Genomic DNA, 118169 nt, shown 5'->3' with positions numbered 1-118169 from the left:
GTAAAGGTGAAGAATGCTGAGCTGTCCCCATCCCATCCCGCCGGGCTGCGGGGACAAATCCGCTCCCTCCGTGTTTCCTCGAGGTGCCGCCTCGCTGCTCGCTGCCAGAGCTCCCCGGCATCCCGCAGCGTGGATGTTCTCCGGTTTCTGTCCTGCTGGCCAAGGCGAGGGCCGGGCCACTGCGGGGATCGCTGCCACCGTTCCGGGGGAAGCTGCGCCTCCGTTCCAGGTCGGAGATCGTGGCAGCGCCGCTCCCCGGAGGGCTCTTGTGGCCTCGCCTAAGTGGAGCTAATGGATTTCCATGTCTCCAACAGGCAGCTGGGATACGAGCACATCTCGGCAGCTCGGCTGAATGCAAAACTGCAAACAGGCAAATGCCTCCCCAGCAGAGGGGCTCACAGCCTGGAACTGTGGGATTGGAGAGGGAGCTCTGGGATCCATCCAAGGAGCCCACTGCATCTCCTCCTCCCTCCATCAGCCCCACCTGCTCCTCTGCGATCTGCTCCAGCTGGGTTTGGAAAGGAAAACACACAGTTAAACCCCAAGATGATATTTTTTGTTTTGTTGTTATTAGGATTTTTTTGTTTGGTTGTTTTTGGGGTTTTTTTTTTTCTGTTTTTGGTTTGGTTTTCTTCCCAGGGAACAGCCAATTTCTGTGGCTCTGCGACACCCAGGTATCCTGTGGGACGAGCCCAGCTCTGCAGAGGGACCTGGATGCCCAAGTCCCAGGGACACCAGCTGTAATTAGATGTTTAGATCTAGGCCAGGGGCTCAAGGGCCATCTGGCACCTGAATTATTCATACACTTTTATCTAAGCACAGGCAGAGCAGAGCACAGCGCTCCTTCTCCAGCCTGGGCCCAGGGGAAGATTCCTGCTTGTGCCAGATCGTTTTTCATGGCCTGACAAACGTGATCCTCTCCAGAGCTCCTTCCCAGTGCTGAGATGCCTTTTCCCAGCGCCAAACCTGCTCCAAAACACACCAGAGCTGCCAAACAGAGATCCGTGCAGATCCACAGAGATCCACAGCCCCGGCAGCTGATGCGGAGGTGGAAAAATCCAGGAGGAGAAGTCTCCCCTTGGAAGGAGCAGTTCAGGAGTGAAATCAGATTAAATGTCTATCAGGAGGGCCCGTTCCTGTGGTGATGTGGCCCAGTGCTCCCCCCCAAGGTGTCTTTTACCCTGTGACTCATCTGCTGAGGAATTTTAATCCCTGTCTTTCTCTCCCAACCCCAGGCACCATTGGGAAGGGGAGAGGACCTTGGAGACAGAAGTCTCTCTATCACTTGTTGTTAAAATGGTGCATTTCTTCTTCAGCCATGGAGCTGTGCCAGGTTTTACCAGATGTAAGTGAAAAATTTCAGATGAAGCTGAAATATGGCACATTATGGTTTTCTGTGCACTTTTCTCTCATCTCATTGAGTGATTCCTCTGCTCCTCTGAGCAAGCTGGGCTAGTGCAAGGCACCCCTGCTCAGGAAGGAAATGAGCTTTAAGGTCCCCCCAACACAAACCAGTCTGAGGTTCCATAATCCTGCAGACACAACTGGAGATGCAGGAGAGGAGCTGGAGGGGAGGAATCTCTGCAGGAATGTGGGGATATCTGATCCAGACTGCAGTGATGCTTTCTTCTTGTACATTGGGATATTCTGCTCCCTAAAACATGCTGGCTGCTGGCTCTCACTCCTCAGTCAAATCCAAAAGCCTTTCTAGCAGCTCTGGAAGGGAGGTGCTGCTGTGAAACCCATGGAAAGGGTGCTCAGGCCAGCCCAGGGAGGTTTGGAGTGCCCATCCCTGGAGGTGGCACTCAGAGCTCTGGGCTGGTGATCAGGCACAGGTCAGACTCAATAATCTTGGAAGGCTTTTCCAACATTGGATGATTTCAAAATCAGCCATTTACCCACCACTGAAACCCTCCCACGACTTCAGGGTGCCAAAAGATGACAAGGCAGGGACAGCCACAACTAAAATATCCCATTCCATCCTCCCTGTGCTGGATTAACTCCTGAGAGCCATCAGATTTCCAGAGAGGGAACATTGTACCTCCTGCTCTCCTGATTTCCAACACTCATGCTGGGATTGTCACACATGGTCCAAAGGAGCTGGAGCATCACAGTTTTCCATGAGTCCTTCCTACTCCAGGGAATTCCTTCTCAGGAACTGCTGGATCTTGATATGTTTAGATGGCAGGCCAAAAGAATGACTGGATAATTCTCCAGTTAGCCCTGGGGAGTGAAAATGGCAACTGGGAGGGTGAAATTGGGGGTTGGGGAGATCAAACTGGGGTTTGGTGGGGTGAAATTGGGTTAGAGGTGACTAGATTGGAGATGAATAAGGTGGATCAAGGTGTGAGTAAATTTGGTTAGAATGTGAACTAGAGTTGGAGAGTAAATTGGGGTTTGGTGAAACTGGGGGTTTGGAGAGTGAAATTGGGGGTTGGAGGGATCAAACTGGGGTTTGGTTGGGGTGAAATTGGGGTTTAGAAGGTGAAACTAAGAGTTTGGAGAGTGAAATTAAGGGGTGGAGGGATCAAATTGGGGTTTGGTGGGGTAAAATTTGGGTTTGTAATGTGAAACTGTTTGGAGAGTGAAACTGGGGTTTGGGAGTGAAACTGGGGTGTGGTGGGGTGAAATTTGGGTTTAGAAGGTGAAATGAAGAGTTTGGAGAGTGAAATGAGATTGGGGTGAACTGGGTATTGGTGGGGTGAAATTGGAATTTGGAGAGAAATTGCAGTTGGGGGTGAAATTGGAGTTTGGAGGGTGAAATTGGGGTTTGGGGGATCAAACTGGGGTTTGGTGGGGTGAAATTGGGGTTTAGAAAGTGAAACTAAGAGTTTGGAGAGTGAATTTGGGGTTTGGGAGTGAAACTGGGGATTTGTGGAATGGTATTAAAGTTTGGAGGGTGAAATTGGGGTTTGGGGGGATCAAACTTGGGTTTGATGGGGTGAAATTGGGGTTTAGAAGGTGAAATGAAGAGTTTGGAGAGTGAAATTCCTGTTTGGTGGTAAAACTGGGGGTTTGTGTTTGAGTATTAAAGTTTGGAGGGTGAAATTGGGGTTTAGAAAGTGAAACTAAGAGTCTGGAGAGTGATATTGGGGTTTGGGGGTGAAACTGGGGATTTGTGGAATGGTATTAAAGTTTGGAGGGTGAAATTGGGGTTTGGTGGGGTGAAATTGGGGTTTAGAAGGTGAAACTAAGAGTTTGGAGAGTGAAATTGGGGTTTGGGGTGAAACTAGGGTTTGGTGGGGTGAAATTTGGGTTTAGAAGGTGAAATGAAGAGTTTGGAGAGTGAAAATAGGGTTTGGAGGTGAAACGGGTTTGGTGGGGTGAAATTTTTATTTGGAAGAGAAATTGCAGTTGTGGGGGTGAAATTGGAGTTTGGAGGGTGAAATTGGGGTTTGGGGGATCAAACTGGGGTTTGGTGGGGTGAAATTGGGGTTTAGAAAGTGAAACTAAGAGTTTGGAGAGTGAAATTGGGGTTTGGGGGTGAAACTGGGGTTGTGATGTATTAAGTTACGTGAAATGGGTTGGGACAAATGGTTTAGGGAATTGGTTAAAGGTGAAATAATTTGGAGAGTGATGGATTGGGGTGAAATGGTTTGAATGTTATTGGGGTGAAATTGGTGAGAGAACAAAGCTGTGGTTTGGTGGGGTGAAATTGGAATTTGGAAGTGAAATTGCAGTTGTGGGGATGAAATTGGAGTTTGGAGGGTGAAATAGGGTTTGATGGGATCAAATTGGAGTATAATGGGGTGAAATTAGGGTTCGTGGGTTGAAATTAGGGTTTGTTGGCACAAAATTAATGTTTGGGGGTATGAAAATAGGGGTTTAGGATAAAAATCAGGATCTGGTGGCATGAAATTCGTGCTTGGGGGAAGAAATTGGGATTTGGGATGTCAGGATCAGGGTTTGGGAGAATGAAATGAGGGTTTGGTGGGTGAAATTAGGTTACAGGGGATGAAATTAGGATTTAGGGGGTGAAATGAGTGGTTGGAGTATGAAATTGGGATTTGAAGGATGGAATAAGAGGGGGTTGTGTATATTAGGGTTTGGGGTGTAAAATCAGAGTTTAGGCACGACAATTAAAGCTTTTAAAGGGGGATGAATTTTGGGTTTGGGTGGAGAAATGAGGGTTTGGAGTGTGAAATTGGGGGTTGGAGGAATCCAGCTTGGTTGTGAAATTGGAGGGTTGAGGGTGAAATTGGAGTCTGGCTGTTGAACTTATGGTTTTATTGGGGGAAATTGGTGTTAAGGGGGATGATTTATGGGATTGTAGTATGCAGGGGCAGCAGTTCCAGCAGGGTTGTGGGATCCAGCCCTGCCCCAGCTTTCTCCCCATTTGAATATATTATTTTTCTCATCTACATTTCCCACAGGCAGAGCAGAGCAGGAGGAAGAGGAGGAAGCACCCAGGGCCACAGGTGGCAACGGGATCCTCACAAAATATAGGGAATATAAAGGGATCCTCACAAAATATAGGGATTATAGAGGGATCCTCACAAAATACAGGCACTATAGAGGGATCCACACGAAATACAGGCATAAGAAGGACTCCTGCTCGACGGGAGCCGGGATTCCCTGACCCTGAGGCCTCCTTCACCTCAGACCTAACCCAAACTTCTTCCTCATCTCTGAGAACCTCTGAGCTCCAACTCCCCAAGGAAATATGGGACTGCGGATGAGCGCAGGAATGTAGCAGCATAACCACTGGGATGCGAAGCTTTAAATGGGAAATATTTAAATCGGTTTGCTGGCCCCGAGCAAGGAGTGACCGTGTTGTCAGACACTCCCTGCAGTTACGCAGGGCTCCACACCGGGCAGAGCAGGGCGGGCCCGGCCCCAGGGAGCCGCAGGGAGCTGCGGGGATGCCGCATCCACCGGGAGCGCTTCCCTGCATTGCCTGGCGCAGACACCCACAGGGAAACAGGGAGAGGGTGAGGCAGGCACTGAATGCAGCCAGGCTCTCTCCTGTCCCCCCGCGATGCGTTCAGCCAGCGCGGTGGAAGCACCGGCGAGCTGAGGGCAGGGACACGGAGCATGAGAGCAGCTCCACTCCGCACCACGACCAGCCGCGCTCTGAGCCCTCAGGCGCCGCCGCACCGCGAGCTCTGCCGAGGAACGCCCCTCTCCCCGCAGCGACCAATCAGAGCCAGAACAAGCCTGATTGATTTTTATTCTAGCCAATCAGCGCTCTGTCTATAAGCACCCAATCAGACGCCTGGGGACGATTTCTCGCCCAATGATAAACCAGGAACGGAGTTGCGGGGTGGGGCGCGCTTTTTCGTGAGCGGCGTAGGGATTAACCAATCAGATCAGGGCGATATGTTGACTACTGACCAATGAGCAAAGGAGGCGGGGACAGAGAAACTCGCGAGATTTTGAGAGGTACGACGGGAACTCATATCTAAGGGAGAGAGCCAATGGCAAGGGGTGGGGCGGGGCCGCAGAACCATTATTGTAACTGGCAGGTAAGCGAGCCAATCAGAAGGCGGAGCTAAGTTCAGCCCAGTGTTCAATGGGCAGCCAAAATCCTCCCATGGTTGAACAGCCACGATTGACAGGTAGGCCCGTCCAATGAGATCGCCGCGCCCTTTCTAACTGTCCAATGAGCGAGCGGGGCTGGGAGGCGCGCGACGGCGGCAATTCCCGCCCCCCCCGCGGGAGCACGGGGCTGGCTGGCAGACCGACAGCGCAGCGGGCCAATGGGAAGGTGCAGCGCTAGGAGGTGGGCGGAGCATCCCCGCGACGCCAGCCAATGGGCGAGGGCGCCGCCCTGAGCAGCCAATGGGCGCGGGGGGGGCGGCGCGCGCTACCGGCGCGGCTCGCAAGATGGCGGCGGGTGCGTGAGCGGGGCGGTCGGGGAGGCCCGGCGGGAGCGCGGCCGCCGCCGCCATGAAGGGCAAGGAGCGCTCGCCCGCCAAGGCCAAGCGCTCCCGGGGCGGCGAGGACTCGGCGTCCTCCTCCTCCTCCTCGCGCGGCAGCAAGAAGCCGAGCGGCTCGTCCGGCGGAGGCGGCGGCTCCAACGGCGGGAAAGCGGCGGCGGCGTCCGGCGAGAGCAACAGCGGGAGCGGCCGGCGCGGCGCCCACGCGGACAAGGGCGGCCGCGCCGGCAGCCGCGAGTACGAGAGCGGTTCGGCGGCGGCCGCGGGCGGCGGGGGCCGGCACGGCTACAGCGGTAAAACCGCGGAGGCGTCGCGAAGCAGCAGCAGCCGCGGCGGCGAATCGCGAGCGGCCGCTGCCGCCTCCTCCTCGTCCTCCTCGTCGGAGCCGGGCGGCGGCGAGTACAAGACGCTGAAGATCAGCGAGCTGGGCTCGGCGCTGAGCGACGAGGCGGTGGAGGACGGGCTCTTCCACGAGTTCAAGCGCTTCGGAGACGTGAGCGTCAAGATCAGCCGGCTCCCTCCCGGCGCCGGCGCCGCCGACGAGCGCGTGGCCTTCGTCAACTTCCGCCGGCCCGAGGACGCGCGGGCCGCCAAGCACGCCCGCGGCCGCCTCGTGCTCTACGACCGCCCGCTCAAGATCGAGGCCGTCTATGTCGGCGGAGGCAGCGGCCGCCGGCGCAGCAGCCGCTCCCCGGCGCTGCTGGACAAGGAGTCTCCCTACGGCACGGCGGCGGTCGGCGCGGTGGCGGCCGCCGTGCGGCACCCGCCGGCCGGGGCCGCGCAGCGAGCGCTGTCCCCGGCGGGCAGCGGAGGAGCTTTGGGATACCGGGACTACCGGCTGCAGCAGCTCGCCCTGGGCCGGCTCCCGCCGCCGCCGCCGCTGCCGAGGGAGCTGGAGAGGGAGCGGGACTACGGCGGCTTCTACGAGGCGCGGGTGCGGCCGGCCTATGGGCTGGAGCGCGTGGCCGGTGTGGCGGCGGCCGGGGGGTTCCGCGGAGGAGGAGGAGGAGGTGCCGGAGCGGCCACCGAGGAGGAGATCAGCCCCGAGGATGACCAGAGAGCCAACCGCACGCTGTTCCTGGGCAACCTGGACATCACCGTGAGCGAGTCGGACTTGCGGCGAGCGTTTGACCGTTTTGGGGTCATCACTGAGGTGGACATCAAGAGGCCGGGGCGTGGGCAGACCAGCACCTATGGGTTTCTTAAGTTTGAGAATCTGGACATGGCACACCGGGCCAAGTTGGCCATGTCAGGGAAGGTGCTGCTGCGCAACCCCATCAAGATCGGGTACGGCAAAGCCACCCCGACCACCCGGCTCTGGGTGGGCGGCCTGGGGCCCTGGGTGCCCTTGGCTGCCCTGGCCAGGGAGTTTGATCGGTTTGGCACCATCCGCACCATCGATTACCGCAAAGGGGATTCCTGGGCCTATATCCAGTACGAGAGTCTGGACGCTGCCCAGGCAGCCTGCACCCACATGCGGGGCTTCCCCCTGGGGGGGCCGGATCGCCGGCTCCGCGTGGACTTTGCCGACACGGAGCATCGGTACCAGCAGCCCTACCTGCAGCCCCTGCCCTTGCCACCTCCAGCTCATTACGAGCTCGTGGCGGAGGCGGCTGCTTTTGGGGCTCACCGGGGAGCCCCCCCTGACCCTCTGCGGGGGGCCCGGGACAGGACGCCACCTTTGCTCTATAGAGACCGTGACAGAGACCTTTATTCTGAGACAGAGTGGGTGCCCCCGCCGCCCCCTGTGCGGGACCGGAGTAATCGGGCAGCTGCCTATGACCCACTGGAAAGCCTGGAGCGCCGCCGGGACGGTTGGTCCTTGGAGCGGGACCGGGAGAGGGAGCTGGGCAGTAGCAGTAGGGATCAGCCTAGGAAACGGAGGCTGGCCGAGGATGGAGGCCGGCACTTGGACCGTTCCCCTGACAGCGAGCGCTCCTCTTCCTCCCGAAAGCGCCATTGCTTGGCCACGACCTCTCCCCCGGACCGCAGCCCCGAGCTCCTGGGGGGCCGGGAGCGTTACAGTAGTGACCCTGAGCGCTCATCCCGCTTGCTCCTCGTGGAGCGACCGTCCCCCATCCGGGAGTCCCGCCGGGGCAGCCTGGAGCGGGGGCAGAACGAAAAGCGCGACCGCAAGAATTCCGCAGAGCGGGAGCGCAAGCATCGCGCCGCTGCTGCTGCCCAGGAGTGCAAAAGTCCGGCCAAAAAGGACGAGAGGGCAGCAGAGGGTGGTGGTGGAGGCTCCCGGCTCAAACCTCCTCCCCAAAAACAGCAGCAGGATGGAGCAGCGCAGGCCGGGGCGGCGCCCAAGCTGTGCTTGGCTTGGCAGGGGATGCTCCTGCTGAAGAACAGCAACTTCCCGTCCAACATGCACCTGCTCCAGGGGGACCTCGGAGTCGCCAGCAGCCTCCTGGTGGAGGGAGCGACTGGTGGGAAAGTGGCTCAGCTCAAGATCACCCAACGTCTCCGTCTGGACCAGCCCAAGTTGGACGAGGTCAACCGGCGCATCAAGGTGGCGGGTCCCAATGGATACGCCATCCTGCTGGCCGTGCCCGGCGCCTCCGACAGCCGCCCCGCAGCCGGGGCTGCCGAGGCCGCCACCACCTCCACGCAGAGGCCGCTCAGGAATCTGGTGTCCTACCTAAAGCAAAAGCAGGCTGCTGGGGTGATCAGCCTCCCTGTAGGGGGGAACAAAGACAAGGAGAACAGCGGGGTCCTGCACGCCTTTCCGCCCTGCGACTTCTCCCAGCAGTTCCTGGACTCCACGGCCAAGGCGTTGGCCAAATCAGAGGACGACTATCTGGTCATGATCATTGTCCGTGGGGCATCCTAAGGCCCTCATGTTCTGTTCCCAACCCTGCCTACTCCTCCATGCAGCCCCTCCAGCGTGTGCCAGGTGCTATGGGATACAGCCTTAGCCAGCCCTGTCGTTATTTTAAATAGATCTTTGTTTGTAGGTGACTTTCCCGGGCCGATTTTCTGTTACTACATTTTTCTATAAAGATAGAAGCCAGAGAGGTCGGTTAGGAGTAGTGTGAATAGGATATTTTGAGAATTCCCTATCAATGGGGACAGCAGGGAGGCTCAGCCTGCTTTGATTTACAGAAAATAGAAAAATAATAAAAACTGGGGGTGGGGGGGAGGGGGGTTAAAAGAAAAACTCCTGTCTTCTTAATTTAGATTCATGTCCTTTTTTCATTTCATGCATTTTAAAGCAAATCCCAAGAGCTCGTCCTCGAGAGAGCTCCAAACCGAACAGACCAGATTTAAAGCACTCAGTGGAAATGGAAAACCATAACTTTAATAACAGACTGGTGTCACCTCCTCTTTTGAGTCCTTGAAATTCCGTGTGGGCCTCAGGCCAGGGGCCCTTTGGGATCCCTTCCCTCGGGAGCCGCAGTGGTTTCCCCGTTGAGTCGCGTGGCTCAAGGTCGACGTTTTTCAGGTGAGCAGCAGCTGCTCTCTCGGGTACTCAGCAGAACACTGAATTCCTTTTTGGAAAGGGATTCCTTTTTCATCCAGCCCCCCCAGGTGCATGCACTGAAACTGGGCTTTTTAACAGGTGTATTTCCCTGATTTCCCGGTGTATCCCATTTGTGCACTTTGGGTTTGTAGCAGTGGCTAGGTTTGGTGAAGAGCTGAGGACTTTGTTGCAAACCAGGAATGTCTTGTGCTCACTCTGGTGTGCAGGAAACAAGGAGGTGCTTTAAGGAGAACTTGAGTTATATTGTGGGGTTTTGGTTTTACTGCCTTTTTTTTTTTGTTGTTTTGTTTTGTTTTGTTTTCTAAGAGTTGCAGGTTCAGTAGGGTCTGGTTCCACAATGCAAACTGAGCAAGTAAGTGCTTCTCTCCAGAGATGCTTTTCATTCTGTGATAATTTAATTACATAAAAGTTCTCATTAACATTTTACCTCTTTGTTAATAGCAAGGAACTGCGGTCTGCTAGGGACTTTTCAGGTACAGTGTGCAGTGGGCATTACATGAGGTTTATCATGGGCACCTGGAGTTAAGTGGTTTTAGCATCCTGGAGAAATATTAAAAATACTCTGAGGTGCTGAGGTTTGAGCTCTTGTTCTTGTGATTCAAGGATGAAACAGTTTGCAGGTTAGTTGTTTTTTTTTTTTTTTTCCAAATAACATAGTTAATTTTTTTCTTAATTTCCCCAATCATTGGGCACTTTTCTCCAGCTGTCTCAGCCACCTTTGGTAATTCAGGCATTTAGGAGGGGAGAAGGGATCTCAATCCCTGATGTGATCTAATTCCATGATACTCTGTTTAACAGCCAAAAGGATGTTGCAGCAGCTTCTAAACTGAAGTGTAAATCTCACTGTATCTCTTTACAGGCCCTAAAATTGTAATCTTGCACTTAAACCCAGAATGTAATCTTGCACTTAGCCATGTTTTCAGGGATTTGGGCAATGGAGAAGTGATGCTGCCTCTCTTGGTCCATGCTCCAGTAGATTCCTTGGATAATTGATACAGGCATGAGTTGATTTCTGTTACAACTTGCATGGCAAAAATCAAATTCAAAGTGTGGAATAGGATGCGAATAGGAGACGAAGGAGGAAATGTCTTGAATGTATTTTATGGGTGTAACTGAACTTGCTTGAGTTTCTGTCACAAAAATAGGAATTTTTGTTACTGCACCACTTGTCAGAGAGGGCTGTGGTTTAAGAGGGCTTTGGTTCCTTTATTTGCCCAGAATGAGTGGACCCAGCATCCCAAACATTGTGGTGAACTGAGAATTCCAATGTGGCAGCATCTCTTAAACACAGATTTTGTTTTTTGTATCTACTTTTCTTTCTAAATGAAAAGATGAAAGCCTCATTTAATGCTCTTAAATTTGAGAGTAAAATCCAGAATTTCTGGGTTGTCCTTCAATGTGAATGTAAGAGATGGCAGAATTCAGCTGTTCAGCTTCCTATTAACAAGGAGAATTTTTGGGAATGACACCAGAAATGCAAATCACTGTGTTTAAGAAGATACAGCGTGTTTACCACTTATTGAAAAGAATGTTTTAATTGGAGCAGGTGCCTGTTGTGTGTCAGCAGGTGATCAATGCTGCAAGTGCTGCTTGCATTCAGAGGGAGTTTTCTGGGAGATTTCTGTCATCTGACAGAAATCACTTGCAAGAGTTTTCTAGGAAAGAGACTTGAAACAGCTGAGAATTTACATCTGCCCAAAACTGGGGGGAAAAAAGCACTAAAGTTTGTGTTGGACACTGAGAGCAGCATTTGTTCCGCTGATCTGCAGCAGGCACCTGCTTAAAAACCCATAAAACTTGGGGTCAACATAGCTTGTAAAGCCAGCTTGGTTTGGGAAGCCTTTTGGGAAGAGCATGCTAGGTGCACTTCCATTTTTCCTTTTGGGAAATCACAGTGGTTCCACCTGCCAGTGGCTGTGAAATTGTGCTGTGCTGGAGGGCGAGGAGGAGCGGGCGAGGCCGTGTTTGACTCCAGGTTTTCTGGTTCCTTATTTCATGGAGCACCTGCTTCCTTTGAATCTGGTTTATTTGTGGTTGCTGCTCTGTTTTGTAAGCAAGGATTTTACACCCTTTGAGGGTTCTTGTGGCAAAACTTTGAGAGGTTTTTTTTGCCAGCACTGAATTCCCGGCTGGGCGGGCTGTGCTTTCCTCCTTGGTCTGAGGTGTTCCCCATTGGAGTAACTGTCCACTGAAGCTGGCTGAAGGTTTAGAAGCCTGTGGGTGATACCACTGTGTGCAGAGCAAACCAGATGTAGCAGTTGTTGGCTCTCTCCTTGTGTCTGGCATTAAGTTGCTCTGGTGAGAGCTCAGTATTCCCTCCCGACCTTGTGTGCAGCTGATGTTCTTCTATTTCATTAGTGTGTTGAATTAGCCTGGAAAAAGGATGTGCTTTTCCTGAATCATTTCATCCTTGTGCTTTATGCTTTGGGGAAAGAACCTCAAATGACTCGTGGTTCTGTTTGAGATTTTAGTTTGTTGTTTATTTCTTTCAATTGGAAACTTTGTGCAACTTCCTTGGCCCCTGGCCAGTGGCTTTGTTTGCCACGGGAACACTGAGGTTATCCTCAATCCAGAGGTTTTAGGGGCAAAAATACCAACACATCCTTGTCAGCCTCCCAGAGAGAAAAGGGCATTATTGCCAGGCAGACAAACCTTGCCCTCTCTCTCTTTTCTTTCCTTCAAGGATGTTAAAGATGGAATATTTTGTGACAACTTTCTTGGCCTCTATGGAGAGCCAAGTTCTACAAAGAACTACTTTTAATTTCTTGTGTGGGTTTGGGAACCCTCTGGTTGATGGTAACTGAGGTGAAAGGCCTGAGGTGTTAATGGGGAGGAGGAGTGAATCAAAATTGTGAAGACAAGTTCAAAAACTCTGAGGACTCAGGGAAAAAAATGCCTTGGAAAATGATAGTTCCTGGCTCTAAGCAAAACAGTGTTGAGGGCAGTGCTCCTGGGGAGTGCTGTGTGCCCAGAGGGGAAGGAATGGTTGCCATGTGGCTCTAGAGCTTTTGGGGTTCTTTCCCCTTTGTCCCCCTGTTTATTTCTTTATAGCACTGAAGGACAGATATTCCAATGATTGGTAGACTGAACGATGAGGTGATTTTTGTATCAGGCTTAAAGCAGACCGGGTGGTGCAGAGAATGGTTCATTGAATATTCATCCTCCTGCAGTTCCCATTGTGTAAAAACGATGGCTAGGAGATATGACTGGAATAGTAACAAGTTTAAATTTTATTGGGTGTGTCTTTGATTTGACCTTTTAATATTGGCATTGTCTGCTGTTAGAACTGCACAGCAGAGTGAGAGCAAAAAGAGCTGTGTAACACTACATTTCATGATTTTGTTGATAAGTTGCCTTCAGGAAATACCCAGTGAGGAAAGTCAACCGAATTAACAAGAATTAGGTTGGTTTTTCTCCTCGTTAATGATTTTGAGGTGCCCCAACAAATGTTACTGCAAGTTGAGTAATCATCAATACTGTAAGCCTAGTTTTATCCTGGTCCAAAAAGAAGCCCTGCACTACTTGTTTTGCATCTATCCCTAGAAGGCAACTTCATTCCGAGGTTTCATGCCCATGGGTGGTATTGGTGCTTTTGAAGTCCAAGTAGAATATTCAGAAAGGCCTCGTAGCTCTTTATGTTCATCTGTATAATGTAGGGAGGGGGAAAAACCCAAATCTGGTGTACACATTTGTATTGAAATAACGTTTTTTTCCCTCCTGCAAGCAAATCTGGTGGACTGCAGAAGACAACAGCATGGGATACCAAGCTCTAATGGACCTTTGGGAAGAGAAGCTGTGGCTTATGTGGAATTTACATGGGCCTCCTGGTGGAAGAAAGCTTATCTGTTTAGTATTTGTGCATTTTACTAAAATGGCAGCTTTAAAAAAAAAAAAAAAAGTTGTGTATCTGCTATTGTGATGCCAATGCCCGTGTTTTAAGTGGAAAAAAAAAATGACCTCTTTGCTTTGTGCTGTGTACACAAGATTGCTGGAAAAGTAAAGGAATACCCTTTTTATGGCTCACACAGCTTAAAAGTAGCTGTCACTCAAACATGCGCTCACAGTTGAGCTGATTTTGTTTCATTCTAAATAAATTGTTTCTTTTGAGGAAAATGGTTTTTCTGCCTGGAAGTGAATTGACGACAAACGTTTGGCCCCCCCTGTGTTGGCAGCGGAGGGGTTCCTGCTGCTGCTGCCCAATTGAGCTGATAGTTGTGGGTCTTGAGCAAGAAGCAGGGAGAGCACCGACACTTTTGCCTTGATCGACCTGTGGTACCAGGCAGAAGAATTTGTGTCTGATGGCCTTGCTGTGGTGGCCCCCGTGTTTGCAGTGAAAATGGGGGCACTTTGCTGCGTTTCTCCTCAGCGGGACGGGGCACGCAAGAAGCAGGGAAGCACCAACCCTGCGCCTCGGAACGGTGGCCAAGTCTGGGGCTTCGCTGGTTGGAAGAGCTGGAGTTGCTGAATTTTAAGTTTCTCTGATTTATTTTGTTCACCCAACATGTTTGCCTTTAGTTTTGATTCTTGGGTTTTTTTTTTTAAGTTTGAAGAAAAAAAAAAAAAGTTTTGAAATTGCTTTGAATCTTTGCACGTAACACCTTTGCACCAAAATTGCCAAAAGAAAAAGAGAAATGAGTCCTTAAAAAGTGTTTAAATGCTGTTAATAAAGCCTTTCCTGCCGTACGCGAGGCGCTCCTCCATCTCCAGGGGCTTTTCAGCAGTTGTGGGTTTAGTGCTGAATGGATGAAGAGTTCCTGAGAGCTGGAGGCGGTAATTTAAACCTTTGCGTGGTGTCTCAGTGCCTTATTTTGACCGGTTTTGAAGCCGCACGTGGTTCCACACGCCTCGGATGTGCATGTGCCCTGCTCGCGTCCCGGCCCCGCCGCGCGCTCCGGTGTAGTGCAGACGGGGAGAGGAGCAGCCTGAAAACCTTGTGTGCTGTAGTTCTCCTGTCCCGGGGGCTCCTGAGCTTTGGAAAGCTGTTCCCGTGCAGGAGCACAACTCCGTGTTTGCTGCAGGAGACTTCGGGGCGCGCCTGAGCACCGCGGCCGTCGAGAGGAAGCCACAACTGCGTCGTCGGAGCTCCTGTGCTGTGCTTGTGGTAGAATTCCTGTGATGTGCCATGGAGACACCTTGAACGCTTGCCCTGTTTGCCTTGACACACTTTAACTGCCATGGATAACCCCCTGCAGCCGGGCAGGAGCTTTGCTGGGCTGCAGATGCCTCTCAGCCCGACGGATGCTGTGGTTGTGCTCTGCAAGGTGGCAAAGCGCTGTGTAAATCCCTAAAACAGGTAAGGGGCTGGAAGAGGTTGCGCTGAGTTGTAATGTAAAAGAAGATTGTTGTTCACCTTTTGTTGCCTTGGTTCTCCAGTTTATTAATGCTTACTAATTGTGGTTTCTTCAGTCACCGTGCTGCTCCTCCTGCTTGGCAAAGGAGCCAACCCTTGGATGTGCCTCCCTGTTTTTTGGGGGCTCCCATTGAGAAACAGGGCCCTGCACATAAAGCTACATGTTCTCAGCTTGGCAAGCTGGAGCTGTTATTTTGACTTCATGACCTGCTTGAATTAACACTGCTTTAACCCAGAGTAGTGTGTATAATTTGTATGTGTTAATAAGGAAAGCCAAGCCAATGATTTGGCAAATTGTTTGTGTTTGTGGGATGCTGCTGTAATAATTGAAATTAAGTTTTTTGTTGTAAATGGGAGCAATTGTAGATATTGCTGGTTATGAGGGAAGGGAATTGGAGAGGGGAGACTCAGGAGATGCCTTTTCTTCTAGAAGTTGGTGTTTGTAGTTAAAATTACTATTTTTTGCAATGTATTTTTTGTGCTGTTGAGATACAACCTCTGAATCTCCTTTGAAGTGTTGTACAATAGGTCTGGGGCTGGTAGCAATAATGGGAGATGTGTTTCAGCCCCTTTACCTGGGCTGGGGGGTTCATGCTGACAGGAGATGGGTGATCTGTCAGTGTACCCCCAAAAAGGGGCTCTTTTTGTCAAGCTGCTCACCTGCTCAGGTATCCAGGTGTTTGTGTCAGCACTTGGGCACTATCCCACTTTTTGGGTGTGCCTTGAAATGTCAGTGTCTATTCCAGTAGAGTTCTGCCTCTCTGAGTCAGATTTCACTGTGTGTTTCACTGGGAGATGGTTCCCTGTCTCCTTTACATCATGCATTTGTTCCAGAGACTCAGAGGTGCCGTGGGATGTGCTGTGGGATGCTTCTCCTGCAGTCACTTTGCCATAGCGAGTTGTTTTTTGCGTGCTGCCTCTGCCCCTCTGCCTTCTGAAGGGCTTAGAGGGATGCTCCAGTGGCCAGGTAGAGCCAGGCTGTTGTTAAAAGCAGTCTCTTGGAAGGGTTAAGTGCTCTATATGCATCATATTAATTTGGCTAATGAGACTTCTGGGGAAAGTGGATTTATAACGAGAACCATTTAATTAACTGCACTGCAGCAGAGAGCAACGCGAGCGGATTAGATGCGAGCAGGTTATTTGAATTCACACATTTTTTTAGAACTGTGCTTTTACCAGCTGCAGCTGAATTAATAAGTTTAAAACATCAGATGGCCCAGATTCTGCTCGTGGCCAATAACAAGCTTGTGTTGGCCTCTTGCTGGTGGTTTACTATAAAATGCCAAATGCTTTTGGAGGATGAGCTCCCACCTCGTGTCCTGAGGTCTGGGGCAAAGCCTGCAAAGGGTTTGGTCAGACAGGCAGAGCACTGGGAAGGCTCCTGGGCTGCTGGCTTTGTGATTCCCCTTGTGTTTCCTGCGGTTCTTGGCTCGGAGCCCTGTGCCTGAGTGTAATTAGAGCTGCCTTGAGAACTGGGTGAGGTAAACTCCTAAGCAGAGCAAGCTCTGAGGGACTGGGTCAGTGCACGTGCTCTGATGGGTTTGACAGGAGCCTCCTGCTCTTCATCCTCATTGTGGTGCCTGTAGCAGGAGCAGAGAGCCTGGATGGTGGCACAAAGGTTGCCTGTTTTTCCCCCTTTGTACCCCACTCCAGGGCTGTATTAATTAAACATTGCAATCCAGGGTGTGGATGCTGTCAAAATGCTGCTGGTGCTGGGCATTACTGAGTTGTCACCCCCCAGCCCAGCTCCTGTGTGCTGTCCCAGGATGGGGATGGGATGTGCTGGGCTCCACAGATGAGCTGTGGATTAATTGTGGGTCACAGCTATTTCATCTCCTTATCTGCCTGCCTTGACCTTCATGCCTAGTTCTGCTATTGCATCTGAAGATCAGGCTGGAGGTTTTTAGCTCCCTTCAGTATTTCCTGTCCCCAGATGCAGTGAGAGGTCAGGCCAAGGTTTAGCAATGCACACAGCCTGACCCAGCCCCGAGCTGGCAGCGTTCCCTGGCACTGCTGCCCTTTGTGCAGGGAGCTCTTGCATCCTGCAGCCAGCCTCTCCCTTCAGATGCATGTGCTGCATTTCCAGGCTGTGCAATTGCACATTTTATAAAGTAAAATGTGCACATTTACTGCACATGTGCAGCTGTGCAGCCTGTGCACATTTTAGATATGGCTGGGGACACAAATGTGTGTCTGAGGAGGGATGTGGAAGGGTTTGAGTGAAGGGAAACCAGCAAAGTCTCCTGGGGTGGTTGTTGAGCTGTTTGCCCATGGAGAGGAGATGCCCTTTGGGCCATGGAGGTGTTTGCAGCCCCCTTGGCCAAGGGATTGCTTTGGTTGTTGCCAGCCTGGGCTGCTCCAGCTCTGACCTGGGCAGAGGTGCAGGGCAGGATGAGGTTCTGAACCACCTGAGCTGCTGTTGAGGCTTGTGGGATGGTGAGGAAAGGGGATGTTGGTGTTTCTCGTGCTGCTCCTCTTGGGTGGGTAAAGACAAGACTGTGAACAAGGACCAGGAGGGATTCTTCATCAGGAACTGGACAGGCAGGACAAGGGGGAATGGATTCAACTGAAAAAAGGGAAATTTGGGTTTGATATTGGAAGAAATCCTTCCTTGTGAGGGGGGGCAGGCCCTGGCATGGAGCAGCTGTGCCTGCCCCACCCCTGGAAGTGTCCAAGGCCAGGTTAGACAGGGCTTGGAGCAACCTGGAACAGGAACAAGATAAGATTCAAGGTTCTTTCCAACCCAAACCATTCCAGGGCTCTGTGATTCCAAGACTTTGTGTTTCAGCTGTGCCAGCCCAGCTTTCCCCTCTGGCCCTGAGGCACAGCCTGTTCTGAGCTCTCAGCTATCTGAGGGTGCTTTTGGTTCCTCGTGGCCCTCAGAGCTGCACCCAAGAGCAGCTTGAGGCTGCTGGGAGAGCCCAGTCCCAGATCCCCCATCCCTGTCACCACCCTTGTGCTGCCAGGGTGGCTGTGACTCCTGTCCCAAGGCTTGAGGGGCTGGAGCTCAGTTTATTGGTGTTCACTTTGTCCCTGGGGTGTTGTAAAAACACCCTTTGCCTCTTCCTTTCATATTACAATCCTGGCTCTATCTTGTCCACGTGAGGGATATCTATAGGGGAAAGTTTTGCAAAGATTGGTGGTGGCTTCAGAGGCAAAGTCTGCTTTGGAAAAGAGACTTTGACCCATGAATTACTTCTGGAATTGTCCATGGCCATGAGCAAGAGCTCCCATCCCCTTTGTGGTGTCTGCAGGCTGGAAAGTTTCCCCATGAGGATCTCAGCTAAAGCTCAAACTTCTGGGTTTGCAACATCTGCTTTAATTTTTGTTCATTAGAGTCGCTGATAAATTCCCATGAACTTCAGTGAGAGCCATCATGGTATCTTTAAACATTTTTATTTTCCAAACACCTCCCATCTCCTATGAAGGCTTCCAGCTCCTCAGAAATGAAACTTTTTAATTTAGGCTCTGGTGAAATGCAGCCTAATAAGGCTCTGCATCGTAAACACAGCTGCAGGACATGTTCCAGGCCAGGGGGAAACCAGCACCAAAAAAAGAGCAAAAGAGTGTTCCTGTTATCAGTGTGCGTGAGGGCAAGTAAACAGCCCAGACCACGAGGGATCTGCCAAACAGGGGAGGGAGGAACAGCCACATTTCCTGTTGCTGGAAGGCCCTGGTGTCACATCCTTACCCAGCTATTTTAAATTGCTTTTGGCTTTCTTTATGTGGCTTAAGGTGAACACAGGAACCCCAGCAGTGTTGGTAGCTGAGGCACCTTGTCTGGGGTGGTTTTTGTGCTGTGGAAAAGCCTCTTGTTCTCCTTTAAAATGGGAATTTTGGAGATTTCCCCCTGTGGTTAATGAGTGTGCTGGGGTCAGAGGGAGATCCCGGGGATGGGGTTGAACCCAGAGCTGTCAGGAAAATTAACCCACAAACATCAGAGGTTTGTGTCCAAAAAGGAGCCAGAGGAGTCCTTTGGCTTTATTTCAACAAAGGCAGAGGCCATGGGGCATTCCCTGGGGTCTCTCACATTTTTGGAAGATGCAGCCTCCTTTTTATCCCAATTTCCAGCCATATTTCCCTTCTCTCTTTCCCCATTGGCTGAGGTACTTGAGAGGTACAAACTGGTTTTATCTACCAGCAGCCCCACAGCTGGTTTGTAAAGATAAATCTGCCATTCCTGTCACTGCTCTGAGGGATGTGGGATTCCCAGAGAGATTCCAGGGATAGGGGTTAAACCCAGAGATGTCACCGAGCCAGAGGAGTCCTTTGGCTTTATTCCAATAATAGAGAGAGGCCATGGGGCATTCCCTGGGATCTCTCCCATTTTTGGAGGACACAGCTTCTTTTTTATCCCAATTTCCGTTCTCTCTTTCCCCATTTCTGAGGTACTTGAGAGGTACAAACTTCCCAAATCATCTGATACCAAAGATTTCCCAAAGATTCCCCTACCATGTATAACCCTTCCTTTTAATTTTTAATCTTATGGAATTTAGGGGTTTTCCCCATTGCTTCTTTCATCTCTCAATGTCTAATTTCACTTATCAGCAAACCAAAAGTTTATTTGTAAAAACAAATATCTTTTCCCATTTATCAATCTGTGGAATCCTTCCCATTGTTTCTTTTATCTCCCAGTGCTGGTTTTATCTACCAGCAGCCCCACAGCTTGTTTGGAAAGACAAATTGCCATTCTTGTCATTGCTCTGAGGGATGTGGGATTCCCAGGGAGATTCCAGGGACAGAATTAAATCCAGAGCTGTCACCCCTCACCCTGATGTCAGGAAAATGAACCCACAAACACCAGAGGATTATGTCTAAAAAGGAGCCAGAGGAGTCCTTTGGCTTTATTCCAATAATAGAGACAGACCATGGGGCATTGCCCTGGGATCTCTCCCATTTTTGGAGGACACAGCTTCTTTTTTATCCCAATTTCCCTTCTCTCTTTCCCCATTTCTGAGGTACTTGAGAGGTACAAGCTTCCCAAAGCATCAGATACCAAAGATTTCCCAAAGATTCCCCTCTAATGTATAACCCTTCCTTTTAACTTTTAATTCTTACAGAATTTAGGGGTTTTCTATCAAGGGCAGAGCCTGACCACAGAGTGTGGGGCAGGGAGAGGTTTATTTTGTGTATTTAAAATTCCTAAATCCATGTTCTAGCAGCTGTATCCTGCCTTTCAATGAGGCAGAATACAGAACAGGGAAGGGAAACCTGCAGCTGGTAGCCAGGCCACTCAGGGGTGTACAATGTATAAATTATAAATATATAAATAATATATTTATTATTTATAAATGTATATATAAATATAGAAAATATATTTATAAATAATATAAAATAATAGAAGTATACTAATATGTAGAAATAAATGAAATAATTATATATAAATATTTAGACATTTTTATAAAATAATATATAAATAATATGTAGAAATAAATGAAATATTTATATAAAAGTTTATATGGAATTATATAAAATGTAAATAATATGTATAGATAAATCAAATAATGGTGTAGAAAATATATAAAATTATATTAAAGAAGAGAAAATATAAGTAATATGTAGAAATAAATTAAATAATTATATATTAATGTATAATTTTTATGGAATAATATAAAATATAAATAATATGTGTGCATAAATTAAATAATTATATATAAGATGTATGAAAATTTCTATAAAATAATATAAAATATAAATAATGTGTACAAATAAATAGATAAAATATAGAAAATTTTCTATAAAAGAATATAAAATATAAGGAATGTAGAAATAAAATTTGTATATATAGATATATAAATATTTATATTAAAACAATATAAAATATAAATAATGTATATAAAAATAAACTATTTATATAGATATATAAGAATAAAATTATATAAAATATAAGTTATATATATGAATAATTTAAAATAATATATAAATATTATAAAGTAATTCCAGAGGGTACAGGGCATGCAGTGTGCTTCCTGCTGTGATCTCTGATTGCACTGACTTTGCTTTGATAGACCCGAGCTGAGTCTTAGCAGCTTTTTATCCCGGCATGTGGAACATCCCTTGAAGCAGGTTTAAGACCCAGCAGGTGCTCACCCCGTAAATCAATCCTGCCTGGCAGGCACTGGGAGCAGCTCCTGGAGGCTGCCCAGGCTCCTCCTTCAGGGTTACACCTGGGAGTAAATCCCTGGTAGCAATGGAGAAGCGTTTCCTTCCCAGGGATGGCGCCCCTGCAGCCCAGCTCTGGATGGCACAACCCAGGGGTGATCCTTGTCTTGTTGGAGAAGCCAATTCCATATTTTCTTCTTGCTTTCTTAATCCTGTGGTGCTAAAATTCATCAGGATTCAGTGTATCAATCCTCTGTCTGTCAGTGCTCAAAAAAATAATTATCTAAATGAAGTTGTTAAGGTTTATTCCCCAATGGGGCTCAGGTGTTTTAGCAGGTCCTTGTTGGGGTACAGTGAAAATTGTTGGGTTCCTATCACTCAGATTCCTGCAGGTCTCTGGATCTTTGGAGAATTCCTGAGTGTTTGGTTTCTCTGCACCATGATTTTTAGAAATTTTTAAATCAATGAATCCTGGTTAAAGTGCTTCCACATGTGATTTTCCATCAGGATCCAGCTGGCCATGGCAGATTATTCCATGTGCATGGGCAGGAAAATGTCCCCCAGGTGACTCAGGGCACAGTGCTGAGCCTGGCATTGCTTTTCCAAGGGGTTTGATTTATTGTCAGTGAAATCTTGGAAAAATCCAGGAGGTTTTTGGTGATTTTTTTTTTCCCAGATGCTGCCTGTGAGGTGCAGGAGGGATCCAGTTCCCCACTGCCTGCCCAGGAGCAGGAGGGATGGCTGGGAGGGCACCACCCTTGCACTGAGCATTTTTCATGCTCAGGATCATTTTTAAACATTGCTGCTGATTTTTTCTGCTGCGGATGAGTAAGGGGTGAATTTCCTTTGGAGGGGAAAAATTAAGGGAATGTAAGGGAGATTAAGGAATTCAAGGGAAATGTAAGGAATGTAAGGGAAATGTAAGGAAATGTTAGAGGAATGTAAGGAAAATTAAGGGAATGTAAGGAAAATGGAATGTAAGGGAAATGTAATGAATGTAGGGGAAATGTAAGGAAAATTAAAGGAATGTAAGGGAAATGTAGGGAAAATTAAGGGAATGTAAAGAAAATGGAATGTAAGGAAAATTAAGGAAATGTAAGGGGAATGTAAGGAAAATTAAGGAAATATAAGGGAAATTAGGGAAATGTAAGGAAAATTAAGAAAATGTAAGGGAAATTAAGGAATGTAAGGGAAATGTAAGGAAAATTAAAGGAATGTAAGGAAAATTAAGGGAATGTAAGGGAAATTAAGGAATGTAAGGGAAATGTAAGGAAAATTAAGGGAATGTAAGGAAAATTAAGGAAATATAAGGGAGATGTAAGGAAAATTAAGGGAATGTGAGGAATATTAAGGGAATGTAAGGGAATTTTAAGGAAATCTAAGGGGAAAATTTTCAGGATTAATTTCCCCATGGAAAGGGGGCTCAGCCTTGGCAGGGGCTGCCCGGGGAGGTTTGCAGTGCCCATCCCTGGAGGTGCCCAGGGAATGCCTGGAGGTGGCACTCGGTGCTCTGGGCTGGGGACAAGGTGGGGACCAGGCACAGCTGGGATTTGACAATCCAGGAGGGCTTTTCCAACCTTAAAAATTCTGGGATTCTGTGAAGGGAGCAGGGCCAAAAGGGATTTTCTAGTGCACCTCAGATTGCAGATTTTAACCTCATTTGTGTCCCATCCACCCCTGCTCTTGCATTTCCCCACACATGAACACCCTGTTATGCAAAAACAGCTTTAGGAAGTGATTTATTTGCAGCATGGCTTCAGTGGGATGGAAAATCCTTCCTGGGGCAGGTGTTGCCATCCTCACTGCTGCTTTCTCCCCTGCACATGTTGTATCCTGCAGTAAATAAATGAATTTGGTTTTCAGAGCTGCCAGGGGAACTGAACCATCTGTTCTGTGCTTGCCTTCCCAGCCCCAGGTGTGAGCAGAGGAGTGTTTGACCACCAGCCTGAGCCTGCTCAGTGGAAAAACAAAAGGTTTGAAGACTCTTCATCCCCTCCCAGCCCACTGGAGGATGGTGCAGGGCTCCTGGGAGGAGTTTCTCATTGTGGGAATTGATTTCCTCAACAGTTTTGGATAGATATGAGGTAATTGTGGCTGGAGAAAGATGCTTTAATAATCAATAATTAATACTAATCCTGTGCAGGGTTATTCTGAGGGTAAATAAAAGCTGGTGGTGCCCATCCATGGGCTGGGATGTGGGAAATGGGAGCTCCTGAGCCCCAGGTGTGAGCAGAGGAGTGTTTGACCACCAGCCTGAAAAAACAAAGGTTTGAAGACTCTTCACCCCCTTCCCAGCCCACTGGCAGGATGGTGCAGGAGTTTCTCACTGTGGGCATTGGTTTCCTCAACAGTTTTGGATAGATATGAGGTAATTGTGGCTGGAGAAAGGAGCTTTAATAATCAATAATTAATACTAATCCTGTGCAGGGTTATTCTGAGGGTAAATAAAGGCTGGTGGTGCCCATCCATGGGCTGGGATGTGGGAAATGGGAGCTCCTGAGCTGTTTGCTCCTCTGTAGAAGGAAAGAGGGAGAATAAGAACTCCAATTTTGCTAAATGAGAGTAAGGAATTGGTGACATTGGGGGGACAATAACTCCAATTTTGCTAAATAAGGGTTAGGAATTGGTGACATTGCTCTGATGGAGGGAGGGCAATCTCTGCTTAAGATACTGCAGGTTTGGAGGGGAAATTTTTTGGAGCAGATGGGAAAGTCACAGCCTTGGTTTTCAGTAGATTATGATTTTTATCAAGGGCAGAGCCTGACCACAGAGTGTGTGGGACAGGGAGAGGTTTATTTTGTGTACTTTGAAATGCCTAAATCCATGTTCTAGCAGCTGTATCCTGCCTTTCAGTGAGGCAGAATACAGAACAAGGAAGGGAAACCTGCAGCTGGTAGCCAGGACACTCAGGGGTGTACAATGCATAAATTATAAATAAAAATACATAAATAATATGTGTATTATTTATAAATATATCTATAATTATAGAAAATATATTTATAAATAATATAAAATATAAATAGTATGTAGAAATAAATTGAATAATTATATATAAAAATATATATAATATTCTATAAAATTATTTCAAATATAAGTAATATGTAGAAATAAATTAATTATATATAAAATATAAGTAATAATTATAGATACATTTAATAATTATTTAATAATATATAAACTAATATATAAATATTATAAATATTAACTATAATATAAACTAACATTATAAATATTAGTTAAATTAGTTAGTTAAATATATAAACTAAATATATAAATAAAATTTTATATAAATATAATATATATATTTATTTGGAATAATATAAAATATAAATAATATGTATAAATAAGTAATTATATCTTAATATATAAACTTTTATATGGGATTATATAAAATATAATTAATATGTATAAATAAATAATTATGTATTAATATATAACCGTTTATATGGAATAATATAAAATTTAAATAATATTTATAGATAAATAAAATATTTATATACAAATAAATTAAATTATACAAAACAGTACAAAATCTAAATAACATATATAAATGAATTAAAATAATGTATAAATAATATAAAATAATTCCAGTGAGTATGGATGAGGTGGGAGGTTTGGACACCACATCCTGCTGAGTTGTTTCTTGGTGGTAAAAGAGGTGAAAATACCACAGGGCTTGTGTTGAAAGGAGAAAGGTGTTGAGCAGAGGCTTCATTTACAGGGAGAGAGCAGAGCAGAAAAGGTGTTGGAATTGTGTAGAGTGGGAGCAGCAGGTGAGGAACTGCTGGGGTGGCTTTTTCCATCCCCACAGAGCTTTGGTCCCACTCTGTTAAACGCCAGAAAAAACCCTAAAATCCTAAAATGCCTTCCAGAAAGAAATGCTAAAATCCTAAAGCTTTAGGATTGAAAATCCTCCCACATGGTTCCTGTTAGAGCAGCAAAGCTGCTGGTAGTGTTTGTGTTGGTGAGGGTGAGGAACTTTATTGTTTCATGAGGTAAAAACTCAAAATTTTTTACATGCAAGTTTCATCCCTGCTGCAGAAGGGCTTGGCTGAGGCCTCAGTGCAGGATTGGCTGAGTTTGGTTCATCCCCCTGCAACTCCCAGTGCCTTAAACACCTCAGAAATAATAATTTTATACAGAAATCCTGGTGCCTTGGAAAATGCCCCACTGGGGATCCTGTCCTGGGTCAGATATTCTGTGCTCCATCCCAGCCCCAGAGTGGTGGGTGCTGAGGTTCCAGGTGTAAATTGATGATGGTTCCAGGTGTAAATTGATGATGGTTTCAGGTGTAAATTGATGATGGTTTCAGGTGTAAATTGATGATGGTTTCAGGTGTAAAGGGATGATGGTTCCAGGTGTAAATTGATGATGGTTCCAGGTGTAAATTGATGATGGTTTCAGGTATAAATTGATGACGGTTCCATTGGAAAGGACAATTCCCAAAGCACTTGCTGCCTGCACATTCCTGGGAGAAGCTGTCAAACAGCACATGAAAAATGAACTGGTTTCTAGCACTGATATTCCCCATTCCCTGTAATTTTTCCCTCTTTTAAGCACAGTTTCCTTGGCACTGTGTAATTGTGTAAGTGCTGCATTTGGTCCATCATCTGTAGACGAATTTTCTTACCTGTGACAGTGTTGGAGCTCCTTGAAACTGTTGAAGTATTCTGTAGCTTTTTATTAAATATAAACCATCTCATTTTGGGCTTGAAATAACCTGTTTCACAGTTCAAAGGAGTGTTTCTATAGGGGAAACCACTCTCTTGCTGCCTTAATATTAAAAAAAAAGGGATGAGGAATAAAAGGGGTAAGAAAAAAATAGGATAATTAAATCTCCTTAATAATTAAAAGGATAATATAATATAATATAATATAATATAATATAATATAATATAATATAATATAATATAATATAATATAATATCATTTGATAATAAAGGAAATGTAATAATAAAAATATTATTAATATTTATTATTAATAATAACTAATATAATAATCTCCTTAATAATAAAAACAGGAAAGGTAAAGAGAAGGATAATGCCATTGGCTGGAATGAATAGCCCAGGTTGACATAATAATTTCAAATGCCAAACTTTTTACCATCATAATTTCAAATACCAAACTTTTTACCATCATAATTTCAGATACCAAATTTTTTACTATAATAATTTTCAAATACCAAATTTTTTTACTATAATAATTTTAAATACCAGATTTTAAAAAATGGGACTTTCACTACTGGAAAGAAATTTCAGGCTGCTGTGTTGTGTCTTATCCATCCAAATGAAATCTGTGGGATGCTGGTTGGATCCAGGCTCAGCACTGGAGCTGCCTGTGGAATGGAATCCCTGGGAGTGTTTGCAGGGTCCCAGGGATGAGGGAGGAGATGAGAAACTTGACTCCATGTTTCAGAAGGCTGATTTATTATTTTATTATATATATTATATTAAAAGACAATTATCTACTAAAATTATACTAAAGAATAGAAGAAAGGATTTCATCAGAAGGCTTGAAAGGAATAGAAAGGAATGAAATTATAAAATCTTGTGACTGACCAGAGTCTGAGACAGCTGGACTGTGATTGGCCATTAATTAGAAACAACCACATGAGACCAATCAAGGATTTACCTGTTGCATTCCACAGCAGCAGATAATCATTGTTTTTCTTTTCCTCTGAGGCTTCTCAGCTTCTCAGGAGAAAAGATCCTAATGAAACAATTTTTCATAAAATATGTCCATGACAGGAGTCCCTGGAGGGTTGGGAAGCTGGGGAGGGTGGGTTTGGTCTCTGACTTTGCTGTGTTGTGCTTTATATTATATTATTATATTATTATATAATATTATTTATATTATTTGGCTTTAATTAAACTGGCTTTGCCTCCAGGTCATGTGTGCTGTGGCAGTGACTGTGCTGGGATGTGGAGTGGCCCCACTGCAGCATCCTTGCCCCAGAGAGAGGAGGACCCTCATGGAGCTCCTGCAGGACCCTCATGGAAGGAAGGATCTCCCTGCCCTCATCCCTCCCCAGGGCCAGTGAGCAGAAATGAGCTGGAATCTCTGGGAGCTGCTCATGCCACGAGGTGAGTGAGTCCAGGACAGAGCTGAGGATTCAATCTGAGAGGCACAAAAACCCAGCTCAGGAGCTGAGGCACCACCATGGGCTGCATTTCCCCCATACACTTCACACTGTGCCTTTCTCAGCTGGCTTTAATCAGCACAAATATCCAGCTATCCAAACTGAATCTGACATCCAAAAATTCCAGTTATTTTGGAATATTCTGGTATTTTCAGTGTTGCTGCTGTTGATCCTTCCCAGTTCAGGCAATGGCTTTCCCACGTAGATATGATCAAAGCTCAGCCTTTAAAACTTCAGTTTTTGTTCAAATTGGCTTTTTTTAGCTTCCATTTTTGGGCTGCAGGCTCAAAGAAGAAGGAGATGGGTGAGATGAGAGCACAGGCTCCAGCAAAGAGGAAGGAGCAGGCGTAGGTCTGGGTGTAGTCATAGAGCCACCCTGCAGGAGAGAAGGTTGTTATTAAAGCTGGAGGATTTTTCTCAGTGAAAAAAATAATTCAGGGAGGTGGGTGGGAGGCAAAGGATGTGTGTTCTCATCTAAGAATTGCTCAGATATTTCCCTTAAATTATTTTAACTCTTCCTGGGCAGCATTTCCTGTAAGGAAATGACATGCAGGTCATTTTTCCCAGAGCCAACTTTGATCCTTGTAGTGGACATGGTGTTTAATTTAATGTGAATTTAATCCCTGATTTTTTTTTTTTTCCTGTTTAAGTAAGTGGGCCAAAAGTGGCTGATGGAAGATTCTCTTGGATTGAAGGGATGACTTGCACATGTTGGTATTTGCAACATCTGGGCTGCAAACCAGATGTTCTCCAGCCTTGTTTTCTGTGAGCAGACCCAGTTTCATGTCCTTTGTCTAACAGGAGACACCCCAGGCCAGGAGCTGGAAGTGAACTTGATAAAAGTAGCTCTGGGAGGACTTAAAAGGAAAAGCTGAATTCCATTGAGCCTCAGGAATGTCTGGAGGGTTCAGGTCACCTTTTAAAGCGACCTCCAAGTGTTGGGTTTGGTCCTGGCAAATTATCAGGGCTCTGGGCAGAACTTTGAAAGGTGGAGAGTTCCTCTCTTTGAATCTAAAATCTACAAAGCGCTGGGAGATGCTGCTGCTGCACATAAAACCCCTAATCCAGTCCCAAATGTGGGGTGGGGTGGGTGGGTGTGGGGCAGCAGCTGAGCCAGATCTGCTGCTGGTGTGAAATGCAGTTCCTCTGGAGACATCCATGGAATCCACACATCCACGGGCTTCCCTGAGTCACACAGACAGCAGATCTGACCCAAATCTGGCTCCTCAAACCCAGGAAGGGACAGGATACAGTCCCTGAGGTCCAGAAACAGCAGATCTGACCCAGAATTTGGCTTCTCAACCCCAGGAAGGGACAGGATGCAGTCCCTGAGGTGCTGGGCTCGGGGAGGGTGCCAGTGAGGTTTGGGATCTGTGCTGGAGCAGAGGCACTGACATTCCCTGCTGTGGATTTCCACAGAAGGGTTTATAAAGCACAGCACAGCTGCTTTTGCCCAGTTTCAGTTTGTCCTGGCTCACTGCTGTCTCAGGGGGAGTCCCTGTGTGTGTTTGCTCCTCAGGGATGGCCTGGGAGCCACGTGCTGGAGGAGCTGCAGCTGGAGAGGAGGATCCATGCCATGGTGGGACCCATCCCATAATGGGATCCATCCCCTAGTGGGATCCTTCCCCTCCTGGGACTCATCCCCTGGTGGGATCCATGCCCTGGTGGGATCTCCCATAGTGGGATCCATCCCCTCATGGGATCTATCCCATAGTGGGATCCATCCCCTGCTGGGATCTTTCCCATGGTGGGATCAATCTCCTGGTAGGATCCATCTCCTGGTGGGATCCAACCCCTGCTGGGACCCCTCCCACGGTGGGATCCATCCCATGCTGGAATCCATCCTCTCCTTGGATCCATCCCCTGTGGGATCCATCCCCTCCTGGGATCTATCCTGTGGTGGGATCCATCCCCTGATGAGCTCCATCCCCTGGTGGGATCTGTCCCTGACTGGGATCCATGCCCTGGTAGGATCCATCCTGTGATGGGATCCATCCCTGGTGGGTCTGCCCAGCTGGGATCCATGCCCTGGTAGGATCCATCCTGTGATGGGATCCATCCTGTGGTGGGATCCATGCCCTCCTGGGATCCATCCCCTGTGAGACCCATACCCTGCTGGGATCCATCCTCTGGTGGGATCCATCCCCTGTGGGATCTATTCCCTGGTGAAATCCATCCTCTGGTGAAATCCATCCCCTGTAGGATCCATCCCCTGCTGGGATCCACCCTTTGGTGGGATCCATTCCCTGGGGGAATATATCTCCTGCTGGGATCCATTCCCTGTGGGATCCATGCCCTGGTGCTGCACTGGGGGCCTCTCCCATGACCCTGGGGTTCATTCCCAGGAGTTTCTGTTTCTGCTGCCTGGAAGTCTCTGGGATTTGGAAAGAGATGCTGACGTAGTTATTTATGAGAGGAACAGGACAGAGTGCTCCAGTTGAGCTCTGATTTATTGCAATTCTTAAAATATCCTTCAGGATATTTCTTAATTTTTATTTTTTTTATTTTCCTGGGTTTTTTTAGTGCTGGATGGGATTTAGGTGCAGTGGGATTTACCAGCATTGCCTCACTGGCAGCACAGCCACCAACTCCATCACACCCCAACCTTCTGAAGCAACTCCATTCTCTGTGCCCCAGATTCATTTCCAAAACAAAACAATAATCACTGCTGCTGCAGAAAGCTGAACTGGGAGCTTGTGGTGTTCAAACCCCAGCAAAGCAGCAGTTTTGTGAGGAATGCTGGTAAATCCCAGCAATGAAATCCAAACCAAACATTCCCAGCACTGCTGCTGCTACCAGCTGGCTCAGGCTGTTTAAATTGTGCTGCTGATCTTTAATCAGAAGTTTTATTTATTCTTGATGCCCTGAGGAGCAAAATTCAGTGGGAAAGTGAAGGCAGAATTTAGCAAACATCTAAATACGTGTGGCAGCAGAGCTTTTGATGACTCCATCCTCTCCCTTTTCACCACCCAAATTTCTTGGGACTGCAGTTTGTCCTCTGGGGGCTGGAATCTTTTCTAGAATTTGCTTTACAGGCTTTGGTTCAGCTCTTTTGCATTTTGAGTCAGTGATTTGTACTGCTTGTCGAAATAAACTGTGCCCTTCTCTCCTCAGCTTGCTCCAGGCTGCCAAAATAATGTTTATTCTGCTTTGGGCTGGGTTATTTCAGCATCCAGAGGTGCCAGTGGATGGGCAGCTCTGAGGGAGACTCCAAACTTCCCCTTTGGGTCCTGCCCTGGATTTCAGGGCTTTCAGCTGAACAGATTTGCAGGTAAGTCACCTTTTCCTGCATTGGGCTTTGGTCTAATATATGAATTAGGCAGTTTTAACCTTTGCAGTTCTCATTGTCCATCATCGTTATTTTCACTGTGCAAAAACACTTGAGTGTGATGAAATTGTAATTCTAAACTCAAGGATTTTGGGAGGTGAGAGCACCAAATCCCAGGGTCTCACAGGGTATTTAAATCCTGCATTCTGCAAGGAGCAGATGGTTTTGGACATTTCATCAGGAATTTTTGATCTCACTCAGTTTTCACACTTAAAACTGCATTGCAAGAGAAAATTGCAGAATTTATCCTGGATCCTGAGCTCTGGATTGTTTCAGGTAAGTCACCTTTTCCTTGGATTAGGCTTTGGTCTAATATTTAAATTAGGCAGTTTTAACCTTTGCAGTTCTCATTATCCATCATCATTATTTCCATTGTGTAAAAACACTTGAGTTTGATGAAATTGTAATTCTAAACTCAAGGTTTTTAGGAGGTGAGAGCACCAAGTGCAGAGTATTTAAATCCTGCATTCTGCAAGGAACAGATGGTTTTGGACATTTCATCAGGAGTTTTTGGTCTCACTCAGTTTTCACACTTAAAACTGCATTGCAAGAGAAAATTGCAGAATTTATCTTGGATCCCTGAGCTCTGGATTGTTTCCATCTTGCTCTGCCTGTAATGAGATGGATCAGGAATTGTTTTGCTTCTTGGCTTCATTTGGCCTTTATTTATCCCACCTGCCTTAAGCCTGATTTCTGTGGAAAGCTTTTTGCAAGAAACCTGCTTTACAAACCCACTGCAGAGAGCAAAAAGCTTCCCATTAGTGCAGAAATATTGCAGCTGGATGGAAATTTAACTTTTTTAATGCAATGTGAGTGTGGATAAGTGACAGCCAGGGTGTTTAGCCCCTGCTGTGTCGCTGTGCCAGGGGATTCAGGGGAACTGAGGGATTGTTTTGTGCTCAGTGCACACCTTGTGCAGCAGCAGGGATCTGCAATCCAGGCTGTGCATCACCCTGACAATGAAATGTTTTGGCTCCTTGAAATTGCATCCACAGAGCAGAACCAGCCCAGGGATATTGATTGGGAATATTAATTTTTATAGAAGGAACAGCAGCGTTGCTGAAACTTGGCATGAAGCTGGAATTTACAGAACCCTTGAGCCAGGCCCCTCTGCAGGCTGGGAGCAGCTGATTTGGAGGGCAGGGAACAAAAAATGATGGTTTGGGTTGGAAAGAACCCTAAAGTTCTTCCCATTTCACCCCTGCCATGGGCAGGGACACTTCCACTGTCCCAGGCTGCTCCAAGCCCCATCCAGCCTGGCCTTGGGCACTGCCAGGTTTTCAGGGGCACCCACAGGGGAACTGAGGGATTGTTCTGTGCTCAGTGCACACCTTGTACAGCAGCAGGGATCTGCAATCCAGGCTGTGCATCACCCTGACACTGGGAAGCTCCTGGTCAATGAAATGTTTTGGCTCCTTGAAATTGCATCTACAGACACAGCAGAACCAGCCCAGGGATATTGATTGGGAATATTAATTTTTATAGAAAGAATAGAATTTTTATAGAAAGAAAGTTGCTGAAACTTTGCATGGAGCTGGAATTTACAGAACCCTTGGCAGCTTCCAGCCAGGCACCTCTGTGGGATGGGGGCACTGATTTGGAGGGCAGGGAACAAAAAAATGATGGTTTGGGTTGGAAAGAACCCTAAAGTTCTTCCCATTTCACCCCTGCCATGGGCAGGGACACTTCCACTGTCCCAGGCTGCTCCAAGCCCCATCCAGCCTGGCCTTGGGCACTGCCAGGGATCCACAGCTGCTCTGGGCACCCTGTGCCAGGGCCTGCCCACCCTCACAGGCAACAATTCCTTCCCAATATCCCATCCATCCCTGCCTCTGGCAGTGGAAGCCATTCCCTGTGTCCTGTCCTGTTACTGTCATATTTTATGAAAAATCCTTTTGCCAGGATATTTAATAAAATATGACAGTGACACTGTCCCTCCCTCCCTTGTCCCCAGTCCCTCTCCAGCTCTCCTGGATCCCCTTTAGGCTCTGAGCTCTCCCTGGAGCCTTTTCCTCTCCAGGTGAGCGCTCCAGCTCTCCCAGCCTGGCTCCAGCCCTTGGGGCATCTTCATGGGCTCCTCTGGGTTATCTCCAGCAGCTCCAAGTCCTCCTGATGTTCCCCAGGGCTGGGGCAACTCTGGGGTCTCACCTGAGCAGGGCAGAGGGGCAGAATCCCCCCTCAAATGCTGCCCAGGGCTGCAGGCAAGGGAAAGCTTTGTCCTGGCCAAGCTGTTTGGATGAGAACAATTCCCCTGCTCCTTAGAGATGCTGGACACTCATTTCCAAGCACTTGAAATCTCCCAAATCCTCCCAGCTGCCTTGGTTTCCTGGCAGAGGGAGAAGAGCAAAGGCTTTTCATGCTCCTTATCTCAGGGCCCAGAGCTGTGGTGGCTGAGCTGTGTAATCTCTGTCAAAACAAGAGATTACCGAGGCTTCTCCTGGTGTGTCAGTGCCTCTGCCTGGTGGGAACCTTGCTCAGTCTGTCCTTGCTTCCCCTCCAGTGCCTCCAGTCCAAGTTCAGTGTTAAAATAACACCACTGGGAGTAAAATCCATGGAAATGTGCTTGTTACCCTGCTGTGCTCAGGGCTGAGCTCTGCACATGGGGCTTCACTGCATTTTCCAGATATTCCAGGCAGCATTTTGTAAATATTCCAGGCATCATTTTCCAAATATTCCAGGCAGCATTTTGTAAATATTTCAGGCAGCATTTTCCAAGCTGCTGGTTGGATTTTGTAAATTCCCAAGTAAAATGTTGCCTGCCTATAAAAATGCATTTTTGAAATAGGATTTTTTGTTTTCTCTCTCTCTGTTTGAACAGAAAACCCATCCTGGGATAGATCCCTGTAGGAGAGTGAAGCAGCAGCATGGTTTATCCATTTCTGGGATGGGTGAGGGTTTTATAAAACATCACTCACCTGCCAGAGGGGGTCCTCCCATGGCTGCTAAACCTGCAAAGAAAGCAGCAAAGCCCAGGTTGCTGTGGAGCTTCTCCACACCCACCAGATCCACCTGTTTGGAAACCAAAATGGATAATTAGTGATTGGCTTCATAGGAATGCATTGCACAAGAGATTAATTGATTTTTTTTTTAAAGCACAAGAGATGATTAAATTCTTTTTTTTTTCTGGGGAATTTCCTCTCCAGCTGCAGCTTTGGAAGGACTTTGCCCCTGTAGGGCTGATCCAGATTGGAACCCTTTGCCTCCCTAAGGCAGCTGTGGGAATGGCTGGGATGGGAGAGGCTTCTCTGCCTTCAGAGGAAGGAGTTTGAAACTCTGAATGCCTTTAGAGAGAAATTCCAAATTATAATGGTGCCTCCCTGCCTGGATCAGGTAATCCTGGGTATTCAGAGATATCCTGGGAGAATGGTTTGGGTTGGAAAGGACCTTAAAGCCCATCCCTTCCACCCCTGACATGGCAGGGACACCTTCACCTACCCCAGGTTACTCCAAGCCCTGTCCAGCCTGGCCTTGGGCACTGCCAGGGATCCAGGGGCAGCCCCAGCTGCTCTGGGCACCCTGTGCCAGGGCCTGCCCACCCTCACAGGGAAGGATTTTTTCCTACAATCTAATCTAAACTCACTATATTTCATTATTTGAAAGAGGTATTTAATATCTCATTTATTATTTGGTGTTTCAGAGGATTTTCTTTGGCTGGGCCCACACAGGAGGGAGCAGGAGCAGTGGCCAGGCCCCAAATTCTGCTCCCCCTCACTCAGGTGTGAATCCTTCAGCTGCCCCTTCAGTGTGAGGGTGCTCAGGGCTGGTGCTGAGCCCTGGGACACTCGGGGAGCCAGAGCCAGCCCTGGGCTCAGGGGACACCACATCCCTGGGCACAGCAGCTCCCCTGCCAGGGGAGCCCAGGAGCAGCCCTGGCCTGATGGGCTGAGCTGGGCCCAGCCAGCTCTGAGATATTGCAGATATTTGCATTTATTATGGAGTGGTTTGGCTTGGAAGGGACTTTCAAGCCCTTCTCATTCCACCCCACCATGGGGACACCTTCACCATCCCAGGCTGTTCCAAGCCCTCTCCAGCCTGGCCTTGGACACCTCCAGGGATCCAGGGGCGGCCACAGCTGCTCTGGGCACCTGTGCCAGGGCCTGCCCACCCTCACAGGGAACAATCCCTTCCCAATATCCCATCCATCCCTGCTCTCTGACAGTGGGAGCCATTCCCTGTGTCCTGTCCCTCCATCATTTGTCCCCAGTCCCTCTCCAGCTCTCCTGGAGCCCCTTTAGCTCTGGAAGGGGCTCCAATGGGATCTGGATCCCATTTAGGCTCTGGAAGGGACTCTGAGGAATCTCCTGGATCCCTTCTGGGCATTGGAAGGGGCTCCAAGGGGATCTCCTGAAACCCCTTTGACTCTGGAAGGGCTCTGAGCTCTCCCTGGAGCCCCTTAAGGCTCTGGAAGGGGGTCTGAGGGAATCTCCTGGATCCCTTTTGGGCACTGGAAGGGGCTCCAGGGGTATCTGGATCCCCTTTAGCTCTGAAAGGAGCTCCAAGAGGATCTCCTGAAACCCCTTTAGCTCTGGAAGGGGCTCTAAGGGGATCTCCTGGATCCCTTTAGGCACTGGAAGGGGCTCTGAGCTCTCCCTGGAGCCTTCTCCTCTCCAGGCTGAGCACTCCCAGCTCTCCAGGCCGGCTCCAGCCCTGGGAGCATCCCTGGAGTGTCCAGGGGAACCTTGCTGCAGGTCTGGGTGTCCCATGTGATTTTGGGATGGTTCTGGGTGTCCCAGGTGATTCTGGGATGGTTCTGGGTGTCCCAGGTGATTTGGGATGGTTCTGGTTCTGGGTGTCCCTCTCAGGTGATTCTGGGATGGTTTTGATTCTGGGTGTCCTAGGTGATTTTGGGATGGTTCTGGTTCTGGGTGTCCCTCCCATGTGATTGTGAGATGGTTCTGGTTTTGGTTATGGGTGTCCCAGGATGGTTTTGGGATGGTTCTGGGTGTTCTAGGTGATTCTGGAATGGTTCTGGGTGTCCCAAGTAATTTTGGGATGGTTATGGGTGTCCCAGGTGATTCTGGAATAGTTCTGGTTCTGTTTCTGGAATGGTTTTGGGTGTCCCTCCCAGGTGATTCTGGGATGGTTCTGGTTGTCCCAGGATGGTTTTGGGATGGTTCTGGTTGTCCCAGGATGGTTTTGGGATGGTTCTGGTGTCCCAGGATGGTTTTGGGATGGTTCTGGTTGTCCCAGGATGGTTTTGGGATGGTTCTGGTGTCCCAGGATGGTTCTGGTGTCCCAGGATGGTTTTGGGATGGTTCTGGTGTCCCAGGATGGTTTTGGGATGGTTCTGGTTGTCCCAGGATGGTTCTGGTGTCCCAGGATGGTTTTGGGATGGTTCTGGGACAGGATCAGCCCCCCCAGCCCCGCTGGGCCCACCAGCACTCACCAGCACGGGCAGCACCAGGGCCATGAAGCCCCCACAGAAGGTGGCCAGGGCCACGGTGTAGGCCAGCAGCAGGTGGAAGGAGGTGGCCAGCGGCCCCAGCAGGTTGGTGGCCCCGCTCAGGAGCAGGTAGGTGACATGGAAATGGTACTTCTTGGTCCAGTTGTGGTCGGCCACCCAGCCCGAGAGCAGCTGGCTCAGCATCTCCGTGATGCCTGAGGGAACAGGAGCGCTCAGAGACTTTGTGTCATCTTTAAATCCTATTATTTCTAGGTATTTTTATAAATTATTGATAAATTACATAAATTATTATTTTTTGATATTTCTATAAATTATATTTATTTTAATAAATTATTATAAATTATTTTTCTAAATTTAAATTATTTATATAATTATTATTTTATAAATTATTATTATAAATTCTTTTTATATATTATTAGATATTTTTATAAATTATTGTATTGATTCTTAGATATTTTTATAAATTATTTGTATAAACTATTACTTTTACAAATACTATAAACTTCATATACAATTATTAGATATCATAAATTTAGTTGGATTTTATAGTATTTTATATTATTATTTTTATTATTTGTAGTATATGTAATATATTAAGATTTGATTTTGTGTAATATTGAATTTCTGTTATTTCTAGATATTCGTATATATTATTACTTCATATACATTTATTAGATATTATACATTTAGCTACATTTTATAGTATTTTATATTATTATTTTTTAGATATTCCTACATATTATTACTTCATATACATTTATTAGATATTATACATTTAGCTATATTTTATAGTATTTTATATTATTATTTTTATTATTTATACTATATGCATTAAATAGATACTTCATGTAATACTAAAATTCTGTTTTTTCTAGACATTTTTATATATATTACTTAATATAAATTTATTAGATATTATAAATTTAGCTGGATTTTATAGTATTTTATATTATTTTTATTATTTGTAGTATATGTAATATATTGAAATTCTATTATTTCTAGGTATTTTATATGTTATTGCTTCATATACATTTATTAGTTATTATAAATTTAGCTATATTTTATAGTATTTATTATTTATAGTATATGTAATATATTGATACTTGACTTTGTGTAATATAGAAATTCTATTATTTCTAGATATTTTTATATATTATTACTTCATCTACATTTATTATATATCATAAATTTAGCTGTATTTTATAGGATTTTATAATATTTTTAATTATTTGTAGTATATGTAATATATTGAGACGTGATTTTGCGTAATATTTAAATTCTATTATTTCTAGATATTTTAATATATTATTGCTTAATATAAATATATTAGATATCATAAATTTAACTATATTTTATAGTATTTTCTTTTTTATTTTTATTATTTGTAGTATATGTGTGAAATTGATACTTTGTATAATATAGAAATTCTGTTATTTCTAGGTATTTTATATGTTATTACTTCATATAAATTTATTAGATATTATACATGTAGCTATATTTTATAATATTTTAGAAGGTTTTTTGTATTTGTAGTATATGTATTATATTGATACTTAGAGTATTTTATCTTTTATATTACTAATACTATAGTTTATTATCAGTCATAATATATAATTTATTATATTATATATAATATAGTATATAATATTATATTTTTATATTTTCTATATTCTTTTCTATAATTAACTGCATTTCATATAGTTAAATTCTACTTATCCTCACATTACTATATTTATAATTTAGTATTTGCATATTTTTAATATTTTTCCATTTTTACTATACATTATAATACAATATTACATATTATATTTTCTAATATAGTTATTTTACAGTGTTTTATAATATATTATTTTTATTATTTTTATACATTATGTATGTTACACTTGATTATTTATATTAACCCTAATATTTTTTTATTTATTTTATAATCATTTAAATTCTAAAATTTAATTTTTCTAAAACCCCAGGCATTTTATAGAAACCCAGACATTTTAGAGGCTCAGCAGCCTTTTAGTTGTTGGGGTTTTGAGATTTGGAGTTTTGAGAGCTTTTTTTTTTAGATTTCTTGGTACATTTTTATGAAGCAAAGTTCAAGGAGCTCTCGAGTGAGCTCATGTCCCACTGAGCCCTGTGTCCCTCCCACTCCTCATCCCAAATATCCCATTAATTCCTGGGGAATCCTAAAACCTCCACAACCCCACACTGCTGAATATTCCCCAGCACTGCAGAAATAAAAGTTTTGTATAATAAAATATTTGCTGCTGACTCAGGCTGGAGCCACTTTCTTACCCCAGGATGGTTTTAGTGTTAATCCTGGCTTAAAACCAGGCATGGGTTTGGGTTTTGGGGAGTGTCCCTTAAAACCAGGCATGGGTTTGGGTTTTGGGGAGTGTCCCTTAAAACCAGGCATGGGTTTGGTTTTGTGAAGTGTTCTTTATAAGCAGGCATGGGTTTGGGTTTTGGGGGACTATGCCTTAAAACCAGGCATGGTTTAGTTTTGGGGTTTGGGTTTTGGGGAGTGTGCCTTAAAGCCAGGCATAGGTTTGGGTTTTAGGGTTTGGGTTTTGGGGAGTGTGCCTTAAAACCAGGCATGGGTTTGGGGTTTGAGTTTTGGGGAGTGTGTCTTAAAATCATGCATGGGTTTGGGTTTTAGGGTTTGGGTCTTGGGGAGTGTGCCTTAAAGCCAGGCATGGGTTTGATTTTTGGGGACTGTGCCTTGTTTTTCCCCCACTTGGAGATGGATGTGCCAAATCCAGATGCCTGCTCTGGGCATGGGTTTGATTTCTGGGGAGTGTGGATTAAGACAGGCATGGGTTTGAGGTTTGGGTTTTGGGGAGTTTGCCTTAAAACTAAGCATGGGTTTGGGTTCAGGAACTGTTCTTTATAACCAAGCATGGGTTTGGGTTTTGGGGAATCTGCCTTTAAACCAGGCATGGGTTTGGTTTTTGGGATGTGTGCCTTAAAGCCAGGCATGGGTTTGAGTTTTGGGGAGTTTGCCTTAAAACTAAACATGGGTTTGGGAACTGTTCTTTATAACCAGGCATGGGTTTGGTTTTTGAGGAATGTGCCTTAAAACCAGGCATGGATTTGGTTTTGGGGATTGTGCCTTGTTTTTCCCCACTTGGAATTTGGGATGTGCAAATCCAAATGCCTGGATGTGGGCATGGGTTTGATTTTTGGGAGTGTGCCTTAAAACCAGTCATGGGTTTGGGGTTTGGGTTTTGGGGAGTGTGCCTTAAAATCATGCATGGGTTTGGTTTTGGGAACTGTTCTTTAAAACCAGTCATGGGTTTGGGGTTTGGGTCTTGGGGAGTGTGCCTTAAAGCCAGGCATGGATTTGATTTTTGAGGACTGTGCCTTGTTTTCCCCCACTTTGAGGTGGATATTCCAAATCCAAGTGCCTGGATCTGGGCATGGGTTTGGGCTTTGGGGAGTGTGCCTTAAAACCAAGCATGGGTTTGGTTTTGGGGTTTGGTTTTTGGGGAGTGCGCTTTAAACCCAAGCATGAATTTAATTTTTGGGGTTTGGGTTTTGGGGGATGTGCCTTAAAGCCAGGCACGGGTTTGGGTTTTGGAGATTGTGCCTTGTATTTTCCCCACTTGGAGTTTGGGATGTGCCAATCCAAATGCCTGGATCCACATTAATGTGGGAGGTTTTTCCCCAATATTGAATTTCTCCCTTTAGGGTCAAACCTGGAGGGTTTTGGATGCCTTTCTGGCTTGGGGGTTTAAGCCCAGCAGGGATTGTGGTGGGCACAGAGCACCTTTTTAGGGAAGATTTGTGGGTTTTGGGAGCAGGGAGGGTGTGGGATCATCCAGCTGGCACTGGGAGAAGCACCCAGGAGGATCCATCCCAGGACACATCTGGGGCCATTTCTGGGCAGAATTGGGGCTGTTTTCCTGTGGGCTGGGGGTGTGGAGGTCCCTGTGCCTACCAGCCACGGCGATGAGGTAGGAGCCATCCCTGCTGCTCAAGCCCAAGGTCCTGGCTCTGGCCACCAGGTGGAAGAAGGGCACGAAATAGGCCAGGTGGCTGAAGAGGAAGGACCAGGTGAAGATGTAGAAAACAGGATCCTTCAGCGGGGAGAAGTCCAGCAGAGGCTGAGGAGGTTCCTTTGTGGTGGCTGCAGGGGTTTGGTGGCTTCTCCTGGCCTTGGTGAGGGTTTCTGGGCAGGAGCTCTCCAGGCTGGGTTTCTGCAGGGCAGATGGATTTGCTGGCTCTGAGGCATCTCTGTCATGGGGCACCACCATTCTCTCCTGTGCATGGAGAAGCTGAAATTCCCTCTGGGTGCTTCCATCTGAACACCCACCAGGAGCTTCTGGATCTTTCTCTGCCCCTGGAGACCCCTGGTGTTGGTTTTTGGCAGATTTCTGAGGCAGCTGGGGGCTGGCAGGCCACAGCAGCATGCTGGAAGGAACCAGGTTCAGCATGATGCCTCCAAAAATCAGCAGAGTACCTGAGGGGAGGCAAAAGGGGGTTTGTTCTTGGCTTGGAAAGGGGGGAGCAGCAGAAAATGGCATTTTAGAACAGGGTGTGGATTTCACTGGCCATGGAGAAAGCTCTGTTTGCCTCCTCCTTATGGAGGAGTCAACAAAACAGAGATTTTTATTCCTCTTTTTCTAGCTGGAAGTTCACTTTGCTGTGATGCACAGGACAAATCCACAGCTACTCTGGGCTCTGTTTTGCTTTTCCTCATTCCTCATGATGGACCTTCAAGATGGTCTTGAAACACTACAGTAAAATTAGGGATTTCTGGTTTTGATATCTGAGATCTGTGCTTTGACTCTGATTTTAATGAGGGATTTCTGGGTTTGATTTCTGGGATCTGTGCTTTGACTCTGATTTTAATGAGGGATTTCTGGGTTTGATTTCTGAGATCTGTGTTTTGAGTTTAATGACTGATTAAGTGTTTAATTATTACCAAGATGTCCCCAGACTATCCTAGAAGAGGCAGAATCATTCCTTGGCGTGCTGAATTTTTAAGAAGAGCATCTTAGAGCCTCCAGATCTCCCCAAATTCCCTCTCAGAGCTGATGAACTGGAAGGAACAGGATCCAGCTGCAGCTTTGGAGGGACTTTGCCCCTGTAGGGCTGATCCAGCCTGAAACCCTTTGCCTTGCTATGGCAGCTGTGGGAATGGCTGGGATGGGAGAGGCTTCTCTGCCTTCAGAGGAAGGAGTTTGAAACTCTGAATGCCTTTCAGAAAGAAATTCCAAATTATAATGGTGCCAAATTATAATCAGAGAATCCTGGGTATCCAGAGGTATCCTGGGAGAATGGTTTGGGTTGGGAGGGACCTCAAAGCCCATCCATTCCACCCTTGCCATGTGCAGGGACACTTCCACTGTCCCAGATTGCTCCAGCCTGGCCTTGGACACTTCCAGGGATCCAGGGGCAGCCACAGGGGACTCAGGGATTGTTTTGTGCTCAGTGAGAAGCAAGGTTCTGTACAGCAGCAGGGATCTGCAATCCACGCTGTGCATCACCCTGACACTAGCAAGCTCCTTGTCAATGAAATGTTTTGGCTCCTTGAAATTAATTTATATATTATACATGAATTTTTTCCTGTGCATGGAGCTGGAATTTACAGAACCCTTGGCAGCTTTGAGCCAGCTGCCTCTGCAGGCTGGTATTACAGTGACCTTAGACGGTCACTGTGGTGAGAGAAGGACGAGAATCTTGTTCTTTGATCAGAAGGCTGGATTTATTGATATAAGATATATAATACATTATAACTATACTAAAAAGAAAAAGAAGAGAAGTTGCAGAGAGCAGCTATGCTAAGAATAGCATAGAAAGAATGAATAACAAAGTTTTGTGTGTAGGGAATCTGTTTTTGAGTTGCTCCTGTGATTGGCTTTTAATGGTACACAAGGAAGATGACTTAATCACAGGGACACCTGCTGCATTTCACAGCAGCTGATAACAATTGTTTACATTCTTCTTCTGGGGCTCTGCTTCCCAGAAGATGGACAAATGTGAAAGAAAGGATTTCTATGAAAAAATGTCTGCGACAGGCTGGGGGCGGCTGATTTGGAGGGCAAGGGATGAAAAATGATGGTTTGGGTTGGAAAGGGCCCTAAAGCTGCTCCCATCCCACCCCTGCCATGGGATGGTTCTGGTTCTCCTCCCACCATCCCAGGCTGCTCCAAACCCCATCCAGCCTGGCCTTGGGCACTGCAGGGACCCACAGCTGCTGTGGGCACCTGTGCCCTCTCACCTTGCCATCCATAGGCCTCGATGAGCAGCTGGGTGAAGGGGGCCATGAGGAAGGTCAGCCCCATGCCCGAGCGGGCCAGGGCGTTGCTGAGCCCCAGGCGAGCCCGGCAGCGCTTGGCTGTGACCACTGCAGCTGCCTGGTACAGACAGGCAAAGCCCAGCCCTGGGAAAGGGGGAAAATGAGAATTAGGGGCTTCCACCACACAGAAACTCCCACCAGGCAAAGCCCAGCCCTGGGAAAGCGAAAATGAGAGTGAGAGACTCCAGCAGCAAAGCCCAGCCCTGGGGAAAAGGGGGAAATGAGAGTGAGAGATTGCAACAGGCAAGGCCCAGCCCTGGGAAAGGGAAAATGAGAGTGAGAGACTCCAGCGGGCAAAACCCATCCATGGGGAAAGGGGGAAATGAGAGTGAGAGATTCCAGCAGGCAAAACCCATCCATGGGGAAAGGAAAAATTAGAGTGAGGACTCCACCAGGCAAAGCCCAGCCCTGGGGAGGGGAAAATCAGAGTGAGAGACTCCAGCAGGCAATGCCCAGCCCTGGGGAAAGGGAAAATGAGAATCAGGGGCTCCCACCACAGAGAAACTCCATCCCTGAGAGAAAGAGGGAAATGAGAGGAGAAGTCTCCCACCACAGAGAGACTCCACAAGGCAAAACCCATCCCTCTGGGAAGGGGGAAAATGAGAATAAAGGTTCCCACCACAGAGAGATTCCATCAAGCAAAGCCCATCCCTGGGGAAAAGGAAAATGAGAGTGAGAGTCTCTACCAGGCAAAGACCATCCCTGTGGGAAGGGGGAAAATGAGAATAAAGGTTCCCACCACAGAGAGACTCGTGGTGCCCCATGGCAGAGACATCTCTGACCCAGCCTTGGGGAGGCTGCAGAAACCCAGCCCAGAGAGCTCCTCCTCAGAAACCCCCACTGGGGCCAAGGGAAGGCACAAACCCCTTCCTGTGTGGGGGTTCCATGCGCTGCTGTCCCAGGCTGGCAGTTCCTGGGTGAAAGGAGAGGATTTCTGCTCTCACACTCAGGGGAAAGCGGGGTTTGGTGTCTGAGGGTTGGAGGCTCTGCCCTTTTATAAGGGATTTTAACAGGCCAGGATCCATCTAGGTCCAGGAAAAAAAATCAAGGTTGGTTGGGACTGGGATGTTGAAACTGGTGTTTTATTCTGAGCATGAAGCTTTGGGAATTCACAGGGTGTCTCACAGAAAGGAGCTGGGGATGATTTGGCACTGAAGGTTCATGGAATTACAGAATATCCTGAGGTGGAAGGGACCCACAAAGATCACATCCAACCAGGATCACATCCAACCGTGTACAGACACCCTCAAATCCCACCCTGGGCATCCTTGGGAACATTGTCCAAACCCTCCTGGAGCTCTGGCAGCCTCGGGGCTGTGCCCATTCCCTGGGGAGCCTGGGCAGTGCCAGCACCCCCTGGGGGAAGAGCCTTCCCTGAGATCCAGCCTAAATCTTCCCCTGACACAGCTTTGGGCATGACTATATGATCTTCACCCACCCAGGAGAGCCCTGAGCTGTTTTTGGGGGCAGAGGGTGTCCCTGGCAGGGCAGGCAGTGCCAGCACCCTCTGGGGAAGAACCTTTCCTAATATCCAACCTGATCCTGCCCTGACACAGCTTCATGCATGAGTTTCTGATCCTCACCCACCCAGGAGGGTCCTGGGCTGTGTTTGGGGTACAGGCAGTGCCAGCACCCTCTGGGGGAAGAGCCTTCCCTGAGATCCAGCCCAAATCTCCCCTGACACAGCTTTTGCATGAGTCTCTGATCCTCACCCACCCAGGAGAGCCCTGGGCTGTTTTTGGGGGTGCAGGGTGTCCCTGGCAGGGCAGGCAGTGCCAGCACCCTCTGGGGAAGAACCTTTCCTGATATCCAACCTGATCCTGCCCTGGCACAGCTCCTTCCTTGGGTCCTGTCCCTGATCACCTCAGCTCCTCCACCTGAACAAACCCCTGCAGAACAAACCCGCCTTTTCCCCAGGTTTAAGGCTGAAGGAGCTGATTTACAACAATGCCCATCTCACCCAGCAGGAAGCCCATGGAGAAGCAGAGGAAGGGGACACTGGTGGCCTGGGTGCTGAGCAGGCAGCCCCCAGCCACCAGCCCAGCGCCGAGGATGGAGATCGGGCGCTCTCCCAGGCGTCGGCACAGCACGGACACCAGCGGGGCTGCGAGGGAAACAGGGACACAGATCAGCCATGGGGACATGGACCAGCCATGGGGACACAGATCAGCCATGGGGACACAGATCAGCACAGGGACACAGATCAGCCATGGGGACACAGATCAGCACAGGGGACACAGCTCTGGGGACACAGTGTTTTGTGGAGATAATCAAAACTCCACAACTTTTGTGAAAGTTGTAAAGCCAGTGTGTGTGACCGTGTTCACAGGGGTTTTTGGATGAGGGAAGAGATGAGGATCTGACTCCATGTTTCAGAAGGCTTGATTTATTATTTTATGATATATATAACATTAAAACTATACTAAAAGAATAGAAGAAAGGTTTCATCTCAGAAGGCTGGCTAAGCTAAGAATAGAATAGAATGTCAAAGAATCATAACAAGGGCAGCTGTCTTGTACTCTGTCTGAGCCAGCTGGGCTTTGATTGGCCATTAAATATAAACATTCAATATGGGCCAATCACAGATGCACCTATTGCATTCCACAGCAGCAGATAACCATTGTTTACATTTTGTTCCTGAGGCCTCTCAGCTTCTCAGGAGGAAAAATCCTAAGGAAAGGATTTTCCAATATCAAACCCCAATTTCCCTTTTTCCAGTTGAACCCATTCCCCTTTGTCCTGTCAATCCAGTTCCTGATGAAGAATCCCTCCTGATCCTCATACACAATCTTGTACAAGGGAAGGATTCCCTCACAGGAAAGGATTTCTTCCCAATTTCCAATTTTTTCCCACTATCCCATCTGAACGTCCCAGTGTTTAGAGCACATTCCTGCTCAGACCCGTGTGGGTGCCAGCCGTGTCCAGCTGGGAGCAGTTTGGGGTGGGAATGGGATGGGCATGGGGTGCAGAGAGCCCCCTCAGGGCCCTGGGACAGGAGCTCACCTCCCAGGAAGCGCAGCGAGGACATGATGGAGCCGATCCAGCTGAGCTGCTCTGAGGATCCCCCCATCTCCTCTCGGAAAGCCACGAAGAAAATCCCAAAGGTCTTCAGCATCCCCATCACGAGCACATTGACCTGGGATGAGAGGGGGTGCAGGGGAGGTGCCACAGGGCATCAGGAGGGAGGAAAAGCTTTTCCTTCTGCTCATTTTGTGGGGATGTGGGAGAAACAAACAGGGACACTTGAGCTGGGGTTGGGGAATGCCAGCAGGGTGGGCTGGGGGTGGCCATGCTGAGTTTGGCCTCAGCAGACCCTCAGAAAACCCTTTGAAAACTGATTTTCAAAAGGGAAGGAAAAAATTTCCCTCCCTTTGCCTTTGCCTCTCCCTTTTCCCCTTCCCTTCCCTTCCCTTCCCTTCCCTTCCCTTCCCTTCCCTTCCCTTCCCTTCCCTTCCCTTCCCTTCCCTTCCCTTCCCTTCCCTTCCTTCCCTTCCCTTCCCTTCCCTTCCCTTCCCCTTCCCCTTCCCCTTCCCCTTCCCCTTCCCCTTCCCCTTTCCATCCCATCCTAGAGCTCAGTTTTCATAGGATCCTTTTCCCTTCGAAGTTATTTTTTAGTACTGCAGCAATGGTCAAATTTATCAGTGTGGAGATCACTGGGAGGGGATGAGGGCAGCAGGGATGGACATTAACTGGGGCAGTTTCCCAGGATTTCTCTGCCACAGGGGCAAAGGACAGAGAGTTTGTGTCCTGAATTTTAACTCCAGTTGTCTCCCTGCTGGCAGGGGTTAATGATTGCCAGTGAGTCACTCGGGGTGGATTTGAAGGGAGGAAAGCTCTCCTAGCTTGGGGCACGGTGCCTTTTTACAGCTGGACTCAGTGACCTTAAAGGGCTTCTCCAAGCTTCACAATTCCTTGATTCATCACTGGTGGGAAGATAAAGCCTGGGGCACAGAGAATGAGTGGCTTTAAGGGGTGTTGAGGTGCCAGGTCCTTCCAGAGAGTACCCAGAGTGTGTGCTGCTCCCAGTCAGCCCCTCATTGCCTGAGGCGGGATCATGCTCTTGCTGAAGGGACAGGACACTCCTTTGGAGTTTGTCACCCTGTTGGGGTTTGACCCTCATTTGGGGTTTGGCATTCCTTTGGGGTGATGTGTTTGACCAGGGAAAAGCCATCCTGGCAAGGGGACCCTCCTGTCCATCACTGAGACGTTTGCAGGGGGCATTCCACAGGGAATGGCATGGCTGGGGTGTGCCCTGGGACGGCTGGGTCAGTCTGTCCTGTGCTGGGGTCAGTCTGTCCTGGAGATCCCCCTGCCCCTGCCCTGGGAGGGTTTGGATCATTCCCCACTCACCAGGAAGAAGTGGAACACCACTCCCCACGCCCATCCTGCTCCTGAGCCTCGGCTCTTCCCGGCTGACGGAGCCTCCGGAGCCTCCAGCTCCTCATCCTCCAGCTCCTCATCCTCCAGCTCCTCATCCTCCTTCCCCTCTCCTGCTGGTGAGAACATCAGGACACGTGAACACCTTCCACTGCTCTGTTCCCATTCCCAACCATTTCAAACCATTCCAAATAATTCCCAACCCTTCCCAACCATTCCCAACCATCTCCAACACTTCCCAACCATTCCCAACCACTCCCAACCACTCCCACCCATTCCCAGCCATTCCAAACCATTCCCAGCCACTCCCAACCATTCCCAACTATTCCCAATCATTCTCAGCCATTCCCTGGAGCCCCAGGGCTGTGCTGGGGCAGACACCACGCTCTGCACTCACTCAGGTGATGCTTCCACCAGACTTTCTCACAATTCCAATTTTTCCTGTCTGGAAACAGTTCCATTTTCTTTCTCATTCCCATGAAATCACTCTAACCACTTCAGCTTTACGTGCCTTAGTGCTGTTTTAGCAGTTTGGGCTGTGCCAGAAGCCCGGGGGTCCCTCACAGCTCTCTGCCAGCTCTCCCACTCCAGATTTCTCAGCTCCCATCCTCTCACCCATCCCATACCCCTGGCAGGGGCAGGATCCTGCCCTAGGGAGCAGCTGGACCCTGCAGCACCTGGGGTGATGAACTGGAACTTTTCCTTACCCCCTGGCATGCTGGAAAATCCTCCCCGGGACTGTCGACTGCAAAGAGGAATCTCTTCAGAGCTTCCTCAATATCTTCAGCCCTCAATATCTTCAGAGTCCCTTCATTTTGCTGGTGTTCGTGACTTCGCACCTCAGTCCTGAGTCTGAGATCCACACTTCCTCAATATCTTCAGAGCCCTTCATTTTCAGAGTTCCTCAATTCTCAGAGCCTCTTCAATACCTCCAGAGCTTCCAATCTTAGATTTCTTCAATATCTTCAGAGCTTCTTCAATCTTTTCAGAGCCTCTTCATCTGCCCCAGAGATTAAATCCCCCCTCCCTGACCTGGCAGCCCAGATTCTGCTCCTTCATTCCCGCGCGGTGAGGATGAGGATGGTGTCGGTGCTGAGCGGGACATGGAGCCGGGCAAGGGCTGGGGGGACGGACCCATCCTCCTCTTCCTCCTCCTCCTCCTCCTCCTCTCCGGAGGCAGAGCTCGGCTTGCGGGGCCCCGGGGCCGGCAGTCCCTCCCCTTGCCCAGCTGGGAACAGGAAACCCGGAGCGTTCGGAGCAGAAATCCTGCTGGGAAGGAAAAGGAGGGGGAGCCTGCAAAGTTGTGATCGCGGGGAGAGCTCCGGATCCCGGCCGAGCCGGGCCGGGCTGGGCAGAGCCCGGTCCCTGCCTGGGAACGGCATCACTGAGCGGGGACAGCATGGAAAACTGAGCGCGCTGCAGCCCCGGGGTTTGGCTCTGCGAAAAATACGTATTTTACGATTGGCTTTTTGCGAATATTAAAAGGAATATTGTGAAATACAAAGCTGTGTTTGGTGTCAGGTACACACAGGCAATGTGTGTATTTGTGATTGTGAGATGTGTGGAGACCGACCATGGGGCAGTTATAAAGATGAATTCTAATAATAACTGAGGAAAGCAAAGCATGGAAGAAGGCCTTGGAACTTATCTTTTGTTTGCAATTAATCTTAGTTGATTTAGGAGCATTTGAACTAAAGTGTTAAGGATGTTGCTCTTTGCTTATAGCTAAACCTTAAAGAATTTTGCAATAATAACCTTTTGAAGTATAATTTTAGAATATTGCTTGTATCCTTGAAACTCTAGCTTTGGAATGTATATAAAGGAAACATGCTTATCTCACTCCTTAATAAAGCAGAGAAAAACAGCTTGAGAAAGGAAGATGAACATCAACTCAAGGATTTATAGTTTTGACCAAGGGAAGCTGGACATCACTGTTATGAGATTTATAGTCCTTGCAATTAAAAGGTGGACCCACATCTGGGGAGCTAGACCCCACCAGATGGATTCATCTTCTTCTTTGGAAACCAGACCAGCACCATCTGGGGATGCTCCTTTTTGGGATACATCCTGAGAAAAACTAAATCTCAATAGTGTATAGAATTGTGACGTAAAAATTGGAATAGAAACTGCTGATGAGTAAAATTGGAATAGAAACTGCTGAGAAAGCTGATGAGTACCCCTTTAAATACCTGTAAGCCTCAACTATGGGTGTGCAGTTGGAGGGAAAACTTCCCCCACTGTACCCAGCGCTGTATTGCTCATACTTTACCATATTAATTAATAAATTGATTGCTGCTTGAATATTGGCCTAGTCAAGCTTCTTATTCATAACAATATTATACGTGTTGTGTTAAAAAGTGATGCTGTATTAATTCTCTTAAGTAGTGTGCTAAATACAGTTTTAGGTTGTAAGAAATGTTGAAATAGAAACTGTGCTATGTAGGATACTTTTCTTTAAAGTATCTTGACATTTTTTATTTTTTTTCTCAAATAATTAAACCATATATCCCTACATTATCTAAATCATTTGTCATCAATACACTTTCAATTAACCTTCCTCTATATTTCCTAGTATCAAAAACAACAACCAACCATCATCATCACTCCACAACCACCCCCAAACAAACGTAGAATTAACACCAGAACTAACCAGCCCCAAAAAAAACCAAACAAAAATACAAACCATGATGATAAATCATCAACCAATCACCCACCAAATTTTACGTTCTTGTAGCTTATAAAAAGCATGACACCGAAGATGTCAAGATAAAGGACTTGTTGCATGATAAAGGGTGTAAAGAAAGGACTCACAGAGAAATAGCAGCCACAAATAGCAGCCACAGGACACCTGAATCTTTCAGAGAAAAAGAATTTTTTGCCCCATTATCAGGAGAAATGAACTTCTTCCCACCTCGAAGACACTGTCAGGATTCAGAGGAAGAAGCTGACACTGATCAGACAGAATCCTGTGTTTCAATGGAATTTATGCATCATGTAAGAGGTGTATGAATATGCAACAGGCTATTGTTTTTAAGGGTTAATCCTCTGTTAACATGGGGCCTTTTTCGGGCTTGTGCTGCCCAGAAAATATACCCGGACTGTCCATAACTCTTTGTTTTTATTGTCTCATTATCCTAATCCAAATTGTCCAAATTATTATTACTCTAATTGTATTGCTAATTTTATAACCATTTTATTACTATTAAACTTTTTAAAATTTAAAAAAAACCCAAGTGATTAGTGTTTTTCACAGCTCCCTGCCTCGCTGTGAATCTGCCTGAGCTCCTGGGTGAGCACAGCCCTGCTGCTCCTGCTGAGCTGAGTGAAGCCAGGTGGGATTCACTCCTGAGGTCACAGAAAACTGGCATCAGTGGGGACAGGGATGCTCTCTGCAATATAATTATAATTTTATTGCTATATAACATTTTCTATGCAATATTTTTATTTCTTATGTTTCTACAGCTGTAAGTAAGAATATGCCTTAAGAAAGTGAGAAACTGTATGGGTAAGATGGAGAAAATTTTAAAGTGTAGTACTAAAATAGTATGGAGTAGGTTGGGAGTTTAGAAGTTATAATGGAAATATTAAGTTAAAACTTGTGAGTTAAACACCCATTAGATAAAAGTATCTGCAGAAATAAGTAAAGAAGATAGGTCAGAAAAGCAAAATAAATCCTGTGGCCTTTTCTGTTGGTTTATAAAATTCTATATTGCCTTATAACAAAAAATCTTGTGGTACTCTTGAGCTATGGCTGACTGCTGGCTCCTCTAAAATCTCACATCAGTCTCTGAGATTGATGTTTATCTGAGCAATAAATTGTTCTTAGCATGAAAATAATCCCATCCCTTCATTTGTAGCAGTGACAATCTCATGTTTTTCCCTCATGCTCTGCTGTGAAGCTTCCCTTGCTGCAGCCCAGCTCCTTTTCCCTCCCCAGCACACAGGAACCATTGGGGTGCAGCAGCTCCCCCACTTTTTGCAGGATTGTTTCCTGTAGCATTTCAAATCTGTGAGAGCAAGAGGGGCCTGGGTTTGTGAGGACATTGCCAAGATCCCTTCACAGCTCCCAGGGCCAGGTTTGAACTTCAACCCAAGGCACAGCGAGCAAGAACTCCCACAGAATGTTTAACTTGAGGAGGTGAAATGTTTCCTGGGAGAAATTCCTCAGAAAGCTTTTCTGCTGAGGAGCCTCCATGAGTTCCAATGTTTCTCCAGAGAAATGCTAATGAAGGCAGTGGGAAAAGTTCCCTTGCCAGCCAGAGCAAAGAGGAGGAAGGAAGGTTTTTACAGTTAATTTATTGATTTTTTTCAACAAATGAGCCCCGCAAATAGAGCAGGATGTGCTTGTTACAGGGCCTGGGGGGTGCCCATGCTTCATCCTCAGCAGCACAAGGGCTGAAATGTGGTCTGGAGAGGCAGGCAGGGAGGGAGAGCCTTCATCCCAGGTGAGGAGCTCCAGAGGGAGGGTGGCAGTGCAGGGAGGAGCAGAGCTGTGCCAGGGCTCAGGACAGCAGCTTGTGCACTGCCACGGTGATGCTGTCGTGCTTCTGGATCATGATGTTCCTGCAGCAAGGACAAGGGGCTGGGGGGGCAGCTGGGCCAGCAGCAGCTGCTGGGGTGGGGAGGGGGCAGGGGAATCCCTGAGCAGCCCCCACTGAGGGCCCATCCCCACCCCAGAGCTTGGCTGCTCCATCTCCCCACTCCATGGGCAGTGAGGGAGACACCCCTGCTGCCACTGACTGACAGGCTGTGCCACCCAAGGGACCCAGGATTTGTCACCCACAGGGACCCAGGCTCTGTCACCCACAGGACCCCAGGATTTGTCACCCACAGGGACCCCAAGCCTGGTTATCCACAGAGACCCCAGGATATTTTACCCACAGGAACCCCAGGATATTTTACCCACAGGAATCCCAGGATTTGTCATCCCAGGGACCCCAAAATTTGTTATCCACAGGGACCCCAGGCTCTGCCACCCACAGGAACCCCAGGCTGTGTCACCCACAGGGATCCCAGATTTGTCACCCAGAGATCCCAGAAATTTGTCATCCCCAGTGACTGACAGGCTCTGCCACCCACAGGGACCCCAGGATTTGTCACCCACAGGGATTTGTCATTCCCAGGGACACCAGGATATTTTACCCACAGGAATCTCAGGCTCTGTCACCCATAGGGACCCCAGATTTGTCACCCACAGGGACTCCAGGCTGTGTCACCCACAGGAATCCCAGGATTTGGCACCCACAGAGTTCCCAGGCTCTGTCACCCATAGGGACCCCAGATTTGTCACCCACAGGGACTCCAGGCTGTGTCACCCACAGGAATCCCAGGATTTGGCACCCACAGAGTTCCCAGGCTCTGTCACCCACTGGGACCCCAGCATTTGTCACCCACAGGAAACCCAGGATTTGTCATCCCCAGGCTCTGTCACCCACTGGAACCCCAAGGGGGAAGAGCTGAGCTGCAGTAACCAGCAGCCCCTGAAGGTCTCCCCTGCTTTTCCACCCCCATTAACCCAGTCCCTGTGGCAGTGCCTCCCCCATGGCTGCTCCAGTCTCTCCCTCAGGCACTCCCAGGGCAGGGGAGGGCCCAGGGGGGGCTCAGGGGCAGCTCAGGCCGGGGCTCACCCGCTGTCTGACTCCAGGCACACCACGGGCGTGTCCGTGGGGTCCGAGGTCAGCTTGGCCGCCTGCTGGGCCAGCACGGAGATGATGCCAGCGTGCTCATCTGACAGGGTGCCCCTGCCTGCAGGGGGGAGGCCATGGGTAACCCCTCCCTGTGCCAGGGCAGTGCCCTGGGACCGCCCTCACTGCCCCCCAGGCCCAGGGGGTGCTCCTGCCCCAGGCATTTCCCTCCCTGGTCCTGCCTGGGCCCATTTCCCTCCCTGAGCCTATTTCCCTCCCTGCCCAGCATTTCCCTCCTGGTCCTTCCTGGCCTCATTTCCCTCCCTGGGCCAATTTCCCTCCCTGGTTCTGCCCATTTCCCTCCCTGTCCCAGCCCAATTCCCTCCCTGCTCCTGTCCTGGCCCTTTTCCCTCTCTGCCCCAGCCCATTTTCCTCCCTGGTCCTGCCCTGGGCCCATTTCCCTCCCTCAGGGCTGACTCAGCAGCTCCCCAAATGCTTCCTCTCCCTCCACCCAAAATCCCAAATTAAGGTGTCAGGAGGAGCTGGCCCTGGTGGGCACAGGCAGGTGGTGGCCCTTGGGGACACCCAAAGGAGGGGACAGGGCAGGTGTCCCCAGGGTGATGCAGGACAGGGAGGGTCTGTAGGGCTGGGCCTGGTGCCCCCATCCCCATGCTGGGGAGCCCCTCAGAGGGGATGGGCAGGACCTGGGGCACCCCAACCTTTATGGGGCAGCACCTGGAGCACCCCAAACCCCTGTGGGGCAGGACCTGGGACACCCCAATCTGTGGGGCAGGGCTGGGGCACCCCAACCCTTTATGGGGCAGGACCTGGGGTACCCCAACCCCGCATTGGGCAGGAGCTGGGGCACCCCAACCCCATCCCGGGGAGCCCCTCAGAGGGGATGGGCAGGACCTGGGGCAGCCCAACTCCTATGGGGCAGTGCCAGGTGCCCCCAGCCCCAGGAGCCCTGGAAGGCCCCGGGCAGTGCCAGGAGCGCCCCCCGGTGCCCCCCATGCCCGGAGCTCCTCACTCACAGCCCAGGTTGAGCCCCTGTGAGTCGGTGCACAGCACACCCACCACGGCCGGGCTCTTCATGCTGCGGGACAGAGAGAGAGCAGAGATCAGAGCCCGGCAGGGACAGCTGGGACAGAATGTGACAGCCCCAGCTCCCCTCAGGGGCACAGCCCAGCCCCCATGTCCCCCCCATCCCCCCATGTCGCCCCCATATCCCCCCGTGTGAGGGACACCCCCAGTGTTTCCCGTGTCCCCCCACACCCTGTGTCCCCCCAGGTCCCCCAGTGTCCTTGCGTCCTTTCCATATCCCCCCATGTTTCCCCGTATCCCCCCGTATCCTCCCCTTGATCCTCCCGTCCCCCTGTGCCCCCCATATCCCCCCACGTCCCTCCATGTCCCCCATATCTCCCCGTGCCTTCGTGTTCCCCCGTTCCCTCATGTCCCCCCACATCCCCATTGTCTCTCCAAGTCCCCCGTGTGGGGAACACCCCCAGTGCTCCCCGTGCCCCCCCAATCCTCCCGTCCCCCCATATCCCCCCGTGTTCCCCAGGTCCCTATGTTCCCCCACGTTCCTGTGTCACCATGTCCCCCACATGTCCTTTCCATATCCCCCCATCCTCATATCCCCCCATGTCCCCCTTTATCCCCACACAATCCCTGTGTCCTCCGTGTCCCCCACATCCCCCATATCCCTCCATGTCCTCCATATCTCCCTGTGCCTCCTTGTTCCCACCGTCCCCCTATGTCCCCATATCCCCTCTGTTCCCTCATGTTCCCCTATCCCTCCTATCCCCCAATGTCCCCCCGTCCCCGTGCCCCCCACATCTCCCCGTGTTCCCTCGTCCCCCGCCTCCCCTCACATCCCCCTAAATCCCTGTTTCCCCCGTGCCCCCCCACTACCCCTCCATCTCCCCCATATTCCCTTATATCTCCCCGTGCCTCCATGCCCCCCACATCCCCGGTGTCCCCTCGTATTCCCCGAGGAATCCCCTCATGTCCCCCCTGTCCCCGCTGTCCCCTCACGTCTCCTCCAGGTGCTGTTCCAGCGTTCCCTCCATCGCCGCTCGCCTCCACTTCCGCACCGCTCACGTGACCCCGCCACGGCGGCTCCGCAGGGCCAAAAGCGCTCGGGGCGCGCTCGGCTCCGTGGGAACGCCCCGATTTGGGGACGCCCCAAAATCCGCCGGCACCGAGATCCCCCGACCCCGCTGTGCCGCTGCCACCTCTCCCGGCACCGTGCCCGGGTCTGGGGGTTCGCAGCAAACCCGCCCCCCCAAAACAGCCCTCCCCGCTGGCTGTTTTCCCCCAGAGCATGCGGCACAGTTGGGATATTTTGGTTTTCTTCCTTCTTTTTCTCGACTTTCTCCTCCATTTGCGTCCCTCCTTCCCCGCAGCGCCGCCCGGGGTTTGCAGAGCCGAAGGAAATTCAAGTGGGGTTTTAAGGATCCTCCTGGATTCTCCGTGGCATCACAAATCCCTTCCCCAGGTGTTGGCTCCTGGATGCTGCCCGTCAGTTTCCACATCCCCTCTTTATTTTATCCAAATTATTTTCTCCCAGCAGACCCCACCACAACAAAAAGCAACAAAACATCTTAGCAAGAAACTTCTAGGAAATATCCTTGGGAATATCCTTTTGACGTCTAGGAAATATCCTAGGAAATATCCTTTTACTTCTAGGAAATAGGAAATGCGCTTTTTTGCCTTGGACGTCTCAGCGTGTGAGTGTCGTTCAGAAATTGTGACAAAAGCGGTGGCTCTGGTACAAAAGCCAGGGTGTGGCACTGAAAGCCCTTCAATAAATATCCCTTTATTGCCCTTCACTGTGTCTGGCCCCTCTGGCAGCCGTTCCAGGCACTGCGGGGATGGGGCGGAGATCCCGGAGCTCGGAAGGGCTGGGACCCCGTGGGGGCTGCGGGGTTGGGAGCGTTGTAGGGCCAGGTGAGAGATGAGAATTTGACTTCGTGTTCTGAGAAGGCTGATTTATTATTATATTAATGATAATTATAACGATACTATTATATAGATAATATTATATATTATAATTACTATATTATTATAATTAATATATTATTTATTATAATATATTAATGATAATAATATATCATTATGTATTATATTATAATACAATATCATATTAATATAATTTATTATAATTGTACAGTATACTACATTATAGTATATTATATTATATATTATTATATGAAGTATATTTATTATATAATATTATAATATATTATTACACCATATGACATTATATGACATAATTATAGATATATTATATATTATATTAATATATAATATTATAATAATTGATATAACATTAATTATAACTATATATCATTATATATCATATTATTATAATACAATATAGTATTATTATATTATATTATATCATCTCATATTAGAAATTATTATATTAATTATATGAGTTATGTTATATTATATTATGACATTATATGTCACTATAATAATATAGATATTATTATATATTATATTAATATAATAATAGTAATTATATTATAACTACATAATAATTATAACAACTATTATGATATTATTATATTATATTGTATTATATTTATTATATTTATTATATTATATTATATTACTAAAGAAAGAGAAAGGAGACATCCAAAGGCCAAACAAGAATGAATAATAAAACCCTGCGACTGACCAGAGTCCTGATACGGCTGGACTGAGACTGGTCAATAAATTAAAACAATTCACATGCTGAGTAAACAATTCTCCAAATCACATTCCAAAGCAGCAAAACAAGAAGAAGCTGAAGCTTCCCAAGAGAAGAAATCCTAGCAAAGGCATTTTTCATAAAATATCCCAGTGGCACAGGGCTCCCTGTCCCGGGCACAGCCTGGCACCAGCTCAGTACCTGCGGGGTCACCTTGTCCTGTTTGCATCCTGGGGTCAGAGATAAGGGGGGGTCACCCACGTCAGCAGCCACAGGGGCCCCCTCGTGCCAGCCTGGGGGGCTCTGGCAAACAGGAGTGTCCTACAAACAGGGGTGTCCTGCACACAGGAGAGTCCTGCACACAGGGGTTTGAATAAAGCATGGCCACTCCACTGAAATCTGATCAGACCAACAACAGACCCCCACCATTCACCGTCCCCTCATCCCCCAGTAACCCCAACACACCCCTATGGCAAACCCCACCCTCACAACCAACCCCATCCCAAGGCCATAACCAACAACACCCCAGCTGGCCCAGGTTCTGGGTAAGGATCCGCCACCAACAACACTGAATAAACAAACACTACCAACATCCCCCCTAAATAAACCATAACAAGCACCAAAGACACAAAGGAAACCCCCAAACTCACCAGCCAACCACACCCTGCAAGTGCTGCTACAACCAGCCCCAGCACCCCGTAATAAGGGGAGGGGTTAGATGAACTGCCAACCCCCCTAAAAATAAAACAAATTCTATCATAAATTCCTACTCGGTCTCTCTCTGAGATCTATGGCCTGCAAACAGGAGAGTCCTGCACACAGAGTCCCTCTGCTCTCTGCAATGGCCTTGGGTGCCATTGAAAAGCCCAAACGGTGCCTCCAGCTCTGGGGTTTGCAGCATCATTGATGGCATGGAGATGCTGGAGCAATTCCAGAAGAGGCCATGGGGATGATCCCAAGGTTGGAGCTCTCTGCTCTGCAGCCAGGCTGGGAGAGCTGGGGGTGCTCACCTGGGGAGGAGAACTCACAGAACTCACAGAATGATCAGGTTGGAAGAGACCTTAAAGATCATCGAGTCCAACCCAGCCCCAGTGTGGTGGTGTTCACAGGGGTCCCAGGATGAGGGAAGAGATGAGGTTGATTTATTATTTTATGACATACACAAATTGTATTAAAACTATACTAAAATAATTGAAGAAAGGATTTCATCAGAAGCAAGAAAAAGAATGTTAACAAAATCTTGTGTCTGACTGAGAGTCCAAAACAGCCAGACTGTGATTGGCCATTAATTAGAAACAACCACATGAGACCAATCACAGATGCACCTGTTGCACTCCACAGCAGCAGATAATCATTGTTTACATTTTGTTCCTGAGGACTCTCAGCTCCTCAGGAGAAAAAACCCTAAAGAAAGGATTTTTCATAAAACATGTCTGTGACACTCCAACACCTCAATTAAACCCTGGCACACAGTGCCACATCCAGAGAAGGCTCCAGGGAGAGCTCAGAGCCCCTTCCAGAGCTAAAGGGGCTCCAGGAGAGCTGGAGAGGGACTGAGGACAAGGGATGGAGGGACAGGACACAGGGAATGGCTGCCCACTTGCAGAGAGCAGGGATGGATGTGATTTTTGGGAAGGAATCCTGCCCTGTGAGGGTGGGGAGGGGCTGGGATGGAATTCCCAGAGAAGCTGTGGCTGCCCCTGGATCCCTGGCAGTGCCCAAGGCCAGGCTGGATGGGGCTTGGAGCACCTGGGACAGTGAAGGTGTCCCTGCCATGGCAGGGTTTGGGACTGGATGAGCTTTGAAGTCCCTTCCAACACCAATTACCCTGGATTTCTGGATCCATATCCACAGCCAGGCAGTGCCTTTTCTAGATGAAGGCTTTGGGGTCTCAAGGATGGAAAGTTTGGATTTGGGATCTGGAGGGGAGCATGGGGTCCCAGGAGAGGACCCTGGGTGGCATTAGGGGACAATTCCACCCTGCCAGGTGACGTGTGGCTCGTGTGTGCTGTGTCCTTCAGGCCCTGGCTGTCACCTGCCTTGGCTGGGTGCCCAAAGGAGGGGAGGGGGCAGCTCCTGCTGGTCCTGGCTGCTCTTGGCACGGCACGGGGGGTGGGCAGGGGATTTATGGGCTTTATAAACCTGAGGGAACTGGCCCTGGCTGTCCTGGCAGGATGTGGTTCCTCGTGCTCCTCTGCGCTGCCTCTGCCCTGTGCCAGGGTGTCACCAGGTGAGCCACAGCAGCATCACTGCCAGGGCCACTGGGAAAGGGGAGGGGGAAATGGGAATTTGGAGGCTTTTCATGGGAAAAGTGAGGGGGAAATGAGAATTTGGAGGCCTTTCATGGCTTTGGGGAGCAGAGGTGAGGTCTGAGGCTGCAGAAAGCTGCTCCAGGGGTGCAGAGAATGAGGGTGTGCCTGGGGAGGGGCAGATTTCTTAGGCTGTCCAGGGATTTTTGAGGAAATCCCAGATTCAGAATTTTGGGGGAGTTTCATGTGCTCCTGCTGTTGGATCAGGGCATTGGATGTGTCCAACACTGGAGCTGCAGGCAGCAAAATCCCATCTCACTCTTCTTTCTCCCTTGTTGCTTGTGCCAGGCTGCCCTTGGAGAGGGGGAAGAAGCTGAGACAAGTCCTCAGGGAGAAGGATTTGCTGCAGCAGTTCTTCCAGCAGCACCACTACGACATCGGCACCAAATTCCCGCACGCTTTCCCCAACGGAACTGGGGTGGCCACCGAGCCCCTGCTGAACGCCCTGGACGTGAGTATGGGCTCCAATCCCCTGGAACACAGCCCTGGCAGGGCCTGTGGGATGTCCATCCCTCTGTCCAAACCCAAATCCTTCATCCCAAAACCTTTAACTTACATCCTTCACCCTTCCTTGCCCACACTGAACAGAGAAATATCCCCCAGGAGCTCTGCTGGAAGCAGGGGTGTCACAGACATCTTTTATGGAAAATCCTTTCCTTAGGATTTTTCCTCCTGAGAAGCTGGGAGGCCTCAAGAACAAAATGTAAACAATGGTTATCTGCTGCTGTGGAATGCAACAGGTGCATCTGTGATTGATCTTATGTGGTTGTTTCTAATTAATGGCCAATCACAGCCCAGCTGGCTCAGACTCTCTGTCCGAGCCACAAATCTTTGTTATCATTCTTTCTTATTCTATTCTTAGCTAGCCTTGTGATGAAATTATTTCTTCTATTCTTTTAGTATAGTTTTAATGTAATATATATCATAAAATAATAAATCAAGCCTTCTGAAACATGGAGTCAAATCCTCATCTCTTCCCTCATCCTGGGACCCCTGTGAATGCTGTCACTCAGGGGGTCTCCATGAAGCAGGGGACAAAGCTTGGGGAAGGTCCAGGTTTGGGTTCATGCCTCCAAATCCATCTCTGGCCTGGCAGGTGGAATATTATGGGACCATCTCCATTGGCACCCCCCCACAGGACTTCAGTGTGGTCTTTGACACCGGCTCCTCCGACCTCTGGGTGCCCTCTGTGTCCTGCCCCAGCCTGGCCTGCCGTGAGTAGGGCCCAGCTGCATGCTCTGGGTTTGGAATGGCTCCACCAAGCCCAAAAATTGGGGTGACATTGCCAGGGGAGGGAGATTCACCCAGCTGGGCCATGGCAGCTGTGAGTGATGGATGTTTGGGGTGTAGGGGCTGCTCAGGGCTCCTCAGGTGATGTGACTTCTTGGTGCCTCAGTTTCCCCATCTGCCCAAGGTGGGTGGGAATGCCTGTGGTTGCTGGAGGAGGGGAAGGAAATGCTCACAGCTGAATTATTCCTGAAGGCAAGATAATGTACAGCAATTCAGGGCTCCTCCTCCCACACCTCGCTTTGGCTTGGCCTTGCTTGAAGGTTTAATTCTGTGTTTTTCCACTTATAGAAACCCACCAGATGTTTGACCCCTCTCAGTCCTCCACCTACAAGAGCACAGGGTTGAGTCTGTCCATCCACTACGGCACAGGAGAGATGGAGGGGACCGTGGGCTCGGACACCGTCACCGTGAGTGTCCCCATGGCACGGCTGGGGAACATCCATGGGGAACATCCATGTTGAACATTCATGGGGAACATCCCACATCCCACCTGTACGAGCAACGGGGGTAGGACGGTCTGTTGGGGAAGATGAAACAGGAAAGCCTTATAAATATGATTGCATGGCAAAAGATTTTGAGAATATGGAAACTATAAGCAAGATTGAAACGAAAGCAAGCTTTGAGATCCCTCAGTTACTGAACAACTGGAAAACAATGGTGTGGCCAGCTGAAGGTGATCCCCTTTTGATGGAACAACACCCTCTGCTTGCAGACAGGCCCAAGGGTCAGAGCAGACCCTGCCAGCTTGGCAGAAGGGGCCCAAAGAGGAGTTTTTAGGGTTTAAAATGTAACACAGTGTGATAATGTAATGATTCTTATGGGCTGCATGGAAATGCTGTCGGATTTGTGTCTTGTACTAGATTGGTTAGTGAGAATTAGAATATTCAGCACAGAAGAAGATTTATGTATTGTAATGGGAACTCTACTCTTTACTCTTCTTGTTCCTCTCATCCTCTTTACCACACTTGCCTTCTCTCTCTTACCTCTGTCCTCTTGGGCGCTCCGAGCTGTGGCTGGCAGCTCCCAGCAGGGCCCTGCACCCAGGCCCTTTGCAATAAACCCCAATTTCCATGACCTGGCTGCTGAGATCTCTCCTCTCCATCCATCCCCACTGTTGTAGGAGCGTCAGGGGTGGGACAGTCAGGATGGACGGACACGAGAGATCTCTGCAGCCAGGGCTGGGAACTTGTGGGTTATTGCAAACGGTCTGGGTGCAGGGCTCTGCTGGGAGCTGCCAGCCACAGCTGGAGCAGGACTGAGAGAAGAGAAGGGCAGAGAGGATGAGAGGGTAAGAGAGCAAAGTTCCCGTTACAATACCATAAATCTTCTTCTGTGCTGAATATTCTGATTCTCACTAACCAATCTAGTACAAGATACAAATCCTATAGCATTTCCATACAGCCTATAAGAATCAGTACATTACCATACTGTGTCAAAATCAAATCCCCAGGTGCTCTGGGCTGTGTGCCAGGGTCTCTGAGCCCCCCAGCGGGGTCCTGGCAACTCTGGACACCCGGAGGGATGCACTGAGCTCCGACAGCTGAAGAGACCCAGAGTCTGTGTGTTACTGACTCACCTGCAGTGGTGTCTGCAGGAGCCTTTTCAGATGCAGAAGGTGCTGGGGCTGGGGGTGCTGTGAGGGAGGGAGGCTGAGAGAGGAATCCCTGAGCTGCCTCCTCGCTGTCATCCCTGTGACAAAGAGGGAATTCCCAGCTGGGAGCCTTGTACATCTCTCCTCTGTCAAACCTCAGTGAGAATTTCAGCCTTAGAAGGGTTTTTTTGTATATTTAACAAAAGAGATTATTTCTGTTCCACTGGAGTGACTGGGGCTGGTGCTTGGCAATTCTGGACACCCGGAGGGATGCACTGAGTTCTGACAGCAGGGGATCCCCAAATTAACCAGATTAACACCAGAATCCCAGTGCCTGCTCCAGGCCTCACCTCCCTGTCCCCAGGTGGCCTCTCTGGTGGACACCAACCAGCTTTTTGGCTTGAGCACCGCTGAGCCCGGCCAGTTCTTTGTCCATGTCCAATTCGATGGGATCCTGGGCTTGGGATACCCAAACCTGGCTGCTGATGGCATCACTCCTGTCTTTGATAACCTGGTGAACCAGAGCTTGCTGCAGGAGAACCTCTTCTCTGTCTACCTGTCCCGGTGAGCCATGTGGGCTTGGGGGGCTGAGGAAGGGGGGATTGTCTTGGTTTGGAAAGACAGGAGTCTGCTAAGGAAGGCAGGAGCCTCCCCTGAAATGGAAAATGTAAACCCTCCCCACCCCTCTGAATTGCTATAAATTTTATATAAATTTTAAATTAAGGGGCTCTCAGGTAAAAATATGGGAGCAGGAAATAACAGTTCTTTAATAGGGAAGGAAGAAATAAGGATAAAATAAACAATGCAGTACACTAGAACAACACTGACAGAGTCAGAACCCAACCTGACACCCTGTGGGTCAGGCTGTTGGCAGCAGTCCCATTGGAATTGTGGCTCAGCCCTCCTGCAGTGTCAGGGCTGGTTCTGCTGGAGCAGGGATCCTGGAGAAAGGTGCAGTCTCTGCCTCTGAAGATCCAGGGGAAGAAGAGGCAGCTGCTGTTCCTCTGGGCAATCCAGTGGAGAAGCTGTGCTGGTGTTCCAGAATCTCCAGATTATATCTGGGTAGGAATGCTTGGCTCCTCCCTCTGGGCTCACATCTCCCAATGGGATGCTGTAGCTCTTATCAGCCATGCAGTGACATTCAATGGCTGTTATCAGCAGATGTCCCCTCAGAGGGAGGAGTGATTGTGATCACTCAAAGAGACAGATAAGGCAAACTGCCCACTTGACAAAAGATAATGTGCCATAGAGATGGTAATTGAAAACATCTTGCATTGCAATCTTCAACAGGGATGCACCTCATTCACGGTGTGCTGGTGGCTCTGGCTCCTCCCTTGTCACTGCTGCCATCAGATGTTGTGTCTGTGCCACCATGTGCAAGGGCTGGGGGCTGTGGAAATGTGCTTCTTGTTGATGGAGTGACAAAACTATTATTTGTCTCTTCAAGAAGGAAATAAGTTTGAAAATTTCTCCTTTCGATTAGGTGAAAAAGGCATCTCATAGGTTTGGGTGACTTCACCTCAGACTTAAGGATGGTTAATTGGACAGGAGCCAAAAAGTCCTGCTTAGGCAATTTACCAGAAAAAGAAGAGAACAAAGAAAATAATCACTTTTGTGAGGTGTTTTACTAGGAGCAAGAGGGCCTCTTGCACTTGGCTCAGTTTTCCTCTGTAAAGGGTTTTGTTATTTTGCCTTTTATTAAAACCTTTTCATTTCCAACACTGCAACAGAAGGCATCCTGCTGATCTTATGCCTTTTAAAGTGGCTGAGCTATCTTGAGTGTGAAATAGACCTCCAAGAGCTCATGAGACCTGGCTCAAGGAGGCTCCTATTTCCAGCCTCCCCAGAGGGCTCAGGGCTCACTGGGAAACAGTGTCCCAGCACTGCTCCTGGTGCCAAAGTCTCTGGCCCTGCTGCTTTGCTGTGTGAGGAGGTGGGGACAGTGGGACACATGGCCCTGCACTGAACCACAAGGCAAATCTCCCTTGTTTTTGTTTCCTGCACCATCCAGGGAGGCAGCAGGGAGCATGGTCATCTTCGGGGGCATCGATGAGTCCTATTTCACTGGCCCCATCAACTGGATCCCTGTCTCTTACCAGGGCTACTGGCAGATCTCCATGGACAGGTGACAAACCAGCTCTGTTGCTCTCTGGTCACCTCAAAGCATTGCTTCTAAAGAGACATTGGGCCCATCAGCACCAGAGGCTTCCAGTGACATCCCCACCCCAGGGCTGAGGGATGCAGGGGGATAAGGGGACAAACTCCGTAGTGCTTTGGTAACTGACACCCAAAATGAGGATGCTTTGTGCCTGGGGCACAGCCTAGTTCCTGTCTTGTGATTTAGGGAATGTCTGGTGATGAGGAGAGCAAAATCATGGGTCAAAACCTCCTTTTGTTGGGCTGGAGTGGGTCCCAGCTGCTGGGATGTGTTCAGTGCCCACATCTGCAATGGTGGCTCTGCAACTCCAGACAGGAGCAGGCTCACAGGCAGCACTCGGGGTTTGCCAGCTTCAACTCTTATAAAAGAAGTTAGAAACCAACCCTGAGGCCCGTTGGTTATTTCACGGCCCTGTTGGTTATTTCACAGCCCTGTGGGTTATTTCACAGCCCCATTGGTTATCTCACAGCCCCATTGGTTATCTCACAGCCCCTTTGGTTATCTCACAGCCCTGTTGGTTATTTCACAGCCCTGTTGGTTATTTCACAGCCCCGTTGGTTATTTCACGGCCCCATTGGTTATTTCACAGCCCCGTTGGTTATTTCACAGCCCCGTTGGTTATCTCACAGCCCCGTTGGTTATTTCACAGCCCTGTTGGTTATTTCACAGCCCTGTTGGTTATTTCACAGCCCCATTGGTTATCTCACAGCCCCATTGGTTATCTCACAGCCCCTTTGGTTATTTCACAGCCCTGTTGGTTATTTCACAGCCCCGTTGGTTATTTCACAGCCCCGTTGGTTATTTCACAGCCCCTTTGGTTATTTCACAGCCCCGTTGGTTATTTCACGGCCCCGTTGGTTATTTCACAGCCCCGTTGGTTATTTCACAGCCCCTTTGGTTATTTCACAGCTCCATTGGTTATTTCACAGCCCCGTTGGTTATTTCACAGCCCCTGCTTGGTCTCTCCCCACAGCATCATTGTGGGCAGCCAGGAGGTTGCGTGCGCTGGTGGCTGCCAGGCCATCATTGACACTGGCACTTCCCTCGTGGCCGGGCCCCCCTCGGGCATCAGGAGCATCCAGAGCACACTTGGGGCCAGGCAGGGCGAGTATGGAGAGGTGAGAGCTCACCCTGCTGGCCCTGGAGGCAGCTGGCACAGCAGAGCCCAGCCAAGGGCTGGGGAAACGGTGCGGGGAAACCACTCCGTGCTCATGGCAGCCCTGACAGGGACACCCTGGGGCTCTCTGGTTTGTGTCAGTGGGACAGAGAATCACAGGATGTCCTGAGATGGGACAGAGAACCACAGAATGTCCTGGCCTGAAGGGACCCACCAGGACCATCCAGTCCAACCCCTGCCCTGCACAGACACCCCCAAATCCCACCCTGTGCATCCCTGGCAGTGCTGCCCAAACTCTCCTGGAGCTCTGGCAGCCTCGGAGCTGTGCCCATTCCCTGGGGAGCCTGGGCAGTGCCAGCACCCTCTGGGGGAAGAACCTTTCCCTGATCTCCAGCCTGACCTGCCCTGACACAGCCCCAGCCCTTCCTTGGGTCCTGTCCCTGTCACAGAGGTTGGAGCTGTCCCTCTGCTGTCCCTCAGGAGGAGGTTGAAGGCCCCAGTGAGGTCTCCTCTCACTCCTCACATTCTGATCACATTTCCCTGCTGAGAGCCCTCCCCTCTGCTCCCTGCAGCACAGTGTGAACTGCAGCTCCATCCCTGCCATGCCTGATGTCATCTTTGTCATCGATGGAGTCCAGTACCCCGTGTCAGCCTTGGCCTACACCGAGCAGGTAAGTGGGGGCTGGCTGCTCCTGGCTGCAGGAGCCCCTCTCAAGGTCCTTCAGTTCTCTCTAGTGAGAGATCAGAAGGACCTTGGTCTGGTCCTTCTGATTTCTCACTGGAGAGATCACCTTGGCTTCTCCCATTCCCTTGGGAGATGGATGGCCAAGGGCCCCCAGGGCAAGGCAAGAAGAGATTTCCCACATTTCCCCAATTTCCTTCTCGTGCTCAAATGCAGCACAGTGAAGGATCTTGCATGAGCAGCTTCCAGGACACCTCTGGGGACCTCTGGATCTTGGGAGATGTCTTCATCAGGGTGTACTACAGCATCTTTGACCGGGCCAACAACCGCGTTGGGCTGGCCAAGGCTGTTTAGATCCACCACGATGGGAGAGCTGCTGGAGTTTGTGCACACCCAGCCCCAAGCAAGGCTTTTGGCACAAATAAAAAGTTGTGGTTATGAGCTGGTGGCTCTGTGTGTATTTCTGATGGAATGGCAGGAGGCAGGAGGAGCTGCTTTGTGGTGGCCAAGGATCATTTGTTCATCACAGCTCTGCTGAGGGCCCCTGGGAGCTGTGATTGCTGCAGGGCTGAGGGGTGGAAGCTAAGGTTGGCTCTTTTAGTGGGGCTACAACAAGTGGGGGATTCTGGAATGTTGGGGAAGATGAAACAGGATATATAAATTATAAATATGATTGTCTGGCAAAAGATTTTGAGAATATAGAAACTATAAGCTTGAGATTGAAATGAAAGCAAGCTTTGAGATACCTCATTTACTGAACAACTGGAAAACAATGGTGTGGCCAGATGAAAGTAATCCCCTTTTGATGGAACAACACCCTCTACTTGCAGACAGGCCCAAGTGGAATTGCTCAGCAAGAAGCCAGGAGAGAGATCCAGGTCCCTGCTGTGTCTTCATTTCTGCAGTGCTGAGGGACAAGGGACTGCTGCCTTTATTTGTTGGTAAAGGAGGCTCCACCCCTGGTGGGGCCTGGAGATTCCATCCCCAGCAGGAGCAGGGATGTGGAGGGGGAGATCCAGGTGATTTGGGTCAGAAATCAATTATTGTCTTCTTGCATTGTGTAAAAACTGAGCTGGCTGTAGAGGAGGATATGATGTGGGATGGTGGGAGTGGGGTTTACCCCCACATCCCTGGGATTCCAAATCCCTGAGATTCCCAGCCCAGCTAGTGGGAATCCCTTGTGTCCAAGAATTAGAGTGATCCAGCCCTGGATTTTGGGCATGTGGGACTTGCCCTCAGCTCTGTCACAGGAATTTTCTCATTACTATTGATGACTCAGGTTTGGCTTATATATTTTTCAGATTCTGTGCTGCTTTAGTGTGTGGGTCTGGGCTTCATGCTAGGGGATGGTGAGCTCTGTGCACAGAGCAGGGAGATAAAACAATTCCTGCTCCAGCTGGGGACCAAGGACAAATGATCCAAATCTCAGCACCAAGAGCAGAAACAACGTGAGCTGAAGAGAGAAAAACAAGGATGGGACTGCATGGGCTAAAGCTGTAATTGGACAATTAACTCCACTATGCAAATGGAGCAGAACTTATAAAAGTGAGAGACCTGGTGACCGGTTATGCATTTTGTGACAATTTTGGGTTCACCTGGGCTGGGCTCTTGTGCTGCCCAAGGTGGATCCATTGAGGCCTCCAAATTTATTCCCTTTTTTGAATCCCTATTTTATCCCCCTTATTTTTCATTTCTATTTTTATATAATTTATTTACTCCCAGCTTCATTCTTTAGCTCTGTCTGGTCTCTGTTCTAGCTCAGCCTGCACAAGGCACCACCATGACCAAGAATAAATGAGGCAGGTGCAGGGGGAACTGTGACTCTTGCCAGGATGGACAAGATCTGGAGGAGCAACCAGGGCTGGACCTGCCTTTTCAGAGTGGTGGGAGTGGGATGTTGGTCCTAATTCCAGGCAGGACCAACCTGGCCTCAATGCCATCTCTAAATCCAACAGTTCCTAAATCCTCCTCCTGCTGAAAATTCCCCATAAAGGGATTCCCCCACGGGGGCATCCCCCTGGCCGGGACAGCCCTTCCCAGCCGCGTTTGCATTCCAATAAAGGGATAAACCAAGGAAAAGCTTCCAAGCTTCCAAGGATTGCAGAGCGGGGAGCGAGCTGGGACTGCCGATCCTGGAGTGCCATCTCGTGGCTCCGGTGCCAACCCTGAAATCCTGGATGCTCCATCCCTGGAAGTGCCCAAGGCCAGGTTGGACAGGGCTTGGAGAAACCTGGGATAGTGGAAGGTGTCCCTGCTCATGGCAGGGTGAGCTTTGAGGTCCCTTCCAACCCAAACCATTCAGGAATTCTCGGGAATTTCAGCTCAAAGGAGGGAGTCACTCCTACCTGCAAGTATTTCACACCTGGCCACAGGTTTTTTATTGCTCCAGGGATAAAACATGGCCAGGACACCTTTCTGATTGAGCAAAGGGGGTTCTTGTCTTCTTTTAGGTTTCCTGAGGCAGTAAAAACCTTGAAGAGGGAATTCATCCTGTGTGCAGAAGGACAGGCTCATCAGGGCTTGGCTCTGGAACAGAACAGTTACTGACGGCTTTGTATGGATTTTGTTGAGCTTTGAGCTTTGGGCCTGTGTTTGGGAAGGGACAAAGTTGCAAATTGTGCAGGAAAATGGGATTTCCTGCAGGTTTTTAGCAGTGTTGGCAATGGGAGTTCATAGCCTGGTTTTCCTCCTCTTTGGGGCAAACTGGAAATAGGTTTGTGTGTCTGGGGAGGTTTAATGCCTCTGATCCCCTTTTCATGGCATCAGTCAGGGATCCCCCTTGGACCTGATCTCCCACAATGGTGTGACCCAATCTGTAGGGTTTGTCCTCATCTCACAGAGCTGGAAATCTGCAATTTTCTGTTTTTTAGAGCAGCTGTGGCTGCCCATTCCCTAGATTGCCCAAAGCCAGGCTGGACAGGGCTCAGAGCAACCCAGGACAGTGGAAGGTGTCCCTGCCTTGTGGAATGAGGTGAGTTCCAAAATCCCTTCCAACACAAACCATTCTGGGATTTGATATTGCCCCATGTCCCAACCCTCCCACACACAATTCCCAGCTGGAATTGCGTTGCCATGGGGCAGCACAAAGCCAGGAACAAAAAAGTTGAGTCCAAAGAAACAATATTTTTTGCATACCAGATTTTGAAGCATTTATTCTTTTATTTGAGGATAGTTTACAAGTTTATTAGAATCAGGTTGTCCATCCATCCATCCATCCATCCATCCATCCATCCATCCATCCATCCATCCATCCCAGCACCATTACAGTCCAAGTTTGCAGGAGGAATGGAAATGTGCTCGTGGCTGATCAGGCTGAATATTTCCCAGCCCAAACCTTCTCATCAGAGTTTTTCATGGTGATTTCCCAAGGAAAAACCACCAAAAGTGCTTCAGGTTAGAGAGGCTGGGAGAGAATTTGGGGAGGGGAGCAATAAAAATACAAAAGAATGGAAAAAATCAAGTTTATAGAAGGAAAGGAGAAAGAACTTGTTATGAAATAAAAGTAGTGATGTGAAAGAGCTGCTGGAGAGAATTGAGGGGTGAAAAGAGAGGAGCTGGGAATGTTTGAGTGCTGTTCCCAGCTGTTCCCTGCTGTGGCTCCTCCAGCTGTGCCCAGCTGTGCATTCTCCAAGCGTCCCCACAGAACTTGGACACAGTGGGAAGGAGATTAAATAGCTCTGACAGCTCCTCCTGTCTGAAATGATGATGTGAGGGCTGCAAGGGAGGGGAAGGGGATGGTGGAGGGATGGGGAAAAAACAACAGGGAGAGCAGGTGGTAAATGGGATTTGTCCCAGAGGGAAAAGGGATTGTAGTGGTCATGTCTCAGATCCATCTCCTGGGGTGCAAAACACCTCATTGCAGAAAGACAGGGCACAGAACCCCCTAAAACCAAAATAAAAACTCCTCCCACCCGGGCTGCGGGATTTCTGCTAGAGGGAAAATCACAGCGAGCCCAAAGCCACAATTTCCAACAGAGCAGGAGCAATAAATCCAACCCCTGTTCCACCGCTGCTTTCTGAATGAAATTGCAAACCAGAAATGCTGGCAGGCAGTGTGATGATCAGGGGGATCTGCCAGGAGATGAGACATCTGTGCAGCAGGTGTGGGACATCAGAGTGGATGAGACACTGCACGAGAAGCTGGGATTTCAATGGAGGCAGGAACATATAAAAAAAAGAAAATCGAGTGAAACAGTGAAGTGGGAACAAAATGTTTTTGTCAGAAAAACTGCTAGCATTGGAGAGAATGGCAAAATGAGCTGTTGCTGGCTGCTCCCATCCAAAGTGCCACTGGAAATTTGCATTTTTAGGAAAGCAGAAGTGCCTTGTTACAACAGGGAGCGGAGCTGTCAGGAAATGTTGGCTCTCGTTGCTCTCTGCCCCCTTTGCAGCACCAGAAGTGACAATAAAAGCTACAAGGTCACAGTGGCTCATCCCCAGGGTTGTTTGTAAACCAGATAATGAGCATTTATTGCAGGAGAAATCCCATTCCCTCTCTCAGAGCTCAGTTTTCCAGCAGAAATCCCTGTGGGCTTTGAGCTGCAGTGCCCTGGACCTTTGGGGTGGCTGTGCCCCCATGTCTGGTCAGCAACCCCAAATCCCCTCCTGCTGCCTTGGGTCCATCTGTGACTGCCCACCCTGCTGTGCCATCAGAATTAATGAGTCAGGCAGGCCAGGGAACTCATCCAGCTAAAAATATCCCTTCTTATTTCTTTTTGCCAGCTTATTTTTGCTGTCACAGGCCTTGGGGAATTTGCCAGACCCCCAGATATGAAGTGGTGGGCAGGGAAGAACTATTTAAAATATTTAAAACTATTTTCATAAGTAAAGCAGGGAGCTGGACCCACCTTCATCCCTGGGCAGCTGGGTGTCACCAAGCCAAGCATTTCATGTCATTTTGCCCTTTTTCCTCTCCAGTAAATGGGGAAGTCTCTGTATGTGGGGGAATTCCACTCTGATGCCGGGAAGCGTAGAAGAAGAGAGACGACAAATGTCAAGCAGATGAGCACCAAATAAAACACACCAGACCGATGGGCAGGGCAGAGAGATAAGAAAGATGGTATTTATTTGAACAGCCACAGGAAATCAGAGATTGAAAAATGTCTAAAAAAAAAAAAAAAAGCAGCAGCACATAATTTAAATAAAAAACAAAATCAGAGCATGCAGATGTTGGATGCATTTTCCAGCCAATCCCACCTGACTGTGCCCAGTCCCTCAGGGCCTCAAGCATCATTTTTTGGCCTTGTCTCGAGGGTAACCCCCATTGGTCTTATTGAGTGACTCCATGCTGCCGTTGCCCGTGGCCACGCTGGCCAGCAGCCGCTCCACCTCCCCGGGCAGCATCTGCTTCTCCTCGTTCTCCGTCTCCCGGTGGTAGAAATAATTGAAGTTGGAGACGATGACGGGCACGGGCAGGGCGATGGTCAGCACGCCCGCGATGGCGCACAGCGTCCCCACGATCTTGCCGCCCAGCGTGGTGGGACACATGTCCCCGTAGCCCACGGTGGTCATGGTGACCACGGCCCACCAGAAGCCGTCGGGGATGCTGGAGAAGTGGGACTGCGGCTCGTCGACTTCCGCGAAGTAAACGGCGCTGGAGAAGAGGATGACGCCGATGAAGAGGAAGAAGATGAGCAAGCCCAGCTCCCTCATGCTGGCCTTGAGGGTCTGGCCCAGGATCTGCAGCCCCTTGGAGTGCCGGGAGAGCTTGAAGATGCGGAAGACCCTGACGAGGCGGATGATGCGCAGGATGGCCAGGGACATGTTCTGCTGCCCGTTGAGTTCGCTCTGCTGGATCAGCTCGGTGGTGAGCGTCACGAAGTAGGGGATGATGGACACGATGTCGATGATGTTCATGATGTTCCTGAAGAACTCGGTCTTGCTGGGGCACACGATGAACCGGACAAAGAGCTCAAAGGAGAACCAGACGATGCAGGCAGTCTCTATGACGAAGAAAGGGTCCGTGAAGGTGCTGTGGGACACCAAGGTGTCTGTCACATTCCTAGAAAGCTCCTGGGTGGACCTGAACTCCCTCTCCTCCCGGAACTCCGGCAGGGTCTCCATGCAGAAGATGATGATGGAGATGACAATGACCAGGACGGAGACCAAAGCTACGCCTCTGGCTGCACTGGAGCTCTCGGGGTACTCGAAGAGCAGCCAGAACTGCCTGTGAAAGTCATTGGTTGGTAAGAGGGTCTCAGGATCCTTGATGAACCCTTCATCCTCCCGGAACTGGTCCATGGCTTCATCACCCAGCTCATAGAAGGTGATTTCATCAGCAAAGACGTCGATGGGGACGTTGGCCGGGCGCCGTATTTTCCCCCCAGACTGGTAATAGTACAGGATCCCATCAAAACTGGGCCTGTTCCTGTCAAAGAAATATTCATTCCTCATGGAGTCGAAGTAACGCATCCTCTTTTCCGGGTCCCCGAGCAAGGTCTCGGGGAACTGGTCCAGTGTCTTGAGCCGCGTCTCAAACCTCAGCCCAGCGATGTTGATGATGACTCGTTGGTCCCCCTCATCCATGCCCACCCTCTCCCCCACCAGGTGGTCGCTGAACTCGGCGGAGAACCTGGAGAAGATGGTCTCATTGTTGGCGTTCTCGCTGTTGATGAGGATGCGCAGGTTGGACAGCAGGTTGGCGCAGCTGGGGTGGCCCTTGCGCGACTGCCCGGCCGGGCTGAGGTCGTTGGAGTAGCAGGGGTCCTCCACGATCTGATCAGCGTTGTCAAAACTGACTAGTGCCACCTCCATCTCCTTCCAACTGGCCACGTCCATCATACGCTAGTCAGCTCAGCAGCAGAAACCCCCGCGGCCGACGCCGGCTGCCCGCGCCTGTCCCACGCTAGGAGGATCTGCAAGGGACAGGACACAGAGCTGAACTGTGCATGAGCAGGGCTAAACAAACCCTGAGAGACCACACCACCCTGTTCTGGTTTTTAATGGAAGCATTAATGCTGTTGAGTAGCATGGCTTCCAGCAAGTCGCTCATTTTTGGATCCTGCACACCCTTTTGGCACAGCTTTGCCATTGTTAAACCTCCCCAAACCACCTACAGAACCCAAGGATGGAAGGTCAGGCAGCAGCAGAGGATGGGGGTGAATCCAGGTGTCCCACCCAGCCTCTCCCCAGTGATCCCACAGCAAGGGGTCCTTTCATCCATTTCCAGGTGCGGATCCAAAGCTCAGAGCAGGATTTGGAGGTTTTAAACACGGCTGTCCCAAGCTAAGAGCAGCCCTTGATCCAGGTGGGAGAAGCATTGGGTCAAACCCCAGAAGCTCCTGGGCACGTTGCAGATGGGTCAAGCATTGTTTGGAAACAATTCCCAAAGCAGGAACCACACTGAAATTTGGGGAATGCAGCCCGGGGGGGAGCAGACCAGCAGGACAAATGTCCACCAGCCTTGGAGAACCCCTTTGGTCTGGGAAGAGGGGTGGGAACAGGACCCCTGGCCTTGGGGCAGGCACAGGATGGGGTGACATCCCCCAGAGCTCTCCTAGCCCTCCTCCACAGCAGACCTGATATTCCCAGCCCCAGGAAAAAGCTCAGGACTAAGTTCAGGACTAAGCTTTGGATCCCTTGGAGAGCACCTTTCAGGCCATGGGGTGGATTATTTCCCAGCCCAGCTCTGAGAAGCACTCAGAGACAGTCCCCACATCCCCAAATATTCCTGGGCACACATCTCCCCACACACCAACATGATTCTGAGCTCAGCAAAGTCAAAGAGGAGCCCAGGGACCAGGCCAAGTTATGGAGCTGGGAAATTACCTGTCCTGCCTCAGGGAGAAGCACAGAGAGAAATTAGGTGTTAACAGGGAGCAGTTCTGTGGAGATTTTCCCCAGAATGAACTTTCTAAGTAAATTCAGTGCCCTGATTTATTTCCCCTCCAAATGTATTTCCCAGACATGAGGCACCACAGGAGGACACGTGGAGCTGCTCTGCGTGACCGCTGCTCACCAAGGGCACTCTGGCTTTCTTACCCAGCCAGTGAGAGGGACACAAAAAACCCAAATGCCCTCAACTGCCAGGAATAGCAACACAATTTAGGCCACGGAGCAGCAGCAGTGGTGCCAGGGCTGGTCCTGTGATGAGGATGGTTCCCAGTGCTGGGTTTGCTTCCAGGGCTGGGCAGGATCTCATCCCCCTATGGAGCCTGAGCTGCTCCCTGTGCCTCGAGCTCCCTGTTTCACTGATTTGCGGTGCTGGAGGTTTTGCCTGCCCAGAAGCTGAGGATCCATCCTTGCTGACACACATCTGGGGTGGGGTTTGCTTCCCAGAGCTGGGCAGGAACTCATTCCCCCGTGGGACCTGGGCTGCTCCCCGAGCTGCTCCCCAAGCTGATTTGGGGTGCTGAAGGTTTTTCCTCCCCAGAAACTGAGGGTCCATCCTTGCTGACACACAGCTGGGGTAGGACAGGCCAATGCCCCCCCAATCTGTTGCAGAAATGGGCATGAAGAGCCTGATTTGCCCAAATCCTCCCTCTCCTCCTCTCAGCTCTACAGCCCCAACAGCAGAAGCTCATGCAGGACCCAGCATCCATGGGTCAGCCTCTCTCTCTCCTCAGTAGGAGATTCTGGATTTGGGGACAAATCCTACAATTTATCATAAGCTGACATACAGCTGGGGTAGGACAAGCCAAAATCCCCCCAATCTATTGCAGAAATGGGCATGAAGAGCCTGATTTGCCCAAATCCTCCCTCTCCTCCTCTCACTTTTACAGCCCCGAGAGCAGAGGCTCATGCAGGACCCAGCATCCATGGGTCAACCTCGCTCTCTCCTCAGTAGGAGAGATTCTGGATTTGGGGACAAATCCTACAATTTATCATAAGCTATTTACAGACCAGGTCTCTTTGCTTGAGCTAAACCCACAAAGCTTGGCTGTTCTTAGAAATCCAGCCCTGAGGAGCTGCTGCAGGCTGGCTCTGTGCCGAATTTCCCTCTTGGGGACGTGTAGAGAGGAGTGGTTGGGGCAAGGGACAGAACTGATGTCTGCAGCAGCAGCAGCAGCAGCGTGGTTGTGTCCTCAAAGTAACCTCAGGCAAAGCTGGGGAGCCTCAAGGACTCCAAACCTGAGTCCTCCTCCAGCCCCAGCTGGACATGCCCAAGGTGCAGCTGCTCTCCATGGGGCTGGAGTCATCCCAGGCTGGAATATTTGGTGGCTTTGTGAGAAGCTGGTGCTGGCAGGATGATTTGTGGCATCAGAGCTGAGGATAACCCTGATTTCAGGAGCATCAGGAGGCCTACAGAGGGGTACTGCAACAAACCTGGCCCAGATAAGCACTTTCAAGGGAAAAATAAATGTTAAAGGAAAGAAGAAAAGCAGCACACATCGTTCCCTTCTTGCCTACTTGTTTTTTCTTAATATAAATCCCAAGCTGATTTTTAAATCAGAATAAAATAAAGTTTGAATCAGAGTTCAGTGTTCAGTGGCAGGGTGAGCTGACCTGGCCCACCACACCTCCAGCCAGGGGGAAGACCCAGAGGGGACCACAGGGACAGGGACTTCTCTTGGCAGTGGAACAAAGCTGACCATGAAATTCCCAGAGCAATGAACTCCATTTCAAGTCCTTGGAACAGTTTCCCATGGGATGCAGGGCTCTGAGGTTCCTTTCCTTACCTTAAATCCCCAGGGCATGCTGATGTCTGGAGGGAGGTGCCCCACCTGACCCCAAACCACCTTATCTGTCTCGTTTTTAATTAAGACCAAAATTAACAGTGCATCCCAAAGCCACAAAACATCCTCCCTGAGCTTTGCACCCCGCTCCAGCCGAGGCTTGAACTAGAAAGTTGCCTCTTTTTTTCCTCCTAAATCACCCAACATCTGCTTCTCAGAATCTGATTAACTAATATCCTTCAGCGGAAATCCCTGCCCGTGGAAAATCATAATAATAACAAAAAAACCACGCGAGGCAGAGCGACGGTGAAAGAGAAAGGTCATTTGGAGGGAGAGCTGGTGTTTTACCCATCACATCCCAGCGAGTCAGGGCTGTGGCTTCCACCAGGCTCTCTGCACCCAGTCAATCCTTCCTCCCTGCAATCCTCCTCCTCCTCCTGTGACCACCCTGTATGAACAATCTCCATCCCTGTGATGGTGTTCACAGGGGGCCAAGGATGAGGGAAGAGATGAGGATCTGACTCCATGTTTCAGAAGGCTGATTTATTATTTTACTATATATATATTATATTAAAACTGTACTAAAAGAATAGAATAAAGGATTTCATCAGAAGGCTAGCTAAGAATAGAATAGGAAGGGATGAATAACAAGGACAGAGTCCAAGCCAGCTGACTGTGATTGGCCATTAATTAGAAACAACCACATGAGATCAATCACAGATCCACCTGCTGCATTCCACAGCAGCAGATAATCATTGTTTACTTTTGTTCCTGAGGCCTTTCAGCTTCTCAGGAGGAAAAATCCCCATAAAAGATGTCTGTGACACATCCCCAAGGTTTTTCCAGATTATTGGAGGTGTGGAGCCTCTTCTCCCCCTCTCCTGTCCCCTCCCCTCCCCATCATCATCCCTGGGTGGGATGAGGAAGGAGATTGTCCCTTCTGCCCGCCCCCACCAGCACCTGCAAGGACTTACCTGGCCAGGGCATGGAAGCGCCAAAGCTCTCAGCATCTGGGGAGAGAGTTATCAAACACAGACAGGGACGTGCAGGGTGAGGAAAAAGCCCAGCCATACCCTCGGACGGCGCCTTTGGCCGGACAATGTCATTGGAAAGGCTCCTGTCTCCCTTTGCTCCAGCGGGGAATTGGCAGCCCCGCGCCTAAGCCGGGCTTTGGCAGGGGGACCTCTGCCCCCAAATCCCCCCGGGAGCCCTGCAACCAGCCGGGGCTCCATGGAAAGGCGCTGGGCACACCCTGTCCCCACTCCCCATCACCCGGGGAGGGGGTTCGGGCTCCCACCTCCTGTGCCCACCCGCCGGCGGCGAGACGGGAGCAGAGGACGTGTCCTTCTGGCGGATGGATGCCACCTTTAATCCCCAATAATGCTGCGGATGCTCCAAGTCTTGTCCGTGACGTGGCGAGGTCTGAGCTGGTCCCCGCGAGAGGGGGGACAGGGACCCGCACACCGGCAGAGGGATTTACAGCTCTTTTTGAGGCATTATTATAAAATATTAAAAAGAGGAGGAGGGGAGGGGAAAGCCCAAGGGTTGGAGCATCCCCCGCTGCCCACCTACCTCTGGCCTGCGGTCGTGGGGACAGGAGGGGACAGTGCCACCACCACCGCCACGTGGGACGTGTCCGTCCCCGCCCCGGGGGGACTGGGACCAGCTGCGGTACAGCTGGCACAGCCAGGAAAGGGCATCGGTGCCAGGGAGAGGGAGAGGAGGGACCTGGCCCTTCCTCACGCCAGGGTGCAGCTGGGTGCTGGCTCCGGGCTTGTCACCTCCAGGAATTAATTAATAAATAAATATTTATTTATTAATGGGCAGGAGCGGGCAGGTTGTTGGCAGGAGTGGTTAAAATAACCGGGATTTTTGTTTTCTTTCCCTATTTTGATTTTCTTTCCCTATTTTGATTTTCTTTCCATTCCGGAGCCTGCTGCTGCTCACGGCCATCTCGCCTTGGGTGCCCCAGAGTGATTTCATCCCCGTTGGCCTCACCCAGGGCTGGATCCTGCCTCAACCTTTGCCCAGGTTATCTCTTCACCCTCCTCTTCCTCCTCCTCGCCCTCCAGGCAGGGGGGGAAGGCAGAGGAGGGGGTGGCACATTTCCACCCGCAGGCTTCAGCCTGAATTCCTCAATTCCTCCTCGGTGACGTTCCTTTGCTCTTCAGGGACCCGCTCACCTCGATTTCCCCCCCTCCAGCATCCTTTTCTGTCCTCTGAGCTATTTCTCCTCTCATGACGTTAATGAGCACATTAAACCTTGCTGTCCCCGAGGAGAGCCCGGCTTGGAGCATCCTACAGACATCTCCAGCCTCCTCTGATGGAAAGGGGACAGGAGATTATCCAGACCTTTGATCAGCTCCTTCAGGGAGGCTTTATCATTTTATACACTGTTTCTCCATCCCTACAAACCACAGTCCTTAAATTTACCCTCATCCCGGCGAGGATATAAATTAACAAAAGATAATTAAATTTATATTCCTGGAACCTTGTGTCCATCTCACCTCCAAACCCAGCTTTGGAAGGGCTTTGACCATAGGGTGATGGGAGCTGTAGGCAAAATCTGACTTTTTTGGTGTTTTGTTTTGGGGTTTTTTGTTTGTTTGTTTGTTTTTGTTTTGGTTTGAGTTTTTGGTTTTTATTTTGGTTTTGGTTTCTTTGTGAGTTTTTTATTTTGGTTTTGGTTTTTGGGGGTTTTTTTGGGGGGGGTTGTTTTGGTTTTTTGGGGGGGTTTTTTGAATTTTTTTTGGTTGTGTTTTGTGGTTGGTTTTTTTTGTGTGTGTGTGTTTTTTGTCTTTTTTTTTTTTTTTTTTTTTTCCCAAAATCTATTTGGAACTAGCCAGGATCACTTCCTGCACCCGGGCAAAAAGCAGCTGTGGCTGGGGGAGATGAAGAGCATGAAAAGCACCCAGAAGAGCAGCAGATCCGGGTTGTGCTGGGGCTGAGGAGTTTTATCAAGCTCTCTCTGATATCGGGGATATCCCTGGAGTGAAATCAGTGCTGTTGTCCAGGGGAGACGGGCACAGGGGGAGATACCTGGAATAACATCCCTGCCTGCCAGAAACGGGGCAGTTACACAACTCCCTCCTTTCTGGGAAGCTCGGCTGCACCCCGGACACCCCCGGGACAGCTCTGCCTTTGTGTCCCACCAAGGTGACTCCAAACACCCCCTTGGCTCCAAGGATTTCAATCCCCCTCCAGCCCGGCTGCCCCAGGCACTTCTCTCCCTGAAATCCCCTCTCCTGGAATCGCCAGCTCTGCTGGGATTTATCCCACAGACAAATTTGGCCCCTGAGGGTGTCCAGCACCCAGGATGGAGCAGAATCTATCCTGGATGCTGGACACCATCCAGGTGTGCATCCATCGCAAGTCCTGGGTGGGATCACCCTGGCACCAGAGGGGAGATAAAACACCCCCCGAGCCTGTCCAAAAACCAGAGAGGGATTAACTGGCAGAGGAGGAATTTTTGGCAGCAGGTCCCTGAATTATTGTTTGGACAGGGAGCTTAACTTTCCCTGTGGGAAATAGCGCAGGATGAGCAGCTCATCCCTCCCCTTTCCCTTTGATGTGACATGGGATGGGCTGGAGGAGGCTGGAGGGGTCCTGTAGGTCCTGTCCTGCGGTGGAACCAGGCAGTTGAGGCAGAGTGGACATTTTCCAGGGCAGAAATGCATTTTGATTTAGGTGAAATGGACATTTTTGAGTTGAGTCTGTGGTAAGAAAACATAGCTATTTAGCCTAGGCTCAAGAAAACTCTTCAGTGAAAGAGATAAGAGAAGAGACAAAGAGAGTGATAGAGACAGAGAGACTGCTGTGAGAGCGGCTCAACCTGACCTAGGAAATCTTTCTGATAAAGAAGAACTAGCGGCAAATGTCACGTGAAATTCGTAAAAATGAATATGTATGAACCTATTGTGAAATTGTATGCATGTGGATCTGAGAGGGGGATAAGAAGGGACCTGAAGTTCCCAGAAGTACACATGTCATTTTGAGGGGAACGATTCCTGTAATAATAAATATCCCGGCTTTACAACTCTCACAAAATTTGTGGAGTTTTGATTATCTCCGCAAAACACAGGGACACTTTCTTTGCTTTTCCCGAATTCCCGAGCAGAACTGTGCAATCCGTGTGAGCCTGCACCGGCTCCGGGCCACGGAGCAGCTCAGGGCACTAATGAGCCTCCGCTAATTGTCCTCTCTTTGCAGCACTAATTACCTGGGGTTCGCTAATTCCAGCCCCGCGGCTCCGGGATGGAGCTCAGGTGGCTCCGCAGCCTCTCCACCAAGGGAATTTTTCTTATTTCTCATTCCAGCTAATTGAAGGGCCCCTCAATTAGCAACAGTCCCCCAGCATCAGGAGGGCTGGATTTTTCAGGGGGGTTGGATTTTTGGGGGTCAGGATGTAAAATCACACCCCAGACCCTTGAACGCCCTCGATTAATTAATATTGGAGCTCTAATTGCAGCAGGGAGGGTCCCTGGGGGCTCAGGGAGGTGCCCTGGGCATCTGGCACTGATGGAGCAGGGCAGGAATCATCTCTGGAAGGGAAACAAGGAGCTGCTGGGCTTGCTGTAAAAACTTGTGGCTCATCCTCTTCCTCAGGAGAGGAGTTTGCAAATGAAACTCTCTAAATTCCAAGCAAATGTGTGCAGCTGTGAGGGAACAAGCAGGAGAGGAGATGGTGGTAGTTTATGAGTGATGAAAATACAGGAAAGAGTAATTCAGATCTTCCAGGGGATGATGGGGTCTGGCAAATGCTGCCTCTACTTTTGAGACTGTGGGAATAGTGGAGAAATGGAAAAGGGGCCAAAATCCACTGAAATAATGGTGTGGCTCAGAGCAATCCCAGAATTTCTGCAGTCCCAGGGCTTAGGAGCAGCCGGACCTGAAACCTCTTTGCTGCTGAAAGCAGGGGTTAAGGTTTGTCTGTGGCAAGGGAGGGGGGCAGGATGAACCCCAACATTTAAACACACAAATTGTCTTTAAACTGAAAGAGAGTAGGTTCAGATGAGGTATTTGGGACAAATTCTTCCCTCGGAGGGTGGGGAGGCCCTGGCACAGAGCGCCCAGAGCAGCTTTGGCTGATCCCTGGATCCCTGGAAGTGTACAATGCCAGGCTGGGAGCAATTTGGGATAGTGAGGGTGTCCCTGCCATGGCAGGGGTGGGACAGGATGGGCTTTGAGGTCCTTTCCAACCCAAACCATCATGGAATTCCATGAAATTGCACCAGAAAACAAATTATGAGCCTGAGCAAACAGCCACCAACTCCTGAGGGCTGCTTCCATCTCTGTGCCTCGGTTTCCCCATAAAGCCAGGCAGGAGCTCCCCAGGACAAGATGCACATGAGAGGATCCCCAGCAGGATTCCCAGGGCTGGGATGGAGTGTCCATCACTGCTGTGTCCAGCCAGACCCCTGCAGCCCTCCCCACTTTTCATACTTCTGATTTCTCCACCTGTATTTTATTTATACATATATATATATATATATATATAATATATATAATATAGTATATATATAAATCTATATATATAATATATATATATTATATATATATTAAATAAATATATATTTTTTAAAAATCTGATTATCAGAGAGCTCAGTACATACAGTACACACCAGGAGACAGATGAACCCTTTCTTATACCCAGCCATGGAGTCCAAAATTAATCAGCTATGGATTAACCGGGTCAGGATGTAATTTAATAAGCAGCGAGGGCGAGTTCCTGCTCGGAGGGAGCCGGCGGGGTCCCGCTCGCTCGGGCTGTGCCCTGAGAGCCGCCCCAGCGCAGCGCAGGTAGCAGGAAAAGCCAGATGGGATCAAATCAGCCCTGCGGCGCTGCCGGCTGCTCCTCCAAGGGACAGGGACAGGGACAGGCTGGGACCCGGCCAGGCTTGGCTCCAGCTGAGCCCTGCTCATCTTCCCTGCACGCCGAGCCGGGGTTTAGCCTGATTCAGGAAAAGGTTGAAATGGATTTTGGGCTGTGAGGTGCTGCGGTGGCTCTTTGGGGATGCTGAGTGGGCTCTTTGGGGCTGGGGTTCTGTCCCCTGGGATGGGATGCTGAATGGGCTCTTTGGGGCTGGGGTTTTGCCCCCCTGGGATTCACGGAGCTGCTGCCAAGTGTTGGACCCACTCTGGAAGCTGCTGATGGATGGACACACGGACACAAAGCGCTTTGATCAGCCTGAACCAGCAGAGATGTGGAGAAGGAGGTGCATGGAGTGACCTTTTCCCCCTGGAGCATCCCGGCTCCGCCCGGCCGGGCCAGACCCCCCTCCTGCTTACTGCCCTGTAACACGAGAAAGAACCCGAGCCCAAATCGATGGAAACTTTCCCAGCGTGTCCCAAAGCTCTGGGACAGAGGCAGAGCCTCCCCCTCCACCTGCTCCCCCACCCCAAGGCTCGGTGCTGTCACCTCGCTCTGTCCCCCCCTCGAAATCTGCACCGGCAGCAAAGCCTGGAGGAGGTCGGCGGCCGGAGCCAAAAATGGAGAGAAGGTATAAATGGAAAGCAATAGGAAGCCGCTAATGGGGTCAGACAGATCCTGCATTGATCCCGGTTTCTGCAAGAGCAGCACTGAGAGCAGCCTGAGAGGTGACAGCTTTGGGGTCCTGCTGTCACTCCAGGCTGGTGGCTTCATGTGCAGAGGGCAGGGCAGCCCCCAGCCCAGCCCAGCAGCCCCCACGGTGCTCCCGAGAGAGGACACAGGAATTCGGACCCACAATAAGTAATTAGGACTTAAAGTGATTGAAATGACACCAGTGGGAGCCTCTGACTGCTGGTAAATCCAGGGTTCCTCTCAGCACTCACCCCATGCTCAGGAACACTTCACCCTCCCAGCTTCTCCAAGGACAAACTTCCCCTCAATCACTACCATCCAGAAAATACCCACCAAAAAAAAAAAAAAAAAAGAGAAACAACATCTGACTGCCCCAAACCCACAATCCCATAAAGCAAACTCTCCTCTCCTCTACCCCCAAACTTCCCCCATGGCCACAACAGCAGCTGAGCCCAAGATGGGAGCAACAAACCCAGTTTTAGCATTGTGCTCATCTCCAAGGACAAACTAAACCTCCCCCCAGTCTCCACCATCCAAAAAAATACCCACCAAACAAAAAAAAAAAAAAAAAAGAAAAGAAAAACACCATCTGACTGCCCCAAACCTATCCACCAAACTCTCCTCTCCTCTGCCCCCAAACTTCCTCTGGCCACGGCAGCGGCTGAGCCGAGAGGGGAGCAACAAACCTGGTTTTGGCATCACTCCTCTCCAGGGTTCCTCGTGGCACTCACCCCATGCTCAGCAACACTTCACCCTCCCTGCTTCTCCAAGGACAAACTAAACTTCCCCCCTGTCACCACCATCCAAAAAATATCCACCAAAAAATAAATTTAAAAAAAACCCCAAAACCTAAAAAAACATCTACTGCCCCAAACCCACCCACCGAACTCTCCTTTTCTCTACCCCCAAACTTCCCGATGGCAGCTGAGCCCAAGAGAGGAGCAACAAACCCGATTTTGGCATCATCCTCATATCCAACTAAAGTTCCCCCCTGTCACCACCATCCAAAAAATACCCACCAAATAAAAGAAAAACACCATCTGACTGCCCCAAACCCACCCACCAAACTTTCCCCTTCTCTCCCTCTAAACTTCCCCGGCCACAAAGGTGGCTGAGCCCAAGAAGGGAGCAACAAACCCGATTTTTGGCATCATCCTCATCTCCAACTAAACTTCCCCCCTGTCACCACCATCCAAAAAATACCCACCAAAAAAAAAAAAAAAATAAAAACACCATCTGTCTGCCCCAAACCCACCCACCAAAGTCTCCTCTCTTCTAACCCCAAACTTTCCCCGGCCACAACAGCAGCTGAGCCCAAGAGAGGAGCAACAAACCCGGTTTTGGCATCGTCCTCATCCTCCTCGGGCGTGCGGGGTGCCCGTGCTCCCATGGCCGCCTCCCCCCGGCCGGGGCTGCCCCTCCGCCCGTGCCGGAGCTCGGGGATGCTCCAGCCTCGCCTATCCTGCGGGGCAGCGCGGGGATGCTCCAGCCTCTCCTGCGGAAAGGCGATGCCGGTGCCCACGTGAGCCCGGTGGGACTCCTTGCCCTCGTTCTCCTTGTGCCTGAAATGGGTTTTTGTGCTCCCTCGCTGGTCCTGCCCGGCAGCAGCAGCGGCAGTCAGGGCTCCAGAGCTCCTCTTTCATCTCTACAAAGGGGTTTGAGGCCTCTGCTTTCCCTGTGAGGAGCAGGGTGGAGCAGAGGAAGAGGAGGTGATGCCCAGATGTGACCCTGTCCGTGCCCTCTGATCAGGGCTGCTCTGCACAGGCAGCAGGACACAGATGACAGGGACCTGGTTTTTGCATCCACAGAGAGAAAATCTGCAAAAGCAGGAGCCTGTGGAGCTCCACAGAGAGAAAATCTGGAAAAGCAGGAGCCTGCAGTGCTCCCTCGTTCTCCTTGCGCCTGAAATGGGTTTTTTTGCTCCTTCACTGGTTCTGCCCAGCAGCAGCAGCCGGGGCTCCAGTGTGTCTCTTTCATGTCTACAAAAATGACTGAGGCCTTTGCTTTCCCAGGGAGGGTGGGGAAGGAGCAGGGTGGAGCAGAGGAAGAGGAGGTGATGCCCAGATGTGACCCCTCTGAGCAGGGCTGCTCACTGCTCTGCACAGGCAGCAGGACAGGGCTCACAGGGACCTGGTTTTTGCATCCACGGAGAGAAAAACAGGAAAAGCAGGAGCCTGCAGTGCTCCCAGTGCCAGCACAGACTCACACCAAGCACCAGGCAGGTGGAGGCACACCCAGAGACCCTCCAGGCTTTTGTCCAGGCACTTCCAAACCCGGGCCTGGCTTTTCCCTGGGACACAGGAAAATCCTCTGTTCCCAGAGCTGTGGTTGCCAGCACTGAGCTCCCAAACTGCTGAAGCTCCAGGAGCTGGAGCTGCCTCCCCAGGGCTTTCCCCATCCTGTTTTTCTGTGGCCAGGGGGAGTTTTTCATCCATGAGACCCTCTGGGGGTGTCACACCTCCATGGACAGCTCTGGGTCCTGGCTGTGCCTTGCTCTGAGCCCAGAGCAGCTCTCAGCAGGTGCTGGGCAGAGCTCTGGATGTGGCCACAATCCCTCTGTTATTCCATTGGGACTGTGAGCATCACCCCCCACCCCATGTGAGGCAGCCCAGCTGTTGTTCCAAACCCCCGCCTGTTTTTCCAGCAGGATTTAATGAAACCACAACAATTTCCCTTTCCATGTCTTCCCCCAGCTCTGCCTTCCTTCCCTGCCCCAAAACTCCCCAAGCAAAGCAAAAACATCACCCTGGAAAGGGATTGGACACACAGGGATGGGGGAACACAGCCAGGGCATTTCCTGACTGACCTCCAAAAGTCATCTGCATCCTGAATCCTCCTGCCAGCATCTTGGGATGCAGAGTTTTCCCTCAAGCTTTATTCCAGCCTGTGTAATTGGGGCAGGTTCCCATGCTGTGCTGCTGAACTGGGATAGGAAAATATTGAGATCAGCCTGCACTGAGCCCTTGCAGAGGCACTGGGGTGTGCAAAGTTGGGGTCCCAAGGAAATAAACCCAAGGAAATAAAAGGAATCCTGGAAAATAAAATCTAGAAAATCTCCTCCAAATGTGGAAAAAATATCTCAAAGAAAAGCAAAAATTCTCCCCGTGGGTCCCTCTTCCCCAGGCTCCTCTCAGGACGCTGGAGCTGATTTTGCCTCAGAGCAATTTCCCAATCCCCTTCCCATGACCTTCACAAACAGAGGCACTGGGACGGGCTGGGCTGGCCCCCACTGCACAGCCAGGCCAAAGGCACAGCTGCATCCCAGGAGCTGAATCCCACCTTGGGACGCAATGGGAGAGCAGTCACAGGGCACAGACACAGAGCCTGGCCTATCAAAGCTGCAGTTTTAACCCATTTTGGGGTTGGAGCAGCTCAGCCCATGAACCCCGATCTTATCTCTCTGGGAATCAGCAAAACAATATTTTTTTCCCCTATTAAAAATGTGGCTTTATTTAGTTGAGGGTTTGTTTGGCTTGAATTCCTGCAGCCTCTAGAGCCTGTGAAACTCATCACACATCAGACCCAAATCAGTTCTTACTGAGTAATCCCAGGGTGATGCTTGGCTGGACCTGAACCCAGCACCACCCAAGCAAAGCCTCTGATCCCTCTGAGCTCTGCCACCCATTCCTGACCCCAGGGACTGATTTTCCATGGACTTTTGCGGTTATTTGGGGGATGGAAATGTTGGTAGAGCACGCAGTGAGCACTGAGCCAGCACCAGGACTGGCTCCTGCACAGGACCAGGGAGGACATCCTAAACCAGACCCTCAGAAAATCAGGTTATTCCTCACCACTAAGTACCAACTGTACCAAATCCATGGAGCCAGCGGCAGTTTTGAGCCAATATTCCCTCCCCACACCCAGCTCTGTGTAACTGGGGATTCCCACATTCCCTCACCTAAAATGTCCCTCTTATTCCCAAGCCAACCTAAAAAGAGAGATCCCATTAACTATTATTATTACTATTATTACTATTACTATTATTATTACTATCATTATTACTATTATTATTGCAGCCTGAACCTGACATTATCTTTCCTGCACCTCATCCCCTCCCAGTTTAATTCATCCACACGCAATGGATGCTCCCAACACCATTTTGGGATTTAAGCGACTCCCTGGCAGCCATGGATTTCAGCCTGTCAGAAATCCTGGTGAATTATTTCACTCCAAGTCCTCACAGTTTAATTGGAGCAGGCTGAAGGCAACCAATATTTCCTCTGAATGTTCAATGTCCTCGCTGTTCTTGCACACATTCCCATAAAGCAGATTGCAGCAGCTGAGGATTTTCTAATGGAAGCCTTGCAAAACATTCAAAGCCATTAAAAAAGATCACAGCCAAAGGTAACCACTTTATTTAAGTCTTGGAAGAGAAAGAGAGACTGTAAATGCTCAAAGCACAGAGTGTCTCTGTCTGGGGTCGGGCACAGACCCAAGAGCAGCCAATATTCCTGTATCAGCACAAGTTGGTCTAAAACCCTGAACCCAGCACCAATTTAGCTGGAGATAAAATGGAAACCTTTTCAACCAGGTGATTCTTCCACATCCTACTGTCAATAAACTAAAATAAATGGCTTAATATAGGTGGGAGCTTTCCCAGCTGGGTGTTGGGCTCAGGTTCATTTCCATGATATCATCAGTGGTGCCTACAAGCAGAGAAAACACAATAAAAACCATCACTCACCTGCAGCCCAGCTTACAGCCCTTCCTCGGGGAAGAGGAGGATCCCAGGGGTTCTGGACATGGCAGGTCCCTGCACGTCTCTGACACACAGGTAAGGATTAGGGTTTGTCTCAGGAAAGACTCAGATTCGGAAATCCTACACCCCAGTGAAACCCTACCTTGCCTGGCTGCCCTTGGATTTAAAGGAAACACGGGGAGAAATGTGGAGCTGCAAACAGGGCTGGGGAGCAGCTTCACACAGGGGGAACTCAGCCCCCAAAATGCCCCAAAACACCCCAAACCTCCAGCTGCCACCCCAAAGGGAGGACTTTGACCATGGAGGAACTAATGAGCTAAAAATGGGAATGAAAAACTTTTACATTAAATACGTTACCTTGAGGAATGCAGATTACTGTGGAAGACAGTCCAAGTCTGAGTAACCAGACTGGTGTTTGACGTGTTTAACATGTTAAAAGTTAAGAATAACCAGACTGGTGTTTAACATGTTTGCAACACTTTCTTACCCCTTTGGGTTCTACAAAGATGCAGCCATCCAAGGTCCAGTTTCAGAAGAATCACAGGCTGGATTGTTGCCTCAGGGTCTGACTTTCCTCCTTTATATTGCAAGCTGGAGATAGAACTGATAGGGACTGTAATTCTTACTGATTAATCAACACAATTAATAAATCAGTTTAATTAACCAATAATAATAATTATTAGTTAATTATATAATATATATTAATAATATACATTTATATTATATATAAATAGAATATATATTATAGCATATAATAAATTTATACTATAATATATTATATTATATTATATTATATTATATTATATTATATTATATTATATTATACATAAAATATATATACTAATAGTAATTAACTAATAATAACTAATAATTAATCAACATAAATAATAAACCAGCTTAATTAACTAATAAACAGACAACTGTGTTCAATTTACATTATTTCACTTGCAATTACACACAGCTACAAAGCTACCATTTACCAATGCTAGATCCCATTAATTACACATAACCACTACTGAAGTCCTATTAATTACATGTAACTACTACTGAAATTCCATTAATTGCACATAACTACTACTGAAATCCTAATAATTACACATAACTACTACTGAAATCCTATTAATTACACATAACCACTACTGAAATCACCTTTCCTCCCCACAGCATTGAATATTAAGGTGCAAGTTTTCCCTCTTGGTTCTGCCCCCCCCTACACCAGTCCTTTCCAAAGTAAGCCTGGCTGGCAGGTCAGTGAGTTGTCCCAAGGGTTCCTTTTGGCCCCCTGGACCATCCATTGACCTCCCAGAGTCCAATTCCTGTGCTGAGTCCCCCCAGGGATCCCTTCAGAACCTGGGAACAGATTTATCCCATGGTTGCTCCATGGGCAGGACTTCCATGGAGGGAGGGAGTCCCTTGGCATTGAGGGATTTCCCCCCTGTCTGTTTTAAGATCAACATTTACATTTTAAGACCAACATTTACATTTTAAGACCAGATGACACCCAAGTGTCCAGGAGCTCTTCCCTGCCCAGATGTGGGCTGAAGTCCAGGCCCTGGGTCCCACCAGGGCATGCCAAGGCCTCAGTGGGGGCTGCATGGCTTTGGGATCTGGCCTTGACCTCTTCCCTGTGCAATGCTTTAGGGCCATGAGGCCAAAACTTTGGGGGCTGGTTGACTTGAGAGCTGTCTGTGTCTCAAAGAGGCTCTGGGAGATTTTCAGGGGGTTTTCAGGAGCCCCCCACACTCTGGGGAACAGAAAAAAGGATCCTGAATGGAGCTCTGAGCACCTCACACTGAAGAGAACAGGAAAAGGTGCCCCACATCAGCTCTGAGCACCCCAATCTATTTGGAAAAGGAAAATGGGCCCTGCATTGAGCTCTGAGCCCCCCACCACTGTGTGGAACAGGAAAAGGGGCCCTACATTGAGTTCTGAGCACCCCACACTGCAGGGAACAGGGAAAGGGGCCCACACCAGCTCTGAGCCCCAGGCAGAGCTGGGGAAAAGGTGACAAAAACCCCAAGGATGCAGAAGAGTTTTCCCTTTAGCCAAGATCCAGCTCTTTCCCTGAGCACCTCTTGGTGCTGTAGGAGATTCGGCTGCTCTGGTGGCTCCTTCCAAGCCTGTGGTGTGGTGTCCTGGTCAGCTTTATCCCAGGGATATGTGGGATGTGTTAAACCCATCTTCTCCTGGGGGAAGAGGATGTGTTAAACTGTGACCGTGTTCACAGGGGTCTGAGGATGAGGGAAGAGATGAGGATCTGACTCCATGTTTCAGAAGGCTGATTTATTATTTTATGATATATATTACATTAAAACTATACTAAAAGAGTAGAAGAAAGGATTTCATCAGAAGGCTGGCTAAGAATAGAAAAAGAAGGAATGAATAACAAGGACAGAGAGTCCGAGCCAGCTGGGCTGTGATTGGCCATTAAATAGAAATAACCACATGAGACCAATCACAGATGCACCTGTTGCATTCCACAGCAGCAGATAACCATTGTTTACATTTTGTTCCTGAGGCCTTTCAGCTTCTCAGGAGCGAAAGGATTTTCCATAAAAGATGTCTGTGACATTAAACCCCCTTCCTTGGGGGAAGAAGGTACAGGCCGAGGCTGCAGTGTGGCCAGGAGCTTGCAGAGCAGCATGGATGGGCCTGCCCCACCTCTCCTTGCCCCACTGAGCTGACCCACACCTTGGTGCTCAGTCTCACATCCAACCCCACAGAAATCAGGGGCAGGAAAGCTCCATGCCTTGGCCACTGGGCTTTAACCCAGCTCAGGAGGAATCCCCAAAATCCAAGTTCATCCTTCAAGCCCCAGGCAGGGCTGAGCAGGCCCAGCACCCTCGGAGGTGGCACTGCCCTGGGTATTTCCCAGAGGTTCCTGTTACACTGCAGCCATGGGAATCTCATTAATTACTGGTTCTGCTGAATGGTGCTAACGAAGGCCCAGGACACATCAAGAATCATGTTCGCATGGCAAAGTGGCACAGGAGCACCCCCGGAGGGTGATGCTCCACAGAAAGGCCTGAAGTTGTTACAAGGACGTCAGGAGACTTGATACAAAGGGCTGCCTTATGAATACCTAATGGGGGAATAAATTATGCACCCACTCGGCTGGATTGGATTTCTCCCTCCTCGCTGCACCCTGACACCCCCATCACCCCCCTGCTCTCTGCTTTCTGTCCCACCTGCTTCTTTCTTCCCCTTATTTTTGCACTTGGCAGGATTTTTAATGTGTTTAGCCATCACCAAAAGCTTCAAAGCCGAGTCCAGCCTGTCCCAGGGTGATGCCAGAGCAGGACCAGGCACCACCCTGATCCCTCTCTAGGGAAGGTTTGACTCTTCTCCTATCCCATCTGGGCTTCTCCCTCCCAGAGACCCCTTGATGCCCTGGAAACCTGAAAGAGAAGCTCCAAGCAGCAAAACAAAAGCTTCCCAGCATGGCTTTCTGCAGGATGTGCTGTGTCCTGCCTGCCATCTGCCCGAGCTGCCCGTGGTGAGAGTGGCCAGGCAGCAGCAGCTCCATGCTGGCCACCCTCCAGCAGCTCCTGGGCAGGAGAGGGACGGGTGTATGAGCACGAATGAGGGATGCAAGACTCCAGGCAGCTCTTCAAAATGCAGTTTATTGTATCCAAGATGTCACAGCAGTCCAGGGTTGTGGGTGACAGAGCTGTGCCCACAGCTGTCAGCTCCAGCTGCAGGTAGGCCTGGAGACCCTTTGGTTTTGGTTATAATGCATTGTATACTTGTCTTTAGGTTACAATGCATTATATGCTTTTCTTTGCTGAGCATCTTAATACAGCAGAACCAATCTATACCTTAACTTTTATCTATAGCCTATCATAACTACTATCATTACCATATTCATGTTACTATTCTCCAATCACTAAAAGTTAGTACATTACAGTTTAAGCTAGAAGTTGTTTTTCAGTTTTCTTGCAGTGGAAATTCTGAGACTTTTTTTCTACTTGCATTGTTTGCCTGTGCTATCTTTCTGCTTGGTAAAAACATCTTGTTTAAAATAAGTTTATCCTTTCCTCTAAGTCATAAAAACTCCTTCTAACTAACACACCCTTTGCCTCCTTGGTTATCCAGTAAGACTGGATCAGCAATTCTTTTCTTCTATATCAAAACTTGCTTCCATCTCTATTCCTTCTTCAGATTCTACATTCAAAAATCTTTCTGCGAAGCACACATATCTGTGAGACTTTCTTGTCAAACTTTCATCCTTCCCCACAGACAGGGAAAGCTGGGAGAGGCCATGGAGAGGGAGAAAAATGGGGCGTCTCTGTGTATTGGGGGACATCGGGTTCCCAACAGCTCCAAAGTCCAGACCAGGAGAAGGAAAAGCTGAGATTGACTCCTAAAAGGAGGTTTGGGGGTGTCCCCCTTCCCTGTGTGACTCTGCTGCCGCTGCAGCGCTGCGCAGCCCGGGGCAGGCACAGATGTGTCCTGTCAGTGCATTTCCAGCCGGGTAACACAGCAGCTGCTGGGGCTGCTGCCGGGCTGGGAGTGCCACCCGCTCCTATTTCAGCTGGGACAGCAATTCCCCTCTCCCTTTCAGAGCCCCGTTTCCCTCTGGGCTCCGGGATGCGCCTGATCTGCTGTGCTCCTTCCCGGCAGATGCTCCAAACCCGTCCGGGAGCGCACTGCAGCATGCCAGAGGGAGCCAAGGGCTGTGTGAGTGTGTGTTTGATTAAATGAGAGTGTGTTTGGTTAAATAAATCTCTTGGATCTCACCTTCCCTGAGCCTCTGGGCCAGCTCCCAGCAGCCAGGAGCAGCGAAGGCACAGAATGCTCACTCAGGGAACACCCCGCTCCTGTTGGAGTCAGGGATTTCGGGCAGGTCCGGGCACAGCCACATCCCCCAAGCACCGAGGAGGTGAAGAGCATCACCAGGAGCAGCATCCCAGCCCCTGGCCCAGCTCTTTAAGCAGAGGACGATCACAATTGTCCCTTTCCCCCGCACTCCCCAGTAGGAACACTGGGGCGTAGGATGGTGGCGATGGATGGAGATGAGAGATCTCTGCAGCCAGGGCTTGGAACTTGTGGGTTATTGCAAAGGACCTGGGTGCAGGACTGGGAGCTGCCAGCCACAGCTGGAGCAGGACTGAGAGAAGAGAGGGCAGAGAGGATGAGAGGGTAAGAGCGTAGAAGGGTAAGAAAGCGCAAAGTTCCTGTTACAACACAATAAATCTTCTTCTATGCTGAATATTCTAATTCTCACCAGCCAATCTAGTACAAGGTACAAATCCTATAGCATTTCCATACAGCCTATAGGAATCATTACATTGCCATACTGTGTTACATTTTAAACCCTAAAAACTCCTCTTTAGGCCCCTTCTGCCAAGCTGTAGGGTCTGCTCTGACCCTTGGGCTTGTCTGCAAGCAGAGGGTGTTGTTCCATCAAAAGGGGATCACCTTCAGCTGGCCACACCATTGTTTTCCAGTTGTTCAGTAACCGAGGGATCTCAAAGCTTGCTTTCATTTCAATCTCGCTTATAGTTTCCATATTCTCAAAATCTTTTGCCAGACAATCATATTTACAAGGCTTTCCCGTCTCATCTTCCCCAACACTCCCCCTTCTCTAATCTCCCATTATCACTTTCTCTGCCCGCTCTGATTTCACGGGCCGGGCTATGCAATCCCTCGTGCCTGGGTGGGGTCGGGCAATCTGATCGCCACCCCCCCATCAGAGTGTCTGCAAACAGCGTCACCGATCTCCGGACCCCGCTCCGACCCCGCTCAGCCCCAGCTCCCGGCGCTCAGTGTCCGCCTCGCTGCGGCTCCAGCTCCGGGCAGGCTCCTGTTCCATCCCCGTCACCTTCCGGGCGGGTTTGGATAACCCCAGCCCGCGTCACAGCAGCTCCTGGTCACCCAGATCGGGCTATTCTGTATCGGTAATAGGAAACTCCCAGCGCTTCTCGTGTCTGTTCCCTCCCTGGGGACAGCAGCCTCTCACCCCAGGGGATGAGACCACAGCGTCCAGATCCAGCTCTCATTAAATCCCCACAACATTCTCCTCCTTGGGAGGGAAGGGGAGGTGCTATTTGTCCAGCCAAATGATGTGGTGTTGGGGAAGATGAAACAGGAAAGCCTTATAAATATGATTGCATGGCAAAAGATTTTGAGAATATGGAAACTATAAGTGAGATTGAAATGAAAGCAAGCTTTGAGATACCTCAGTTACTGAATAACTGGAAAACAATGCTGTGGCCAGCTGAAGGTGATCCCCTTTTGATGGAACAGCACCCTCTGCTTGCAGACAGGCCCAAGGCTCAGAGCAGACCCTACAGCTTGGCAGAAGGGCCCAAAGAGGAGTTTTTAGGGTTTAGAATGTGACACAGTGTGGTGATGTAATGATTCTATAGGCTGTATGGAAATGTTATAGGATTTGTATCTTGACTAGATTGGTTGATGAGAATCAGAATATTCAACAGAGAAGAAGATTTATGGCATTGTAACAGGAACCTCACTCTCTCACCTTTTTATGCTCTCACCCTCTCATCCTCTCTGCCCCTCTCCTCTCTCAGTCCTGCTCCAGCTGTGGCTGGCAGCTCCCAGCAGGGCCCTGCACCCAGGCCCTTTGCAATAACCCACAAGTTCCCAGCCCTGGCTGCAGAGATCTATGGTCTCCATCCATCCCCACTGTCCTACCCCCAATGCTCCTACAATGTGGAATCACAGAATAATTTGGGTTAGGAGGGACCTTAAAGCACATCTCCAACCCCCTGCCATGCACAGGGACAGCTCCCACTCTCCCAGGTTGCTCGAAGCTCTGTCCAGCCTGGCCTGGGACACTTCCAGGGATGGGGCAGCCACAGCTGCTCTGGGCTGGAGCAAAGGAGAGGGAAATGGTTTCTTTTCAGATAATCAGCAGAAAATCACAGATGGAAAACAAACGCTGGAGCAACTTGGTGATTAAATGTTTTCTCTTTGGTGCCCCTGAAAGTCAAGATGGAGGAGCCAGGAGGAAAATGGGAAATGGGGATTTGTGCTGCATCCTTTCCTCTCCCTGCACGTGCTGGGGTCAGGCAGGAGGAAGGTGAGGAGGAGGAGGAGGCTTTGGGGCCCTCACTGGAATCAACACCATGGGAGGGAAAATTCCCTGAGCCAGCATCCACCCTGAGTGGATATTCCTGTTCTGTGGAGTCACAAGGCCAAGCATGGCATCACCTCATCATCCCAAAACCCTGTCCAAAGTGGGATTACAGCTGGGGAAACTGAGGCACAAGAGGGCTGAGCTGCCAAACACCCCCTCCCAAGGGGCAAGGGAGGAGCAGCTCTGCTCTCTTTGCTCCTCTTCCCATGCACAGCCTGAGGGAGCAGCTCTGCCTGTCCAGAGTTTTCCAGCTGAGTCTCCAGATCAGGTCCCTGCAGCAGCTGCAGCCTGGTAACATCCCAGAGTGTTTGCTGGTGCCTCCAAAGCAGCAGCTTCTGTCTGCTCTGTGCTTACTGGGTCTTGTTGGCCACGGGTGACTCTGAAAAAATGACCAAGGAAATTAAAGTTACTGTCAGTAATCTTAAATTCACCTTGCAGGGGAATTTGTGCCCCTCCTGGAGAAGATTTAGTGGACCGTAAAGTGAAAAAAAAAAATCACAAAATTGTCAGTACAGGGAATGAAATCCAACAGTGCCGCTGTCTGGGGGAGGGAAGCACAGCAGCTCCATCCAGGAGGGTTTGCACAGCTCACCATAGTTGTAATTGAGATGGAGACAATACAAAGCAACACTCCATTTTCAGAAGGCTTCAAACCTATTTTTATTCCAGCATTCATGCTTTTTATACATTCTTACGAAACTCCTAAGTTTACATTTTACTCATTGATCAGGAGAGACAAAGTGCTCATTGCAGCAGGCACTTGCAGGTTTCTCTCATTTATCCTTCTTTGTTTCTTGGTTTCTATGTCAATGACCTTGGTAGAAAATTCTTTCAGGGATAAACATGGATCCTTTTATCAAACTTCTCTGTGGCTCACAGGAGTTGCTGTAAAACCTCTTCCACACTCCACAATAATGATTTGAGCTCACCAGCACTGGGGACAGCCCAATGACACCCTCTGTCCCCAGGACCTACAGATTCTCTGTGGTCAGGATGACCCCAAGATGTGTCAGAGTCTCTTTTCCCAGCCTGGCAGCTGAAGAAGGAGTCAGGATTTTTCTGTTCTGGTTTTCAAGGCTGTTTGTTTGCTGTTATCTATAACATTCTCTCTCTGACCTGCTGAGATCTGTCCAGCAGGTTGGTTTGTGGCACACTGAGCACCTTCAGGATGGTGTTAACTTTTTATGCTAAAAACTACCTGTACTTTATTTACAATAATTTTCCAACACCTATCACTTATGTTAGACAGTGTGTTTCTACTGTAAACCAATCCAAAAGTGCCAACATCACCCAGAAAATGGAGGCGAAGAAGAAGAAGAAGAAGAAGAAGAAGAAGAAGAAGAAGAAGAAGAAGAAGAAGGACAAGGCACGCCCAAATCCCTCCACCTTGGCTTCTGAACCCCCATTCTAAAAACTCAAAATTCTACTTTTCTATCTTGTGACAATCTAACTATCATTCCACTTAAACGTTAGTGGCTTGTGAATCCTCATATAAGGTTGGTAATTGTTTTTTCCATGGGTTAAAATTGAAGGCACAGGTGATTTTGACTACTTGTCAAGGTCTCTGAGCCCCCTGTCAGGGTCTTGAGTCCTCCAGGGCAGCCAGAGGAATTTCCTGGGTTCCAACACAGAACCCCAAGCCCAGGGTGGTGCTGCTGAGGGAATGGGGCCTCCCCACCCCACCCTCTGCAGGGATTGAACGCAGAAAATTCACCCCAAAAAGGCTCCTGGAGATCTCGGCTGTGATATCACAGCTCCAGCCAGAAGAGGACAGTGGTGCCTGTGTTTTATTTAGGGCTGCACCACGAGGGGTTGAAAGGCTCCAGCTCCCTTTTTTTGCTGTTCAAATCCTCCTTTCCAACACACAGCTGGGCTCTGAGGGGGTCCAGGCTGTTTGCTCCCAGTGACAAAACCCCTCCAGAGGGGTTGGGGACATCAGAGGGGCTTGAGGGGACATCAGCTGCAGCAGGGCTGGGTTCTGGCTGCTGGGAGGGAGCAGGGAAATATTGCAGCAAAGATTGAACCTGAGGATGCAGAGAATTCAGCTTTTTGGGGAAGATTATTGCCTCAGATAAATTAGGAGTTTCTGGGCTGATGGGAAAAGTGAGGAGGGAGCTGCTTCAGCTGTGCCATCTCTCTCTGGGGAAGAGATAAATAATTTGACAGAAATGTCCCTCTTGTGGGCAGAGACAAAGAGAATGGGAACACCTACCTGTCAATGTGAGTCTCAATACGACACTTACCTGCACACTGATGTGGAGATAAATATCATATAACTGCACAGGAACAGGTATTCAAGCTGTTCCCTGCAGCTCAGCAGATTTTCCTAACCCCAAAATTAACCCCAAAGAGGAGAGCTGCTCCTGGCAGAGGGGCTGGCCCAGGCTGCAGGGCTAATTTCTTGCTTAGATTAAAAAAAAAAAAAAAAAAAAAAAAAGAGGACTAAAGTGAAAGCAGAGCTGGAAACCTGCCAGACCTCAGCCATGCAGCAGGGTGCTGCTGCTGCTCCTGCTCTGGGGAGGAAGACAAGGGTGGAAACACAGGGAGAGACCCTTCTGCTGCCAAAAATCACCACATGTAGGGATCTAGGATCAAAATGTCCCAGGGATCTGGCGCCAGCTCTCAGGTGCTGCAGGAAGGCACTGATTCACTCTTTAACATGCTGAGCCTCAAATCTAAATTTGTTCGTCTAAAAGTCAGGGGTTCACTCTGGGATGGAAAGCCAGAATTGTCCCATGCTGGGGTTTTCTGGAGCAGGGGCAGAGGGGGCTCTTGGTGATAGACTTATTCTAAAATATTACTGTTGAGGATTGACGTGCAAGATGTTTTCAGTTACCATCTCTATGGCAGATTACCTTTGTTAAGTGGGCAGTTTGCCTTATCTCTCTGAGTGACCACAATCACTCCTCCCTCAGGAGGGGACATTGCTGATAACAGCTATTGAATGTCCCCGCATGGCTGATAAGAACTACAGCATCCCATTGGGAGATGTGAGCCCAGAGGGAGGAGCCAAGCATTCCTACCCAGATATAATCTGGAGATTCTGGAACACCAGCACAGCTTCTGCACTGGATTGCCCAGAGGAACAGCAGCTGCCTCTTCTTCCCCTGGATCTTCAGAAGAAAAATACATCCTTCTCTACAGAACCCCCTTGCTCCAACAGAACCACATCTGATATTTCATAAAGACTGCAGCCACAATTCCAATTAGACTGCCACCAATACCCTGACCCACAGGGCTTCGAGTTCTGACTCTGGCAGTGTTGTTCTAGTGTACTGCATTGTTTATTTTATCCTTTTATTTTTTTTTTCCTTCCCCTATTAAAGAACTATTATTTCCTGCTCCCATATTTTTGCCTGAGAGCCCCTTAATTTAAAATTTATAGCAATTCAGAAAGGTAGAGAGAGTTTACATTCTCCATTTCAAGAGAGGCTCCTGCCTTCCTTAGCAAGCACCTGTCTTTCCAAACCAAGACAATTTCACTGTGCCTTTGAAGTGGCTAAAACTGGGAGAGCCCCAGGAGACTCTGGGTCAGGCTTCTATGCAGCTGAGATGGAGAATTCAACACAGCTCTTTTCTTAACACTTTCCCAAATGATCTATTTTTCTTCAATTGTTTAAACTCCACACTTTGACTGCATAGGAGTTTAACAAATTTTTTGACAGACTTAAGTATGCTTTATAGATATGCATGATATTTCTGATTTTCTTTCCCCCAAAATGTATGCACTTTTATTTATTTTTTTTAATACAAAACTCTCCAGTTTGCATCTTTATTTTTCCTTAATGTTAACTTCTGAGAAACATTTCAATGTCAACCACATAAATTATCATTAAGTTCATGTGTTAACAACAACTGAAGTGAAAAGGGCTAGACTTTGTCTTTTAAAATAGAACTATATTTTATATATATAGAGAGAGATATAGATGTAGATATATAGATATATAGATATAATATGACTATATATAATATATTATATATAATATATTATATATTATATATTATATTATATATAATATAATATATTATATATAATATATTATATATTGTATATGATATGTAATATATATAATTATGTATTATCTATAAATATATTAAAATATATATAATATATTTAATTATATTATATATAATATATTTTTATTATTATCTTTATATTATATTATAATATATTCTATTATTATTTATATTTATTTTAGCATTATAAAAATATAAATAAAAATAAATTTAAAATATAAATAGTTATAATAATAAATATATATAAGATAATTATATATATAAAAATATAACTATATAATATAATACTTTGTGTTCTGTAGTTTAAAAAAGACAGCTATGCATGAGCTTTCACCAGCTTCTACTCAGTGCATATGCAGAAGTTCATTTTCAGCAGCATAAAAACTTAAAATATGTATTATTTGGGTGCTGCAGGAGCTGGAAAGGTCCCATTTTCCCCTCAAATTGCTCCAAACCCTCACTTTTCTGCTGCTGCAGAGCCCAGAGGGGCTCGCTGGAGATCCCTTCTGTGATGGAGTTCGCATGCAAAGGGCAAAGATCCAGCTCAGGAAGGGTCTCAGTGGAGACAAGGCTTTCCAGCCTCCTCCCAAAATGCTGTTTTCTTTCCCCAAGCGCCGCTTTTGTGATGCAAAAGCCGAGAGAAGTCCCCGAGCTGGGCTCATCCTCGTGATGAGCTGTCACATCCCGCTCCGTCAGCCCCGGCTGGGCGCGCTCCGATGGGCACAAGTGATGGGAAGAGTCCTGACAGACGGAGCCCCTCCGCCCTCCTTCATGTTATGAATAAGAAGCTTGGCTAGGCCAATATTCAAGCAGCAATCAATTTATTAATTAATATGGTAAAGTATGAGCAATACAGCGCTGGGTACAGTGGGGGAAGTTTTCCCTCCCACTGCACACACATAGTCGAGGCTTACAGGTATTTAAAGGGGTACTCATCAGCTTTCTCAGCAGTTTCTATTCCAATTTTACTCATCAGCAGTTTCTATTCCCAATTTCTATGTCACAATTCTATACACTATTGAGATTTAGTTTTTCTCAGGATGTATCCCAAAAGGAGCATCCCCAGATGGTGCTGGTCTGGTTTCTGAAAGAAGGAAGACAAATCCCATCTGGTGGGGTCCAGCTCCCCAGATGTGGGTCCACCTTTTAATTGCAAGGACTATAAATCTCATAACAGTGATGCCCAGCTTCCCTTGGTCAAAACTATAAATCCTTGAGTTGATGTTCATCTTCCTTTCTCAAGCTGCTTTTCACTGTTTTGTTAAGGCGTGAGATAAGCATGTTTCCTTTATATATATTCCAAAGCTAGAGTTTCAAGGATACAAGCAATATTCTAAAATTATACTTCAAGAGGTTATTATTGCAGAACTCTTTAAGGATTAACTACAAGCAAAAAGCAACATCCTTAACGCTTTAATTCCAATGCTCCTAAATCAACCAAGCTTAATTGCAAACAAAGGATAAGTTCAAAGGCCTTCTTCCATGCTTTACTTTCCTCAATTATTATTAGAATTCACAACTGTCCCATGGTCGGTCCCCACATATATCGCAATCACAAATACACACGTTGCCTGTATGTACCTGACATGGAACACAGCTTTGTGTTTCACATTCAGCCCTTGCCTCCTTTTCCATCCCCCTGTGTGATGTTAAAACCTGCCCTTTTCAACAGCTGCTGCTGGCAGTGAAGGGGGCACAAAGATCCTCTGTAAAATTTGCCTTCTTTGGGGGAAAAATGGGAAATCCCACTCATTCAGCCCCTTTGTATGGTGCCTTGGGCTGGAGAGGTGGCACTTTAATGTGGATAAATCCTCAGGAGCTCTTGGGTGTTGCTTTAGGACATGAAATAAAACAACATAGATACTGGACTTTTTAAGGTGAAAAAGAGGGTGTTTAATTTTTGACTCCAACATTTACAGTTTTCCAAAAGTGACAGTGGATTGGAGGGTGACAGTGCCACCTCCCCAATGACACTGGACAAACCAACAGTCCATCAAATTTCTCTTCCTCCATAAAAGAATGCAAAACAATCAGTTATTTACATAAAGTGTGTGAGAAAGTTCATCACAAGAACGTAAACATCAGAAGGCTTAGAAAAACTTAAAAAACCAGGGCAACACTTGGGCATTGATAGATCCACCACCCCAGCGGCCTTTCCACCCCACAGCCTTCTTGGGGTAAAATATTTTAAAATAAGTATTTGTAAAAAGAAAAATGTAAGTATTTTACCTAACTGCAGCTGGCTCTGGAGGGACTGGTTCCTCCCTGCTGCCCCCAACCTTCCCTTCCAGCCCCTCACCCCTGCTCTGCTCCCTCCAGCACCGCCCCCAGCTCCACGGTGGATATCCTGAAACGAGACAGTGAAATTCACTGGTGTAAAACAAACCCACCCACGGGAGCCCACCTCTCCTCATCCCTTCCATTAACAATCCTCCTTCCCCCTCCCTGCACCCCGCAGGGGAGGAGGATGAGACAGGAGCTGCCAGGGAGCTGTCACAACATCCCCGGCACCGCTGCCGGAGACGCGCGCATCCCACGCTCACATCCTGCCTTTTATTCCTAAAAAAAAAAATTATTTTTTTATTTTATATTTTAAAATATTTTAACTTATATTTTTTAATTTATATTTTTAATTTATATTTTAAAAATATTTTTTAATTTTTTTATTTTTATATTTTAATATTTTTTTTTAATTTTATCATTTTAACCGCCTAAACCCGACCCCTCTTCCCTCTAAGCTCAGCCTGGCCTCGCTCCCCTGCTCCACTGCAGGACCAGCACATTCCTGGCTGTCCCAGTAAGACCAGAAGCCCCAAGGGATGCCCCCAATCTGGTTTGCCTTTTGCCAGAGGTCCTTTCCCAGCCTCAGGCAGGTGGAGCTGCTCACCACATTATTGCCTCATTCCTCAGGTACCCAGCTAATCCAGGGCTGGGGAAGGCTCCAGATCCCCTGATAATGCAAATGAGCAGCTTTTCCTGCTGGTGGGGTAAAAATCTGGGTGAAAATCTAGGAATTGGATAGAAAAGAGGAAGGAAAGGGTGATGTGGCTGGGCTTGCAGCTGCAGCATCCTCCCTCCCCATTCCCCATTCCCCATAATTCCTGAAATGGGGAAATCATGAAATTCACGTGCATGATAATAAGACTCTCTGAACCTCCCCTGGCTCTGCTCAGCATCCATCTCACCTGTGCCACATTTCTGATCTCCTGTGGCCATATTCCCCAGCATTTCAAAATCCACTTTTCCTGAATGCCAGGAGGGTTTATTTTCCCAGTGGAACAGGGTTACAGCACTCAACTTCCACACAGTAAGGTTGAGTTAGATGTATTTTCAGGAGAAAAGAAAATCAGTCCCCATGGCTTCACTTGGAGGGTGAAAAGGAACAATGGAGATGCTGGATCATCCATGGAGATGCTGGATCATCCATGGAGATGTTGGATCATCCATGGAGGTGCTGGACCCTCTCTGGGGGTTGGCCCATCATGTCTGCCTTTTCTTTTGGTTACATTGCATTATATACTTTTCTTTGCTGAGCATCTTCATACAGTAGAACCAATCTATATCTTAACTTTTATCTATAGCCCATCATAACTACTGTAATTACCATATTCATGTTACTATTTCCAATCACTAAAAGTCAGTACATCACAGTTTAAGCTAGAAGCTGTTTTTCAGTTTTCTTGCAGGGGAAAATTCTGAGACCTTTTTTCTACTTGCAACATTTGCTGACTTGTTTGCCTGTGCTATCTTTCTGCTTGGTAATAACATCTTCTTGTTTGGGGTGGGTTTATCCTTTGCTCTAAGCCATAAAAACCCTTTCTAACCAGCACATCTTTTGCCTCCTTTGTTATCCAGTGAGACTGGCTCAGCAATTCTTTTCTTCTATATCAAAACTTGCTTCCATCTCTATTCCATCTTCAGACTCTACATTTAAAAATCTTTCTGCTAAGCACACATATCTGTGAAGCTTTCTTGTCAAACTTTCATCCTTCCCAACACTCCTGGGTTCTGCCCTGCTGGTCAGACTGGTCCCAAGCTTGGCTTTATTAGGATGGCACCAGTTTGAGAGCAGGGAGAGGAGATGCAGGATTGTGGGTTTTCTTCTCCAATGTGTCTCACCCCCACTCCTCCCCTCCCAAAACTCCGTTTTGTGTCACCTGCTCCTCTCGGGATCCCAAATGGTGCCAAAATCCATCTGCAGGCTGGTGGGAGTCAGCCCTGCCGGGGAGAGGCTGCCAGGCACTGAGAGGCACGCAGGATTTTTCAGCCCCCTCCTGCAGCCAAGATCTGGAACACTTATTTCTGCCTCAAGGGTGTAATTGAAGCCCTTGGGGACCCAGAAAAAAAAGTGTCTCGTGTCTCACAGGGTGTTGTGTGATGGTTTCTGTGAAAAACTGCTCGGGAGTGAGCAGGAACAGGAGGGACCTGCAGCACCTTTCCCAGCACAGAAACATTTCCAGCTGCACAGGTGAGCTCTGAGCGCACCTGGTGCCAGGGATGCCCAAAGCCATGGAGATCAATGTCACAGATATCTTTTATGAAAAATCCTTTCCTAAGGATTTTTTCTCTTGAGAAGCTGAGAGGCCTCAGGAACAAAATGTAAACATTGATTATCTGCTGCTGTGGAATGCAACAGGTGCATCTGTGATTGGGCTTATGTGGTTGTTTTTAATTAATGGCCAATCACAGTCAGCTGGCTCAGACTCTCTGTCTGAGCCACAAGCCTTTGTTATCATTCCTTCTTTTTCTATTCTTAGCTAGCCTTCTGATGAAATCCTTTCTTCTATTCTTTTAGTACAGTTTTAATATAATAGATATAATAAAATAATAAATCAAGCCTTCTGAAACATGGAGTCAGATCCTCATCTCTTCCCTCATCCTCGGACCCCCGTGAACACGGTCACAGATCAACCCCTCGGGAGTCACCTCCTCGCTGGTGGGCACAGGGATGAACCTGGGCAGGGTTTGCCATAGCCGGACTCCTCTGACGTGCTCCGAACGTCAGCGCGGCTCCAGCGCCTCCTCCCCGGCTCCATCCCTGGTACCGAGGCATGGCAGGAGGGAAAAAAGAGGAAAACCCCCCTGGCACCAGTGCCAGGTCCATCTCACCAGTGCCAGGTCCCTCTCACCAGTGCCAGGTCCATCTCACTGGTACCAGGTCCATCTCACCAGTGCCAGGTCCATCACACCAGAACCAGGTCCATGTCACCAGTGCCAGGTCCATCTCATTGGTACCAGGTCCATCTCACCCGTGCCAGGTCCGTCTCACCTGTTCCAGGTCCATCTCACCATGCCCCAACCGTGCCCACCCGGTTTCCCCTCGCCCACCTCAGCCCCTGCCTCCCTCCCCGCATTCCCGAGCACCCTTGGCAGAGGAATCCTCCCTGCCGAACACAACAGCCCCTGCCAGGATAAAAGCGAGGCTGTGAATAATTCATGTTTCAATCTTTTTTACCACCGTCTGCTGTAAATATTTAAATAGCTCCAAGATGTCTAGAGCTGAACTTGGGGAGGATGAACCTGAGCAGAGCCTGGGGCTCAGGGAGCAGCACGGTGGAGGGGGATGAGCTGGGGATGGAGCACAGGGAGGGTGGCAGATGCTGTGGGGGTATTTTCTTGGCTCTGTGTGTGCACTGGGGAAGGGACAAGAGAGCTCCTTGGTGGAAAAACTGATTTATATCTCCATACACAGAGAATCTCCAAGCCTTTCTGCCCTTCCAAATAAAAAAAAAGGAAAAAGGCCATTCAGAGAGGAACAAATTCCCACAGTAGGATACAGGAGTATCCAAAGGACATGGTTCAACTCTCCTCCCCTCTCCTCTGCTGCCTTCTCCTGGCTCAAAACCTCAGTGGAATTTCACTCGAATTTATGGTTGCCAAAAAAAAAGATCAGCAAATTCCTCTGGTCTGCAGCTCCCTGCGCTCTGCTCTCCACCTGGAAAACAAGAAAACAACGTCTGACATTAAAACTAAGACATGTGATCCTGGGCCAGCTCCCAGCTCCCAGCACAGCATCCAGCCTGGACACGAGTTATTTACCTAATCCCAGTGGATTGGGAACAGCTGTGAGCTCGCTGCAGGAATCAGGAACCCCTCCAGGGACAAACCCTGTCCCAGCAGTTTGTGTTGGTTTTGTTGTCAGTGTGGAGGAGAACAGCACAACCCTGGGCAGCTGCTGCATGGCTGCATCTTCTCCTGCATCATTTCAGTGTCCCCACAACCCTTCCCAAAAGTCTTAGTTTGGAAATGGGAGTGTGAATTCTATCACCATCTGTTAGAGGTGGGGCATTATCTGCTGTTCATTGGGCAGTTTTTTCTTTATCTCTCCTATAACCAATCCTCCCTCTAAGAGATCTCTGCTGTCCATGGCCACTGAGTGTCCCTGCAGGGCTGATCCAATCCCAGCACCCCATGGGGAGATGCTCCGCCCAGGGGAGGAGCCAAGCATTCCTCCCTGGATCCAATCTGAGCCTGGCACAGCACAGCAGCCTTTGCCCCCTGCATTGCCAGAGGAGCAGCTTTCTGCTGCCCTGCATGGCCAGAGGGAGCCCAGGCCCATCTGCAGCAGCCCTGGAGCTGCAGAGGAAAACTCCCCCCTTGTGCAGGATCCCTGCTGCAGCAGAGCCACAGCTGGCACTGCAGGAGGGCTGAGCCCCCATGGGATGGGGCTGGGACACCCCCTGACACACAGGGGGCAGGGCATGGTCTGGCTCTGGCAGTGGTTGGTTTTCTTTTTTGTACTATTGCATTTGTATTTTAATTTTCTATTAAAGAGCTGTTATTCCTATTCCCATATCTTTGCCTGAGAACTCCTTAATTTCAAAATTATAATAATCTGGGGGAAGGGGTTTACATTTTCCATTTCAAAGAAGGCGCCTGCCCTCCTTAGCAGACACCTGGCTTTTCAAACCAAGACACCAAATAACTGTTGGAGCACTGATTGCCACCGTGGCTGCAGAGATGGGGACTCCTGGTCCTTGGCTGATGTGTCCCTCAGCCACCTTGTCCCCACACCTCCACATCTCCCCAGGGCTCTGCTTTGAGTCCCCTCTGGGGACGTGCTCAGCTGCTGGAGCTGTGGGCATTTTCCTCCTGGGGATTTCAGTGGGTTTCACCAGGACCAGGGGTTTTGCAAGAGCAGTTTTAAATGTGCTCTTCACTCTTCCACGTCTCCCTGCACCAGCACATGAAAATGTGTTTGTGGTGCTCTTGGTCCTCCTCGACAGGAGTCTCTGGCTGCAAATTCCTTCATCATCCTCCAGTGAAAGGTCAAAATAAAAACTCCAGGAGGGGTTGTGCTCTTGCTCCACAGCCTGGTGGGGTGTCCTATCCCCATCACCAGAGGAGCAGGGACCAGGCAGCACCAGCAAATCCTGCCCATGCCCCCCCCGAGATCCATCACTGCAGAGGCTTTGGGGCCATCCTTGGATAAAAACCGGTCCAAGGTACCTCAACAGAGATATAATCCTAATAATAACCTTAGAATCCTTTCTTAAATACAACTTCTGGTCTGGAAACAAGGGGAAATCACTTTTAACTGAAAGAGGGTAGGTTTAGATGAGATATTAGGAAGAAATTCTTCCTTTTGAGAGTGGGCAGGCCCAGGCCCAAGGTGCCCAGAGCAGCTGTGGCTGTCCCTGGATCCCTGGCAGTGCCCAAGGCCAGGCTGGGTCTTGGAGCAATCTGGGATAGAGAAGGTGTCCCTCCCATGGCAGGGGTGGAATGAGATGAGTTTTAAGGTTCCTTCCAACCCAAACCATTCTGGGATTCCATGGAGCAGCTTTCCCACCTCTGGGGGCTCTTTGGCTTCCTCCTCTGGGATCAGAGTAAATGAAGACTTTGGGACACCAAAGCAATTTGCAGTTTGAGAATTTGAATGACTGTTGCTCTTGAGCCAAGCTCTTAACTCAGTTTAACCTTTTAAAAGCCTTTTCTCAACCAACTTAACATCTGAAACAAAAGAGATTTTGTTTTCCCAATAGGATGCTTTGATAACTTCAAATCTTTTTTCCTCATCTCCATTCCCAAGCCAAGATATTCATCAAAACAATATGTTTCCCACAACAGCAACAGCAACAAAAGGCTGGGAGTCAATGAGTCATCATTTTTCTGTGAAGAAAAATAAACATTTCCCCAATTCCCTGCTCAGGGTTGGCACAAATCTCGGCACCAGCCCCTGTGGCTGAAGCAGTTGTGGCAGGTCCCAGCCAGACGTGGAGGTTTCCTGGGTGTAGGTGCAGGTCCAGGTGGTCTGAGCAGGGTTTTGTCCTCCCTCTGAGCTTGGTGGCAACATCTCCAACCTTTGGGGCACGGTGGGCTTTGCCCTCTTGGCTTATTCAGTTCACCACAGAGATTTTGGAGCCCACCAAGGAGAAGAAGAGAGTGCAGATGGACTAAACACCAAAGTGCTGAGCAGCTGGGAGTGGTTCCCTGTCACAGATATCTTTTATGGAAAATCCTTTCCTTAGGATTTTTCCTCCTGAGAAGCTGAGAGGCTCAGGAACAAAATGTAACCAATGGTTATCTGCTGCTGTGGAATGCAACAGGTGCATCTGTGATTGGTCTCATGTGGTTGTTTCTAATTAATGGCCAATCACAGTCAGCTGGCTCAGACTCTCTGTCCAAGACAGAAGCTTTTGTTATCATTCTTTCTTTTTCTATTCTTAGCTAGCCTTCTGATGAAATCCTTTCTTCTATTATTTTAGTATAGTTTTAGTATAATATATATCATATATTATTTAGTATAGTTTTAGTATAATATATATCATAAAATAATAAATCAGCCTTCTGAAACATGGAGTCAGATCCTCATCTCTTCCCTCATCCCCAGACCCCTATGAACACAGTCACAGTTCCCAGCTCTTGGTTGTTCTCTCACCTCTGGAAATGAGGAGGGAGGGAGAGGTTGGTGCACTGGGGAGATTTGAGCAGCCTGTGTGGATTGAGGCACGCCATGGGATCACCCCATCCCATTTAGGGCCAGAAATTACATCAGGTGCTCCAGAGCCCAGCAGCAGCTGAGATTCCCATTCCATGGCTACTGAGCAGGCTCCAGCTGTCCCCAAAATCCCAGCATTGATGGGCACAGGGACATGAGCTCTGGGCCTTTGTACCGCCACACAAAACCTGGGGCAGGATGGAGCCCGAGGGGAGCCCAGATGGCTTCAGTAAAACAGAGAAAGACAGAGAAAAGGGGCAAAAAAAAAAAAAAAAAAAAGAAATCAGGGAGCTGAAAGCCTTGGCTGATCAATTGTCCACAGAAGGCCTGGGAGGGTTCACTCTGTACTAAGTGGTTTATAGATTTCCTCTAAATAGGAAGATGCAGCACATGAACCATGGTGAGAGGTACAAGGCTGACGTAGGGGACAGGGGACAGACTCTGGGGCTGCTGGGCTGGCCCTGTGCTCCTCCAACACACCTGGCAGGGGCTGATGAGGGGACACAGCCCAGGAAAGGCTCCTCCCCACCCCAGGCTGGGAAATGCTGCAGGGATGGGGTTTGAAAGCCTCACAGCACACTGAATCCTTGTATTTTTGGAGGATTGTGCTAAAGGAACTTGCCCATGGGGAAGAAAACAGTCAGAATGTCCTTTCCTGCCTTTGTGTACCCCCAATCCTGGCCAAGTTCCAACAGTGTGAGCACATCCATCCCACTGGCACCTCCTCATCCCACCCCAGGGAGGAATGGGATCCCATGGGAGGGTGAGTGAGTGAGGCTAAAACCAGCCCCATGTCACAGCCACAGTAAGGAGAGATTTTCCTGATTCTTAAACATTCCCACCGTGTCCCAAGGGAAATTGCACCCTGGTATCACCTAGAAGAGGTTGGAGCAGTTTCCATTTAACCAAGAAATGGTCAGTGGTGAGAGGGCTGGAGGTGGAGGGGAGGGATTGATCAATCCCCTCATCCTTTATTGATGGAAACTGTGAGCAGAAGCACTGGAGCCACGTCCTTGCAGGAGGCTTTGGGAGGAAAAATGGACAGCCAAGGCAATAGCCTTGAAGGAAAGTCTTATCTGGAGGGCCAGATCAATAGGAAGAAGAACCATATGAGACTTCTTGTCTCTCCCAAAGCCATTGAAAACCTGCCAATCCTTCCCAATGCTTTTAAGGCCTAAGCAGGAAATCACTAAAAATGAATGGCTTTGCTCCAAGGTGGAAACATCACCAGGGCATGCTGAGAAGGAAATTCTTCACTCCTGAGACTCTTGGATTCACCCTGATTTCCCTGCAGATCTCACCAGATCCCTTTCAAGGTCTTTTCCTCCTCTGTTGGATGCAGAAATCCTCTTGTGGACAGATCTGGTGGAGAGGACCCACCCTGGCTTGGGAAGGTGTGGCCATGAGGCAAATCCCATGGGCATTCAGGCAATGTTCTGAGAGCAGGAATGGGATACCCTGAGACAGGACACCCTGTGGCTCCTGCTGAGGGGTCTGTGTGGAAATGTGAGCAAGATATTCACCTCCAGGGAGAGCCTGGGCTCTCCCATGGGACCAGAGGGATGAGCCTCTGTCAGAACTCAGTGCATCCCTCCGGGTGTCCAGAGTTGCCAGGACCCCGCCGGGGGCTCAGAGACCCTGGCACACAGCCCAGAGCACCTGAGGATTTGATTTTGACTCCTGGAGCAAGTTACCAACTTTGTATGAGCACCTGAAAGTCACAGAAGTTTGAATAGTATAATTATAAAATTATCACAGGGTGAAAATGTAGATGTTAGGATTTTTGGTATGGGGGTTATGGGGACAAGATGGAGGAACTTGGGCATGTGTCCAGTCTTTCTTCTTCTTCTTCTTGTTCTCCATTTTCTGCAGTGATGTTGGCACTTTGGGATTGGTTTAGAGCAGAAGTGCACTGTCTAACATAGGTGATGGGTACTGGGAGTTAAGTGTAAATATGTTATATGTAGTTTGTAGTATAAAAGGCCAACACAGAGTGCCTGTGGCTGCCCTGCTGAGCAGATCTCGGCTGGGCAGAAAGAAAAATTTATAGATAAGAATTAATAAACAACCTCAAGACCAAAAAGTGAAGAGTTCTGACTCGTTCTTTGGATGCACTGGCTGAAACAGAGACATCCTGCACATCTTGGGGCAGCAATTAAAAACCAAAAACCTGAGAAGCCTCCCCATTCCCAGGGGACCCAGAGGAAGGAGCATCCCCAATCCCACGGGATTTGGGTACCCACACTCCCTCCATCCCTGCCCTGCAGCAGAACTCCACCCTGGGTGAAGCCAGGGAAGCAGGGCCAGGATCTCCAGGCATTTTAAGGTCCATTAACTGCCAGAGTAAAGGCTGAGCCTCATCAGGCATAAAACTGGAGTCAATCCAGGGACGTGTGCAGGGTTGGAATACCAGAGAGGTGCTGGGAACCAAAGGCTGTCTGGGCTGTGTGCTTGGAGATGAACAAGCTCAGCAGCCCAGAAGATGCAGCCCTGAGCTGTCCCAAAGCCCTGGTGACCCTCACACTGCAATGGGTGGGACCTTGGTGCTCCTCTGGGTTCCTCCAGCACCAGAAACGCTGCTCTGAGCAGGGATGACTCGAGGATACGAGAAGATGATGACTCTGGGGTGGGGAAAGATGGGAACACGGAGCCCTTGACTCATGTCTGACACACAGGGGCATTCCCAGGAGAATTTCATCAGGCCTTGCCACCAGGAGCACCTCGTGGGCAGCAGACAGACAGACAGACAGACAGAGGCCTTGCTCCACATCAGCCACCCAGCTCAGCTCAGACAAGGGAAGGGCATTGATGCAGAGCAGCAGAGCCTTAACAAGACCTGTGTTTGTGCATTCCTGGTGGAAGGATTCAGGAAAACAACCTCAGCTGGTCCAGGGATGTTGGTGCAAGAGGTGCCACCCTGCAGAGCCACTCAAGGACTTCATTGTCCCCTAAATCTGGTGTCCCATGCCCACACTGGGGCCTGTGGCAGTGCCCACACTGAGCTCCAGCTGTTGCAGGGAAGGTGAGGGAGGCTGGTGCCATGTCCCAGATGTTGGCTGAGGTGTTTAAGATGCATCCTGTGGAGCTCAAAACCAGGCTGGAAGGTGGAAAGCGTGAAGGGAAGATGGATCACAGCTCCTGCTCTCCCCTTGTGCAGCAGCTGCTCTCTGCCCCTGCTAGCCCTGCACGGTGGGAGCTCCCTGCTCCAAACCTTGTGTTTGATCCCTGTGGGAGGACTGGGCAGGAGCAGGGGGAAGGAGCAGGGCTGGAAGTTGATTTTGCAGCCTCAGCTGTCAGAAGTCAGAGTGGGCGGGAGCAGTGCAAAGGCAGCAGCCGGAGGGAGCCCAGGCAGTCAGGAAAGCTCATGCCAGCAGCCAATGTGGGAACCCAGGAAATCCCTCTGGCTGCCCTGGAGAGCTCCAGCCCCTGCCCAAGGGGCTCAGAGACCTTGGCAGAGAGCCCAAGCCCCCTGTGCCTTTGATTTAGCCCTTGGAAAAAACAATTACCAACCTTATTTACAAGCCTTATTTACAAGCTATGAAAGTTTAAGTAGAATTATCATGAATTTATGATTCATTATCAGGGGGTGAAAAATAGATTTTTTTGGGTTTTTAGAATGGGGTTTCAGGGGGGCAAGATGGAGGGATCTGGGCATGTCCAGCCTTTCTCCTTCTTCTTCTCGGCCTCCATCTTCTGCTGTGATGTTGGCACTTCTGGATTGGTTTAGAGTAGAAGCTCACTGTCTAACATAGGTGATAGGTATTGGGAAGTTATTGTAAATATTGTACCTGTAGTTTTTAGTATAAGGACATAACACCACCCCAGGGCAGGCAGATGCCTGGGACTGTCTTGCTGAGCGGACCTCGGCTGGACAGAAGAAAGAATTTTATAGATAAAATACAATAAACAACCTTGAGACCAAGAACTGAAGAGTTCTGACTCCCTTGAGCACTGGGCTGGGAAAAGAGACTTGTCCTTATCTCAAGGTCACTGTGACCAGCAGAGATTCCAAGAGCCAAAGGCTCCAGAAAGGAGCATCCAGAGGGGTCTCCTCTCTTCTCTGTGGGCATTAAAGGCACTGGCTGAGAGTGTGGAAGGAAATGTCCTCACGGCTCCACTGTGAAATTTGGATCCGGGCATGGAGCTGGTGGTGGGAAGCAGTTACAGTCAGGGAAACTCCACATCCCAGCTCTGCTCTTTCTGGACACCTATCAAAGTCATCCCACCCCACACATTTATGTCTTAATAAGGGTTTTCCAGGCACTGGTGCCCCGGAAATCTGAGTGCCACCCCTTCCATCATGAGTGGGCATCTCTGGTCCATCTGGTCTTGCTTCCCTGACTCCTTCCACCACAAACACAGAAAAGCAGGTTCTTTTCAGGCTTTCCTCTTCTTACCCCGAGGCAAATGGCTAAATTAAGCCGGATGAATCATGCGGAGGAGTTTCTCTCTGCTGACCGTGACGGGGCTCCCAACACCGAGACCGATGGATGGAGAGTTCCTGTGGGAATGCTTCCATCAGCATGAGCCGTGCCAGAGAGACCAGCCCAGTGGCTCCAGGGCTCCTCCCTGTCCAGGAGCACCCCCAGGGTGATAAATCCCCTCTCCTGGTACAGGGTCAGGCCTGGGGTCAGCGCAGCGGGCAGGTCCCTGTGCTGGGAGGGAGGCAGGAGCGGGCTGAGGATGGGGATCGATAGGACACACTCATCTTCCCGTGCATCAGCGGCCTCCCGGGGTACATTTCATACATTAAAACACATTCCCCCCATTTTCTATTTATGGCAAATGAGTGGCTGATCCTCGTGGAGCTGCAGCGCTGTGCTGAGCTGGTGCTTCTGCTGGGGAGGGAGAGGGAGAGGGAGAGGGAGAGGGAGAGGGAGAGGGAGAGGGAGAGGGAGAGGGAGAGGGAGAGGGAGAGGGAGAGTTCCTGGGATGCTGCTGGAGAGGGAGGATGTGCCCGTGTTCACAGGGGTTTTTGGATGAGGGAAGAGATGAGGATCTGACTCCATATTTCAGAAGGCTTGAGTTATTATTTTATGATATATATTATATTAAAACTATGCTAAAAGAATAGAAGAAAGGATTTCATCAGAAGGTTAGCTGAGAATAGAAAAAGAAAAAACAACAAAGGTTTGTGGCTCTGACAGAGTCCAAGCCAGCTGACTGTGATTGGCCATTAATTACAAACAACCACATGAGACCAATCACAGATGCACCTGTTGCATTGCACAGCAGCAGATAATCATTGTTTACATTTTGTTCCTGAGGCCTCCAGCTTCTCAGGAGGAAAAATCCTAAGGAAAGGATTTTCCATAAAAGATGTCTGTGACACTCCAGCAGCTCCTCCCTGCCCTCAGGGGGATGCAAGGACGGAGCTGCTGCTGCCCTGGGGTGTCCTGAGCCAGGGATCCTCAGGGCCAGGCTGGAGGGCAGCTCCTGTTCCCTGCTGGCCCCCAGCCAGGACGGAGAGGAACACCAGAGAGGAGAATTTGTGCCGCAGAGCGGTGCCAGGAGCGCTGTGATGCCCCCTTGTGTCCGTCCTTGCACAGCACAAACCCCTCCGGGCTGGTGCTCCAAGTGTCCTCCCCCGGGGACCTCGTGCCTCCTCCCACTGTGGGAAGGATGCTGCTCCAGGGATGAGAAATGCTGGGTTTTGCCGTGTCTGCTGCATTCATTGCAGTGGAATGGGAATGCTGGAAGGTGGAAAGGAGGGGGATGCTCGTGGGGAGAGGTGTCCCCCAGCTCTGCACTGGTTTTTCAGGAGCACAGCCCTGTGTGGAGACTTCTGGAAGCTGGAGAATAACTAAAATGCCATTAGGAGCTGAGCAGAAGAGCTCCTTGCCCTGCAACCAGTGAGCTGCAGTAAGAGCTTCTGCATCAGACCATTGCCTGCCCTCCTCTGCTGAAATCACTGCAGACTGCCCAGACATCTGAGTCTCTTCTTTCCTAAAGCACTTTAGAGCTCCTAATGAAAAGCACTGTGTAAGAGCCACGCAACATCAGCAGCAGAATAATAATAGTTACTCTGTGCCTGCTCCTTGCCAGTCTTACTGGATGCCACATCCTTTTTCTCGGTGTCTGTCTTCATGAAATTATGCCCTGTTATACCAAATGTTCCATTGCTCTGGGGTTTTTGTCATCCTTAAGGGTTTCAGGGCATTACAGTAACCCAAAACCTTTAAAAACATTTGTGAGTAAAGTGCTGTGGGCTGCCTGGCTGGGAGATGTTATACAAGTGCACAGCATCCTTCTTTCTCATTTGATGGAGGTCCTTCAGGGTTAAATTCTTCTGCCTCTTGCAGAGTGGAAATAACCAGCATGTGAATGTTCAAGAGCATGGATCAGACCAGTCTGCAAGTGGAAGAAGTTGCAGCCATCTGTGCAGTTGCTGGAGGGAGGCCAACAGCCAAGGGGAGCCTCATCCCTGCATCCCTGGGAGGTGCCAGTCTCTCCATGGAGCACCCTGAGCCCCAGGTGACCCCAGCAGGCCAGACTGCTTGGATTCAGAGAGCTGAGGCTGCAAAATCAGCTTCCAGCCCTGCTCCTTCCCCCTGCTCCTGCCCAGTCCTCCCACAGGGATCAAACACAAGGTTTGGAGCAGGGAGCTCCCACCGTGCAGGGCTAGCAGGGGCAGAGAGCAGCTGCTGCATGAGGGGAAAGCAGGAGCTGTGATCCATCTTCCCTTCGTGCTTTCCACCTTCCAGCCTGGTTTTGAGCTCCACAGGATGCATCTTAAACACCTCAGCCAACATCTGGGACATGGCACCAGCCTCCCTCACCTTCCCTGCAACAGCTGGAGCTCAGTGTGGGCACTGCCACAGGCCCCAGTGTGGGCATGGGACAGCAGGTTTGGGGGACAATGAAGTCCTTGAGTGGCTCTGCAGGGTGGCACCTCTTGCACCAACATCCATGGACCAGCTGAGCTTGTTTCCCTGAATCCTTCCACCAGGAATGCACAAACCCAGGTCTTGTTAAGGCTCTGCTGCTCTGCATGAATGCCCTTCTCTTGTCTGAGCTGAGCTGGATGGCTGATATGAAGCAAGGCCTCTGTCATGCTTTCCACCTTCCAGCCTGGTTTTGAGCTCCACAGGATCCATTTTAAACATCTCAGCCAACATCTGGGACATGGCACCAGCCTCCCTCACCTTCCCTGCAACAGCTGGAGCTGGGTGATGCTCCTGCCAGATGGGATCCTGAAGACCCCTCCTTGGGATGAGAGGACTTGAATCCAGAACCAGCCACCCAGAGAGCAGCAAACCTTTATTTTCTGGGACATGATTAATTCAAACTCTTCCCCACAGCACCCTCATGGACTGGTGGCACCTCATCATGGCTTCATGGAGTCACAGAATGGTTTGGGATGGAAGGGACCTGAAAAGTCACCTTGCTCCAATCCCCTGCCATGGCATGTCCTGCTCAGGGAGGAGTTGGGAGTTTAGCTGATCCATCCAACTCATCCCTTTGTAAACTCGGACAATACGGGGCTGTATCCTCTGTTGCCTCCTTCTACAACTCAGGAATTTATTATCCCCGCCGCCAAAGCTGGTAAGCTGCAAGATAAAAATGCTATTTCTGCCCAGGATTTCTGCAGCTGCCTCCAAGCATTTGCAGCCACTTTCTAGTTATTAAAGCTCAGCTATGAAGAACTGCATTCCTTCAGCAGAGATTTGCCTTTAATTAGCCAAGGATAAAAAGGACAGTGCAAGACAACGCCGCTCCTCAGCAGGAAAGGCTCCGCTCTCAAACGCTGCCCTTGGCACTTCTGCCCAGGCAGGGAGCAGGTGCCTGGCACAAGGGATTTGTTCTGCTTGCCTTGCTTGCCCCAAACCTTCCCTTCTCACTGGGTAAAACCCCATCCCTGGGGCCTGACCCTGCCCTGAAGGTGCAACGGGACAGGGAGGGCACAGCAGCTGTGCCAGGCTGGGCTCCACAGGGATGTGAGCAGCAGGGTGACCTTGGCACAAGGGATTTGTTCTGCTTGCTTTGCTTGCCCCAAACCTTCCCTTCTCGCTGGGTAAAACTCCATCACTGAGACCTGACCCTGCCCTGGAGGGTCTGGGGGAGCATGGAGGGCATGGCAGCTGTGCTGGGCCATGACGGGCTGGGCTCCATGGGGATGTGAGCAGCAGGGTGACCTCGGCACAAGAGATTTGTTCTGCTTGCTTTGCTTGCCCCAAACCTTCCCTTCTCACTGGGTAAAACCCCATCCCTGGGGCCTGACCCTGCCCAGAAGGTGCTGGGGGCATGGCAGCTGTGCTGGGCTGTGCCAGGCTGGGCTCCCCGGGGATGTGAGGAGCAGGTGCCTGGCACAAGAGATTTGTTCTGCTTCCCTTGCTTGCCCCAAACCTTCCCTTCTCACTGGGTAAAACCCCATCCCTGGGGCCTGACCCTGCCCTGGAGGTGCTGGGGGACAGGGAGGGCACAGCAGCTGTGCCAGGCTGGGCTCCATGGGGATGAGAGCAGCAGGGTGACCTTGGCACAAGAAATTTGTTCTGCTTCCCTTGCTGCCTCAAACCTTCTCACTGGGTAAAACCCCATCCTGGGCCTGGCCCTGCCCAGAAGGTGGTGGGGGCATGGCTGCTGTGCTGGGCTGTGCCAGGCTGGGCTCCACAAGGATGTGAGCAGCAGGGTGACCTTGGCATCCCCAGCTCCCCAAACCCCAGCACAGCTCTTGCCAGGAGCAGGTTTCGGCTGCATTAAAGCAGCAGCAAAACAAACTCTGAGCTCTCGCCAGCCCTGGGGTTTCTCTGCAGAGCCCTTGGGTCCCTGTGAACTCAGCAAGGCATCCTTTAAACCAACAACCTCCCAGAGACTCCTCTGTGTAAGAACATCATGGAATTCTGGGGTGGATCAACGCCCACAGCTCCTGGGCCCAGCAGCAGCAGCCACAGAGAGCAGGAGAGGGGCAAAGCTTCTGCTGAACCTTTGGGGAAAACTTCCCAGATCGCCCAGGCCCAGATGGTCCCACTGTTTTTGTAGATTATAAAGCTCAAGCAGTTTCACTGTGCCTTGTCCCCAGCACAGGGAGGTTCAGAGCACCGAGATGTCCAAGCAGGACCTGGGCACTCCAGGCTGAGGAAAGCACCAGATGCCTTCTTCATGAAATTATGGTGACATTGGAACAAGGAACCCCAACACTAATATTTGGGCACAGCTGGCTTTAGTCCTTGGATCTTATTTTTCTGCCCTAATGCTTTGTAAATGTGAAGCCTCAACAGACTCAATTCTGCCTCTGTAAAAGCACAGATTCATATTTAATACACCCAAAGATTCATATTTAATACACCCAAATATTGCTCTCCTTTGCCTAACCCCCCTTTCTCCCACCCTGGACACTGTGCTGAGGTGCAGATGACAGAGCTGCTCCCAGGAATAGGATTTTCAACACCCAGCACGAATGCAAAGGAGGGAGAAGAAGGAGCAAGGAGGAAGTGGGAAGGAGCAAGAGAGACCTGGCCTGATTTCCAGAGCTGCAGGATAAAATGTTCATCTCGGAGCTGTGCAAGTTCCAAACCTTTGCCTAGAGGTTACCTAAAGATAGACTGTGGGGGCCCCACTTCACACGCCCACCCTTGCAAATGTTTTGCACCCAGCTGCCTGGTTAAGGCTCTTTGGAATCACCAGCACTGCAGCAGGGCTGGTTCAACCCAGCACCAGCTCCCAGCACCCCAGAGAGGCACAAAGCAGCACCGGGAGGGCGGCAGCATCCCTGGCTCTGGCATCATTTTCCCTTTCCCACTCTCAGCATCTCAGTTAATGGCCTCCTCCAGCTCCAGCCCAGGAAGTGCTTTCAGGATCCGAGTGCCCACTTTGCCAAATGGAAGCAGATTTGCTGACAGGCAGTCAGGAGGGCTAAAAATTCCTGCTGGTCCCTGAGGCACACACGATGGGCTGTAATGGGGTTTGAGCATCCCAGGCTTTCCAGGAGAGCAGCAGAGGTAGTGCTTTGTTGGCACTTGAATCCCTCTCCTTCCTCGATGGAAATGAGCAGGATTTGGAGAGGAACCCCTGAAAATTGTGTGGTGTGGTCCTTGCATGGATGAGGAGCATCACCATGCCCACCTCGGGGGTCTGTGTGAGCTCTGGATTGGATCCAGGAGAGATTTTGTGGCATTTTGGCTGCCAGAGAGGAAAGGAAAGTGTCAGGAATGAGGTCAGTGAGCACAGCAGAACCAGCTGGGCTCGGTGGGGCTCGGCCAGGACTGTGGGCGGGTGTCGGAGCGTCGGGGATTGCACAGTTGGGACAGACAGACACGAGAGATCTCTGCAGCCAGGGCTGGAACTTGTGGGTTATTGCAAAGGGCCTGGGTGCAGGGCCCTGCTGGGAGCTGCCAGCCACAGCTGGAGCAGGACTGAGAGAAGAGAGGGGAGAGAGGATGAAAGGGTGAGAGAGTAAAAGGGTAAGAGGATGAGGTTCTTGTTACCATACCATAAATCTTCTTCTGTGCTGAATATTCTAATTCTCACTAACCAATCTAGTAGAAGATACAAATCTTATATCATTTCCATGCAGCCTATAAAGAATCATTACGTTACCACACTGAGTTACATTTTAAACCCTAAAAACTCCTCTTTAGGCCCCTTCTGCCAATCTGTAGGGTCTGCTCTGACCCTTGGAGCTGTCTGCAAGCAGAGGGTGTTGTTCCACCTTCAGCTGGGCACACCATTGTTTTCCAGTTGTTCAGTAACTGAGGTATCTCAAAGCTTGCTTTCATTTCAATCTCGCTTATAGTTTCCATATTCTCAAAATCTTTTGCCATGCACTCATATTTATAAGGCTTTCCTGTTTCACCTTCTCCAACAGGCGGGGAGGTGCCGGACTGGGGGACAAAGAGCAGCTGGGAGAGGGGAGGTCTCCACCTTGGCTGGGTGATTCTCCCAGCCCCTCCTGGCCTCTCTGAACAGTGTAAAACCCCAAGCAGCCTGGCTGGAGGAGGATGCACACCCTGATGGCATCTCCTGCCCGCTCGGAGCGCGGCGGGGCCGGTGCCGCACGCTGACAGCCCGGCAATTTAAAATAATTACCGAGTCTGCCTCGCAGCCTCTGCTGCCATCGCCGTGAGAGCCGTGCAGAGCAGCCTCTGCTGCAAACTCCTGGTACCACTTTGTGCTCAGATATTTATGAGCCCACAAGCCAGGAGGACACGGAGAAGGGAAGGGTTTGGCATCTGCCAGAGCCAGCTGGAGCCTCTCCGGGGCTTGGAGAGGGGGCTGAGGAGCACAGAGTGGCCCAGTTTGGGGATTGCTTCCACTCAGCTCTGCAGCAAATGGTGTGGCACTTCCCTCAGGGTGCATTGCTCATAAGCACTTCTGTTACTTTTTGTGCACTCCAATGGTTTTCCACACTTAAATGTTCATCATTGGCTGCTCCTGAACACCTCTTCTGCCCCCAACAAGAGCCGTCCATGGGTTCAGCAACCCATTTCTGCATTTTCACTGCCCTAATATTGAATTAAGATTTGCAATTTGCTGGGTCCAGCCTAGCAAACTCTGTTACAGACAGGGAAACTAAGGCACGGAGTGGGACATGACATCCCCTTGGTGGCACAGTGACACTTGAACCCAGGGCCTGACTCTGAGTCACACCAGGGGCTCCATGAGCATTAGGGGATGGTTGAGGAGGAGGTTTGGCACTAACCCTTGGGTCACCAGGTGGTGCCACATCCCAGAGCTGAGCAGGGCCACCCCATCATGGCAGAAGGAGAATCTCTTTGTTCTCCTTGTGTTTCCCCTCCATCCTCTGCACACAGAGGGGGTTCTGCCCATGAGAAGCCCAGAGCAGCCACATTGCCTGTGAAAGGCACCAAGAAAACAGGCAAACCCCAAACCACAAGAACCAAGCGCCCCAAGCACCTCCTCTGCCCTTTGCTGCCCCAAGGTGCTTGAAACAGCAAGAGAAAAAATTGTTGCAGTTGTTCCCTGGGGATGGATGAACCAACCACTCCTCTGCAAGGGACAGCTGAAGCCATCCCAGGGATCCCATCCCCATTTCCTCTCAGGGATCCCATCCCCATTTCCTCCCAGGGATCCTGCCAGGACACATCTCCATGGATACAACCCCACAGATGATGTGCTACCAGCACATTCCCTGCCTGTTTGCTTCTCCCTCTTCCAAGAGGGATCATTTGCTTTCCAAACCATCCACTGGGTGGTTCTCCAAGAGCAGGCTGACCCCCACACCACCCAACCCCTGTTACCTGCGTGGATGTGGCTGATATCCAAGCTGCAGGAGTGGGGAGCCATGGGGAACGTGACCTTGACCAGGTTCCAGCCCCTTCCCCTCTGCTGGAGTCGCTGCTGGAACTTTTTTGGAGCAAATCCCATAGGAATGCTGCGCACATCACCAAGGCCCATCAGCTGCTCCTCCCGGGGGTTTTGGGACTCTGCTCCTGCAGCCTGGCTGA

General features: G+C 49.2%; 5 protein-coding genes across 8 annotated transcripts; 2 read left to right on the top strand and 3 right to left on the bottom strand.

The window, feature by feature from the left end:
- The first annotated feature begins 5827 nt into the window (after positions 1–5827).
- Positions 5828–8841, top strand: RBM15 (RNA binding motif protein 15). The gene has a single exon (XM_064733310.1). It carries the CDS (start codon positions 5890–5892, stop codon positions 8710–8712), a length of 2823 nt encoding a protein of 940 aa, XP_064589380.1. The 5' UTR covers positions 5828–5889; the 3' UTR covers positions 8713–8841.
- Positions 8842–26244: 17403 nt separating this feature from the next.
- On the bottom strand, positions 26245–47554 carry SLC16A4 (solute carrier family 16 member 4). Of its 2 annotated transcripts, XM_064733312.1 has the most exons (10): positions 47070–47554; positions 46336–46478; positions 44989–45121; positions 43946–44089; positions 41908–42069; positions 39997–40143; positions 39622–39880; positions 35670–35881; positions 33199–33292; positions 27193–27331 (listed from the first exon to the last, which is right to left on the bottom strand). In XM_064733312.1, the coding sequence occupies exons 1-10, from the start codon at positions 47077–47079 to the stop codon at positions 27319–27321; spliced, it is 1317 nt and encodes a 438-aa protein (XP_064589382.1). In that variant the 5' UTR covers positions 47080–47554; the 3' UTR covers positions 27193–27318. The 2 variants fall into 2 exon arrangements, with proteins under 2 accessions (XP_064589381.1, XP_064589382.1); XM_064733311.1 differs by having other exon boundaries at positions 26245–27331; positions 39622–40143.
- A 3084-nt stretch (positions 47555–50638) lies between these two features.
- Positions 50639–54161, bottom strand: LAMTOR5 (late endosomal/lysosomal adaptor, MAPK and MTOR activator 5). Its single transcript, XM_064732954.1, has 4 exons — positions 54024–54161; positions 53021–53082; positions 51990–52107; positions 50639–50925 (listed from the first exon to the last, which is right to left on the bottom strand). The coding sequence occupies exons 1-4, from the start codon at positions 54056–54058 to the stop codon at positions 50865–50867; spliced, it is 276 nt and encodes a 91-aa protein (XP_064589024.1). The 5' UTR covers positions 54059–54161; the 3' UTR covers positions 50639–50864.
- Positions 54162–57860: 3699 nt separating this feature from the next.
- Positions 57861–65187, top strand: LOC135458131 (embryonic pepsinogen-like). Its single transcript, XM_064733088.1, has 9 exons — positions 57861–57916; positions 58284–58446; positions 59092–59209; positions 59574–59692; positions 61241–61440; positions 62888–63001; positions 64008–64152; positions 64724–64822; positions 65050–65187. Exons 1-9 carry the CDS (start codon positions 57861–57863, stop codon positions 65185–65187), a joined length of 1152 nt encoding a protein of 383 aa, XP_064589158.1.
- A 4761-nt stretch (positions 65188–69948) lies between these two features.
- Positions 69949–82549, bottom strand: KCNA10 (potassium voltage-gated channel subfamily A member 10). 3 transcript variants are annotated; one of them, XM_064733252.1, is made up of 2 exons: positions 82344–82549; positions 69949–71687 (listed from the first exon to the last, which is right to left on the bottom strand). In XM_064733252.1, exon 2 carries the CDS (start codon positions 71611–71613, stop codon positions 70063–70065), a length of 1551 nt encoding a protein of 516 aa, XP_064589322.1. In that variant the 5' UTR covers positions 71614–71687; positions 82344–82549; the 3' UTR covers positions 69949–70062. The 3 variants fall into 3 exon arrangements, with proteins under 3 accessions (XP_064589322.1, XP_064589323.1, XP_064589324.1); XM_064733253.1 differs by lacking the exon at positions 82344–82549 and adding an exon at positions 75422–75730; XM_064733254.1 differs by lacking the exon at positions 82344–82549 and adding an exon at positions 74796–74860.
- Between the last annotated feature and the right edge of the window lie 35620 nt (positions 82550–118169).

The sequence above is a fragment of the Zonotrichia leucophrys genome, chromosome 26, assembly GCF_028769735.1.
Source record: "Zonotrichia leucophrys gambelii isolate GWCS_2022_RI chromosome 26, RI_Zleu_2.0, whole genome shotgun sequence".
Classification (NCBI taxonomy): domain Eukaryota; kingdom Metazoa; phylum Chordata; class Aves; order Passeriformes; family Passerellidae; genus Zonotrichia; species Zonotrichia leucophrys.
The sequence above is the reverse complement of the archived record's forward strand: the minus strand, read 5'-3'. Positions and strand labels throughout refer to the sequence as shown.

What these genes read in the sequence shown, in the direction of transcription:
- RBM15 (XM_064733310.1), top strand. Translation starts at nt 5,890, where the DNA reads ATGAAGGGCAAGGAGCGCTCGCCCGCCAAGGCCAAGCGCTCCCGGGGC.
- LAMTOR5 (XM_064732954.1), bottom strand. Translation starts at nt 54,058, where the DNA reads ATGGAGGGAACGCTGGAACAGCACCTGGAGGAGAC. An exon ending in GAACAGCACCTGGAGGAGAC is followed by an intron (nt 53,083 to 54,023) that starts GTGAGGGGACAG and finishes TCTGTCCCGCAG; the next exon opens with CATGAAGAGCCCGGCCGTGG. An exon ending in ACAGGGGCTCAACCTGGGCT is followed by an intron (nt 52,108 to 53,020) that starts GTGAGTGAGGAG and finishes TCCCCCCTGCAG; the next exon opens with GCAGGGGCACCCTGTCAGAT.
- KCNA10 (XM_064733252.1), bottom strand. Translation starts at nt 71,613, where the DNA reads ATGATGGACGTGGCCAGTTGGAAGGAGATGGAGGTGGCACTAGTCAGT.
- SLC16A4 (XM_064733311.1), bottom strand. An exon ending in CGAGGCCTATGGATGGCAAG is followed by an intron (nt 40,144 to 41,907) that starts GTGAGAGGGCAC and finishes GCCTCCCCTCAG; the next exon opens with GTACTCTGCTGATTTTTGGA. An exon ending in GGGAGGACCCCCTCTGGCAG is followed by an intron (nt 27,332 to 33,198) that starts GTGAGTGATGTT and finishes TCTCTCCTGCAG; the next exon opens with GGTGGCTCTATGACTACACC.
- LOC135458131 (XM_064733088.1), top strand. Translation starts at nt 57,861, where the DNA reads ATGTGGTTCCTCGTGCTCCTCTGCGCTGCCTCTGCCCTGTGCCAGGGT. An exon ending in CTGTGCCAGGGTGTCACCAG is followed by an intron (nt 57,917 to 58,283) that starts GTGAGCCACAGC and finishes TGCTTGTGCCAG; the next exon opens with GCTGCCCTTGGAGAGGGGGA. An exon ending in CCCTGCTGAACGCCCTGGAC is followed by an intron (nt 58,447 to 59,091) that starts GTGAGTATGGGC and finishes CTGGCCTGGCAG; the next exon opens with GTGGAATATTATGGGACCAT.